Source organism: Eleutherodactylus coqui, chromosome 5 (genome assembly GCF_035609145.1).
Source record: "Eleutherodactylus coqui strain aEleCoq1 chromosome 5, aEleCoq1.hap1, whole genome shotgun sequence".
Taxonomy (NCBI): domain Eukaryota; kingdom Metazoa; phylum Chordata; class Amphibia; order Anura; family Eleutherodactylidae; genus Eleutherodactylus; species Eleutherodactylus coqui.
Window position 1 is genome coordinate 55,105,536 of NC_089841.1, and position 139,307 is coordinate 55,244,842.

Sequence of the window (139,307 nt, forward strand, 5' to 3'; positions counted from 1 at the left end):
TACCATCTGCTTTAGTGTGCGAGGTTGAGTGGTAAGTGTGTTTATCATCTGTCAGTTACCATTTTGTGTATTGGGTTTGTCTGTACTTGTCCTGGTCCGTGTACCACCTATTCTAGGAGAGCCAGGGCTAAGGTTCCAGCAGGTAGCCGCCTTTATCTAATCGAACGCTCCGCTTGTAGGTAGGGCCTAGTCATCTTCCCTGCAGCATAGGGTCAATTTCCCTATCCTGGGGTCCCTAACCCATGTCTTTGGGTCACATTTGTGTGGGCCTGTTGCTTAGTTGCCCACACGAATGTAACACTGGGTTTAGACTGCTGCTATGATGTCTCCATACACTGCACACATAGAGAAGAAAAGCTGTTGCTCCCCTATCTCTGAGCTGGTGGGTGTAGACTGCTACTATGTTGTTTCCATACCCTGCACACCTAGGGGAACAGGATCTCTTCTCTATCTCTGAGCTGGTGGGTGTAGACTGCTACTATGTTGTCTCCATACACTGCACACATAGGAGAGCAGGATCTCTTCTCTCTCTCTGAGCTGGCCTTCTGGTCACCAGCCGGGGTGTCAACCCAACACTTGCACCTGATTCCCCAGCATGCTGTAGGCACACAGTGACCGAGATGCATGGCAAACATTTATATGTATGGGGGAGCCAAGGTAAACAGCTGTCGGAAAAGTGATAGATCATCTGACAGTTGTTGAAAGTGTATGGCCACCATTACTATTCGACCAGAGAGTGTGCTAGTTACCTTGCAGTCCTATGCAAAACCACAGCTAAACAAATGATGTTTCTACCAAATAACAAACTCATCACTGTTCTAACTGAACTCTGTAATGCATGCAAAATACTGCAATTTAGTTCAACCAAAGGAATTACAGTTGGGTTTTACTTTATAAATGGTTTGCTCAGTGGTAGGGGGTTGAAAGGTAGCAGACACACTTTGGTGCACATGGTACAGTAGGTGCCGTACTATCAATTTGCATTGGGGCCCTGGAGAATGCCAAATTTCTGACCCTTGTATTATGTGTATAACAAAGGGCAGAAGTGATTCCCAGGATTTGTCTAGACTCCGCATTGCCATGTCAGCATCTTTTCTGATATGTATTCCAACATAAATCAGTCACTTGGGTATTATCAGCTATCAGGCTTGCAGCTACTGTGCACATTGTTAACCTTTTTAGCAGGGTAACATCACACTAAGATTCTTCCACAAAACACCATCAAAGTCAAAGGAGGCATGAATCGCTTTAACGGCCACCTGCTATGTGTTTATGGACTCCTTGGGTGCCATAAAAATGACTCTGAAATAGTAGCTGCAGTGATGCTGCCTCTATCTATCTATCTATCTATCTATCTATCTATCTATCTATCTATCTATCTATCTATCTATCTATCTATCTATCTATCTATCTATCTATCTATCTATCTATCTATCTATCTATCTTATCTATCTGCCCAGCCGATAAGTTCATGAAGGCGCCGGTAATATTTTACTGGCAATATAAATTGCTGGTAAAAAATAATGACGGTGCCATAGCTGGGTGGCAACCTTCCCAAACCTCCAGCAAAACTATTTTTCCTACTCACACAAGACTCTGTTTTTCCTTGGAAGCCACACGTTCTGTATAGAGCATAACCTGACTCCTCCCTAGTCTCCTGCGCTCAGTACAGTATGTTGGAGCACAGGAGACAGGGAGGTTGACTTGGGTTATGCTCTATACAGCGCATGTGGCGTCCAAGAACAGACACTGTCCTATGTGAGTAGGAAATATTGTTGTAGTGGTAGCTGGATTATCCGGAGTAGGGACTGTGGAGTACAGGGGACAATGTGGGCACTTAGTTCGGCCAAAGAAGTGGCACTGTTAAGAAGTAAGGATACTGAGTGGGGCCACAGAGGGGGGTGCAATTACTAATTGATGCCACAAAGGGGGAGTTATTACTAAGTGGAGTCACTAAAGGGGGCACTATTACTAAATAGGGCCACTAAAGGGATGCACTATTACCTACTGGAGCCACAGAGAGAAGTGCTAATAGTAGGTGGGGCCACAAAGGAGGCCATATTACTAAGTGAAGCCACAGAATGCGCTATTACTTAGTGGGGCCAGAGGGGGTGTACTATTCCTTTTCAAGGCCACAGAGGAGACAATTTTTGGGGACACTAGTAGTATGAGAGAACACTAAGAGGAGTTATAGGGATAGTAGAAGGATGGGGAGAGTCTACAGAGAGGAGTCATAACCTCTCCGCAGCTGCCAGGGCTCAGGCGCATCCCACTGGGTTTTCTCAACTGCACTGCTCTGAAGTGCTTTCAACAGGCAGGGATTTAAAATCCCTGCCTGTTGAAAGGGCTGCCTCTGATTGGCTGAGCACTGTGACCAATCAGAGGCAGCTCTCAGCTGTCATTCAATAGCTGAGGGCTGCCTCTGATTGGTCACAGTGCTCAGCCAATCAGAGGCAGCCCTTTCAGCAGGCGGGGATTTGAAATTCCTGCCTGCTGAAAGCACTTCAGAGCAGTGCAGGGAGAAGACCCGGCTGGATGCGCATGAGCACTGGCAACTGCGGAGAGGTGAGTATATATATATATTTTGTTTACACATTTTAGGGATGATTTTTCAGAGAAGAGCTTATATTTAAAGCCCTTCCCTGAAAATCACTGCAGGGATTTCCGGAAGCCCATTGCTTTCTACGGAGCTGGCCATAGTGCCGGCTTCATTGAATTCAATTCAATGGGATAGCACTGTGGTCCTCTGCCACAGCTCCACTTAAGCACACTGAGTAATCCCACACACAGAAGAAGAAAGTGAACCCTTGAATAAGCATTATGAAACATCCAGGTAGTCTTGAACAAACTTGAGATGGGCTGCAATGTTCTTTCTGGACAGTAGCAACTTCCTTTGTAGTGTACTACCATAAACATCATTCATGGTCGTGGTTTTTCTAGGAGTAGACACATGAACAGAACTTTATGCAGTCTATAGAGTCTTGTGTAAATCTTTGCTGTTATCCTTGTGTTCTGTCTTATCTGTTCACAATTGCCTGTTGTGCTCTAGGAGTGATCTTACCAGGATGCCTGCTTTTAGGCAGAGTAGAAAAGTCATGCATTTTCTCCATATGTAAATGTCTAACCATGGATTAATAAACACATAGATCCTTAGTAATGCTTATTTAGGTTTTTCCAGCTTCATGCATCTGTATAACGGATGTCTTCTGAAAGTTTTTTTGCATCAAAGTGTGGTTTACACTAACCAATCTTTCTTGAGAAAAACAGATTTGTCACTAACCAGATTTTTGGTGCCTTTATTTAATGTGCAAAGCACCTGCAAAACCTGAATTTCCAATTTTATCTCTGTAATTGAAGCACCTTCCCCATTAGCTCTTGGAAAAGTCACTAATAGTGATGAGTGAACTTTTGAAAAGATCATTTTGGCCAGTTCGCTGAATTTCAACAAGAAGTTTGGTTCGGCTTGAGTTAGTTCAAGCCAAACTGGAACTAAAACCAGTATATGGTACTCTCTGAGAGCCAAAAAAGTCATGTGTAAAACTTTTAGGTCCCCTCGGAATGTATATAAGCAATTTTTAGATGCTTTTAGGGCAAAGTTAATGTAGAAAATAAGAAGGAAGAACAAGGATAAAGAAGATTAACCCTTTGCAATCCAATTTTTGATTCAGGGGTTCCTAGGGGGCTTTTTTCTTTCTGCCATTATACAATGACGCCATCTGCTGGCTAGAGCCCGTACTGCAGTATGGGTCATGCTGGAGAGGCCCCCGACAACAGAGCAGCCAGTAATATACAGTAAAAATACCCTGCCGGACGTCTTCTGACATTGAAGCTGCACAGCCTTCAATCAGAATGTCTTCAGACGTCAGACAGTGGATTGGAAAGGGTTAAAAGGAAGAAAAAGAGCAAAAAGAGGAAAAAGAAAAAGGAAGAGGAAGAAGAAGGAAAAGCCAGGAAAAAGAAGTTAAAAGAAGGAGAAGGAAGAAGAATGAAAAGAGGGGAAAAGGAAGGAAAATTCTTCTTTTTCCTCCTTTTTCTTCTTTTTTTAGAATGCTTGGCCAAGATAAACGGCTTGAGGTTTGGACTCTTGCTGAACCGAACGTTTAGCAAAGTTTTACTTAAAGCAGTTTTGGTTCTCTCAATACTAGTCATTCACACAGAGGTTCACTTTTTCTCCTTGCACTGTGGATGTTACTCAATGTGCTCCACAAAAGCCATGAACAGTGTAACTGCCTGTGTGTTATGAGTTGCACTGTGTTTCCCTATAATTGTGACTTTCTCTAGATAGCAGTCAGACCACATTCTATAAGTAACCAATGCAGAAATCCACGTCATTGTAAAAGGGTTCACTTAGTTATTCTTACCACTGTATATATGTTTCTTCTATGACCAATCTATAAATACTGTATATAGCATAATCAACTCATAACTACAGTAAGATTACTATTACCAAAGGTTAATTAATCAGATGGCCCTAACGGAGCAGAACGGATTGTCATATCCTTGTACAATAAGTTCCAGGTGACAATAAGGTTTCTATGAATACGGCACTCCATGCAGCAAGTGACATTTTATTCCTTCAACAGTTCCCGGCTTCAAAGAATTAATGATCCCTTCCGCTATGACATTTTACATACACCAGATTTAAAGGCAGTCATGCAGCAGAATGAAAGGATTAAATGCCCGCTTTAATGAAGTTCATTATGAAGAGCCTGGCAGGGGTCAACATGCCAAGATCAGTAGCAAACACTTGAATCCTTAAGGGCTGAATTTTTGTACCTTACCTTCTAACTGAGAAGAGGTTGATGAAATCTTGTGATGCCCACTCGTACCTTTAATGTCTCCCCTTGATCTATTTTTATCTGTTTGCCAAGTAAATGTAACTGACACTAGTAGCATGCGCGCTCTCGGAGTGTAAGCTTACACACTGCACTTCATTTCAGCATTAGGAAAATTTCACTATGATAAGTAATAAATATCCTGGAGCTCGGCCAAAAATAGCGTAAATATTTCACGGCTGGGCACAAAGGGGGCATGGATTCACCCAATAACTTCATTGCGGCACATCGGAAGCAGATGTTTTATATGTGACATGACAGAAGAATCATTTGTGTTACAAGATTATATACGCTGAATGGCCACATCATGGCTGGGTTCACACAGGGCGGTTTTGCCGCGGTTTTTCCATTGCGGTCTTGCCGCAGAAGAACTGCTTCTGTGGCAAAACCGCTTCAAAGGTTAATTTTGGCTTGCGGAAAAATCCACAAGCGTTTTTTTCCGCAGCACTTTTTTACTTTTGCAGCGGATTTTGCTGCGTCCATAGAGGTCTATGGACAAAAAAGCGCTGCGGAAAAGACAGAAGAATGGACATGCTGCGGTTTGAAAAACCGCACCGCAGTTGCATTTCCGCACTGCGGCAGTGCGGAAAAAATCCGTCCTGTGAGAACAGCTTTTTGCCCAAACACATTTGCACTGCAAACGAGCGGTTTTGCTGTGAAGTGCGGATATGCAACAGCAAACCGCGGCAAAACCGCAGCAAATCCACCCTGTGTGAACCCAGCCTATTAGTGACCCCCATCTAGTAGCACGTTGAACCTCCTTTGGACTTCTGAAATGCAGCAGTTCATCATGGTGTAGATTCCACTAGGTGTTGGAGTCGTTCTGTAGAATATCGGCCCCTGCGGACAGGAAGCTTCTTGTGGTTGTTGCAAACTAGATGGAGGTGCTGACATATTCTGATCAGCTGACAGGAAGGGGTCATAGATTCATGCTGCATGTGCCAAATTCTGAATCTCCCATCAGCACGGTGCAACAGAAATCTGAATTCATCTGACCAGGTGATGTTTTTTCACTGCTCAGTGATACACATTTATCGTTTTTTTGCCCACTTTCTGTTGCCTTTAGACACAATGATGCTGGAACTGGTCACCTGCTATTATAGTTTATCTTTGATAAAGAACAAATAATTGTGCACTTGGACATGTTAGTTGGAGCACTAGTATTGTTTTCTGCTGTATTTTCGTTGACTATGCAGTGCCCGTTGGTCAGAACAATTCTTGACATCCTCCTCTTTCCCCTTTTGATGAAGAGTTATTTACATCCACAGGATCCCCTTTCATTTCCTTCTCATATACTCTCCATAATGTTGCACGAGAAAACCTCACATGGTTGGCAGTGACATCCTGGCCCCGGGTAGTTCAGTACTGATGACCAGGCTTCGTTGGAAGTCACTCTGATTGCAAAATTTTCCCTTCAAAAGGCCCATTTACATTGGACGAGTTTCGGTCAAACGATCCCCGACACTCGTCCCTGTATCCCCGCGCTCCCTTGCTCCTGCACGGGAGCTACCACAGCTGGCTCGCACACGGAGCGGCCAGCAGGGGAGCGGGGCAGTGCAGGAGATTTCTTTTCTCTCGCTCCCCCGCCCCTCTCCATTCACATAACACAGGTGCCGTTCGCTATTAAACGGCGGCTGTTTAAACTGAGCGATGATCTTCATCGCTCATCTTTTATGCAGCATAAACAATCAGCGATGACGATCATTGCTCATCGTGCAGTTTAAACAGCCGCCGTGCAGTAGTAAACAGCGGCTGTGTTATGTGAATGGAGAGGGGCGGGGGAGCGAGAGGAGAGAAATCTCCTGCACTCCCCCGACCCCCTCCTGGCCGCTCCGTGTGCGAGCTAGCTGTGGTAGCTCCCGTGCAGGAGTGTTTGCCCGACACTCCTCCAGTGTAAATGGGCCTTAATGTAGATTCACACTGAAATTGATTCACAGTCATGGCTCTAATTTCCATATAGGGAAGCTCCAATCGTGAAAGGGCCGGTGCCTCTAAAAAGTCGCTATTCTGTGTGGATGTGTTTATCTTTGGAGGACCTGGTATGATCCTGCATTAAACAAATAGTCCATAGACTCTATTTAGCACCACGTAATGCTTCATTTCTCCTGTGGCGGTGCTGCAATGACATTAAACACTTATTGATCGGTCCAACACAGATTACAGCTGATTGTTGAAGGTCCAAGTAGTTGGCCATCTTATGTTTAGTTTTCCTCTGGGGTCCTTTCCAACAAAAAAAGGCATTGGCCAAAGTGGACAATCTCTTTGTTTTTCCTACAATTAAATATATAATTTACTCATTGGTGTCTGCTGGTTTATTCCTGAATTTCTGTGATTTATTTACAGTCCTTTTCCACAACTTTGTTGAGGATAGGGGTGCTCAGTTGGCACCTGGACTTAGGTGCTCTAAACTGGTCTTGTTTTTGCTGCTCTAGATAACATGTAATGGAAGTGGAACCTGACGCAATGCGAATGGTTGAAGGTGGCCAGCAGCAACAGGAGAGTTACTTTAAACCCTTAGCGATGGGCTTATTTTGTCCCTTAAAGTCCAAGCGATTTTTATCATCACATTGCCCACAACTTATTGAGGGCTTGTTTTTTGTGGGACGATGTTACGTTCGTCCTGGACTGATAACAAAACCCTGAGATCACTTGGTACTGGAGCAGTCAGGACTGACCTGTTTGCTTGCTATACAGGTGGCTAGACGCAGGAGCAGACAGAAACAAGAGGCAGTGATCACTTTGAACCCCTCTGATAGAACCCACCTTGCAGCGGAGCAACCATCCCGAAAGAGATGACCCCACTACTTCCATGAGGACAGGTCCATGGTCAGAGAAGAACCAGAGTACAATAAACCAGGGGCAAACAGAGGCTGAAAATACAGGAGCCAGACAACAGACAGGAGCACTGAGCAAGCTTACTAGATAAGGAACACTGAAATATAACCAGCAACTCCCAAACAGGAAGAGCTGGAATCTTATGCCGGTTTCACAAATAGGGCAACAAAATTGCGCAATTTTCTCACGATGCAACAGTGCAACAAATCACATGTATGTGAAGCCAATGCTTTCTAATAGGTTCCTTCCATTAACAATGTTTTGTAGCCTGCAACATTGCGAGGAAAAGAAAAATTGCAGGTTGCAAAATATTACCATGACTTGCGATGCTTTGTAGCCCATGTTTCCCTATGGAGCCTTCCTTTCTGTTGCATCGCATCACACGAAAACGTGGCTTTCGTGCGGTGCAATGCAACGTTTACAGTAGGAAATCCTACTGTAAAAGCCCTAAAATAAGCCCTAGCTGTATAAAAAAAAAATACATCACCTAACAGCCGCTGTTCATTTAGCCGTGTCTTCCTTGCAGGTCCCCGGCATTTGCTTGTAGTTTTCTCTCAGTGCTTCCTGATCAGGGGCTCAAATTCCCCTCCACCAGGACGCGTTGGCTGGGATTGGTTCTCTAGCGCCACCGCTCAGCCAATCAGAGCCAGCACTCGATGAATCAATCACAGCCATTCAATGAATGGCTGTGAGTGGTTCATCAAAGCCAATGTAGAGATATCGTGTCGCCTAATATAGGGAAAGGGTGAAGCTGATTGGCTGACACAGCTGTCAATCACAAGCCACTACCTCAGCTAACAGCTGCAGGGCTAATTACCCTGAGCTAGTAAACACAGGAAATATTAACCCTACCTAGTCAGGATACAACCTACAGTAGCAAGGTGTGCTGGCAGTAATGTGACAGACAAGTTGTATTTTTTAATGGCGCCACTCTGGGGGTACAGCTAAAAAGTTGTTGTATAACTTTTATTAAGCATTTTGAGGGGGAGATAGAAAAACTCCCCAAAAATTCCACCATTGTTTTTGGGTTTTGTTTTTACAGAGTTCACTTTCAGTAAAAATAACATAATAAAGTTCTTATCTGGATCAGCACAATTACCGCGACACCAAGCTTATAGAGATTTTTTTCTTAATACTTTTGCACCATATGAAAAAACACATTTTCATAAAAGCAATTGACTCTGCATTGCCACACTCTAAGGGCTTATTTAGACGACCGTATATCGGTTCGGTTTTCACGCTGAGCCGATATACGGTGTCCTTGTCTGCAGGGGGTAGGATGGAAGAGCCAGGAGCAGGAACTGAGCTCCCGCCCCCTCTCCGCCCCTTGCCCATATTTGCAATAGGAGGGGGCGAGACAGGGGTGGAGCTGAGTCCAGGCACTTAGCTCGACCCTTGTCCCGCCCCTCCCATTGCAAAAAGTAGCGAGGGGCGGGGAAGGGGCGAGAGCTCAGTTCCTGCTCCTGGCTCTTCCATCCCCCCCCCCTGCAGACAAGGACACTGTATATCGGCTCAGCGTGAAAACCGAACCGATATACGGTCGTATAAATAAGCCCTAAGACCCATAGCATTTTATTTTTCCAGCACCAGAGCTCTGTCTTGTATTTTGCAGGAAGAGCTGCAGTTTTTACTGGTACCATTTTAAGGTACATGTGACTTTTGGATTGCTTCTTGTTACATTTTTTTACGAGGTGAACAAAAGAAAAAATAGAAACTCTGGCATTACTTTTTTAACATTATTTTTGCAGCACTCACCATGCGAAATAAATAACAAAATATTTTCATTGTCTGAGCCATTATAAAAACTGTAATATGTATTATGTGCTGCTTCTATAAAAAAAATATTGAATTTCATCCATTTAAAAGGGTCTTAATGCAGAAAAATGTGGATTTTTTTCTTTAATTATAACTTTATACCAATTTTTTAGTCCCTGAAGGGGACTTGAAGATGTAATCATTCGATCGCTAGGATAGTACACACTGCATTACTTATGTAGAGCGTATGGAGGCAGGATGAGCTATCTTGTTGACGTACACCTTCACATCCTCGCTGCAATTTGGCCACCAGTGAACTGAAACAGGAGGTCCAGGGTCTTTGTGATCTCAGTATGGTAAGCTAGTTTGGAGTCATGAATCTGTTTTAGGACGTCGAGTCGACCCACGGCTGGAACGTACAATCTGTTCATGTGCATCCCAAACCCCTTTTTGTAAGAAAGCTGTACTTCTTTGGAAAGTTGTTTGAGGAAGGGGTCCACTTTCATACCCCTCTTTAACCCTAGTTAGCAATTCCTTAGGATTAAGAATTCCCCCCACATTTTTGGGGCACCAGAATAGTACTGTCAATCTTAGCCTCCTCCTGTAATTCACCCAGAATCCTCGATAAGGCCTTACTATGATTCCTTCCTATGGTCTGTGAGAGCAGTCACTGGATGCTGAGCTCCCTCCAACAGATGTCCCAATTCAGAAAAGGCTACCTTGATAGCTCAAAGTCCTTTATTCCCAGGGGGCGTGGCCTAACCTGCGGAGTGGATGGTCGCACGGAACCAGGGCTCCTCAACCAGAAGGGAAATTTTACATCTTAAAGACCTTCCTGGCACCTCAAGATCTTCAGGGACCCGTGTGAACCACAGCTGCTCCCCCTGCACGCTGAGACAACCCTGAGCGTGACCCGACACCGATACAAACAGCGTCCGAGAAGCGGGTCTGTGCACCGGAAACAAGCTGCGGCCATCTTATGCACTGAAGGGCTGCGCGCTTTCTGAAAAAAGGAAGCGTCCAGCGGAGGCTGGTTGGGAACGGAGCGGGCGGCGGTTCCACTCTCCGAGGCGGGCAGAGGGGAAGGAGAGAGACGTGCGGCACTCACCGGAGCAGCAGGCTTTCGGCTCCACCGGAGCTATAGAAACAGACGTCAGGACGGGTGAGCGGGTCAGCAAAGGAGGGAGACAGTCTGGTGCGAGGTGGATAACGAGTGGAGCCAGCTCCGATGCACCCCCCACTAAAGGGAGAAGCTAAATCAGCTAAATCAGCATTTCAAGTGCCTTCTGCCTCCTCGCCATTTCCCCCCCCCCTCCCCAGCTCCCCCCCACCTTCTTCTCCCTCCTAGGCGGGAAGTTTCCAGCCCAACCTCACCACCACTCCACCCCCCCCTGGGGGAAGACAGAAGAATTACCTCCAAAGGGAGAACCTGTTAACCCCTGATTAGCCACTGCCTACACCTCCAAGTGGCCCAGAGGCTTATATATAAGAGCACGGCTCTAATTTTTGCAGATCCTGCGGCGCAGGTTCTAAACCACAACAATTTTTTAAACTATAGACTCTCATACTGAAAGTCAATTTTTTCAGGGGCGGAGCCTAGACGATGAGTGAGATGGCTGCCTGAGAGCCGCGCCCCTCAGACAGACGCCCACAGAACCTTACAACAACGGCAGAACAATAAGAAAATGGGAAAGACAGCAAAGGAAAAGAACACAGACCTGCAGAGCACCCCTCGGCCGGCCAAAACACAGGTGGATGTGCAACGTTTCTTCAAAGAACGGACTGCTCGTTCCCCGCGGCCTCCATCCAAGATGGTGCCGGCACGAGCGCTCGTCCCTGCACTCAACCAGGCGGAGGAAGAGGAACCCCCCTCAGAAGGAGAAGAGGGTGAGCCAGTATCAAGGGGATTCATGATAAACTTGATTTCTCAAGCCCTGCGCCCCATTAGCTCAGATTTGGCTGAAATAAAAGACGAGCTTAGACATCTGGGACACAGGGTGGAGGATTTAGAGTCATCCTCTGCCGCCATTGTATCTCATTCCCTGCAGTTAGAGCAAGCAGTTAAGGAGCAGCATCTTCACTTAACAGGGCGCTCCTGCTCCAAGAAGATCTCGAGAACAGGAATAGGCGCAACAACTTGCGCCTAAAGGGGATTCCAGAATCCTATGCTAACGAATGCCTACCGAAGATTGCCAAAGAACTTTTTGCTACCCTGCTGGGGGAAGAAAGAGCATCTAGCATCAGTATTGAGAGAATACATCGAGCTCTCAGACCCCCGTCTAGCTCTTCTGATTTCCCCAGAGATGTGGTCTGCAAGCTGCTTGCGTTCCCCGACACAGCTGCGGTGCTGAGAGCTGCCAGATTGGACGGTGAACTGAAATATACGGACTCTGTGGTTCGGATCTTTCAAGACCTAGCACCCTCCACCCTGGCTAAGCGACTGTGCTCTGCGTCCACTGCTGGAGGTCCTCAAATCCAGGGACTTGAGATATGCCTGGTTATTCCCCTTCGGCATCAGCATCCCTATACAAGGCAAGAAGTTCAATATTCGCACCCAGGAAGATATGCAAAAGTTGTGGGAGCTTCTAGATATTGAACCGATTGACCTCCCTAATTGGCAGTCGATCCCTGACCCGCTTCAATTCCAACTGCTTGGGGACCCTGGGGACTGGTTGTCAGCGGGTAGCTCAAAATCCCCTAAGGGGAAAAAGAAGAAGCCACGTCAGGATTCGTGAGTCCAGTAATTGCTGTTTTGCTGCACATCGCCCTATTGTTCGACAGAGTCGAACAGACCCTAGGAGCAGCCTTCATTCCACCCAGGCTGCTCGCCTACTGCAGGGGTTATGTTCCTCTGTTTGTCTCTTTGTTTATCTCCCTTTTTCCAGATTTTCCAGATTAACCGTTTAACTCCACAGCCCAGAGAGGTCCGAAGGCGCAGAACTGGTTTTCCCGTCTCCACAGGATACCCTGGAGGGATGGCGAGATTGCTCTCCCTACAAACCTCCGACACATTGTCTCGGAACTGGTGATTGTTACTTAACAAGTTATTGACCATTAATGTCCCTCCTTACTTTCGGCCCCCTCACACGTTTTACAATATATTTTGCTGTTGCATATTGCATATTACCTTTCACCTCGGGCGCTTAGCCCGCTAGTTCCCCTCTAAAGGGACTGGATGGGTGTCTGTACTGATCTGTCCAGGCAGTAAGCTTTGCTCTGATTTCCCGAAATAGTCTACGACTCCTCGGGCTTTCAGAAGACCGTCCTCGGTTATTTAGCTACAGATTTCATAGTTACAGATTTAAAAGTTATTCTCTTTAGTGGACAGAGACTCTCCTTTGTAGGGAATCTCTGCCCTTTCTTTTGAAAGCAAGACTTGTGTTTGCACTTCCCCACCCCCTTACCCTCCCCCTCTTCCCTAACTTTTCCACACCCTGTAATACTTACCCCTCACCGCTTAGGTGCTGTGATCTCACAAAGGAGATCCATAGCCGACGCTCCTATCCTCCAATCTTGTGCCATTCTGATTTAATTTGCATTTCTGTCTGTTCATTCCTTAGCTCAGGTACTCCCTCATGAGTGGTTTACGTCTCACGTCCTTTAACGTCAGGGGCCTCAACTCTCCGTCAAAAACGTCATGACCTTGAACTACTATTGAGAAGGTATGATACCAAAATTCTTTTTCTCCAAGAAACCCACTTCAAGGGAGGCAAATCCTTCTCCCTTCCGGGGAAGTATTTTCCCAGTGCCTTCCATAGCACTCACCCCTCGTCGGCCTCCAAGGGGGTCTCCATATTCTTACACAAAATGATCAATTTTGTGGAGGAGGCCCGGTTTGCGGACGAGGAGGGTAGAGTTCTCTTCCTGAGAGGTACACTAAATAACACCAAAATGACCCTAGCGAATATCTATGCTCCCAATTCGGAGCAAGTGCCCTGGCTGTTAAAACAGCTGGAAATCCTGAAACAATTTAGTGCAGGTCAGATTATTCTAGCAGGTGATTTTAATGTCACCTTCAGGGCGCCTACCCACTTGCGATTTTTTTTCCTTTGCGTTTTGCATTTTTTCTGAAGAGCAATTAGGATAGAATGTGTTCTTGTCCATTTGCGTTTTTTTTTTCGGTCCGTTGCAATTTTTAACATAGGAAAAATTATTTTTCTCTTAATGCACCCATGAATGTCAATGGAAATTAACGGAAAAGGCGCGAAAAAGCCGCAAAAAATGCGCCCAAAACGCTGCGTTTTTCTCGCACGAAAATCGCAAACGCCAGTGGGTAGGCGCCCTCAACCCCGCTTTAGATTCCTCTTCTGGCCGATCGCAGATCTCGCAGGGCAAACTGAGAAGACTGGGCAAACAGATTCAGGAGCTCGGCTTGGTGGACTCGTGGCGCTCTCTAAACCCCACCACGAAAGACTTCTCTTATCTCTCTTCGGTACACTCAACATACCAGAGGTTAGACTACATTTTGGTCTCCTCCGCCCTCCTCACGACGCTGATCAGTGCCGATATAGACACTATGACGATATCGGATCATGCCCCCGTGCATGTGATGATCCGTCCACCACAATTATGCGCTAGAGAGTGGAGATGGTCACTCAATACATCTCTTCTAGATCAGATAGAGGACAGAGAATACCTGACCAAACACCTAGAGGAGTACTTTCTCCTTAATTCTACAGAGGGGTCTAAGTCCCCGATAGTCTGGGAGGCCCATAAGGCCTATATGCGCGGCCTGCTGATTGACCTGGGTTCTCGGGTCAAGAAACGCACACAGAAGGCTATTGACGATAAGCTCTCACAAATTGCCAAGCTAGAGTTAACAGCGAAACTGTCGCAAACTAAACTAAACCTAGATAAATTGTCTGAGGTAAGAGCTGACCTGAAACTACTATTGAACTCTAAATTCAATAAAAATCAGCTATATTTCAGGCATAAGGTTTATGCCCAGGGCAACAAAGGCAGCAGACTTATGTCAGCACTAATTAAAAAAGCTCGCACAAGGAACCAGATCAGGGCCATTAAGTCCCCATCGGGAGTAACTATGACCGCCTCCAAAGATATAGCGGAAGAATTCCGAAAGTACTACTCGGACCTATATAATATAAAAAAAGAAGGTGACACTTCTCCCCCAGAGAGGCACGCAGACCTCATTGACGGATTTCTCCGGCGGATCAAAATGCCTAGAATTGATTCATTGGAGGCTTCCTCCCTAACTGGTCAGATAACACAAGCCGATGTGGAGGAACTGATAACATCCAGCCCTCCTAATAAAAGTCCCGGTCCTGACGGTTTTCCTCTTCACTATTATAAAATATTTCTCCCAGTGTTAAAACCCAGATTAACAACCCTGTATAATGACCTGATGGGAGGCGCATCCCTGCCGAGTCAAGCCCAGGAGGCACACATCTCCTTGATTCATAAAGATAACAAAAACCCGGAGCTTTGCGGAAACTTCCGCCCCATATCTTTGATTAATCTAGATATGAAATTGTGGGCTAAACTGTTAGCAAAAAGACTAGCCCCCTTTATACCCTCCCTGATAGAAGGAGAACAGGCGGGATTTGTCAAAGGAAGGGAGGGGAGAGCTAATTGTCTTAGACTTCTCCACGCGGCCAGATATGCTCAACACCACAATATCCCTCTTGCCCTAGTAGGTACGGATGCCGAAAAGGCTTTTGATAGGGTTGACTGGCTGTACATGGAGAGGGTGCTCCACCACTTTAACTTCCCCGAGCAGTTCATATGTGCAATTTTCTCGCTATATGCTTGCCCTCATGCAAGACTTAGAGTAAACGAGATTCTCTCCCCTCCCTTCCACATAAAAAACGGCACTCGGCAGGGGTGTCCCCTCTCCCCCTCCCTCTTTATTTTGTCACTGGAACCTCTACTTCTGAGGATAAGGCAGGACGCTGGGGTGAAAGGCCTCAATACCGGTGGCCAACAACTCTCAGCGGTGGCCTTCGCGGACGACGTGACATTCTTGGTTACCGACCCCCAGAAGAGTTTGCACAGACTCTTAGAGGAGTTTGGCGGATTATCAAACTTTAAAATTAATTTCGCAAAGTCGACAGCTCTGAATATCTCCATACCATCCAAGCAGTATGACCAGTTGAGAGCCAACTCGCCATGGGCTTGGTCATCCTCTTACCTAGAATATTTGGGTATCAGACTGACCAGAAAAGCCGAAGATTTATATAACGCGAACTTTGCCCCTCTTATCGACCGGGTCAAGCACCTTCTCAAAAATTATGACATCCCATTTGTGTCATGGTTTGGGAGAAAAAACATTATAAAAACCTATATTCTCCCCATTATTCTGTACAAGATTAGGATGCTCCCTATCGACCTCCCTACCAGCTTTTTTAAAGAGCTGCGTTCGTCCTTCTCGTGTTTTGTGTGGAGGCGGAGGAGACCAAGATTAGCGCACAGCCTGATGATCAGGAGGGGCAGGGAGGGGGGCATAGACCTCCCCAACCTATCCGACTATTATAGAGCTTCCCAGCTTCGATATTGGTGGGACCTGATGCAGATGGAGGGGGATAGGATACTCACAAAGTTGGTGGAGGGGTATAACAGAACTCCTCTGGCAGAGGACCTATGGTTCCCAGTCAGCTCGCGCTATCAGTCCAGGACCTACAACCCGCTTCTCAGAGGGCCTTGTGAGGTCTGGGACAAGCTCAGAGAGGAGCTGGCTCCATTTCCCTCACCCATACTTCCGCTGTCCTCCATCTCCAAAATTCTAAACCCCCATTTGAGTCAAGACATTGCCCCGGTGTGGGGGAAATTTAAGTCACTTCATATTGCAAAACTACAATCTCTTGCCCATCTGGACCCTATCAGCATTCTTCAAAAGCTGCAGCCGGAGCAGAACTTCTCCTTCTTAGAGGAAGCTCAGGTGACGGGCATATTTAGATCATATCTCAGCACATATAAATCCACTAGACCTTCTACACCCTTTGAAAGGGCCTGGTTAGATAACAAACCCTCATAGAGGAGAATTTCCTTTCTTCGTAAGAACTTTATCTCCCCAGATCAGCCCTATAAACCAGCCTTCCTCCCCTCGTGGGAGAGGGAGCTGGGGATTCACCTAAGTGCAGAAGAAACTAAATCAATCCTAAATACTTCATTCGGTCTGTCCCCTTGCGTCATGGCCCAAGAGGGACCCCTCAGTGGTTATATGACCACAAACTCTCCACCCAGAAAGCTTGCTGGAGATGTAAGAAAGATGAGGGGACATACCTTCACATCTGGGGGTCATGCCCGGTGCTGACCCCCAGATCTTTCATGTGCCGGCGCATGCGCAGACCGGAGCTGGTGCCCGGGTGAGTGCGAGCCCCGCACAAAAATAGGACATGCCGCGGTTTGTTTGCCGCGCGTGATTTCGCGCGGCCAAACCGCGGTCGTCTGCATAGGAGTGCGTATTGTAATGCACTCCTATGCAAACTTTCAGTGGTGGAAATCCCGCGGGAAATCCCACGGCGGGATTTCCGCCCGTGTGCAGGCGGCCTTAGTCCTGATATGGAGACCACATGAGCATTTCCACCCCACAAGAAATAAATTGATTGCTTTGCTCCTAGATACTGCTAAATCCCTAATTCCCCGTCTATGGCTACAAAACACTCCCCCTACGTTGAGTCAATGGAGAGATAGAGTTGACAATTTATACTCGTTGGAAGAATTACATAGCTGGTCCAACAATTCTTATGACAAGTTTATCGTAACATGGGCGCCATGGCGTGAGATACGGCCCCTGACGTTGTGGGACTAATGAGACTGATGTGATGAGGGTGCCCTTTCCCTCCCCCCCCCCCCTGTACTATGGGCCCACCACAGCATATCCATCTCCCTTCCCCCTGGGTCCCTACCCCACTCTTCCCCCCCCTTCCTACCTCCCCCTCCCCTCACAATCCACAGATGTTGATTTTGTGTTATATTACCATCTGTTGGGTACGAGAGTTAAACTGGAGGAGAAGAGTTTGTTATTTGATGCCCGACCTTATTATTAAACTCCTCTAGAAGGTTTACAAATATTGTGTCATAACGCCAACCGCAGAACGAATAGTTGAGTATGAAATTATTAACACTGGCATGTTTGTACCCTCCTTCCCTATGTATGCTTGATACATGTTGTATCTTTTGATATTTCTGTTTAATTGTCAAAACTTTAATAAAAAACTGATTTATAAAAAAAAAAAAGTCCTTTATTCCCAATGTAGTAGTTTCTTACTGCAGATGATAAGATATAGGATAAAAATACACATGGGTGCAACTGCATCTTATCTCCGACTCGTTGTGGCAAGATAGCCATAACTCACAGAAAAGGGAGCCAAAACTACACCCTCTGATAAATTGCAGGGCAGGTTTAATCACCATAGACCCAGGTAGTATGCAGAGAGCCAGATTGCAATATGAGCGAGCTAATGATAACCACATTGAAACCAGAGCTAACCGAACACATTGACATGGAAAGGTAGATGGATTCCCTCTGGTTTCTGGGCCTGTCACTCATGAGACTAGTGAATTGGAAATATACATTGAGCCAGATCATCATGAGACGATCTCCTCTCAGAAATTTCCAGTCATCCTAGGAATCCCTTGGTTGTCTACTCACTGCCTGGCCATTAACTGGGAATCAAGAACTATCACCTTCTTCTCAGAGCATTTTAAGGTGAATTGCCAATCCAAGCTTCCCACGTCCAGTCAAGGGCAAGACCCCAACAGTGCTCCCCTAGAAAACAAGAAGTTGCCACCACAATACCAGCTGTTTAATGATGCTTGCAGCAAAAAGAACACCGATCAATTGCCCCTCATCAGCCATATTATTGTCCTATTGAGCTGCTTCCTGGATCCTCTATTCCGTTTGGGCATATCCACAACCTTTCGGAACCAGAATTAAAAGCCCTTCGGGAAAATTTGGATGAGGATCTGAAGAAGGGCTTCATCCGGCCTTATTCTTCTCAGCGCGAGCACCCATATTGTGCTGCTGGGAACTGTTGTTCTATATGGGCAACTCAGAACACAGGAGCCAGACAACAGACAGGAGCACTGAGCAAGCTTACTAGATAAGGAACACTGAAATATAACCAGCAACTCCCAACCGGAAGGAGCTGGAATCTTAGGCCGGTTTCACAAAAGGGGAGACAAAATTGCGCAATTTCTCACGATGCAACAGTGCAACAAATCGCATGTATGTGCAGCCCATGCTTTCTAATGGGTTCCTTCACATTACCAATGTTTTGTAGACTGCGACATTGCAAGGAAAAAAAATTGCGTGTTGCTAAATATTACCCTGATTTACGATGTTTTGTAACCCATGTTTCCCTAAGGAGCCTTCCTGTCTGCTGCATTGCATGAAAACATGGATTTCGTGCGATGCGATACAACTTTTACAGTAGGAAATTCTACTGTAAAAGCCCTAAAATAAGCCATAGCTGTCTAAAAAAAATTAAAAATGCATCACCTAAAAAACGCTGTTCATTCCACCGTGTCTTCTCTGCAGGAAAAGTCAATAGAAGTGGCAGCATACACAGGAGTAAAATATAAAATTTAAAACCTCTATTTTTCCATAATCTTCTTAAAATGGTAGGTTACGTTTCGGCCCATAGTGAGCGTCTTTTTTGCAGGTCCCCGGCACTTGCTTGTAGTTTTCTCTTAGTGCTTCCTGGTCAGGGGTTCAAATTCCCCTCCTCTAGGAAGCACTGGCTGTGATTGGCTCTCGAGCGCCACCGCTCAGCCAATCAGAGCCAGCGCTTGATGAAACAATTACAGCCATTCAAGGAATGGCTGTGATTGGTTCATCACAGCCAATGTAGCAATATTGCGTGGCCCATATGAAGGAGGTGTAATATAGGGAAAGGGTAAGGCTGATTGGCTGACACAGCTGTCAATCACAAGCCACTACCTCAGCTAACAGCTGCAGGGCTAATTACCCTGAGCTAGTAAACACAGGAAATATTAACCCTACCTAGTCAGGATACAACCTACAGTAGCAAGGTGTGCTGGCAGTAATGTGACAGACAAGTTGTATTTTTTAATGGCGCCACTCTGGGGGTACAGCTAAAAAGTTGTTGTATAACTTTTATTAAGCATTTTGAGGGGGAGATAGAAAAACTCCCCCAAAATTCGACCATTATTTTTGGGGTTTTGTTTTTACAGAGTTCACTTTCAGTAAAAATAACATAATAAAGTTCTTATCTGGATCAGCACAATTAACGCGACACCAAGCTTATAGAGATTTTTTTCTTACTACTTTTGCACCATATAAAAACACATTTTCATAAAAACAACTGACTCTGCATTGCCGCATTCTAAGACCCATAGCATTTTATTTTTCCAGCACCAGAGCTCTGTCTTGTATTTTGCAGGAAGAGCTTCAGTTTTTATTGGTACCGTTTTAAGGTACATGTGACTTTTGGATTGCTTATTGTTAAATTTTTTACGAGGTGAACAAAAGAAAAAAAATAGAAACTCTGGCATTACTTTTTTAACATTATTTTTGCAGCACTCACCATGCGAAATAAATAACAAACTATTTTCATTGTCTGAGCCATTATGAAAGCTGTAATATGTATCTTGTGCTGCTTCTATTAAAAAAATTGAATTTTATCCATTTAAAAAGGGTCTTAATGCAGAAAAATGTGGATTTTTTTCTTTAATTATAACTTTATACTAATTTTTTAGTCCCTGAAGGGAACTTGAAGATGTAATCATTCGATCGCTAGGATAGTACACACTGCATTATTTATGTAGAGCATATGGAGGCAGGATGAGCTATCTTGTTGACGTACACCTTCACATCCTCGCTGCAATTTGCCCACCAGTGAACCAAAACAGGAGCTCCAGGGTCTTTGTGATCTCAGTATGGTCAGCAAGTTTGGAGTCATGAATCTGTTTTAGGACATCGAGTCAACCCACGACTGGAACGTACAATCTGTTCATGTGCATCCCAAACCCCTTTTTGTAAGAAAGCTGTACTTCTTTGGAAGGTTGCTTGAGGAAGGAGTCCACTTTCATACCCCTCTTTAACCCTAGTTAGCAATTCCTTAGGATTAAGAAGTCCCCCCAAATTTTTGGGGCGCCAGAATAGTACTGTCAATCTTAGCCTCCTCCTGTAATTCACCCAGAATCCTCGATAAGGCCTTACTATGATTCCTTCCTATGGTCTGTGAGAGCAGTCACTGGATGCTGAGCTCCCTCCAACAGATGTCCCAATTCAGAAAAGGCTACCTTGATAGCTCAAAGTTCTTTATTCCCAATGTAGTAGTTTCTTACTGCAGATGATAAGATATAGGATAAAAATACACATGGGTGCAACTGCATCTTATCTCCAACTCGTTGTGGCAAGATAGCCATAACTCACAGAAAAGGGAGCCAAAACTACACCCTCTGATAAATTGCAGGGCAGGTTCAATCACCATAGACCCAGGTAGTATGCAGAGAGCCAGATTGTAATATGGGCAAGCTAATGATAACCACATTGAAACCAGAGCTAACCGAACACATTGACATGGAAAGGTAGATGGATCCCCTCTGGTTTCTGGGCCTGTCACTCAAGAGACCAGTGAACTGGAAATATACATTGAGCCAGATCATCATGAGATGAGCTACTCTCAGAAATTTCCAGTCATCCTAGGAATTCCTTGGTTGTCTACTCACTACCTGGCCATCAACTGGGAATCAAGAACTATCACCTTCTTCTCAGAGCATTTTAAGGTGAATTGCCAATCCAAGCTTCCCACGTCCAGTCAAGGGCAAGACCCCAACAGTGCTCCCCTAGAAAACAAGAAGTTGCCACCACAATACCAGCTGTTTAATGATGTTTGCAGCAAAAAGAATGCCGATCAACTGCCCCTCATTAGCCATATGATTGTCCTATTGAGCTGCTTCCTGGATCCTCTATTCCGTTTGGGCATATCTACAACCTTTCGGAACCAGAATTAAAAGCCCTTCCGGAATATTTGGATGAAGATCTAAAGAAGGGCTTCATCCGGCCTTCTTCTTCCCAGTGGGAGCACCCATATTGTGCTGCTGAGAACTGTTATTATACATGGGCTTCCAGCAGTGCAACCCCATAGGTGGAGGTTGATTGAGTAACCTTACAGGAAACTCAAGAAAAATTAAAGGAAATACTGAAGGAGGCTCAAGCAAACTACAAACGAGCTGCAGATTGCCATCACAGGGCCTCTCCTGCCTTTCAGGTAGTGGACAAGGTCTGACTGTCTACCCAGAATCTGAAAAGCCATGTCCTTTCTTCCAAACTCAGACCAAAATATATGGAACCATTTAGAATTACGGCAAGGGTGGGCCAAGTAGTGTTCCATCTGGGACTGCCTAGCAATCTAAAAATCCATCCTATGTTTCATATATCTCTCCTGAAAGCATTTAAAGAAAACCCCTTTCTGGGAATGTCTCAATCACTGCCTTTACCAAGGAGAGGAGGAGTATGAGGTAGAGAGAATCCTGGACTCCAGAATACAGAGAGCCGGCTTACAGTACCTTGTACAGTGGACAGGGTATGGCCCAACTGAAAATTCAGAACTCACCGCAGATTTTCACCAAAGGCCAGGCTCGGGACATCTGAAGGCTGTCCTGGAAGGAAGAGGCTATTGAACCTATGACCTCCTGCACTCCGAGCAGCAGCCCCACCTATTGAGCTATTCAGTGTGCTGGATTGCTCCTCCTGATTTCTAGTCCTGTGTTCCTTGTCCATGTCTCCTGTTCGTGGTTCCGTGTTACCCTGTCTAGTCCACTCCGTCTTGTTCCTTCCCCAATTAGCCCTATATATAAACCTGGGGCTGTTCCCTCTTTACTTGCATGTTTATTGTGCCCTGTGTCTCTAACCAAGCTGTCCTACCTCATACCTGCTCCCCTACAACTGATCGTCCATCTTGTGTACCAGATGCCGGCTAGTCCTCTTGACTACGTTACTGCTTAAACCCTTTGTGCTAAACAGTCATCCCATGTACCAGACCCTAGCTGCCTCTTTGACCACGTTTCCCACCAGCAGCGGCTACAACAAGTGACTCCAGTCCTGCACTAGATCGTGATAGCAATGCCAGCACAGGCTGGAGAATGTTGTTGAAAATAATCTTGATCTCATTGTATATTCTATTACATTTTCAAACTGATTTTTGAATCAAGTTTCCACAATGAGAAAACACATTCTGGAGATCCATGTCTGAGAATGAGCCGAGCTGCTTCGCTTTCAAGTAACTTAACCTGTTTAAGGGTTTGAACCAATATTTAAAGTTCCTCTTTATCCACAAGATAGGAGATAACGTTATGATCAATGAGAGTGTAAAGGAGCACTGTTTATGTTTTAGTTAATGTATACTCTATCTTTTAATGATATTGTCACATTAGTCACATGCAGCAAAACATTTCTAACCAACAATGTATGCTTATGTAAAAACAAGTTCATCAGGCATAAAGCCCACCCTGCTTCATGTTACTATATAAGTTATGACATATGTAATAAAGGTAGGTTGCTTTGCACAAAGACCTGTCTGTGTCACTCTTTTCTCCCGGCCGGTCCTACAAGCTATTTCAATTTGGAACCCGACAGCATATGAAGGAAACCATTGAATTTCCCTAACACCTGCCCATATCATATTTTGTATCCAAGCTACAGGTGGCCCAACAGGGTACTAGAGCCCCCATGCCCACCCATATCACATCTTGTAACCATGCTAGAAGCGGTATAACAGGGTACTAGAGCCTCCCTTCGAGGGGTCAATTTTCCACCATAAATGATCCTTTTGCTTTGATATTGTAATCAATCAACATTACAATCACACAAGGAAAGTTTCATTCGATTCCAACGTCTTCCAGGTGCTTGATTTTTGAAAAGTTTGGCTCAGCTGATTCACTGAATTTCAGGAAAAAGCTTAGTTCGATTTGAATTAGTTCAAACCGAACCAGAACTTGACCAATAGCCCAAAAATAATGGTCCTGACCAAACAGTGATGGTTCTTCTGTGGCTGAGTGGTCAGCTCTGTTGCCTTTTTTTTATTCTTTATTTGTAAGTTTTCCATATAAAACTGCAATTCAACATTTACAGAGTACAAAAACAAAATATATGTGTACATACATCTTTAAAATTCCAAAATATCAGTCACAATATGGGACCAGGTAGGTCTTGACAATATGTACCTTAACTTTCAGCAAGGGTAAGGAAAGGGAACATAGAAAGTTGAGGGGGAGGGAAAAGCATTAAAACAAAGATGGACAAGACAAAAAAAGGGTGGGAGGAGGGAGAAGAACAAATACAGGTCCCTATATTCCGCAAGAGAAGGCATATAAGGCGTGGAAGTGAGTGAATTAATAACTGGTTGAAAACCCCTGTTGGAAAAGCTACCTAATGTTCTGTTCAGAAAGATTCTTATAATCATCAGAGTTTTGGAACTCCAGCCAATGATGCCACATTTTTGGCAAATTTTCCATGAGCGTCTTTGAGTGATGCTTTGAGCTCTTCCATCTCTCTGATCTCACATATAAGATGAAACCACAATGAAATGGAAGGCGGTAGTGTTTGTCTCCAAAGTTGTGGGACACAGGCCCGTGCTGCGTTTACCAGGTGTCTCACCACTGAGTGCCTGTAGGTATACTCTGGGATGTCACTGAGATGCAGGAGGAAGAATGAAGAATGAAGTCAGCTCTGTTGCCTTTTAGCGCTGGGTTACTAGGTTTAAATGTGTAAACATCTGTATGGGGTTTGTATGTTCTCCCTATCTTTCATAATAATCACCTTTATTTATACAGCATATTCATATTACACAGCATTTTACATCACTTGATATTTTTTGTCCCAACTGAGGCTTACAGTTTACCTATTAGTATGTTTTTGAGTGTGGGAGGAAACCCACACAAACACACAGAGAACATACAAACTCCATGTAGATGTTGTCTTTGGACAGATTTGAACCTAGGACCCCAGCAATGCAAGATAACAGTGCTAACCACTGAGCCACGATTCCTCCTCCTTGTCTTCCTCTGTCTACAGATCAGTGGGGGAAAGACTAGTATTAAAGCCCTTTTACATGGCACAATTATTGTGCAAACCACTCGTTAGATCAAGCAGTTTAATTGAATTGTTAGATGTAAACCAAACCTTTTTGTCCCATAGACCACTTGCTGATGTTTTTATTTTCCGTAGACCCCCTGCCTAATATTGATGGGGATACTAGGGAAGGGTTCACAATTATTGCTGGGGATACTGTGGGGTCACTATTATCCCCTTTCAATTTCAGAGAGGAGATGTCGTCCAGTAAGCATAACATTCTTTTTGTCTCCCTCAACGTACAGTATCTGAATGTGCCTGAAAAAAGGTCCCCCCTCTTTTGTCTCCTATGGCAGAAAAGGGCTCATGTTGCCTTTATACAAGAAACACCTTTCCCACAGGACTACATATCGAGGCTCGCAGATGCTTGTTTCTCTAATGGCTATCACAGTGCGTGCCCGAACTCCAAAACGAAAGGTTCCTTAATTCTGATCACCGGCTCAATCACTTGGGAACACCAAACAGACACAACAGGATGGTATTGTGAGATATCTGTTCATAAAGGGTAAGCTGGCCAACATGCTGGTCATGTTGGGTACCATATAACTGCCCAACTTCGGCGAGATTTCCTTCCTTGAGGGGGCTCTGGAGGACTTGGAGGAATTTAGAGAGGGTGCCCTAATACTGGGGCGAGACTGGAACATTCCCTTAGACCAAGTGGTAGTTTTATCTGGAGGGTCTGGCAGGCTTCCAGCATCCACATATCACAGATTCCGTAAAACACTACACAAGAACCAATTAGTTGATGTTTCGCAAATCTGGCATCCATCCAACAAGGACTACACATTTTTCTCTCCACCTCACAACAGATTACTTTATGCTACTACACTTAAACCTGCCCCTCTTTTCGGAAGCAACTATAGACAGCATCTAATTTGCAGATTATGTTCTTATCACCATGTCCCTAGACTTTCCCTCAATGTTGAATAGGTCTTGGCAATTGCGGTTTAATGAGTCCATCATCCAAAACCCCCTTCCAAAAACAGAAATTCAGAAAGCATTGGAAGACTACTTCAAAATCAATGCACTGCCTGACTCGAACCCATCATCGGTTTGATAAGCGCTTAAATGTGTCATAAGGGGTCATCTCATAAAGATAGGGTCGCACATTAAAAAAGAATGTAATGCGCACCTTAATAACCTTTTGGGATACATCAAGACACTAGAGACGACACACACAGATGGTGCAGTAGGGGTTGAACTAATGCAACTAAGAGGCCAGATTCACCTACATGTCCTATCACAGGCTAAAGCAGCACTTACAAAATGCAGGAGACACTATTTTGAATATGGCAATAAACCCGTCCGCACACTCACCAAAATACTAAGGAAAGAAAGAACAAATTCATACATCCCACGTATCTTCACCTCCCCAGGTCAGTTTCATCACCTACCACAGCAAATGTCAGAGGCATTTTGGGATTACTACTAATCCCTCTAAAATATGTCGTCCCCACTGTCAGAGGAGGAGGAGAGGGCATTGTGAAGAACCCTAATACAAACCTATCTGTGGGACTCAGGGTTGGTCCATCTTTCACAAGAGGTGGTCCAATCTATGGGCGGCGACTAACAGAATGGTATTTAACAAGGAGAAATGCAAAGTCCTACATCTGGGCAAGAAAAATAAAAAAAGCTCATACAGAATGGGAGGAATTGGGCTAAGCAGCACATGTGAAAAAGACTTGGGTATACTAATAAATCATAGACTGAACATGAGTTAACAATGTGATGCAGCAGCCAAAAAGGCAAACACAATTCTGGGATATATTAAGAGAAGCATAGAGTCTAGATCCATGATGGCGAACCTATGACACGCGTGTCAGCACTGACACGCGTAGCCATAGTCACTGACACGCGGCCGCTGTAGGCCGTTCATCCCGTTAGTGGTGAATGCCGGCAGGGGCCATGGCTCTTCTGCTGGTATTCACTAAGCAGTGCTACTAACAGTGCTGATCCCGGCGCCCACTGTGATGTCAGTGTGCAGCCGGGATCCTCCTACACCCTCTCCCGATGTCTCCTCCTACTTAGTTCCGCGAGAGCGTCCGGGGGAGGAGGCATCCAGCAGCACAGTGACGTCACAGTGTGTGCTGGAGATCATTGCTGCGAGCGGCGCGGAGGGCAGAGGGGGGGCAGAGGTGGACGGGGTAAGTATATGGTTCTCGGGGGTCACTGCTGGGGGCTGCTGTCAGGGTCACTGTCACTGCTGGGAACCGCTATGGGGGGCACTGTCACGGCTGGGGGCCACTGTGGGGGGCACTGTCACTGCTGGGGGCCGCTGTGGGGGGCACTGTCACTGCTGGGGGCTCATCATTACTGAGATAAGTGAGGGGGAGGCGAGGGCTATGGGTGTTTTGGGTTTATTACATACAGTTATATATTGCAATTATACATTTTTGTTATTTAAACTATAAATATCGCAAATTTTTTTTTTTTTCTCGAAGTGACACACCACCCAAGTTATGCTCGTTTTTTTGGTGAATTTTGACACACCGAGCTCAAAAGGTTGCCCATCACTGGTCTAGATGATGTGAGGTAATTATCCCCCTCTACTCTTCCTTAGTCAGACCTCATCTGAAATACCGTGTCCAGTTCTGGGCACACCACTTTAAAAAAGACCTAGACAAACTGGAGCAAGTTCAGAGAAGAGTTACCAAGATGGTGAGCGGTCTGCAAATCATGTCCTATGAGGAACGGTTAAAGCATCCAGGAATGTTTAGCTTGCAAAAAAGAAGGCTGAGAGGATACTTAATAGCTGTCTACAAATATCTGAAGGGCTGTCACAGCGCAGAGGGATCAGCCCTATTCTCATCTGCACAAGGAAAGACTAGAAGCAATGGGATGAAACTGAAAGGGAGGAGACACAGATTAGATATTAGAAGACACTTTCTGACAGTGAGGGTGATCAATGAGTGGAACAGGTTACCACTGGAAACTTTATAGGTAAATTAGCTCCCGCGGGTGTCTGTTTTGTCCATCCCCAGAGCCCAAGACGTTTTGTACGAACTCTACATAAACAATTTTATGAAATATCAAAGAGATAAGTAATTTCTATGTCTATAAGGCCTCATGTCCACTAGGAAATTCGGGCCCACGCAGATTCTTTATACAGAATCCTGCAGCGGGTTCCTCCTTTCTGCAGAAATGAGGCCTGAAAATATGGGGGTCCATATAGACCACTTTGGGAACCTCTGTTGTAAACACATACAGTGAAAGTGATAAATTGCTGATCGGATCCATCATGCAGACTCAAAAAATCATCATGCATCACTCAGTTTAAACAGGCCATCATTCATCTATGAAGACCTACCTGTTTACTGTGAATGAAGGCGGACGGGTGGAAGAGATCTCTGGCCACTCCGCCTCCATTCACTGAGCAATGATCACTCCTGTATGAAAGCACAGGAATGATCATCGCTGGGACAATTTTGGGCACTTTAGCACCAGACAATTGTCCCTGTAGAAGGACCTTTAGGCTTTATGGTCAGTGTGAAAAAAGCAAGATTTTAGGATTTTTTTAAATATATAGATTGTGACTGAAAATTTAAAAAAAAAAATCTTCAAAAATTCTTTAAAAATATTTAACACAGAAATGTGATTTATATAATAGGTCATTTTCTGATGACACCTTCCTTTTAAGATCTTGAATCCATTTTTAGATTGTGAATAAAGTCATACACTGTTTAGTCCAGGTCTGATTCTCCTCCAGATCTGTTCTTAGCTGAATGAAGGTCGATAGAAGAACAAACACAAAAGTCACATTGAATGCCATAGGGATTTCATATGAAATAAATAGTGAAGCTGGACATGGTACTCCGTCATGCAATCCAATATGATGCAGCTTCTAGCCAAGTAGAGGACTGCAAGGAACACAAGACTCTTAGAGGTGAAGAGTCATTGTGGAAATACACTTACCAGACAAGCTTGATCTTCAGCTATATCAACTACATAGAAAGTTAAATAAAACAGTAAATATATTGGGGTTTTCTGAAGAAAAATAAAGAATGATTGGGAACCATACAGGCGTTTTCAGGACTATAAAATATGTTATATGTTAAATATAAGCCCTACCCCGAAAATAAGCTGTAGCTGAAGAAAAAAAAGTATACTTCACCTCTACCGCACTGTCCGGGGCTGCAGCTCCCGGCACTGTTTCTCTTCTTCATCTACTGGCCAGGGATTGAAAAGTCCTTGCCTCCAGGAAGCGCTGGCTGTGATTGGCTGACACTTAGGCAATCATAGCCAGTGCTCTATGAATGGCTGTGATTGGCTCAATCACAGTCATTCATTGAGCACTGGCTGTGATTGGCCGACACAGCCAGCGCTTCCAGGAAGCGGGGAGTTTTCAATCCCCGGCCTGAGGATGAAGAAGAGAAACAGTGTCGGGACCCAGGGAGAAGCAGCGGCGGCAGCGGAGAGCAATTCTAGGGTGATGTATGTGTTTTTTTTATTTCTTCCTGTAGCTAGGGCTTAGATTTCACTTTGACAGTAGGATTTCCTACTGTCAAAGTTGCATTGCACCACACGAAAATCGCGTTTTTGTGCGATGCGATACAACAGAGAGGAAGGCTCCATAGGGAAACATGGCCTACAAAACCTCATGATTTGGGAGCAGATTGCCGGACCCGCAAGGTTTTTGTGTTGGGTTGTTGCATGCCACAAAACATTGCATGTGTGAAGGAGCCCATAGGAAAGCATGGGATTCACATACATGCGATTTGTAGCATTGCAGCAATGCTACAAAATCGCTCGACTTTGTCGCCCCTGTTTGAAGGAGGCCTAAAAGGCGAAGCATAAAATTGCTGCATTCAGGACTTGCTAAGGGACTTTCACATATTTTCTGTGTTATGTAAGACGTTCGCTCGGTTTCACTTTCACTACTCCATGACAATGTTAGCCTATAATTGTTGTTCCCCAGAAGATGGCGCAAGCGAGCTCTTACACTATGCATAAAGACGTACAAGCAGGAAGGAGAGACAAGGAAATACACCACCTGAGAAGTGCTCGCTGCAGAGTAAGGATGTCATCGGACTCTTCGCAACAGTTTTATTCCCTTAATATAAATTCTCTGCAGGAGTCCGTCCTTCAAAAAGTCTGCGAACTGCTGGACCAGACCAGCGACAGAGGATGGAGGAGGCTGGCCACCATCATCGCCAAGAACAGTCGCTTCAGACTAAGGTAAAGCCTTACAGATCCTTCCTGTTAGATGCAGGACTCTGATTCCTCAGTTGTAAAGTTAGAAACTAACTTATTCGTATTGTGCCAACTGGAACCAATGCAGATTCACCATACGGTGCCAATGTCGGACTGTTACACTAAAACTTAAACATCAGTAGAGTGAAAATGACACAAGTGAAAGGGAAACCGACTAACGGAGATCAGTTTTGTTCCTGGAAACATGTTATCGGTCACTAGATGTTGTTTGCACAGCAATGCAATTACTGGCCACTGTTACCAAGCCCTAAAAGTAGGGACTCTGATTGCCCAAGTTGGTTAGTTATCACGCTTGGACAACGATGGTCCGTAGCGGCGATCTACAATGACCACGACCGAGAGCATTGTTCTATTCAGTGCAGATGTTGGAGGAGGTACCGTTGCCTATCTGTTGCACCCATGAGCGCCGTGGACGACCAGGAGGCCAAGGGTCATTTCTAATTCTTATGGCTTGCTCAAGTGGGCAATGTTCACATGCATGCATTGTATGTGTTTGCAAATGATGGCACATTGACAGCACGCTGACTCATCACAGTCTATGGGGTTATGAAGAGATGCCGAGGTCCGTGCGAGAGAAAAAAAACAATTGCATCATGTATTCTGGTCTGATTTCTCAGACATCAGTCACCAAATTGAGTATATGGTGCACAAAAAAATGGAATGCACATGGATGACATCCGTGTGCTCTCGTTGTTCACTGATCTTTTCTAAGCAATGTTAAAAAAAAGTTGGGCCTTCTTCCTTGTTTTTTGCACGCAAGAAAGAAAAAAGATCACAAGGAGGTAAAAACTGGCCCCGCGCAACTTGGACGGACGTATACACAGATTAAGATTGTGACACGCTCATCTGAAAAAGGCCTTAACCCTTTCCAATCCACTGTCTGACGTCTAAAGACATTATGATTTAGGGCTGTACAGCTCCGATGTTGGAAGACGTGCATCCGGGTTCTCTTACTGTATATTGCCAGCCTCTCTGCTGTCAGAGCCTATCTAACATGTTACCTCATGCAGTACTGGCTTTAGCCAGCAGATAGCGCTGTTGTATAACAGCAGAAAAAGAGTAAGCCCCCTAGGAAAACCAGGATACAAATTGGATTGGAAAGGGTTAAAGGAATTTTTGGGGTTTTCTATTAATAAAACTTAATCATTGCATAAGGAAAAGTTCTGAAACTTTGTAATATACTTTGCTTTAAAATTTTCAAGATTAGCGCTTGCTATCAGTAAATAAGATAGGGTTTGCATTAAGAAGTTGAAAGTCCATCCTGCTCCCTGTTCTCAGTGGAGGTGTCCATGTAGTTAATCCATGTGCAGCCACCATGCTATTGAGAAGAGGGATTCAGACCCTTCATTTTTGGAACCAGTTGGTGCCCCAGTGGCTGGATGAAATAGTAATGTTGGATGGGCATATCTTAATGGCGATTCCATGGACAACCCTTTTAAAGGGGTATTTTGGCGATTCAAAGTGAAAGTTTTATGCTTCATGAGGCGATAACATGTCATTCTTCAATATAACGTTCTAACTTGTTTTACAAAGCTGCAGAGATATTACCTTACTTGCCGTCTTCAATCGCCTAGTTCTCCATTGGCATCCAGTGGTTACGTCCTGTTGGCTCCTCATTGCCTTTACATTCTGGAATGACAACACAATTTGTACAATTGTCAATGCCCGCCAGTAACTGGCAGTGGGGCATTGTGGGAGATGTAGTTTTTGCACTTCCCAGCGGCCACTTTAAAGAAAAATGTAAAAATGTAAAGGTGGCTGAACGCGGTGGCGGCGGCGTGGGTCGGCAAAAAAAGCTTCTGGAGGTCAGTTGAATGATTTAGATGGATGTTTAAAATAATAATGATAAAAAGTGGAAACATTAGGGAAATTTTGAAAACTTTGCCCAGTCGCCGGAATATCCCTCTAAATAGGGATTTACATTTTGCTGCTTTGTTGTATGAGGAGCAATACAGTAACAATACTGTACAATGCAGGCACAGATAACTGATGACAGGAGGAATGTTGTAAGGCTGCCAAATTTACTGACATTACGTATGTTGGCTCACCTGTAAGGAATCAAAATAGAGAGTTAGAGAGCTAGTGAAAACCTCCTTCATTTGGCAACAGTGCTGGTTTATCAGATATTCTGGATTATCAGACTATCAAAAAAGTATATAAAAGAATCCTCTGTTTCTGGTGAAATTGCAGATTTTAGATTTTTGGATTATTGGTGCCAGACTAAATACATTTTCCTGGGTAATAACCCCTGTGGTGGCTGGGATGTGGCAATATAGCTTGTCACCCGGCCTTTGCAGAGGGTAGAGGCATTGGTCTAGTGACTGGCACAGGGTGGAGGCATCGGTCTAGTGACTGGCACAGGGTGGAGGCATCGGTCTAGTTACTGGCACAGGGTGGAGGCATCAGTCTAGTGACTGGCACAAGGTGGAGACATTAGTGTAGGACAGAATGATGAGCCTGGCTGCTACACTCAGAATGGACTAGTAAGGGGGTAGTTTTTTGAGAGGCCAATTGATAGCATGTTACAGTAGACAAGACAAGAATTAAATGGGCAATAATAAGAAATTGCTACGTGAGGGTCAGTGCCACCCGCAGCACCGTTGGTACATACTGACATCATTTTTTGCCATAGGTATATGTTGGAGGGTGTACTGACATTTGGAGGCAAAAATATATATGTATCAGTGTAACACGGCTCTCTCCATTTAATGTAGTGTAAGAACTTCATCTATAGATTTAACGCCTCGAATATCCCTTCAGTAACCCGTGGCACTCCTTACATGGTGCGCATTGTAGAATCCCTTTTCACAGCACTGAGGCCACAAGAAAGATTTTTTAAACTATGGCCAGCTCTATAAATCAAAGTATTTTGCTGAATTGCAGCCCTTTGGTAAATCAGTGTAAGTATGAGCTTTTATGTACTGAGCACACACCACAAAATGAAGTGAAAAATATCACATTTCTAGAAGAGACAGACTGACCATGCTCCAAGGATAGGGGATAACCTGAAATTCCGGTACAACCTCTTTAAGTGCGCTCTTAGCATTCCAGGCTTAGGGATTAGTGTAACAAACAGCTAAGCCCTTATGTTATGCCAGACTAGACCCAATATTATATGCATTTTATATATATAGTGCAAATATCATCACCATTCATATTATTACCCTTCATACCAAGACCAAAATTGCCAATAATAATACTACATATGGTCCAATTGAAACCACCACCCCACGATCACATATTACCACCACATAGTGATGGAGTAATATCTCCATGCTGTTACTGAATAAAGACCACTAAAATGATCAACATTACCAATGATAATGTTTTATTAGTGCAAAATAATGCGGTTTTTTTTAGTGCCCCCTTTTATGCCTCCATCAATATGACCTAAACCTCAGTAAAGTGCTTGGATGACACAAATCATAACAGCTATGATCTGAAATCTAGCAGAAAAATGTTTCCAGAGGAGTGAAGGAGGGTGTTCAAACAACACAGAGGGTACAAAGTCCTTATTAAGACCTTATTGCTTCAGGGCATGCAGTTACATCCCGGGCATGCAGAATTTGTATGGAGGGAGATCGGGAGCCAATCCCACTCCGTACAATATGGGTGCCAGCTGTTTCTCGCAAGCTGACATCCGGCAGCAACAGCCTCCATCCGCACCCACTCTGATCACAGCTGTTAACCGTTTAAATTACCCATTCATATGCTGAGAGCGGCATTTAATTAATAAAATTAATAAAAAGTGCTAAAAAAGTCGGAAGTATTCGAAAATGGTGCTAAAAATAAAAAAGTTCTGGCTGAAAATAATTAATTTTTTTCCCAAATATATTTTATTTTTTAAAAGTAGTACAGCAAAAGAAAAAACAGAAACATTTGGTATCGTAGTAATCATACTGACCCACAGAATAAAGTTATCACGTCATTTTTGCTGCTGTGTCTAAACAAGACCCCTCCAATGATGGTGGAATTGCGTTTTTTTACATTTCTCTCCACTTAGAATTTTCTTACGTTTTTCAGTACATTATATGGTATATTATATAGTACCATCTAAAAATACAACTCGCCCCGCAATAAACAAGCCACAAACATCTACCTTGATGGATAAATAAAAGAGTTAGGAATTTTTGAAAACATGGAGGAAAAACCCAAAATGGAAAATAAAGGAGGGCCGTGTCCTTAAGGGGTTAAGCTGTATGGTTTTGGCATGAGACGTTGAGCGAGATGTAGAGGCGATCTTCAGCACTTCACACCCTTTAGGTCATGTAGAGCATTACAATGGGATTTTTTCTCTGTGAACTAATAATGGTAGAAATAATATCGCATTATGAATAGATCTTAGGTTAATCCTCGTGTTTAATGGAACCTTTTGTTAACTGTCTTTACCGAATGCAAATACGTAGGTGCTGTAGGATTGAATGACGCCCATCATCCTCCTCCTGTCCCTATTGTTCCTGCTAAACTAACCTCATGGTGTAGCTATGGTATCACTTTTAGCATTATTTGTATTATTTGAGGATTATAAACTGAATGTCCAGTTTATTAGCGCCCCCGATGGCGAGCATTCTGATGCAGATTTTGGTGTTGATCCACATCAAAATCCGCAGCCCAAAAGATGCTACATGTGAAAGCACCCTCAGTGTGGATTTCCTCATCCAGCTGGAGGACAAAGCTGATAAGATACTGAGAGCAAAGTCCCAGACCGTGCTAAGGCAAACAGGAAAACCACAGAGGAAGCGTGCGGACAGTTAAGCTTCAGTGGTGCCTCTTGTGAGCACTGCCTCCCATCATCACCCCCAGAATGCTGGACCGCGTTGGATCCAGGAAGGCACTTTGTTCACACATCCATTTAGGGATAGAGATTGTTTCCAAGGAAAACTGCACACACCTATCTTCTGTTACATATTCAGAACCTTCTGGAATCTGCCTAAACTCATACTAGAGTCTAAAGATACATAAAGTGAGTCAGGAAAGTCTTCAGACCCTTTCACTTTTTTATTTTTTTTATGTTGTGGCCTTGTGGAAATTTTAAAAAAATGTCACGTTTTCCCCCCATCATTCTGCACTCAATACCTCACAATCACAAAGTGACAACAGAATGTTAGAAATCGTAAATATTTTTAAAAAATGAAAACTAATATTTTGCATTGATAGTATTTACACCCTTTGGTATGACACTTGAAATTTAGCTCTGGGGGCCTCCTATTTCTCTTGATCCTCCTTGAGATGTTTCTCCACCTTGATCGAAGTCACCTGTGGCCAATTCAGCTGATTTGACATTATTTTAAAAGACACACCCATCTATATAAGGTCTCACAATGCATATCAGAGCCAAAACCAAGCCATGAAGAGGAAAGAACTGCCTGTAGAGCTCTGAAACAGGATTGTGTGGAGGCACAGATGTGGAGAAGCTGCAAAACATTGCTGCTGCAGTGAAAGTTCCCAAGAGCACAGTGGCCTCCAGAATTCTTACAGGGAAGACGTTTGGAACAACCAAGGCTTTTCCTAGAGCTGCCGCCCCACCAAACTAAGTAATTGGTGAAAAGGGCCTTGGTAAGAGAGGTGACCAAGAACCTAATGGTCACTCTGGCTGAGCTCCAGAGATCCTGTGTGCAGATGGGAGAAACTTCCTGGTCAACCATTACTGCAGCCTCCACCAATCTGGGCTTTATGGCAGAGCAGTCAGAAAGAAGCCTCTCCTAGGTAAAAGACACATGAAAGCCGTATAGAGTTTACCAAAAAGCACCTAAAGGACTCTCTGGTCTGATTATATGAAGATGGAACTTTTTGGCCTCAATTCTAAGCATTATGTCTGAAGGAAACCAGGCGCCACCCATCACCTACCCAATACCATCCCTAAAGTGAAGCCTGGTAGTGGCAGCATCATGCTGCAGCGACTGGGACAGGGAGACCTGTCAGGGCTGATGGAAAGCTGAATGGAGCAAAGATATTTTCTTATTATTGATAACCTGATGCAGAACACAAGGGGCCTCAGACTGGGCAGAAGGTTCACCTTCCAACAAAACAATGACCCTAAGCCCACAGCCAAGACAACCCAGGAGAAGCTGAGGGACAACTCTGAATTCCCTTGAGTGGCCTAGACAGAGCCCTGACGTGAACCCAATCGAACATCTCCGGAGAGACCTGAATATGGCTGTCCACAGACGGCCCCCATACAACCTGACAGAGCGTGAGAGGATCTGCAGAGAAAAATGGCAAAAAATCCCCAAATCCAGATGTGCGAACCTTGTGGCATCATACCCAAGAAGACTGGAGACTGGAATCGCTCAAAAAACTACAAAGATTTACTTTGTACTGAGTGCACAATGATGGGGGAAATGTGATTTTTTCATTTGCACAAGGCCACAACATAGCAAAATGTAAAAAAGTGAAAGGGTCTGAAGACATCCCGGAGCCTCGGTACATACTGGCAATAGAGGAGTCCTTTGGTGCAATCCAGGAACTACTGTGTTTCTGAGTGGACTTTAGACATCTAAGGGTGCGCACATAATATCTAGTGAACCTGTTCCTGGAAGATTGATCCATACTGTTATACTAGCTGTAGAAGATTGTTCACATGGTTTATAACTGCTTAAGTATAACTTGTTTTTATAACTGTCATTACAAAAGTATCAGTAAAACATTAATTTTCTCATTAACCCGTGTAAAGCCCTTCCATAAACGGCATTATATTCTGCACCTGTTACATTCCAACAAGGCCTGATCATCGGTGCTAGAGCAGCCAAGGCCAAAATCTCACTGCCAACTGATGAATAGGCGCTGAACCGTCAAGCAGATTGCAGCTGAATACAACGCTGGTGCTCTGACTAATGTAATTCATTAATAAGGACAGACAATAAGAGCAGACGACCAGTTCCAGCGCCATTGCTCTGAGCCTGGGTCAGTAGACCTGCAGTTGGACCAGGACACTCATCTGTATTATAGATGCATAAAGGCGTTTGAAACTGGCCTAAGAGAAAGGCAAAGCTACAGGGGGTGGACAAAAAATATGGAAACACTGTACGAAGTGCATTGGATTTTAATCATTAGCACTGAGCTTCCCTTTTAACCCCTGCTTGGCTGAGAGCTTTCCTGCCAAATTTGTGTTTACTTCACCTCTTGCCCTGCTCTGTGTGATTTTGGGAGCTAGCTGGTAACAGCAGCTGAGTGGCTCAAACCCCTGACCAATGGATCCTTGTTGCTCGGGCAGCATCTGTGTCATATTATCTCCACTTAAAATCGGTCTCTACATGTCTTATTGAAATATGATTTATAATCCCATGTAATTTAAGCCATGCGTTTCATAGGGTGTTTCCATATTTTTGTCCACCCCCTGAATTTACATATTATTTAGGAATTTTATAGCACTAATATTTGCTCCTCATTCTAGTAACAGAGAGAGGGGGCAGTACTACCTTTTCTTGCATGATTTCTAGGAAGAGATGGGAAGGCAGCATTTATCTACAGTATGCTTACATTACTTACAGGTAGAGGTAGTAATAAAAGACAGGAAGGATACAGCTGTGTGTCATTAGTTACATTGTGTTTGTCTATTATCACTTAGTTAGCAATCAGAACACACCAATGCAAAAATCTAGGGAATTCCAAAGGGTTCACTTACTTATTTTGCTATTGTATATGTCCCCATGTTATTTACAGATAATTGCAGTATCTACACAATGTTTAACTCAGGTTATCACATAGCAGCTTGTTGTAAGAGCTTATGTCAATACTGCTGCTCTGGGTCCTGTGCCAGGGAATATTATGAGTTAACCGTTGAGTTTATGACTTTATGATTGAGCGTAACCAATTACAGCAAAGGGAAGCCGTGAGCAAATAAATAATGTGCAGCGCAGTCATTGCTCGCAGTGTAATGGGTCACTCCAGACGTCATTCCCCTGCACTGAAAGAAATGTTGGCGTTAGACTGGACGTGGCGGGGCAACTTCTCTACCTTTTTGTCTACTTTAGTTTTTTATGCATGAGTGTCGGCTGTTTTGTGGCAGCCTGCATGGTCTGTCTCAGCTACATGCAATCTGTGCCTTCTCATACAGCACTGGCCACCAGCTTGTAGAGAGGGCAGCGGGTGGGTGTAAAATAAATAAATCTTGTTATTTGTATAGTGCCAACCACAGGCATAACTTAAAACTCCAATGCAAATATATAATTCATATATGGAGAAGCCCTATGGGCCCTGTGGGGTGATAGCTCGGTAGCGTGCGGGTTTCGCGAGATTCAGAGACGGAACACCAGCGGATGCAGTCCAAAGCAGGTGGACCTGCGTTTATTTTTATAACAGCAACATAAATGTCCAAGCTTAGCTTCGGGCAAACAAATAATAGTCCCAAATCCAGCTATCAGGCCGTCCCGGCCTGATCAGGTCGCACTTAGCAGGTGCAGCGCACAGCAGGGCTTCTATCTCCAGCCGGTCACACAGGCTGCCAGGGTCCAGCAGCCATCTTAGCCCCCTCTGTGTCCGTGCCCCTGCTATTTATGTGCACCCTTGATGTGGCTCAGCCTCAGCACCTGGGGTGATTGAGCTCGCGTATACCCTGGAGTGGAGGAGGTGGAATGAACAGCCCCACTACCAACCTGCCATCCATTCCAAAAAAAAAACAGGCCCAGATATTTTTAAAGAACAGATCTCCAGGAACTGCTTGCTGGAGATCACATTACGCTCCTGGTTTCTTATGCCTCCGAGAGCGGGACGTGACCTTCCTCCAGTCCCCTTATGCATAGTATCGGAACCTAGGGGCGACATAGCGACCGTCTACCACTACTTCCCTCAGTACCTCACAGCCCCCCAAGGCTCCTGGGCCTAGGTGCAACTGCATCCCCTATAGTTACACCCCTGGTGCCAACTAATTCCGCAGCGCTTTCAGGCAATTTATTGATTTCCCCACCAAGCTGGGTACCCATGTTAACGACCTCGGAAGGATGCAAGGCTGAGTCAACCTTGAGCCGGCTACCTGAACCAGGCGGGGATTGAACTCACAACCTTCAGGTCGTGGGCGAGAGCTTAGGACTGCATTTCTGCTGCCGTAACACTCTATGCCACACTGGGCTGGAGGAAATCACCCCTTAGGTCCATCTAGTCAAATGATGTTTATCCTCCATATGGTTTTGTCTCATCCCTTCTGATGTTTTGAAGTGTAGCTGGCAGCCAAACGGCCCCTCCACAACACAATCACTTACTTCTGCTACTGTATTTGTGTTATGAGCTCGGTTCTGAGGCTGTATTTATGTTATGAGCTTAGATCTGGTGGTGTATTTGTTATGACATTGGTTCCACTTCTCATTTGTGTTCTGAGCTTGGTTCTGGTGTAGTATTTTTGTTATGAGCTTGGTTCTGGTATTGCACCTATGTATGTGAGGTTGGTTCTATTGTTATATCTGTTATAAGGAGAAAGTGCACACAAATATAAGAATAAATGCACTTAGTATTGTGGGAGGTCTCTCTCCCAGAGACCTCCCAAAGGGCGCTTTTCAGTCAAAAGAGGAATCCGGTATTAGTGTATCTTGATGCCACCAGAAAACTAGGGGTTTTACAGGAGGAACGCCCCTGTCACACACCCAGTTCCTGATAGGGTCAAGAAGCAAAGGTCCTGTAATTGCCTAATTGGATCGGGAAGCGCCATACTCAGTGAGTGAGGAGTGCTGGGTGTGTGTAATGGGCCGCTCACCTGCTGCACTGTTACATCAGCTAAGCCGCTGTCCCCTGTCCTCCCAGGAGTCCTACTGCGTCAAGTGTCTGCTGCCTGGCGGCTGTGTCCGCTGCTGTATCCTGCGTTATGGCGACCGGGGTTCGGAAATGGATGGGGGAGGGAGCGCTTTCAGCACCACCACAGGCTAATCCAGTTCAGGGCGCTATGGGTTTCCTTATGGCTCAGCAGTGTGAGGCGTATCGTGCTGCATTGTTCTATTGTGCAGGCGGAGTGCATTTCAGCAGTGGCAATGCGTGACTCCTGCGGGGGCTCGGAAGTCATGGAGGTGCAGCCCTCTATGCTTTGCAGCGGAATAACTTGTTGTGGCCGGCCGCCGGTAAGGTCTATTGTCCTGCCCTAAATAGCAACATGCACCCTTCTTCAAGGCGGCCGACAGGAAACGGGGTTGCAACCCCTTTCAATCTTGACTCCACCAGGACTTCCTGGTGGCGTCAAGATACACTAATATCGAGGAATCCTTATCCAAAGGGTTCAGTTGAAAAATGTTTTAATACTCCAAAGGAGACACATAAAATATAGTTAGAAAGGACAAAAACCAAAAAGAGTGTAGTTTGCAACATGTTTTGGGGCGGCTCTGGGCCCCTTTGATGTTTGACAAAAGCCCAGTGTGGCACAGAGTGCTAAGGTATCAGAAATGCAGTCTTAAGCTCTTGCTCATGACCTGAAGGTTGCAAGTTCAAGGTAGCTGGCTCAAGGTTGACTCGGCCCTTTATCCTTTCTGAGGTTGGTAAAATGAGTACCCAGCTTGGGGTGGTGAGTAATAAATAAAAATTACCTGAAAGCGCTGTGGAATAAGTTGGTGCTGTACAAATCACAAGATTTATTTTATTCTTATACCTGTTTGCACTTTACCCTGTGAGCACCTGATCACTGTTTTAACTTTGTTATTTATTTACCATCTAGTATATTTTGATCTCTCTGTGCTCTCTGCCTTTAGGTGGATTTGGGTAATACCTGCCATTTTATTGGAATACCATCTCAAACCCTGAGGCTGACTTTTGCCTTAGTTCCTAACCCCATACGTTGTCAGTCCCCGAGTGTAAATTAGTATATGCTTCTATTACATGCACAATCAGAGCGCTGCCCCTGTTATAAGCTGGTGCTGTATTCATGTATTGAGTTTGGTTCTAGTCCTGTATTTATGTTATGAGCTTGGTTCTGGTATTGCATCCATTTACTGAGTTTGGTTCTGGTACTTTATTTGTGTATCCATCTTGGTTCTAGTGCTGTATTTATGTTGTGAGCTTGGTCCTACTATTGTATCTATGTTATGAACTTGGTTGTGGTACAGTGTTTACTCACTGAACTGTTCTGGTGTGGGTATGCTGCTATTTTGCTGCCAAGAAAGATACAGGCAGACTGCCTATAAATGTGATAGAGATAGAGATATGTATTTGTTTTTTTTTAATGGGGAAGCCAAAAAATTTCAACAGAGGGTGCCATCTAACCTAACGTCAGCACTGACAGCCTGTGCCTATAGCATCATAGGTAGACTAAGTACAGAATGCTATGGAGTGTGCTTTTATTTTACTGAGTGTATCATAGAAGAGCAACATGGATCCATTACTTTCCTGTTATTTTACTAGAGCACTCTTCCAGAATGTTCAATATTAGATGTATATGAGGGAATTGTTGGATAGACAGCCTATGCTATAATCGCTGCACCTTCTATTCACCTAAAGGGACCCTACATATTAATAGTTTATACAACAAACTGCTGACAGAATGTCGTGATAAAGATGTTACGTTTTCTCGATTTCCAGTCAATCATCCACAGCCAGTTTTCAGCAGCAGTTGCCTCTAGGCAGGGGTGTCCTGTCTATGAGGCCAGTTGAGCACTCTGCCTAAGGCGGTACCCCTTTCTAAATACAAGGGGCAACAATTTATAGCCGCTGCCTGCATTTAGGCCCATATTAGTAATGCTCCTGACTGGAACGTCTCTGGCTGAATTTAAAGTTACTTGTATCCTGTCTTTAAGATGCAGATATAATTAATATTGGCAGCACTGCTCCACTGAATGGCACCTTCTATGTGACACTGGTGGCGTAATGATGTCATCACTTTGCCTGCGTCGTTCTGCTGGAAATCAGCTCAGAGGTGGATGGAGGGTTGTATGGGAATGTGGGGGAAGTAAGTTTATTATTTTATTATGAGGACAACATGGCTATTACTTCAGGGAAAGAATATGGCTGTTACTAACTGGGGTAATATGGCTATTACTAAAGCCGGGCAATATGGCTATTACTGAAGGGGACAATATGGCCACTACTAATGGGGACAATAAGGCTATTACTAAAGGGGGATAATACAACTATTACTACAGGAGCATTATGGCTTTTACTTCAGGGGGGCAATATGGCTATTACTAACGGGGCAATATGGCTATTACCACAGGGGACAATATAGTTATTACTGCAGGGCACCATTTGGCTATTACTACAAGTGGACTATCTAGCTATTACTACAGTGGACAGTATGGGTATTTCTAAAGGCGGGCAATCTGGCTATTAATAATGAAGACAATATGGCTATTACTACAGAGGAGGAGATGATGGCTATTACTCCAGAGGACAATATGGTTATATATTTCTACATGGGACATTATGGCTATTTATTACTACAGTGCACTAATATGACTATTTATTATTATAGGAGGACAGTATACCTGCTTATTTACTACAGGGGAACAGTTTGGCTATTTATTTACTGCAGGGGAAAATTATAGCTCCTTATTTACTACAAGGGGGTATTTGTTACTGCAGGGGGACAGTATGGCTATTTGTTTACTACAGAGGGAAATTTACTATAGGGGAACAGAATGGCTCCTTATTTACTACAGTGGAACAGCGCCGATCATTGTTCATTATAGGGGCACAGTGTGGCTTGTCATTTATTACATAGGGGGCGCTGTGATGTGCACTATTAGGGCGCCCACCCACTGGCGTTTGCGATTTTCGTGCGTGAAAAACGCAGCGTTTTCGGCGCGTTTTGCCGCGTTTCCGTGCGTTTTTTTGCGGCGTTTTCGCGGCTTTTTCGAGCCTTTTCCATTAATTTCCATTGACATTCATGGGTGCATTAGGAGAAAAATAAGGACACATATGCAACTGACAGTTCCTATGTTAAAAATCGCAACGCACCGCAAAAAAAAACGCCAGTGGACAGGAGCACATTCAATACTAATTGCTCTTGAGAAAAAACGCAAAACGCAAAGAAAAAAAAATCGCCAGTGTGTGGGCGCCCTTATGCAGTATTTAGGGGAAACCATGTGTAGCACTATTAATGTTATCTTAATATAGGGATTACGGATATGAAAAAGCAAAGAGCCAAAGACATCTGTGTGGCAACCTCTGAAGAAACAAGTTGTGTCCAAGAGAAGCTGTCATGCCGGTCTGGATGGAGAAGAACACAACAATGCTAATTAGAAATGACGTCATGTGTGAGTCACAATCTCATTGTTTATTCTGGCTTCCTCTGGTCAGTCAGGTAGTCACTGTATGGTCTTTAGAGTGATGATGGATAGTAACATTCTAGTTTGTGAACTGACAACTCCTGTCATACAAATTGTACTAGGAAGCACAAACTTAAATAGCAGGGGCTGACTTGACTATACAGTTTATCCCGTTACTGATATTGGTTCTGGCGGTGTCCTTATGTAGTGAGCTTGGTTGTGGTGCTGTATTTATGTACTGAGCTTGGTTCTGGTGCTGTACTTATGATATTGGTTTTGGTGCTGTATTTATATAATGAACTGTTCTAGAATAAATTATTACTATAATATATTTGAAGCATTGTAATTGATTTATTGGACTATTAGTTTAGACATAATTTTCTGCGGAGTGCTACATTCTGAGCATTTCACGCACATAATTTAATAACCCAGGTAGGGAACGTGTTAAAAATTTGTCACCCTTAAAGCACTGATAATCCTGATAATTCTGACATACATTATACTTTTTTTTTTTATCGCCAGTGAAATAATGATTTTTATTTTTATTGGGGGGTGGGGTGGGGGTGCAGATCCTTGCATACAAATTTATACAGCTATTATAGTATCAAGATCAAGGGAAGCTTTACAAATCCGTACATGTTAAACGCCGCCGATTAGTGTTTGTGATTAGACTGATTTTTTTCTGATAACAGAGAATTACACTGCTAATGGGTACGGACTGTAAAGATACATATCGACAGCCATCCTAACAACTATTGTTCTCACAGAGGAGCGATAATTGTGCAGAGAATGGAGACGGAGCGGACTGAAGATCGCTTCCACCCGCCTCCATTCTCTGCAAACAGGCAGTCTTTCATAGATGAATGACTGCCTGTTTACACCGGCCGATAGTTACCAATCTACTCCAACAAGTCAGCAATGTCTCACTGAGTGTCCTGTCGGTGGCTGCATGTACACGGGACGACGATTGCCCAATTTAGCTGTTTACAGCGATTATTTGGATGCTATTTGCCCGTGTAAAGGTACCTTAATAACATTCTTGCCTTTTTATTGTGTCTATGGTCAATGGCAGCCAACGGGTTTCATCCCAGGTGGATAACAGAAAAGAATAAGGAATGGATCACGTAAAGTCAACAGGTTATGATTTTGTGTCCAGGACATTTTTTTGCTAGAAATGCCCTTGCTGACAGTAATAATGTACAATTACAAGTGGCGTATGACAAAAACAGAGGAAGGAAGTGACCTGTTCTGCACCTACAGTGAGGAAGCTCTCGGCATGATATTTATAGTCGGAGCCGAAGTACCTTGTGTAGAAGCTCTGAAGAGTCATTTCACTTTCAGCAACATTTCCCAATTTACATTTTTATAGAAAGTTGTGTAACTTCAAAAACACTTTGCTTTCCTCTTACTTTACACATTTGCACTTTGCTACTTTGTGTTTCTCCATTCATGCTGCACAACAGCAGCTTTCAAAAATTGTGAAGCAGACAGCAGTTCAGCCCCGCTAGCCTCACCTAAGCTGACAGCTTTGTGGAAGACTATATACATAGGATGTTATGCGAACATGTTTAGCATGTGCAGCAGGAAAGGTCCCAGTGCGAACGTCAAGTATAGCCATAGAGCCTTATTCATTCGAAGGAAGCCAAAAGAGTCCCCTTCCTGGAAGGTCTGGATGACCCTAAGTCATATAAGGTGACTATCCACTGTTTCTGTAATGAAATATACAATGAATTCCAAATTCTGTAGTCTTCAGAGTAGAAGGTAAAAGGTCCTTCTGTTCTTTATTGGCCAGTTCACTGTTTATCTGCTAAAACATACAGGGGGTGGGCAAAAATAGGGAAACACCATACGGAATGCATGGGATTTTAACCATTAGCATTGAGCTGCCTTTTTGACCCCTGCTTGGCTGAGAGCTCTTCTGCCAAATTTACTTCACCTCTTGCCCTGCTCTGGGTGGTTTTGGGAGACAGTTGGTAACAGCAACTGACTGGCTCAAACCCCCCCACCAATGGATGATCGGGTCAATATTCGCTTCTGCCTGGCAGTATCTGTACCTCAACTTAAGTTAGATGGGAATATTAATTATATTTCAATAAGACATGTTGAGACCAATTTTAAGGCATGCATTTTGTATGGTGTTTCCATATTTTTGTCCACCCCCTGTATATTTAAACACTTGCTCTTCCTTGTTGGTTTATACCTGATGTAACAAAATGTAACAAAACCAGCTGGACGTAAGCAGCAGAATTGGACGTCACCTTTAGTAGTCTCCTTTCCTGGGTATTAATGGTGTCTCCCAGTACTCAGATACCTCCAGAACTTACTGTAGGGCCGAATTACACTGAAATGTCAAAATTCATGGGATAGTAGTATGTAAATTGAGTATGAAGTGTCGTTGGCTCAGGGAATGGCTTGGAATTGCCCACACCTGTATAAGTTGTGAGATGTTATCTTGTGAGGTTGAACACCAGTCAGCAGGCTCATGGCAAGGCAAAGTGAATTATTGGAGTTGGAACAAGACATGATAGTGGGGGCCAGACGGATGGGGCATTGCACTTCCAAAGTTGTGTGAATATTTAACGTTCTAGAAGGCATTACCACCCACAGTGGACATCACAGTGGCCGCCCACAGATATTTAATGGTGGTTCGCGATCTGTGTGTCTGACTAAAATTGTTTGTGCAAACAGATAAGTGAGTCTGGCAGAAATCACAACCACATTCAGTGCAGGAGGACCCACATGCATATCGTGCAGGTCAGGGCTGTGTTTTTTCACTTCCATGGAATATGAGAGCAGAAGACCCACCAGAGTGCCTTTGTTAACACCACAACACCGGACACAGAGCCTCACCTGGGCTCATGAGGTTGCTAACTGGGCACTAGAGGACTGGCAACATGCGGCGTGGTCCGATGAGTTATGTTGCCAATTGTTTTAGACTGATAGTAATGTTTCTGTGTGGTGCAGACCCCACAAAGCCGTGGACCTCAGTTGTCGACAGTTCACTGAGCAGGCTAGTGGTGGTTTCATATTGGTGTGGGGTGCGTTCTTATGACATGGGTTGGGTCCGTCGGTTCAACTAAACATGTCGTTGACTGGTGCATGCTACATTTCACTGCTTGGTGACTATTTGCAGCCTGACATATGCACCCCCACCACAATGATGTGATATCCCAGCAGGATAATTCATTGTGCCATCAAGCCCAAGGTGTCCAGAATTGGTTCCGAATAGCATATTGAAAAGTTCCTATGAATGGTATAGCTGTATGCTTGCTCAACATAAGCCCAACCAAGCATTTATGGGATGTGGTACAGAGATCTATTTGTACCTGAGATTCTGCAACTATGTACCATGGAGCTATGGATGACTATCCAGGTGTCATAGTTCAAAATCCCTCCAGATGTCTTCCTTCCACTTGCGGAATCAATTCCACATTGCTGCACTTCACTTACATGATATTAGTTCCTGTTCTATGACTTTTGGTGTGTCAGTGTATGTAACAATGGGATAGCTGAATGGGCAATAATATGGAGCATGTATATTAAGTAACGAACCTGCAAGAACAGGAACACACCGATAGATGACAGGAACAGAATTATGATGGTAATCAGATCATCATGATAGTAGTAATCACATCACAAAGTTCCAGGTAAAGTAGGTGGGAAGATGGGGATTGTTATACTTTGCAATAAACATGTGAGGTTGACAAAAAAGGTAAAAACCTTCCCTAAATATAAAACATACTTATATTGTGGGTATGAGGAATCAACAATCTTACAAGTAGAGTCTGCTCCCTGCATAAAAGAGAGCTATGGAATCCACATTCCACAGTTTGGTGTTTCTGTATTGCACCAGAAAGGGATCATCCCTTTAGCTGCTATAATTAATTCCACTAATCTTTGTAGTGTTGACCTTAACATCAGACACCACTGTCCCTGAGTATCCCTAAGAATATCCCCAGTGGAAACTCAAAAAACTGACCCTGACAAGCAATGAGATGGTACTAAGACCCAGAGACATGAATACAAAACTGAGCAGAGCTGAAGTAAGACGCAAGACAAAGACAAATACAAACAGGTAAAAAGCAATGACAAGCTACAAGGCTAAGAAGCAGGGGCAGAACTAGGAATATCTAAAGGAAGAAACAAAGCTAGAGAAGAAAAACGATACTAGAACCAACAAGGAATACTGGATTAAAACGTACATAGCTTACACCATAGCCAGTAATGCACAGCAGAAGCCAGGAATAGTTAAAGAAAAGATAGCCAATCAAGAAATTCTCTACAAACAAGTATAATCTGTAGCAGTGTGGGCAGTTGACCCATTCCAATAGATCAGCTGTGGGACAGTTACATCACAACTGCCCCAAAATCAAACTAGAAAACAGGAGAAAACAAAAAAGCAGGTGACGATTTAGCGCCACAATGCGTAGCAATCAGTAAAGGGTTTAACTTCATCACTCTGGTCAATGCATCTATATCTCTCACACCAGAGACTGCCCTGAGAATTTCACCCTATTACCCAGAGTTGAGGGAGTCTGTTTACTTCCACTGGTGGTGATGACCATTCTAGTGGCTTCCAGGAGGTGGAATGTAAGAGAAAATTTATAAGTGGATTGGACCAAACATGAAAATAATGGTGGTCTCCAGGGAATCAGCGATATGAGTACTCGTCACTTCATGTATAATTTTAAACACCACAGACTAAAAGTTATGAAGGGTAAGACAGCTCAACCATATTGAAGGCAATTCAGGTCTGTAGCTCAGGCCTTAAAGGGGTATTTGGGGAATTTTCTATTGTTATAGACATAACACTCATTGTAAAAGTCTTACAAGTCTATAATATACTCTCTCTTGGCCATATTAACCACATTTATGTTGAGAAAAATAACAAGGAGGAAGATGCAATGAACATCTCCGTGCAAACTGCAGAATTTGTGGTCTAGAAGTATCAAATAACTGATCCAACTTCTCTTTTGTTAAAATAGACTGACTCACTGTGCAGGGCTACAAATGGCACCTGTCATTAATTGTCATAAAATATATAAACTGTTAAACAGACACCTTCATGAGCATACCCATAGGGAGTCTAGAGCAAATAGTTGTACCCTGGCCTCTAAACCTGAGGAGACCCAAAGACCCCTCTACCAAATATGACACCAGTATTTTAAATGGCACATGGTGGGTGAAAGCCTATTACAGATTTTACATGGGGGTCTTGGAGCTTTAAGTTGCATATTGGGTCATCACTCTGCCCCTAAAGTGCGGTTTCATAGGTCATCTGCTAAATTCTCAATTTGAAGGCCATTTCCATCTACAATCCATCCTAAATAATTGTATCCATTCTACAAAGTTATGGGAAATTTTGAACAGAAAATGTAGCTAGTTATAAAAGGCCACACCCATGACATATACATATGAGCAAACTCAGCATACTATATTTTTTTTACTTAAAGATGCAATTTTTCGAAAGAGAAAATCTTGCTAAAAAGTGTGTGCATCTTTTAGTCCAGTGTCAGGAGGGTTTGGTAGTGCCAGACCCCCCCTGATCACTTCCATAATTATCAGTTATAGTGCTTTTGTACTGCAACTGATCATTAGGACCACCAGGAAGTACTCACTCCTCCCTATGCAGCTCCAGTCCAGCCACTGCTGTGGAGGGAGGAGTCAGAGGCTCTGACCTTTGAGTTGCTCATATGTATTTGACTTGGGTATTTTTATATACCATGTCCTGATTTATGTTTCACTGAATTAATAAAATACTTGATTATATACTGTAGGCTTTTATGTGTGTCCTGTTTGTAGGTATGTAGTATCTTGTTTTATATGAATATGGTTTATGGTATTGTGGAGAGCTCTAGATAGCTTATAGGTTTTATAGTTATAAAAGGTTTCATCCCTTAGGCCAGCTTCACACAAATGTATTTCTGCACAGAAAATAGAACGCATTGATGCCAGTGGGTTCATTCACATTTCCGTGAGTGGGTAACAAATCTGATAGGTGATTGGAGTGCAATGATGGGAGTAATTTTAAGCGGTCACTGCTAACAGCAGCCATAAGCTGTCATTAGGTCGAAAGGGCCTGAGGGGAACCTGTATGTCTAGCAACTTACTGCAGTTACAATGTATCTAGCAGTAACTATAGAATTATGGACAATATCTCAAGATGGTCCCAAGTAAAGCAATTTTTCACAGTCTGAAAATTTAGATCATTAAGTATTTTTTTTATCATGGATGAGTCTCCTTCAGAAGGTTAAGATTTTTTTAATCCTTCTTTCCTCTAAGGGCGCATTCAGACGACCGTATATCGGCTGGGTTTTCACGCCCAGCTGATATACGTCGTCCCTCTCTGCAGGGAGAGGAAGCTGGAAGAGCCGGGAGCAGTGCACTGAGCTCCCGCCTCCTCCCCACCCCCTCTACGCCCCTCGCCACTATTTGCAATGGGAGGGTGGAACGGGGCGGAGCTACGTCCGGGAACTTAGCTCCACCCCGCCCCGCCCCTTCTATTGCAAATAGTGGTGAGGGGTGGAGAGGGGGTGGAGAGGAGGCGGGAGCTCAGTGCAATGCTCCCGGCTCTTACAGCTTCCTCCCCCTGCAGAGAGGGACAATGTATATCGGTTGGGCATGAAAACCCAGCAGATATACGATCGTCTGAATGCACCCTCACTCATATGGGAAAACATAGAGAGCAGGTAACACTGTCTCTGGCACCAGCTGCCTTTAAAGGATGTGTCTACTATGCCTGAAAAACCTTTTTATTGCTTTAACACATCTAAAATAAATTTAAAAACGCAAACAACTTTGAAAAGGGTGTGGTTTACCAATTTCTTGCTATTTTGTGTCTACAGGTAAAATGCAATGCTATGGGTCTCTATGGTTACAGACTACAAACAAACCTTGTGTAGTCTGATTCTGCAGTCACACTCTCTTCTGTCCCTCTTCCAAAACACACACTTCTTGCATTGAAAAGAATTAGGGGACAAATGGAAGAAAATCTGACTGAGGGATCCAAATTCACAGTTTGTTTGTAGTCTGGTACCAAGCAAAAAAGTTAATTGCAAATAGCCTTTAAAGTTGGCGCTCCACATAAAGAAAGATCTAGACCTTTTTAGGTGTTGTTTAATGGTTTTGGTTGATATTCTGGAATTCTAGGGAAAATGTTTGCCCCAATTGGTCTTTGAAGGGCAGAGACTTTCAGATGTGAAACCAGCAACATGTGGCTTCACATGGGACAACTATTGTATGAATATTTTCTTGAACAATGACTATTTGTGTGCTTTTACACAATTATTGTTCACTTGTTCAATTTTGTGATGCCTGAACAAAGTGTTGGGAGCATTTACACGGGCTGAAATATTGTTTGTCGACGAGTTAGAGGGTGTGAGGTTCTTTGCCGGGAGTGTATTTTAAATTCTGCCCCCTCCCCAATGCATGCTCATTGGTTGCTGAGACTATTAAATGTACATAATTACGTGTTAGCAGTCTTTGAGTGAATACTCCCTGCTGCGAGAGGCTGCGACACTGAATGCTCCAATGAAGGGCAAACCAGAAAGAGACCAAAACATCAAGTGAATCTTCCAAGACCAAAACCAGCCATAGACTGTGGCAGTAGGCGTTCTTCCGAAGCCTACAGGGACTGCTCAGTGGAGGATCACTTGCACATGTACCAATGAACATTAACTGAGAGAGCTAAATGTTAAAAAAAAGGAGGAGCCTATCAACGTTCATTGGAGAGTGCACACCAATCAAGTGCAAACTTGTGTGCAAAGTTTTGGTTAGTCATTGAAAAACAACGATTACCTGTTTACACCACCTGCTAATTAATCAACCAACTAGTAAACAAATTCTCGCTCATCACCCAGTTGGTGGCCATGTTTACACAGAACAGTTGCTTACATTGACTCCATCGAGGGACTATTCAGACGACAGATGTCCTGTGTACAGCCTCAGGCTTTGATATCTTAATGCTGGCCCATGTCTCCATGCGAAACAAGGGTCCCGAAGAGTCATTCATACATTCTTGGACCTTTTAGAAAATGAATGTAGAGATCTGAAGGAGGAGAGATGATAGAGGTAAAAAGAGCCAGCAGATGTCTATGCAAAGACTCCTACTAATTTTAGTCAGGCCACCTTAAATAATATTTGGGGATTGTGTAAGAACATTAGAGATCCCAACCAAAACTGAGGAGCAGGATTTCCCCTAAACATGAATCATGGATATAAAAAGCCCCTTTAAGCAGATTTGCATTTGTTCAAAAGTTAAAACCTGATAAGTGGTGATTCAGATGCTACACCGATGCTTCAAAAATAAGGAAGTGGACCGTGGATGAGTAGTTTCCAGTGAAAGTTCAAAAATAAAAGCTTTTTATTTTGATAGAATTTGTCACTTCTATTGTTTTTCATATGTTTAATCCATGTCAGTAATTGCAACAAAGAAACAGCTAAAAACTATCAGCTTGGAAGGTAATTGGCAGCTGAAGTACAATGTAAAATGGTGAACTTAGACTGGCATGCTATTTTTTGCTATTTTTTTGAGTCACACTCACAAAAAGCATACATTTTTAATCGTGAGCTTTTCTCTACTCTGCCCTTTTTGTTTTTTTCTATGCGGACCCCATAATAACCGTGTTAAAAATGGATCGCATTCACATAAATGTTATTGGCATGACCTGATTGTGATGCATTTTTTTTTATGCACCCATAGAAAATAATGGGCCGTTGTTAAAAAAATGCATGTTGGCAAACACAATATTGCGCTTGACCATGTGAAAGTAGACTATAGATGTATTCCCACTGTCGATTGTGACTGCAATCCATAAAAAAGGCCTTATTTTTCATTCAAATATACATAAGGGCTTTTACAGAGGAGTGTAGATGTATATATGTTCGTGAGAGAGTTACATTATTGCACTTTGAAGGGAGCGCTATCACATGCTTTCATGCATGTATCCGCACATTCTACAGTAGTTTTCTATGCTGCTAGGCCCATTTTCATTGGCATGGGATACAGCTGTGCCATGATTGCACCGACCACCTGGTTAGTTTCTGGCATTATCGATTAACCCTTTGCAATCCAATTTTGGATTCAGAGTTTCCTAGGGGGCTTCCTCTTTCTGCCATTATACAGTGGAGCCATCTGCTGGCTAGAGCGAGTACTGCTGTATGAGACATGCTGGAGAGGCCCCCGACAACAGAGTGGCCACTTATATACAGTAAGAATGCCCTGCCGGACGTCTTCTGACATCGGAGCTGTACAGGCCTCAATCAGAATGTCCTCAGACGTCAGACAGTGGATTGGAAAGGGTTAATACTGCGAAATGCTCACAAAAATAGAGCATGTTGCGTATATTTCCACGGACAAGAAAACATAGCACAAAAACGCTGAATGTGCGGGAACTCATTGAAATCAATGGCTTTTACTCTCTGCAGTTTGCGCAAGCGATTTTGTGCCCCCGTCTGCAGGAGCCCTAAATGTACCACCTCTTCACTTCTTAGTTGTCTGGCTCTCCTCATTTTCCTTATGGTTACAAGTGTACAAGTTGGATCATATTTGTATCATGTGAGTGCAATCGATATTTTTACTTTTACTCACCTACTGACTTGAATGGCAATTTTCATCCAAAAACATCACGCAAAAATAAGACCTGTTTTTTTTTTTTAAATTGGACTGTCCATCCGATTAAAAAATGCCCATTTCCGTTTCCCCATTGATTTGTTTTTCTCAGTCTGAAATTTTCATGCAAAAATCACCTGTGTGAATACGTCCTTGGGGCCATTTTAGGGCCCCCCAACCCCTCGCTTCTATTTGCTTTCTTGAATGAGCCACTTGTCTCTAGCAGAAATCATTGACTGGTTCTAAAGAGTGCCCTTCATACAGTACAAGTCTATTCCTGTGTTTCCAGGGAAGTGAAGAGCTCATCAAAGTGCTAGAAGCCTAAAAGTGCTACAATATAAAGACGTGATCACCTAATATTAGAAGTGCTGAATTCATTACATACTTCATCTCCCCAGTTCCTTGGAACTTCATCAGTGTTCCTTGAAGGTGATGGAGCCAGAAGGAAGCCCTGCCCGCAGTCTGCTGAGATTGATGGGCGATCAAGGATGTACGACCAAGGAGCTGGCGGATTTATTACAAAACATTGGTCAGTCGAATGCTATCCAGATCCTGAGTCCTCCGGGTGAGTGGCTGCAAAGTTATAATTTATGGGGTTTTATTGTCCATGTGGTTCATCTACTAATATAAGAATTCATTATGTTAAACAGCAGGAGTCATAAAGGGTGTTAGAAATAGTGTAGCTATAGAGGTGCAGAGAGTGGAATCATGTAGAGTAGTCTTCTGCTGGACCTTTTATTACACTATTATTTAGTCAAAGCATAAGGCCTCGGTCACACGTGCGTTTTTTCGCGCGATTTGTGCATGCGATCCGCGTATATATAGACCCAATGCTTCGCAAAGGGAGCGGTCACATGTCCGCTTTTTATGCGGATGTGCGATAAATTATAGGACACAACGATTCGCAGAACGCGCCTATCTGCGTTCTGCGCATCGTTGTGTTCTATATATGCGCTCAATGGGGCCGGCGGCAGCAGCGCCGACCCCATTGAGAACATATACTAAAGATCGTTCTCCTCTGCCACAGCTGTGGCACAGCTGTTGCCGAGGAGAACGATGTTCTCCAATTGAATTCAATGGAGCCGGCAATACAGCCGGCTCCATTGAAAGCAATGGGCTGCCAGCAAGCGCTTGATGAATTTTCAGGGAAGGGCTTAAAATATAAGCCCTTCCCTGAAAAACCATCCTGAAAATGTGTAAAAATAAAAAAAAAAAGTATACTCACCTTTTTCCTGCAACTGGAGTTCAGCCGCGGCCGGCCGGCAGTTCTCCTGAACTGCTCTGTGTAGTATTCAGCAGGCAGGGATTTAAAATCCCCGCCTGCTGAATGGACTGCCTCTGATTGGTCACAGCCCTCACCAAACAGAGGCAGCTCTCACTCACCCATTCATGTATTCATGAATGGGTGAGTGAGTGCTGCCTCTGATCAGCTGAGCGCAGGGACCAATTAGAGGCAGCTCTCAGCTATTGAATGACAGCTGAGAGCTGCAGGAAAAAGGTGAGTATACTTTTTTTTTTTTTTTTTCACACATTTTCAGGATGCTTTTCAGGGAAGGGCTTATATTTTTAAGCCCTTCGCGAAAATTCATCCAGCGCTCACTGGCAGCCCATTGCTTTCAATGGAGCCGGCTGTATTGCCAGTTCCATTGAATTCAATGGGCGAACATCGTTCTCCTCTGCCACAGCTGTGGCACAGCTGTGGCAGAGGATAGTGGGCAGCGCTGGGCCGTTTCACTGAAAACGCTGCTAGGTGCTGATTTTTCAGCGAATCGTCGGCCCCGGTCACGCGATTTGAGGATGCGCATCCGTTATGCGATGCGCAAATCGCATGAAAAAACGCCCTGTGACCGAGGCCTAAATGGTCACTAACTTTTCAAACAACTTGTACTTATGTGAAACTCAATGTGGTAACTAGCAAAAGTGCAAATCACTTTATTTACCTAAAATCATGTTTTTGCACTGAAAAATGCCTCTAAAGTAACGGTGACTAGAGTCTCCCTTTTTTCTAATATGCTGTCCACTGCCTGTTGTACAGTGAAGTCTGTCTCTATCAACAGAGTTTACTAGATGGAACACAGGAAGTGGAGCAGGGAAATGACTCATGTTGTCCATTGTAGGGGAGGTGGGAGGAGGAGAGAAGCAGAGGCTCATACAGGTGTGCTGTTAGAGCTAATAGTGAGGGATTTTCTGTAATGCATTCACATCAGCACTGCTCAGTACTTTTCTAGTGTTTGCCCTGATGATGCTATTCCTTTGTGTGTTACAGACAGTTAGTGAGCAGAATATGATTTTCTCTCCATTTGCACAGAGTATAGAAGACATTATAGCAGTATCCATCAGCTCAGAAATAGAGACAAAATCCTGCTCTCCTATGTGTGCAGTGTATGGAAACATCACATCAGTATTCTATGCCCACCAAATCAGAACTAGAGAAGATTTTTCTGTCCTATGTGTGCAGTGTATGCAGCTAGTCTACACCCAGCAGCACAGAGAGATATGAGAGCAAGACCCCTTCTTCTGGATGTGTATGGAGAAATTGTATCAGTAGTCTACACCCACCAACTCAGAGATACTCGTAGAGAAGAGATCCTGATCTCTTATGTCTGCAGTGTATGAAAACATCATGGTAGCTAGTTTTACACCAACAAGCTCAGAGAGAACTGAGAATTGGAGATGCAGCCTGCAAAGGGGATACTAGTGATAAATTCAGGATACAAGTCATATAATGGTCAGATACAGTGTTATTCCTCATGTTCACATATGGCAGCTTAATCTGAAAAGGCTCCTGAAAAGTCAGGTACACTTTAAGCCCACTCTAGTGGATCAGTCCAACCCTACAAATAGATCCTTGTATGAAGGCATTGAATACAGAGGCATGTGACAACACTGACAATTCAGTGGGTAGTACAGTTACATTTTCTGCTCAGCCTCCTTGCACCATCACCATTATATTCCTTATGAAGACACTTCAAAAGAATAAAAACTATTTAGTGAAACTCTGAGTTGATGAAGAGGAGCTCCATCTTTAATAAAATGTAAAAAGATAATAAAAGAGCCTATCCCTCTCTTTCAATGGAGGACCATTCAATACATAGACAGCCCATTGACTTAAATAAAAAGAGTGCAATGCTTCATTTTCCCTGTGGGGGCACTGCAGGGTAATTGAACACTTGCAGTCATGTTTCCCACAGATTACAGCCGAAAGCCAGATTCCTCGGCAGAGGGATAACTTTTGTTTAACTTATCATCTAGGAATCCTATTAAGAAAAAGAGAATGTAAAAAGCAAACAACCCCTTTAAGGTGTGTGGGGGTGGGGGTGGGGGGGTTCTCTCTGTAAATATCCCAAAAAGTTCTAGATAATTGAATGTATGATTGATTGATATAGACTTGAAGGATGCTCCAAATTTTGGACTGTCTTAAAGCCCTTGACACTGCCCAATTATCAGGCATGAGCCTTTGCTAGAATGTTCTTTCACCCATGTTAAAGGGACAACTATCAGCTGGTGAGCAAGAGTAAGTAGCTTGTCAATAAGCATAAAAATACTCATTGCTCGGCTGTACGTTACTCTGTGTGAATGGGAAGAGGTCCAGCCAGCTCTGTGGGGATAATTAATGATCATTCGTCCCAATACCAGTGACTCTCTGCCCGTCTACCTCATGCATATAAATCAGGGCTCAGTGCATTGGCCCATGTAAAAGAACCCTTAGGGCCCACCCATACTGTCATATGGTCTACTTCAAAAACAAATGAAAACATGGTGCTTCATGGACTGCGTTTAGCCAAGCAAACATTACCGTCATTTTTGGTGTAGCCTACTACGCTTTTCTGTACATCAAGAAAACGGATAAAAATTATATACTTTTTTGCCTTGTAGTCAATGGGAAACTTATGGAAACGTATAGATTTGTGTTTGCACACGTTTCACGCATGTGTTTTTCTGAACTCTCAGCACACGGCATGTCACAAAAGACCCAGAATTCTGAGTGTAGCCCAAGAATGGTGTTTTCTTCCCACCATGAAAGTTGAATCGAGTTAAATATAGTGCCAAAGAACATAAAAGTATAGCCGGCAATCAATGTACAATGCAGCAGACAAGCTGGGTTATATAATAGGCATAAATTCACACACACAAAAAACTATATATATTGTGGCAAGATGGGGTCACTCGCCTGCGGATCGCTGACCTCTCATACATGAAAATGGCGCACCACACGTGTAGAAATGCTCCAGAGACGTGGGTTCGCTTTAGTTCTGGCTCCTGCCAGCCTTTATTTCACAGTAAACAGCATACAAACACAGTCCATGTGTAATCCTGGGTTCACCACCCACTGGGTCACCGTCACTACCCCGCCCGGCGTGTCTAGAGGGCGTCTTCCTCTGTCAGACGTGTGACTGACCCAGAACTGGACTGCACGGATCAGGCCCCCAGTTCCTGACGCGGCATCTCCACCGCTTCCACTGGACCTTTCAGCCCTTCCAGCTCACCTGAGCTGTAACTTCCCCTTAATTTTTGACAGGAACTGGCTTTTATGCAACCCATTCTGTGTACTGCACTATATATATATATATATATATATATATATATATATATATATATATATATATATATATATAAAATATCTGTAATGTAAAAAACTTTTAATTTATGAGTTGGGTTTCAGAATCTGGTTTCCATATCCAGATGTGTCATAGTGAGGTCACACTACCTCGTGTTTGTCACTGTTGCCTGTATGTGAGTAATACACCACCCCGGGGGAACAGATTTCCTGTGTGAAACACTACAAAACATGTACTTAAAGGAAATCTCTGCTCTCTATGGGGGGTAAATGGGAACTGATCTTTCCCATAGTGTTTGTGTGTTTTCTAACTTCACATTGTAAAGGCTTTGCAATCCCTGTTAAAGTATGGCTTCTATGTATGTAATAGGGCGAAGGGAGCTTACCTCCATGGGCGCTCTGATAGCGACGTGGTCTATCATACCATCATGTACCATCCACAAGTTTCCTCAAACTGGCGTATTGCTGAATATTGCTGCGAATTTCGAAGTTTTGTAGCCCACGTTTCCTTATGCGTTTTCATGCGGTGCAACACAACTCTTACAGGAATAAGTCCTACTGTAAAAGCCCAAAAATAAGGCCTATAAACATTAAAAATAAATAACAGGCGCTGTCAGCTCCACCATGCGTCTCCTTGGCAGCTTCTGGCACTTGTTTGAAGTCTTCAGTCAGCGCTTCCTGGTCTGGGGATTCAAAATCCCCACCTCCAGGAACTACTGGCTCTGATTGGTTCATGAGAGCCGGGGCTCAGCCAATTAAAACAGCGCTTGATGAACCAATCACAGTCATCGCATTTAATGGCTGTGATTGGTTCATTGAGCCCTGCAGTCATTGGCTGAGCCAAAGCGCTCGAGAACCAATCAGATACAGCACATCCTGGAGGTGGGGTTTTGGAAACCCCAGACCACAACGCACTAACTGAAGACTTCAAACAAGTGCGGGAGCTGCAGAGAAGTGCTGGACAGCGCCTCTTAGGTGATGTATTGTGTTTTGGGTTTTTTTCAGATAGCTAGGGCTTATTTTTTTTGGGGGGGGGGGCTTATATTTCAAGTCCCCCCACCCCCTCCGAAAATCCCATCAAAAGAATCCGTCTTTGTAGCGACACAAAATCGTGATATCGCCGTGAGAAAATGCAGCGATCTCGCACAGAACATAGATGCAAAATCGCTGTGATTTCCTCACGGCAATATTGCTGTCGCCTGACTGAAAGACAGCAGCGCCATCACAAACCATCCACTTGTAGCCATGCATGGCTGTTATCTTTGTGGCACATTTTTCCCACATTTGGATCAGTTGTACACTGTAATTTAAGAGTTAAATTACACCCAGAGTCTTAATGAGTTGAACAATGGCTACTAGATACAACGAACCATAAAGTACAGGTATACTTAAAATAAAGGATTTAGTAACCCCTTCACAACCGCCATAAGTGTGAATATAATATATATATATATATATATTGTGAGGGATTAGCGTTTAGGATTGGTAGCAACCTGGGCAGAAGCAGTCAGAGACAGTGACACTTGCGGTAAAGTCTTTAGTCCAGGCGTTGCCTGGGTTTATTTCCAAGCAAACAAAGCAAAATACAGGCCTTAACGTCAGGCAAACATAAAGTAAATCCTACTCGTCCGAGAACTTACTAAACATGTAGCGTCCCTGTCTACACACTGGTAACAAAATGGCTCCTGCACACAGCCAGCCAGGACTCTCAGACCTGCAGAGGTCTCAGCTCTCTCTCTAGGCCCTGTAGGCCCAGGCTTTATAAGGCCTGGTACCAGCCCCACCTGGTACGTGGGAGTGACCATCCCACCCTTCGCTTTAGTCACTCCAGGAAAAGCCGGCCCGGATTATGTGGCTTGGAGCTACCTACTCACTACAACGTGTCAGTAACTTAATGTTACTGACACCATACTGCCGGCTTCCTCCACCGAGCCCAGGCTGCTCGGTGGCACGTATCTGGCCAAGTGCTCCCCAAAGCCGCATGGGAGAGCATCCTAGGTGAAATGTAACGGCCCTCCAGCACTTTGCCGGTCACTGTCTCACATACCCTCCCCCTCTGTTCGAGCCTGTGGGGTCGGACACCTTTAGCCGCCATACAATGCGTCCTTGACAAGGCATCGGCATTGTCCTGTAGCTTTCCCGCCCTATGTTTTATGACACCAGTACGCCCTGGTATATCGGAGAACACATCTGAATTACGTCGTATACATTCCCTAGACTCTTGCTGTCGGGATTTGGACAGGGACCCTGATACACGCACCTCTGGGACCTCACCATGGGGGGTGCTCACTGCAGTCAGGGCTTCTCTGTCCTTTCATGGCTTAATTAGGTTTACATGGTACAACTGTTCTGGTTTCCGCCTACCTGGCTGGTATACCTTACAATTTACCTCTCGACTTTCTCAATTATTTCATAGGGCCCTTGCCATTTTGCTAGGAATTTACTTTCTAGGGTGGGCACCAACACTAGTACCCGATCCCCAGGGTTGAAGGTTCTCACCTTGGCGGACCTGTTATATACCCGACTTTGGGCTTCTTGAGCCTGCTGTAAGTGTTCTCTAACAATGGGCATGACCGCCGCAATTCGATCTTGCATGAGGGAGATGTGTTCAATAACACTCCTGTAGGGGGTGGACTCGTGCTCCCAGGTCTCCTTAGCTACATCAAGGAGCCCTCGGGGATGTCTACCATAAACTAATTCAAAGGGAGAGAACCCAGTGGAGGATTGTGGGACTTCACGGATTGAGAACATTAAATATGGCAGCAGACAGTCCCAGTCCTTCCCATCCTTATTGACTACCTTTTTGAGCATGCTTTTTAGGGTCTTATTAAATCTCTCAACCAGACCATCCATCTGTGGGTGGTACACAGAGGTCCGTAAGTGCTTAATATTCAGCAGCTTACACAATTCCTTCATGACCTTTGACATAAAGGGGGTTCCTTGGTCCGTCAGGATCTCTTTTGGTATGCCCGTGCGGGAGAACATGTGAAGTAGTTCCTTTGCAATACCCTTGGATGACGTATTGCGTAAAGGAATGGCTTCGGGGTAACGGGTGGCGTAGTCTACAACCACCAATATATGTTGGTAACCCCGGGCAGACTTTACCAGGGGCCCAACTAGGTCCACAGCGATCCGCTCGAACGGCACCTCTATGATGGGCAAGGGCACTAAGGGGTTCCGGTAATGGGGCATAGGAGCTGTTATTTGACACTCCGGGCACGACTCACAGTAACGTTTTACATCACCATGTACCCCAGGCCAGAAAAAACGCTGAAGGATGCGTTCCTTAGTCTTTTCGCTCCCGAGATGACCTCCCAGCACATGCTTGTGCGCCAGGTCTAAGACCATCCTACGATAGGACTGAGGTACCACCAGCTGTTCCACAACCTCCCCACGGACCTTGTCAACCTGATACAATAATTCTTGGTTGACTGCAAGGTGTGGAAACACAGTATCAGCCCCTGGAAATTGAGGCTCCCCATTTATCACTTTAACATTTTCCCTGGCTTTTACTAAGGTGGGGTCTCGGAGCTGCTCAGTTCCGAAATTGGCACGTGAGACCTCTAAGTCAGGCATAGCAACTACTTCATCCTGTACCTCCGTCTCACCCGCCAATACTGTTAAGAGAAAGTTATCCCCATTCTCTTGGGTCACCCCTACGGCTGGAACCGTACCCTCAGGGTCAAACGGTTCGGGACACACATCATACACATTTGCATCATCATGAACCTTATTTGCAGACGACCCTCGGTGTCGCCACAAGTCCCAAAATAGGGGAAAGTCTCTCCCGAGGATCACGGTGTGCATTAAGGATTTTACGACGCCCACCTCATGGGTGGCAAGTCCACACGGAGTGTCAAGTCGTACAAGGGCAATAGGATACTCCTTGGTGTCCCCATGCACACAAACAACCCCCATGCGACGGCTGGTGAAAGTTGTGGGATCGACCAGGCTGGAGTGCACCAGCGTAACCAAGCTCCCTGAGTCCAGTAGAGCTGTCACCGCAAAGTCATTCACCTTTAGGTGACATAAGGGTCGATCAGTCTCTGACGCAGTCTCTGCAGAACACACTGGCCATGCGAACATCGACCTCCGCCGGGCAGAGTCACAGTCCATGGGATCCATGGTAAGTGGACAGTTGGCGGCAATATGCCCGAGCTCATGACAGCGCCAACATCGTATGGAGGCCCGGTCTCCTTGGGGTTCTACCCGGGACCCGAATGTCCATTTGGGGCTCCTCTGCCCCAAACGATCCCCCTCTGAGCCGCCTCCCTTTGGGACACTTTTGACACCCCCTACATACGGAACAGTCTTACCAGGTGCTCCGGCCGACTTGCTGTTCCCGGGGTTTGAACGCCGAGGAGGCACGGCTTGCAGTAAGTCCTCCGTGGCTTTATACCTCTCGACGAGGCTCATGAGTTGGTCCACGTCCTGGGGACCCCATTGTCCCACCCAGCGCTGGATTGCGGGGGGCAACGAGCGGATGAACTTATCCAGAACCACTTTCTGTACGATCTCTGCCGGGGATGACTCCTTCGGCTGCAGCCACTTTCTCACCAGGTGGAACAGGTCGTACATCTGGGAGTGAGCTGGTAGGTCGTCCGTGAAAGTCCAGGCGTGTACTCATCGGGCCCGCACATGGGTGTCCACGCCCAAGCGTGCCAGGATCTCACCTTTGAGCTTAATATAGTCCTTGGTATCCTGCTCACCGAGGTCAAAATAGGCCTTTTGGGGTTCCCCCATCAGGAAAGGCGCTACTACCTCAGCCCACTGAGGCGCCGGTAACTTCTCCCTCTCGGCCACTCTCTCAAAGACCGCGAGATAGGCCTCGATGTCATCGGTGGGTGTCATCTTTTGTAAGGCCGCCTGTACCGCGGTACGGGTAGTGGGAAGCGAACCAGACGTCCTCTGCACACTTTGCGCCACCGCCAGGATTTGCTCTTGCAGCTGCTGGTTAGCTCGTTGTTGCTCCTGTGAGGCTAAACGCTTGGCTTCCACCAGGAGAGCATTAGTTTCGGCCTGAGCTCTCATGGCCTCCTCATGGACCTTTTGCTGGGCCGCCGTCATTTGTTGCTGCTGAGCAAACGTTTGTTGTTGCTGCATGTTCATTTGTTGCTGCTGAGCCAACGTTTGTTGTTGCTGCATGTTCATTTGTACCAGCTGCTTTATCAGTTCTTCCATCTTGGCAGTGTCTGGTTGCTGTGCCGTTGCAGCTTTCACCCCGGACATGGGGGGTTACAGCACTCTCCAGTCAATCTCTCTTGGGCGGTTGCCCTTAGCAACGGTTCTCCAGCTGCTGCAGCAAAATGTCCATTAATTGGTGTATGTCTCTTTAAGACCGCTGCCCGCATCCAAACACCATATGTGAGGGATTAGCGTTTAGGATCAGTAGCAACCTGGGCAGAAGCAGTCAGAGACAGTGACACTTGCGGTAAAGTCTTTAGTCCAGGCGTTGCCTGGGTTTATTTCCAAGCAAACAAAGCAAAATACAGGCCTTAACGTCAGGCAAACATAAAGTAAATCCTACTCGTCCGAGCACTTACTAAACATGTAGCGTCCCTGTCTACACACTGGTAACAAAATGGCTCCTGCACACAGCCAGCCGGGACTCTCAGACCTGCAGAGGTCTCAGCTCTCTCTCTAGGCCCTGTAGGCCCAGGCTTCATAAGGCCTGGTACCAGCCCCACCTGGTACGTGGGAGTGACCATCCCACCCTTCGCTTTAGTCACTCCAGGAAAAGCCGGCCCGGATTATGTGGCTTGGAGCCACCTACTCACTACAACGTGTCAGTAACTTAATGTTACTGACACCATACTGCCGGCTTCCTCCACCGAGCCCAGGCTGCTCGGTGGCACGTATCTGGCCAAGTGCTCCCCAAAGCCGCATGGGAGAGCATCCTAGGTGAAATGTAACGGCCCTCCAGCACTTTGCCGGTCACTGTCTCACAATATATATACATATACATACACACACACACACAGGTGTCTGCTGTTCCTTCAGCTTTTGCCATGATCAGACTAGTTCAGCATCTAAGCAGCTAACCGAAAGGGGGCTCCTCCGACTCCCCATTGGCCCACCTGCCACGTGACCATGAGATGCTGATGGGTTAGCATGGCAGCCCGGAGCCTAGTGAGGGCTCCCAGGGCGGTCATGCATGCAAATTCTGTATCATGGCCCCCCACTTACTGTAGCATGTGTCATTTATAATTCTGGTGGCACTTGGGGACCTTTAGGTTATTAGACACTCAATATAAAGCAATTTCCTAGTTGGTGGCTATGATTAAGATATGTAAGATGTTATTACAGCCTATGTGCCTGCTGCAACAGAATAGAGACTTCTGCCAATAGAGATTCTATCTTCGAAAACTAATTTATCCAAAATCTTGTGAGCTGACAGCGAAGCCGAGTAACAAATCTTTATTATTTCCTCTTTTTAGGGGTGAAAGTTGTCGTCCATCCAGAGTCAATGGCTGTCCGGTCTGGACGAATGGTCAAGCTGTGCTGTGTAGCCGCCGAACATCCTGTTGTCAACTACCAGTGGTTCAAAATGGATAAGGAGGTGGATTGCTTTCTTCTCTACCTGTAATATATAGGGTGGAGTCAAAAAGCCGGATCCAGCGCTATATGTCAATACTATAGTGAAATAGCGTACTTGAATGGGAAGGCATAGATGCACTACATGATGGTATGGTGCATGGGTCCCTGGGGGCCTTGGAACATAGATTTTAATTTTGTGTTGTGCCCCCTGTAAGAGAGAGAGAGAGTAAAACCCAATTGCAACATTGAAGAGTAGCATGTGAGAAGTAGAAATCCACTTACTGCGTGTCTCTAAGGCCAGGGTCACCAGATTTTGCCTGCAGTGGATTCTGGCTGTGAGCCCAGCCAGCGACCCTGCATACTATATTTTCCTGTGTTGTGCATGACCGTGGCAGCTCAATGGAGGCCATCTGCAGCAAAATAGACCTTGCTGCGATTTTTCCTCCACTTGCAGAATACGAAATTCGTATCCACGAGTGTGAGCGAAAAAGCAAAGGTACATGCTTTTCAATGCCTGTGGTTTGCCGTGGTTCCTCCACGTGGATGCTGATTGCGGATTTTGCTATTTGAATCCACCCGTGTGAGCACAGCCTAAATCTCGCAGGATTGCTGCTATGACTGAAGTAAGGAAAGCGTACTGGAAGTGGCTGCCTTCTGCTACAATAGGGGCCATGGTCTCCATTGAGGGTCCCTGGAATGAACACATGTCCGAAGAGAAGATGGCACCAAATTCCAACCTACACATTCACGTTGAAATTTGCATTGTCTTCTGATTGGGTCGTGAACTTAGTAGTAATTTGCAAGTAATCCACTAGTAATTACATCTTCCCTGAATCGGCACTTCGCCATTCACTAACACAGTCCTGCAATGATGGCATCAGCCCTGGACTGCACTGTCGAATGGATCGTAGCCATCATGTAGCGCCTCCATGCCTTCCTATCCAAGTACACTATTGTTATAGTGGAGACCGGCTTTTTGACTACACCAGTACTTCCCAACTCCAGTCCTTAGGGACCCCAACAGGTCATGTTTTCAGGATATCTTATGGTAAGAACACATGTGGCAATGTCTGAGGCACCGACAATAATTACATCACCTGTGCAATACTGAGGAAATCCTGAAAACATGACCTGTTGGCGGTCCCTGAGGACTGGAGTTGGGGAACAATGGACTACACTCTTTATATGTAACAAATACAGATGTTGCTGAGAGTTTTGGTGCCAGTCTACAAGCTAGTCCTTTGCTTCCAGTCTTGTGAAATTCCACTTTATTAAGTTTGGTGCTGGAAGCAAGTGCACAATTAAAGGATTTTCCATCATATAAAAAAAAGTGCCACAGGGGTAGGAAATGGTGCAAAAAAAACAAAACCAAAAAGCCATTACTTGCCCTCTCACCTTGCCTGCAGCCCAGCGCCGGTGACCCTTTCCTCTCTGCTCCGAGCCCCGCTGATGCAGAAAGCTATGACATCATGTTCATCTCTCACATAACTCTGATGCCAGTGCCGGTTTCAGCGGTCACATGTGGTTCACAGTAGTCACATGCACACATGACCACTAAAGCCCATGAAAGGCTGCCGATGTATATGACCCCAAACCAATGGAACTAAGCAATGACTGGATCGCTTTTACCCTTTAACGTTCCATGACGTATAGCTATATCATGGAGGTTCAGGATTTCAATGGAGAGGGATCGGGGGGACGATCCTGCTACATACAATGTGGGTGCCGGCTATTTCTTAAAGTCCCACCCTCAACAGCTGCAATCAGTGGGATTGCTGATTGCAGCTGTTAACCCTTTAAATGCCTCGGTCAATTCTGACAGCAACATTTTAATGGCAGTGTGCCATGGCAGCCGGGGGCCTTCTGAAAGCCCTGAGAGCTGCCATTGCAGACTGCTCATCAAGCCATGCCTGTGGCATAGCTTGATGAATTGCCTGCTAGATAACAGTATAATGCAATACTATGGTATTACATCATACTGCCGGAGCAATCAAACTATTGCAGGTTCTTGTTCCCTATGAGAACTAAAAAAAATGTAAAAATCAGTTTTAACAAGTTTTGTTAATTATTTAAAAAAAGAAAAGGTAATAAAAGTTTTTTTTTTTAAAAACTGCCTCCTCTCCGCCCCTCTGCACTATTTGCAATGGGAAGAGGCGGAATGGGGGTGGGGCTAAGTTCCAGGAATTAGCTCCGCCCCCGTCCCGCTTCTCCTCATTGAAAATAGTGCAGGGGGGTGAAGAGGAGGTAGAGAGGGGGTGGGAGCTCAGAGCACTGCTCCCGTCTCTTCCAGCCTCCTCCCCCTGCAGAGAGAGACGCCGTATATCGGCTGGGCATGAAAACCCAGCCAATATACGGTCGTCTGAATGCACCCTAACGATGGTGGAATTACCTTTTTTTGCCATTTCACTTCACTAAGGAATTTTTAAAAAGTTTTTAGAATATTAAAGAGTACCATTAAAAGATACAACTTGTCCTGCCAAAAACAAGCCCATGTTGATGGATAAACAAAAGTGTTATGGTTTTTTTAAAGGTGGGGAGGAAAAAACGAAAATGAAAGAAAAAAAGGGCCACATCCTTAAGGGGTTAAGGGATGTCAGGTTTTATTTGTGGTTTGTTACCATGGAGTCATATGAATTCATACGTGCAAGAAAATAGGTGGAAATAGTCTTTAAATAATACAAAACCAGTTGCAGCCAGCAGAGGGAGCTTTTTATGTAGTTTAATGCATGAACTGCATACACTAAGCTCCCCCTAGTTGTATCTGCAGACGGCCTGAATTTTCTTATTCAACTATGTCTGTACAAGAGAAGCCAATCAAAATGAGGTTTAGGGTTGGACTTTCTATGTTCCAGCCGCATCACCATAAATACACACAACATTCGCCGCTACTAATGTATAAGGACAGTGCGTGATGACTGATTGTTTTACTTTATACCCTCTACACAGGTCCCATATGGTAATTCATCGGAGCTGACATTTAACCCCGTGGATGTGGATGATGCCGGCTTCTACATCTGCCGAGTCAATGACTCTCACACATTTGATTACAGTAATTGGGCCCAGCTGGAAGTTATTGAAAGCAATTTGGCATGTCATGGTAAGCTATACAAGGTGTCTGCAGGGGGAGAAGGATGCACTAAGTAGGGGGGTGATGGTCTCTGTTCCAGTGGGCCTCATCACTTCTCAAGCAGTTGTAGATAAGTATGAAATGTAGTGCAACCATACCATGAAGGCCATGACACGGAAGCCGGTCCAGCTCATGTGACTGCGGCATCAGTGCATGCCCCATGTCATAGGTGCCATTGTGATAACATTAATCTGCCTATGCTGGGGTAGAGAGTGCTGGGAGGTGATTTCCCCAGCAGGTCAATCAACCAGTATTGTTGCATATAAATTCTGGCCCCTCCTCTCAGAGGGTGGCGGTTATTCCTCTGCATGCTGATGTTCTTATCTGGTCCACATTCTCCATGATGCCTATACTGTTTACTGGATGCTATACATCTGCTACCTAATGCTGCTGTGTTTATTGTAATAAACATGTGTCACTAGTCACACCCTTAGATGTTATTAATAGTTTCTTACTCCAAGTTTTATTGCTATTTGGCATTTGTCTCAGGCATAATATGTTGGGGTCTTTTTCTTCCTCTTGGCTGCTTTATGTAGTTTCCTTTATTTTCTCTCCATGTTTGCAGAATGGGCGGGCCTTTTCTGTGCTGTTTACTCTCAGCCAATCAGGTGTAGCTCCTCCCTCCCTCACACGCACAGAATGAGAATCTGCAGCTGCATACCGCTCAGTCTCCTCCTACGTTTATTTACCATATTGCTGCAGACTGTTTTTACATAGACACTATAAACTACCCAGAGTGAATTCACTACAGATCTGCTTGGCTTCATCCCTTCTATATGATGATAATTTTCATGGAACTTGAGAAATAGAAATGCTACTTACTTGAAGGTCAATGCAAATGTTTATATAGCTGATCGGATAAACTGTGCCAAAATATAAACTTGATCTGTCATGTGTATTTTAAAATCTGTACCAAACGATTAGGGAGTCAGAATTTTTTGGTACTATAAAGTCAAATTTCTAATTTGCCACACTACTGAAATTTCTGTATTATAATGCCTGAAATCTTCATATTCTCCCAACATTCTGAATCTAAATGTGTGAAATATTGTACTTCAATTTAGTTCTAGAGGACATAGTAGTGGCATTTGTGCCTCGTACTGCTCCCTATGTACAAGAATATAACTGCTATAATACTGCTCCCTATATACAAGAATATAACTACTATAATACTGCCCCCTATGTACAAGAATATAACTACTATAATACTGTATCCTATGTACAAGAATATAACTACTATAATACTGCCCATATGTACAAGAATATAACTACTATAATACTGCCCCTATGTACAAGAATATAACTACTATAATACTGCTCCTATGTACAAGAAAATAATTACTATAATACTGCTCCGTGTACAAGAATACAACTACTATAATACTGCCCTCTATGTACAAGAATATAACTACTATAATACTGCTTCTATGTACAAGAATATAACTACTATAATACTGCTCCCTATATACAAGAATATAACTACTATAATACTGCCCCTATGTACAAGAATATAACTACTATAATACTGCCCCTATGTACAAGAATATAACTACTATAATACTGCCCCCTGTGTACAAGAATATAACTACTATAATACTGCCCCCTGTGTACAAGGATATAAATAGTATAATACTGTCTCCTATGTACAAGAATATAAATACTATAATACTGCCCCCTATGTACAAGAATATAACTACTATAATACTGCCCCTATGTACAAGAATATAACTACTATAATACTGCCCCTATGTACAAGAATATAACTACTATAATACTGCCCCCTGTGTACAAGAATATAACTACTATAATACTGCCCCCTGTGTACAAGGATATAAATAGTATAATACTGTCTCCTATGTACAAGAATATAAATACTATAATACTGCCCCCTATGTACAAGAATATAACTACTATAATACTGCCCCTATGTACAAGAATATAACTACTATAATACTGCCCTCTATGTACAAGAATACAACTACTATAATACTGTGCCTATGTACAAGAATATAACTACTATAATACTGCCCCCTATGTACAAGAATATAACTACTATAATACTGCCCCTATGTACAAGAATATAACTACTATAATACTGCCCCCTATGTACAAAAATACAACTACTATAATACTGCCCCTTATGTACAAGAATATAACTACTATAACACTGCCCCCATGTACAAGAATATAACTACTATAATACTGCCCCCTATGTACAAGAATATAACTACAATAATACTGCCTCCTATGTACAAGAATATAACTACTATAATACTGCCACCTATGTACAAGAATATAACTACTATAATACTGCCCCCTATGTTCAAGAATATAACTACTATAATACTGCCCTCTATGTACAAGAATATAACTACTATAACACTGCCCCCTACGTACAAGAATATAACTGCTATAATACTGCTCCCTATGTACAAGAATATAACTACTATAATACTGCCCCCTACGTACAAGAATATAACTGCTATATTACTGCCCCCTATGTACAAGAATATAACTACTATAATACTGCTTCCGATGTACAAGAATATAACTACTATAATACTGCCTCCTATGTACAAGAATATAACTACTATAACAGTGCTCATATGTACAAGAATACAGCTACTATAATACTGCTCCATATGTACAAGAATATAACTACTATAATACTGCCCCCTATGTACAAGAATATAACTACTATAATACTGCCCCCTATGTACAAGAATATAACTACTATAATACTGCCCCCTATGTACAAGAATATAACTACTATAATACTGCCCCCTTTGTACAAGAATATAACTACTATAATATTGCCCCCTACGTACAAGAATATAACTACTATAATACTGCCCCCTATGTACAAGAATATAACTACAATAATACTGCCCCCTATGTACAAGAATATAACTACAATAATACTGCCCCCTACGTACAAGAATATACCTACTATAAGGCCTTATGCCCATGGACGTGACGGGCTCCGCCAGCGGAATACCGCAGCGGAGTCCGTCACGGCGCCCCCCCAAAGACCCCATACTCACCTCCGGATCCACCGCGCGATGTCCCGCATGACGCTCTGGGGCAGCGTCATATGAAGCGGCCAGCGGTGGGCGCGGCGTGTATTCACGCTATACTTCCGCTGTGCTACAGCGGAAGTATAGCGTGACGGGTGGCTTGCATTGACTACAATGGAAGCCGTCCGTGCATATACGCGCAGCAAATAGGACATGCTGCGGATAATTTCACGCTGCGGAATTCCGCAGCATGTACATTGAGCTATTAGCTCAATAGAACCTAATAGCTGTGGTGAAATGCGGCGGAAAATCGACCGTGTGCATTTGACTTAATACTGCCTCCTATTACAAGATAAGTACTATAATACAAGAATATAACTACTATAAGAGTGTCTGATCAAAACTGTATGTCAGTCACAGACTGTGCACATGTAATACATACAGTCGTCCCGCATGGTAATTCTCCAGCTGACATACTATATGTATTGCTCTTTGTGGCCTGTATAGACAGGAGAAGGCATGCAGCATTGACAGTGTAATTCCAGCTGTGCAGATATGAGCCTGGACATGAGTAGAATGCCGGGTAAACAGAAGACTATGAAGGTGTCAGGTATCCATCTGAGTGGAATGACAACTTTTTCCTTCTGTCTTAGGAATCTCGATGTTACCAGATAACAGACTTCAGATATTTACCCAGCCTCAGGCCCAAACACTCGAGGCGGGAGCCAAGCTAGCACTGGAATGTGGAGCCATAGGAAAACCGTTGCCGTGTTATCAGTGGTACAAGAATGGTGTGGCATTGGTGGATGCGACAAATAGAATGTATACGGTACATGTGCTTATTATGCTATATACCTCATACAGTATATGAAAGATATGACCCTAAGGCCATCATCAGATCATGCACAGAGGTCTTCACCTTGTTTACGACCCCATGGTTCCTGCCTGGCCAGAATCCAACTAAATCTCACGGTCAATTTAGCCTGAGGCAACCTCTTGCGATACAAATCTTTTGCACATGCCTGAAATAAATGACAGCCATTGCTGGATTTGGAGTGTTTCTTTACATTCATATGGTTGTCTCATAATGATAAGGATTCTCATGGGGCTGGGGGAGGCCTCTACTTTCGATCCTCTCTGTGAGGCAGAATGGAGAACTACAAACAAACAGTAGCTCTCTCTGTGGCAAGTTATCCATATACTGCAATCATTTGAATGGCTGCATGTAATACCCCATTTGCCCTGTAGTGGCCACTATAGCTAATAGCAACACTTGATTTTGTTTGGATCACTGGTGATCAGCTGATCGCCATAGTGGCTGTAATAGAAAAATAGGTTTTCTTTGTGAGAAAACTCCCTTAAATTGAAACTCTTCTAAATTAATTGCATAATATAATTAGTAGTAGACAAATTTACAGAGTATATGTTGGTCTCTCTCATGTATCCTTCTCTATTCTGCTGGGTGTCTTAGCAACCAATTGTATTCTTTTATCTGGGGGTTGTTCCACAAAATTAAGTTATTCCTTATCCACAGGTTAGAGGATAACTAGCTGATCGCTGAGAGTCCAACCACTAGGACCCCCATCAATCCCAAAAAAGGGGATCCAGAGCATCCTGCAAGGAATGAAACAGCGATCACACATGTGCACCAAAATAAGACCTACCCCTATAATAAGCCCTATCCTTATTTTAGGAGGGGGTTAAAATATAAGTCCCCCCCCCCCAAAAAAAAGCCCAAACTACACTACATGAAAAAAAAGCAATACTCACGTAGCAGGTGCCGTTCAGGTCCCTCTCACTGGTCTCCGGTGCTGCGGCAGTCTTTTGTGTAGTCCTCAGCGCTGAGAGAGCATTCTCTCCCTGGAGTTAAATACCCAATCATTCAATGAATGACTGTGATTGGTTCATCGAGCGCCGGCTCTGATTGGCTGAGGCGGTGTTCCTGAACCAATCACAGCAATCTCTTGCTGGAGGAGGAGTATTCAAGCCCCGTTACCAGGAAGAGAATGCTCTCTCAGCACTGAGGACTACACGGAAGACTGCCGCAGTGCCGGAGACCAGCGAGAGGAACCCAAACAGCGCCTGCTAGGTAAGTATTAAGACACTCCCCAAATATAAGACACTGAGCCTCTTTTGGGGCAAAAATTAATATAAGATAGTGTCTTATCTTCGGGGAAACAGGGTATTATATAAATCCCACTTTTGTGTTTAAATATATTATTTAAGAATTTTTGGTTATTTCACTTTTTCAGTCACAATCTTTTTTTTAAAAAATCCTAAAATTCTGCATTTTTTACAATGACCACAAAGCCAAATACTAATCTGTCACTTTCTGTTCTGTAGAGAAAACTTTGTAGCAGTCAACGCACTAACATCACAGGCAGGATTGAGAGGTAACACCTACAGTATAAGTAGGTAACACAGGATCCACTGTTCACAATAGATATAAGCTGTGACTATATACCCCCCCTCCCGACACAACGACCTCTGCAGGTCACAGAGCATGTCTAGAACAATCCCCCATACAAGTCAATGGTCCCCCTCCTGACCATTGTGTGAATAGCCCATGAAGCTGCTGTAAAGAATATGTTTAAAAGCTGTTAGATGTAGCTCAGGAAAAATGGCCGCCCCCATAGTCATGAATGGACAACAGAATAAAGCATTCTACAATTAGAAAATAAAAACATGATTATTAAAATGGAAAATGTTTCCCTATCCGGTTTTAATTAATACAAAAGCTTTTGGTGATCTATCCCTTTAAGTTCTGACTGTATAAAACAGACTACCTGTTCATGGGTCTTGTCACTACAACCAACGGACCGAGATCATGCCATGTAAAACATAACCTAACCTCTGCCGTACTTAACCGTTAACACAAAATACTAAGACATAAGATATTCCCCAGGTTTCCTCCACCTGATGTGAGGATGGAGTAGTGTGACTCATCACTCCATAGAACATCCTTCCATTGCTTAACTGTCCAATGACAACATGCCTTGCTCCACTGTAGACAGGCTGATGCATCTCAGGCAGAATCGGCAGATACTTGCAGGATGAATGGAGGGAATACTAGCAGAAGTGGATCAGACATTAATAGAAAGTATGCCATGGAGAGTATCCAATGTCACTAGGGCCAAAGAAGGATCCACAAAGTACAGTGCACCCCATTCTCTCATAAACAACTCCACTATTGTCCACAGGCCATGTCTGGTATTGCAGCTCAGCCCCAATGTTTTGAAAAAAAAAATGCCACTCTTGTATTTGGGCTGTGAGTGGTATTGCACCTCAACTGTAGTCAAGTGAATAGGGCAGTGCTGCTATACTTGATACGCTCTATGGACAGGAGTGGCACTGTTTCTGGAAGAATGACATTTTCTATTTTCATACAGCCACATATAATAGCCCTGTCTCTTTAAAATCCACTTTCAGGACTTAAAAAAAAAAGTGTGATTATTTTTAAATTACAATGAAAGATTATATTTGGTCATTTGGTCTGAAGTTCTCTATTTCTTTGGATTCAGTTTTTTCCACTAACCACATCCTTAAAACCAGAACCCTGCACAAGTTTGTGTCTTATTCATGTCAATCATGTGATGTCTGAGCGGGAATTCATTTCTAAACCTAAATCCAGTGATTTGCTTCATACCTAGGTTTCCAGCATTTCGGCAGAAGATCAAGGCGTTTACTACTGCCGAGTGTCTAACGGAAATGAGAATGAGGACAGTAAGAAGGTGGAAATCGGTATTGGTAAGTCTTCAAGGATGTGTATCGACTGAACCTGAGTCTTAAAGGGGTTTTCCCACTTCTAGCTCTTTTTCTACAGGAAACACACAGCTCCTTACATTGCACAGTGGCTCAGGTTGGTACTGCAGGCTGAGTCTCATTCACTTTAATACGACTCAGCCTGCAGTACCAACCAGGGCCACTGTGCAATGTACGGAGCTGTCTGCTTCCTGCAGCAAAGCAGTAAGAAGTGGGACAACCAATTTATACAACAGCGCTATCTGCTGGCTAAAGCCAGTATTGCATGAAGTGACACATTGAACAGGCTCTGACAGCAGAGAGGCTGGCAATATACAGTAAGAGAACCCCGACGGATGTCTTCCAACATTGGAGCTGTACATCCTTAAATTATAATGTCTTCAGAGGTCAGACAGTGGATTGGAAAGGGTTAAACCACACTAACACCCCATGAACACGCGGCAGCATCTTCACAGCCTTCCACATCTTGCAGCATTTGGTCCAGGTCAATAATAATACCCCTGTCAGAAGGCTTGTGAACTACCCAACATGTTGTATGGTGTGTATACCATTTTTATTGAGGTAGGGCCCCGCTTACGATCCAAACCAACAGTAGTCCATAGTCCATACATGTCATCACTGCCACAGCCTCTTTCTTACAGCTTGTCACATTCAACCCCTGGTCATCAGGGCCCTTTTAAGTCCATAAACTTTACCCACAGTCATCAGGGCCTTGTAGTTCTTCACCCCTGGTCATCAGTGCCTTAGGGATGCACATAACAATGTACATGGGTGCGGTGCACTGTTCACCCCTTTTATATAGAGTTTACTTAAACCAACATATGAAATGCTGGTCTAAGTAAATATGCTCTACTGAGTTTACCCTGTTCTAGGCTGAGGAATCTATTTACAGACTGTATAAAAGAACCTTTACTTACGAAAGCATCAGAAGATAGATAGGTTTTCACCCTCCATTCACAACCACTGACAGGAAGCAGAAATCTTGGAAGTAGTAAGGAACTGAAATAGAAAGTATATTAGAAAGTCACAGAACTTCTCATTATAGAATCATAAACAAAGTCAGAAACCTTTTTTAAGTGCTTCGATTGCCATAGGGAGGAGGGGAATTAAAATGCAATGCTTTGAAGCAGAGACAGCCTAAATGCTTCCTTGGGTGTTAGTCCACTCTCCATGCCCTATGAACAGAGCTGTAACTACATTACAGTCGCACCCGGGCCCTGGTATGAGGAGATTAGTAATGTAAATAACATGTGATGAGTAGAGGGCCATGTTTCAGATTTGCAATGGATCTCAGAAGCTTCAAGTTATGCATCTGCCTCTACATGTCTGCAATAATAGTCAGTGCCAGGCATTATTATACTCCACATCACATCACACATGGATGACTACAGTTGGCACATATTATAAAGGTTTCCCGTTTTCTCTAAGTAAAGCTATCAGATCACTGTGTAAATGAAAAGTTCTACAACTTTGTAATTTAATACTTTATGTTCCAAAACCACACTGTTTCCAAGATATGTGTTTGCTGTCAGTGAATGAGGACACTTGCTTATATTCAGAAGCAGTAACATAACTAGTCTTACTCTCAGCTATACAATTGTATCCAGTCTAGACAATGCTCTGTGAGCTAAACAGCCTTTAGACTTAGAGCTTTAGCACAGTATTGGCACGTGAAAAAAAAAAAATCGCAGCTATACTGCACTGAAAATCACATGAACGGGCAATTTTCACACGCAGAAGACCCGAGTTTCATGCTCGTGAAAATCGCCCATTCACTGGTATAGCGTGTTGCGTTAAAAAAGGAGTAGAGAGAGATGAAGCCCCGCAGGGCTTCGGGATTTCCCCATAGTGCGGAAAGAGAGTGGGGCTATGGGGGATTAACCCATAGCCCCGCTCTCTCCCTGCTCTGGGTTAATCCCCCATAGACCCGCTCTCTCTCTTCCTGCTATGGGGAAATCTCCCATAGCCTCTCTCTCTCTCTCGCCCTCTCTATGCTCTGGGTTAATCCCCAAAGCCCCGCTCTCTCTCTCTTATTGCTATGGGGAAATCTCCCATAGCCCCGCTCTTTCTCTCCCTGCTATATCCCCATAGTGCAGAGAGAGAGGGGGTGAGGCTACAGGGGATTCCCGTGGGATATTCTCATAGCGCAGAGGGAGGGGATGGGGCTGGAGAGAGAGGGTGGGGCTAGAGGTCTCCTCCCTGGGATTTCTCCATTGCAAGTTGAGACGGGTGGGGCTGGAGGGCAGATCCCTCTAGCTCCACCGCCTGCCTTCAGGGAAACCCTTTAACCCATCCCCCGCTCTCTCCCCGCTATGGGGAAATCCCTTGGGGAACCCTATACTGGGGAGAGAGGTGGAGGATGTCCCCTGCTGTACCCCCTGCTGCGGAATTGTGCAGCAGTGGGGCTAGAGAATTCTAAAACTTGGTGCCCAGAAGCACATTTTAAATGTCCTGCTGTAAACCCCTGTTAGTGCCCGCGGGGATTAAGGGAAACTCGAGAGAGATGAACAGAACCCTCACGGCTTCCACTCATCTCCGAGGGGAATAACAGGAGTTTACAGCAGGACATTCTGGGTTTAGTGCTGCTGTTTAGAATTCTCTTGGTCAGCAGAAGACTTGTAATCTTTTCACACGTCGGATGCAGCTAAACTCCTGCTCCCTTAGGAGTCTATGGAAACTACTACGCATCACGCACCAAAGATAGGTCAGATCCTATCTTTTTTGCAGCACGGACCTTAGATGCCAGCTTTGTAGCCACACCTGTCCTATGTTTGGAAGGTGCAATTTTTTGCACGTCTAAAATTCCTTCATGTGAAAGCTTCTATAGGAAACCATTGGTTCTATTAGAAGCAATTTTTTCACGTGCCTATTATGTGCGAAAACCACGTTCCTGTGAACGAGGCCTTATACATTGTACATAGCTAGTCCTCCGCTCAGCTGAGAAGTGGATAGAATTATATACAGTCTAGACAATGCTCTGTGAGCTAAATAGCCTCTAGACTGTTACATTGTACATAGCTAGTCTTGCTTTCAGTTGAGAAGTGGATACAATTGTATGCAATCTAAACAATGCTCTGGGAGCTAAACAGCCTGTAGTCCTTACTTATATATTGTAACAAACTAGCAGAGAGATTAGTGCAGCTGGTGATGTGTATAGCTCACAGAGTATTGTCTAGACTGGATAAAATGATCTCCCCTTCTGAGAGAAGAACTAGCTATGTAAGCAAGGGTGTTCTTATTCAATGACAGCAAACACATATCTTGCAAATAGTGAAAAGAGGAAACTAAGTATACGAGAATGTTGTAGAACTTCTGATTTCTACAGAGATTGTTTAATAAAAAACCAAAATAGATGAACATTAAATACTGTTTTTCTTTTAAAATACAAGGAAGTGCGAAGCTTTGGACAAATGTCGCAATGGAATGTACAGAAGGTAGGGGACGCATGTTGGATTTCTGCATGTTTTGGCTTGAGGTCACAGTGATACTGCATGAAAAATACAAATGATACAAAATGTCATCTAATGAGATGGTGATGGTCTGTCACTGCTGCTCTGTCGTAACCCTGCATGGCGATAACCCTGCATTTGCTTTTCAGCTTTGCCCCATCATAATGTGCAAGGGCTGGCTGCTTTAACCCCTTCAACACTGCATTTCAAAAGGCATACCCTTTTTATTTTCTGATTGACATAGCCATATGAGGGCTTGTTGTTTGCAGGACGAGATTTAGTTTTCACTGGTACCATTTTGGGGTCAATATGTCTTATTGATTAACTTTTATTCCTTCTGTTAGGAAGAGTTAAACAAGTAGCATTCCTGGTATTATGTTTTGTATGTAGTAATAGATATATAAACTTTAGGCCTCATGCCCATGGCCATGACAGACAGCGGAATATCGCAGCGGAGTCCGGCACGGCGCCCCCAAAACCCCCATACTCACCACTCGGGATCCGCTGTACATGTCCCGCCTGGGGGGCCGGCGCGCATTTGCAGTAAAGTGCATGACGCGTTGGCAGTGCGGGAGGACGCGGATGGTGGTGGGCAGGGACGCGTATTCACGCGATACTTCCGCTGTGCTACAGCGGAAATATAGTGTGACGGCCAGCTTCCATTGACTACAATGGAAGCCGGACGCGCGTATTCCCGTGGCAAATAGAGCATGCTGCGAAATTCCGTGGAATTCCGCAGCATGAACATTGAGCTATTAGGTTCGATAGAACCTAATAGCTGCGGCATAACACCGCGAATTTCCGCCGCGTAAAACACGGCAGAAATCCGGCCGTGGGCATTAGCTCTTAGAGATTATTTTATTGGATATGTCTTAAAGTTTATGGACACCTTTTCAGGAACATATTTGTATTTTGGGCTCACAACAATCATTTTTGCAATAAGGGTTTGATTTAAAATTTTGCATAGTTTGTCTTATGCAGCTTCTACATATCATTGTATACAAGTCTCACTAGGAGAACCAATTATTCATTAATTTCCTCTTGCTCTCTCCTCTCCTGTACCATTTTATCAGCTAATGTATGACCTCAACAGAGTTTATGAATCCTCATTGACAGATCTCCTAGTGAAACCTAGACTGCAGTGTCTACATACAGTGATATGTAGAAGCTGCAGAAGACAAATAGAACCTTCAATTAAACACTATTGTAAAAATGACTCTCAGACCAAAATATATGCATTTGAGTGAAAACAAAATGCCCCTCAAAAGGTGTCCATAGCCTTTAACTGCATGGCAGACTAGGGCGTCCTCTGTCTATACACAGTAGATTCCATGGTTAATATTGACAAGCAACTAAAGAGTTAAACCCTGGGGTTCAGAGCTATTTCTTATAGCGTCCATTGCTGTGGGGTGGCAGCTTTCAATTACAATCACTTCTCCTGCAGGTGATCATGTGAGCACAATCCTTGTGCCACGTGATCACAGCACTGCAAATCTGCTGGGAGCTAAAGACTAGTTTCCAGCACTGTAAACCAATGGATGACACTGGGGGGCTTAGAGCTGTATTTGGAAGCCTGAACTCAAAAGCTGCTCGAAAACTGCAAACTGGGAGTAATTTTGGGGTTCGCAGATGGTGCATCTCTGACAACAGGTGTCAGATTAAGGGTGCATTGAGACGACCATATATCGGCTCGGTTTTCACGCCCAGCCGATATACGGCATCTCTCTCTGCAGGGGGAGGAGGCTGGAAGAGCCGGGAGCAGTGCTCTGAACTCCCGCCCCCTCTCTGCCTCCTCTCCACCCCCCCTGCACTATTTGCAATGAGAGGAGGCGGAACAGGAGCGAGGCTAAGTTCTGTGGAATTAGCTCCGCCCCTGTCCCGCCTCTCCTCATTGAAAATAGTGCAGGGGGGTGAAGAGGGGGCAGGAGCTCAGAGCACTGCTCCCGACTCATCCAGCTTCCTCCCCCTGCAGAGAGAGACGACGTATATTGGCTGGGCGTGAAAACCCAGCCGATATACGGTCGTGTGAATGCACCCTTAGCGGTATATATTGGATTTTGTTAAAAAGCCATTGTGTACATAGAAGTGAGGGAGCCAGGGGCACGCCTACCATGAGGCAGGTTGAGCTGCTTGCCTTTGGCGGCAGCCCACCCAATGTTCCCAACCTCAATTTTTCTTTTTCCTAGACAACTTATCCAAGAATCCTGAACAGCCAACATTTTTTACGGACACATTGGAAAACGATAATGATTATAAAGATTATAGGCGATAATAGATGAAATACTGATATGATCTCATTAGCAGCATGCACTGTGAGCTGTAAAATGGTGATAGTTGGTCATAATAACCTGCTCAAGTACCACCTGACTCAAGACAATCATGGATGCATCCACTTTTTTTTTTCACGAACACTGAAAAAAAAATCATAGTTTTATGGACTGTCCATGAATTTCTAGACAGTTGGCAACCCTGAGCCCGCCTTGCCTTAAGGGGGTGGCACGGCCGCAAGGAGCTCCATTTGTCAGCAGCTGCAACTTTATGCTGTTGTCTTAAAAATACCTCCTTGGCTCTTCCGTAAAAACTTCGCCCCGCTCCCTCCTAGTGGTCTTCTTCAGCTTAGTGCACTGCTCCCGCCTCCTCCAACCTCCTCCCCCTGCAGAGAAGGACGCCGTATATCCGCTGGCGTGAATACCCGACCGATATACGGTCGTCTGAATAAGCCCTCATAAACATGTACATGAGTATTTGCTGTATATATTAAAACTCCATAGCCTATATTGGTGCATATTACACGTGTAATATGCACCAAAACAGGACGTGCTGCGTTTTTTTAACGTGGATAACACCTGCGTGAAAATAGCGCAGGTATGAGTGTCTCTATAGAAATCAACGGGTTTTTAACACCATATATTACACGCTTGAAAAATGGCAGCAGCTTTCAATAATGGCGGGTATAAGTCCCGCCTAGCAGTGCTGTTTTTGGAATTTGACTAGACACTCTGAGGGGACGAATAACGAGGTCTGAACAGACCCTCATACACACATTAGAGTATGGCCTTAGATATCTAGTACAAGTGTCTAAAGATACTTCATAGAAGTATATTGGGTTAGTGGAGCTCCTACAGTGAGAAGGAAACTGAATGAATGGCTAGTCACTAGAGATGAGCGAGCGTACTCGGAAAAGCACTACTCGCTCGAGTAATTTGCTTTATCCGAGTATCGCTGTGCTCGTCCCTGAAGATTCGGGTGCCGCTGCGGCTGACAGGTGAGTCGCAGCGGGGAGCAGGGGAGAGCGGGCAGGAGAGAGGGAGAGAAAGATCATACCTCCGTTCCTCCCCGCTCTCCCCTGCAGCTCCCCGCTCCGTGCCGGCACCCGAATCTTCAGACCCGAGCACAGCGATACTCGGATAAAGCAAATTACTCGAGCGAGTAGTGCTTTTCCGAGTACGCTCGCTCATCTCTACTAGTCACACAAGTGCACCAGCGCTCCATTCACTTTCAATGGGACTTCAGAGGTACCTGAGCGATAGCCACTTGGGTATTTCTGTCAGCCCAACTGAAATAAATGGAGCGCTGCCCGTTCGTATGACCAGCGCTCCATTCAGAGTGACATCACTGCGGGGAGAGAAGAGACCCCACAGTGACATGACAGTGGGACATTTGGGTCCTGTTTCCAAGATCGGCAGAGGTCTCAGCGATGAGATCTTCACCAATCAGCAAGTAATCCCCTATCCTGTGGATAAGGGATAACTTGAAATGATGGTACAACCCCTTCAAGACATTTCCCAACCCCTTGTTCTATAGCAATTCAGTTCCTCTGGAGAAAAGACATCTGCACTGGTTCCAGCCACCCAGGAGAAAAGGGTTGGGACCAAACGTCACTGGGCCCCCACTCTCCAAGGGCCCATAACAGCTGCACGGCTTGCCTATATAGTGTCCTTATCAAGAGAGCTAGAATAGTACATGCTTGCACACTTACGCACAACCAAAGATGCATAAACATAGAAGCATAAGGCCTTTTTACATGGCCAAGAACATTCACCCGATCATCCTGCTATATAAAAGTGCAGAGGACCCAATAATTCTGTGGCAAGAGCCACTTTATATTTATATGTAACATACAAGGAGCCCAACACCTTAGGCCGCCTGCACACGAGCGTTCCAGATTCCGCTAGCGGATTTTCACGCGCGTATGGTACCTAAATGTGCTTGCGGATAGGTGGGGATGCGTGAAAAATCACGCGCGGATATACGCGGATGTGTTGCGGAGAAAAACCAGCAGACACCCCTTATTGTAAACCCAAGCCCTAGAGAACTGCCCATTCCTTGGAAAACAGCTTAAAAACCAACACCCAGACTCCGTTTTGTCCCTCTTGCTTGTGTGAGCACCGTTAAATTATTCTGGCAACATGCTTTCACCCAGTGAGCAGATGTCTTTGTGGGCATGGTTGATCCATGTAACTTTTTTCAGGCGCTTCTCCAGCGTGACTTTATTTCAGTCACTGCAAAAAAATTCACAAGAGGAAGGCCGCCTGCACACGGGCGGAAATCCCGCGGCGGTATTTCCCGCGGTATTTCCGCCGCTGAAAGTCTGCATAGGAGTGCATTACAATACGCACTCCTATGCAGACGGCGGCGGTTTGGCCGCGCGAAATGTCGTGCGGCAAACAAACCGCGGCATGTCCTATTTTTGTGCGGGGCTCGCACTCACCCGGCCGCCGGCTACAGTCTGCGCATGCGCCGGCTGCGCGGCAGCCGGCACATGAAAGAGCCGGGGCCGCCAGGCGCGGGTGAGTACGCGCTCGTCACTGCAGGCTCTCGGGTCAGGTCCCGCGGCGAGAATTCTCGCCGCCGGATCCGACCCGCTCGTCTGCAGGCGGCCGAATTCATTACTACAGATTTTGCATTCTTAGATCCTGCATTGGCAAGAAATACTACTTATCTCCCTCTACAAATTTGCCTGTGAAGCTCTGTGCTGTGTGTTGGGACGTCTCCTACCATGCCTACTTCCTGTAGTCATAGCAACCAGTGACTCCATCCGCAGCTGCACTGCGGATGTACTGCGTGAAAAAACGCACCCATTCACTTGTATTGGAGGCTTCACGCGCATGATCCGACCCAAATTAGAACAGGTCGCAGATTTTTTCACACGCGTGAAAAAACGCGATACAAATCCGTCCGTCTGGGGACAACTGCGGATCCTCATAGGAGTATATTGGCTGCGGTCTGGGGCAGATAATGTGCCTAAAATAACGCGCTGGAAATTCCGTTCGTGTGCAGGCACCCTTAATCGTTACACCTCCTAGGAGTGGCCAGCCCTCACCTGCTGTCCAGCTTCCCAGACTAATTAGGCCGTATTATGCTCACTGTCAGCCATGCACTTCCTCCCTACCCCAGACACCAAACCTTTCGTGGCCTCCTCAACAGTCATAGCTCTGCCATCTTTACCTTCTGCTACATAAAAAAAAATAAATCTTGTTATTTGTATAGCGCCAACCTATTCTTCAGTGCTTTCAAGTAACTTGATTATTATCCCCAGCAAGCTGGGTACTCATTTTACCAACCTCAGAAGGATGGAAGACCTTGAGCTGGCGACCTGCACCATACAGGGATTGAACTTGCAACCTTCAGGTCGTAGACGAGAGCTTAGGACTGCATTTCTGCTGCCACATGACACAACATCCCTTTTTCTTCTCCTTTTACACATAGGGTCATAAATTCCAGGACTTTGGGGTTAGGGGAATCCAGGATGCACAGCCCCATTTAGCTTCCCCTTTCCCCCAGCCTGGTCACTCCATTTCCCCATGTGCTTGCAAGTGCCCACCTTATGGCTCCTTGTCCCTATTATGCCTGTTCTCGACGCTCGTAAAAAGACTCTGTCACCATCTTTTTGCACCCCTCTCCGAGGGCGGCGGAAGATACTGACAGTCTGATTGCAGTGCAGGGATATGTCTGCTATCACCGTGACGTTTTGCCTGTCACATTGATTACAGTGATAAGTCTGCAGTGTGTATCTGTGCAGTACGGTAGTTTGGGAGAAACTTACATACTTCCTATCAGTGGCAGCACATGCATAGAGGACTACTAGAAGTAGTCCTGGATATTCATGAGCTGCAGGCTGGCTACACCCTCCCCACCCTCCAGCCAATGATTGACTGCTGTCTGCCTATTACTGTGCATAGAAAGAGCTGCAAATCATTGGCTGGAGGGCAGGATGGGTGTGGCTAGACCTCAGCTCATTAATATAAAGGACTACTTCTGTGTCTGGCTGCTACTAATAAAATATATGTATCTCCCAAACTACTGCACAGATACACACAGCAGACTTATCACTGTAATCAGTGTGACAGGCAAATCGTTATGGTGCTCTGCAAAAACATAGTGACCGGACAAAAGAAAGTGGATAAAGACGTTATGTTCCTGTTTAAGCCCTATATGCTATTACTTCAGTTTGCATGATTTGCATATATGGTAATTACAATCCTGGAGGGTACAACAAGGCATTTCCTGTCTGACCATGTTTCTGATTTAATCTCTGCTTTCTCTCTGAAGTCGTCTGGGGTTTTGTTGTATGGTGACATTTATTTTGTGTAACAAGTAAACATACTCAAGCCTTGACATATTGGAAATTGAATCTTGCTAATCAGGCCAGAAATACAGATTCTCAAAACACATCTATGGCAACAGCGCCACCCTCAGACCCAAAGTGGAACAAAGTGCACGTCCCCCTAAAATAAAATAAAAATTTCACGGATAAAGGTAGGAGCCTTGAATGAAAAAATGTGCCGACTTAGGGTGTGTGCATGTGGACGATTAAAAAGTTGCGCTATAGATTCTTAGGCGTAACTCGCATTGTTCAGCGCATGAACCTCCTGTATACATGATGTCTAATGTACGGAATACCGCACATTGACATGTGATATTCTTGTCCAAAAATCGGACAAGAATAGGACATGCTGCAATGGTTTTTTTTTTTTGACTCGGACTATCCGTCCAAGAAAAAAAAAAACCCGCTTGCATACGCCAATTCAGATGAATGGGTGCGATTTCCGTCCGAGTTTTGGACTGATATTTTGGCCCAAAAATTGGAAGGAAAAAAATGCTGTCTGCATGTACCCTCAAACAAATTTGTCATCTCGCCCCTTAGAAAGCTGGGTGACAAGCCCACAAACTCTGCAAGCAGCTGCATTGGCTTACCCATTGGCTTGCTGCCCCATTTTAATAGAGCTGATGGACATAGCGAAATATAAGCACTTGGCTGTCTCCAACAGTCCCAATGAAGACGCAGCGGGTGCTGTGAGCCCACAGCGAGAGGAGGGCATGGGACTTGCATGCTTGGGATAGGTGGCAGGAGACCCCCACCAATCAAACTGTTATCATCTACTCTGTGAATAGGTGATAAAAGTCAATTTTGGTACAACCCCAATAAAGGTACATATAATATATTAGGTAACTGCAGATATTTTGTTTATTTTGCATTGAACATGAAGTATGTCTTTTCTTCCACGTCCAGAGCTGTATTTGAAATGCTGCTAGTGGCGTTTGTACTTGATTTCTATCTCATCACCATAGAAAATGTATCTGATCACTCAAGGCCGGCTTCAGATTGACTTGGGCTCTTGCACAAAAAAGTCACGGTGGCCCATCTAGGTCATTTTTAGGCCCTGCTGTGCCACCTTAGCCATATATAGTTCCTGCTATGCCCCCTTATTCATATATAGGTCCCACATTCCCTTCTAAGTCATTTATAGGCCCCACTGTGTCACCTGAATAAACACAATTTTGAACAGGAACACCCCCTTTTGGGTCAAAATTGCACAAACTCTACCACCCTGACTTCCAGTCCAAAAGCAAAAAAAGTCCAAAAGCCTTGAAAATAGGAACTTTTGAAAAACTAAAGCAACAATATAAATATAAAAGTTAATCAAACTCATTATCCTGCTTTTTATACTATTACTCTGGTATTTGGGCTTTTTATAACATTACCCTTTTCACTTTGTTTTAGATGAATTGAGTGATATCATTGTCAATGGTAAGTAGCAGTTTGTGCTCTTGTGGTAATAAAGGGAATGGTTCATGGATTTGATTTTATGTGAGCGATTATCGTTCAGATTCCTGCGATCCTGTGAAAATATGAACAGTCATCTTTTTGTATATAAGGGCCCTTGCTCTCCTCTCCCCATTGAGAACACATGCATGCTCGGCTGAAGCGGTCATGCATTTATATGGGGGAATTGGAAAGAATAGTTTATGGATGAACACTGTATCCTACCTAACTATGGGCAGCAGGAAATAGCGAAAGAGTCACTAATTACACTATACTATGCTTTATTACAAAGTTAGGTAAGGATGACCTGAGGGGAGCTACCCAGTGGAAACTTTCCCCCAGCCTAGCACTCTTTAAACCTCACTACATCGCTTCAAAGTAAAATATACCAAAACATAGTCTACCAATATTTTATTCTGCTCTTGGATAGAGTAGGCTAAACCTACAGATTCCTAATAACCCTCTCACCCTCTAATGATAATGAGATGACTCTGTTGACCCGAACCAGGTCTACACAGTAAAGGAGCAGATGTAAGAGAGCATGTAATGGAATTCTTATCCATAGGAGCTTTTTGTAGATGAAAGACAAGTCATTACATGCTCTTACATGCACAATACACTCCCCACAAGCCTCACAATTTGTGTGCGGAGCAGAACTTTTGCACACCTCTGTATTTTATTTGACATCTGTCTATATATCTCTCCCTTCCTCTCTCTCTCTCTCTCTCTCTCTCTCTCATCTAATATGATAACAATGTAGTAACTTATTTCTTTTGTTGCAGTAACTATTGATGAGCCTCTCTTTGGTGAGTAAGAAAAGTAGTTTGCACACCCATTGTATGTATATATATATATATATATATATATATATATATATATATATATACGGTATATATGTTGTATGTTGTACTGTCTCTAGTACATGCTCAACAGTTAGCTAAAATCTATTGTACTATTGCAGTCAAACCGGGAAATAGTGATTAGACAAGTCTAGTCAGATGCCATTGGCGGGACCTAATAACAGCTGGTAGTGTGCATGTGGCCTATGCGGTGACTCACATATTATGAGGCATTGTGTACATTGTTCTGTGACAGACTGCGACACGTCTGATGAGCATGCTAATTGTATTATTAATAAAGCTGAAGAGATTCTTTGTGCTAATGCATAATTGTTTAAGTCCATACAAGACGTCTACACACCCCTGTTAACAGGCCACGGTTTTGTCATGTTGAAAAATCCGACAAAGATGAATCATTTCCAATTTCTTCCAACTTTTTTTGTGACCCGTTATCTGCACAATTCCATTAAAAAACAAGCTGAAATCTTTTAGGGTGGAAACATTTTGCGGGGATGCGGTTGTGTTTAATTAGCCAATCACATTTAACCTCATGATAAGTAGTAGTCAGCACTCCGCTGCCATTATTTTTGTGAGAGTGGGGTTACAGGGCTATATCATACTTTGCAAAATGTGGATCCAACTTGCTGTACATGTTCGTCCCATGCCAATCTCCCAGCAGTTCTCACTAAACTTCATTGTGGGACACATTTGCATAAGGCTCACCCCTCTGATGCCTTATTGCAGGACAAAAAATAAAATATGGCCCAGTTGGAAGGCATGCTACTGTATATCGCTGCTACTACTATCATAGAAATTGTGTAATACACTATCCTATCAAAGTATTTGGTCCCCCCTATCAGTAGTATGAATTGTATCTTATTAGCATGTCACATGTCCTAAATCATGATACGTGAGATGCAGACCCCTGGTGGTGTCAGCCATGGTTTGTGATGGGAACAGCACCCTACTGGATATACGGGTTATACCGCTGCACACAAGCCGTCCATCAGGAAGCGCAATGCATCGGCCTGTCTACAGCGGTGCAAGGAGGGTCGTCGTTGGACAGTTGAATAATGGAAGAATGTTTTATGGAATGACGAATCGCTCTACTCCATCTCAACATCTCATGGACGTACCTGGGTGTGGAGGAGGCCTGGGGAACACCTTTTGTCTGAGTGTGTTGTGTATCTCGAGCAAGGTATCAAATTTGTCACCAAGAAAATGTGTACAGTAGGCAACATGATGGCTCCTAGCACTGGCGTAACTATAGAGGGTGCAGGGGATGCGGTTGCACTGGGGCCCAGGAGCCTTAGGGGGGCCATAAGGCCTCTCTTCTCCATATAGGGAGCCCAGTATAAAGCTTTATAGTTGGGGGCCCTGTTACAGGTTTTGCATTGGGGTCCAGAAGCTTCAAGTTACGACTCTGCGTTAAAGGGTTAAGAGAAGTTGGGGGGCCCCAAGATAAACTTTTGCACCCAGGCCCATGAGCCCTTAGCTTCGCCCTTGGCTCCTAGCTTAGTTTATACAACAATAGTACTATTACATCTCAAAATTAGCTCATGACTCAAGACTGCTTCAGACGTGCCCTATCAAGATGTGGTTTGTGCTCTTCATTACAACAAACCAAAACATGTTCTTCCTCTACAACATCACAGACTTTTTGTATTAATTGCCTCATAAATGGTAACACCACTTGTGTCATTTACGTATGTTACTGAATGTACTCTCTTGTGAGCAGTACGTCGGATGTAAATCAGATGCATTAAAACTCTGTATTGCTCGGCATACATCTGGCTCTAATCCCTCCTCAGGTATATTCAGAAGTTCCCTGTCTGCAGCATCCAGACCTTTCTTTGGAAATCCACCAAGAGGATATATCTGTTGTGGCGCTTCGGGTATCTGTTCCTTTCTAGCAATCTGGTTCAGGTCTTGTATTTGTTTCCAGCTCTGGTAAAAGTGGGTATTGGTGAGACTTGCTTGGTTTCAACTGCGGGTAATTTGGGAAGACTTTTTAACCTGGTCTTGCGCTTTGCTCATTGCTGTTTATTCAGTCTCCCTCTGACTGTGGTGGAAGTTTGGTGCTGGTTCTCCTGTTTTCCTGATTTTTCACAAAGTGAAGTACTGAGGTTATTATTGTTGTCTTGTTCTCTGTGGTTTTCTCCTCTCCCACGTAGGGTCTGCTAGTGGCCTAGGTACGTGGCCAGGTTCGCCCTTGTTAGGGCGGGTTATCTGTGTATAGGCAGGTCCCTTTCCTGGGTAAAGGGTTTATAGGGACAGGGTTTCTCTGGTGTCTGTTTTCTTCATTGTTTCCCAGTTTTGTGTGCCGTTGTGGTCTGTTTGTTTACAGCCCGTGAGTCTTTCATTTTCTTAGATCCAGCATGTCCTGAGTGGACGTGACAATATCCTCATTTAAAGTCACTGGCATTAAAAGGGTGTTCCGCCCAGCAGGAGGTGGAGATTGGTTTCAAAAATTTGTATTGTTTTTGATGTGTTTCATTTCCTCATTAGTTATTCATTAGTAGCAGTGGTCGTGCTTTTGTTATGTCATATCCTGTTATCTTTATATTACTTGCTTCTTGTACAGGCTATATGCTATGATTAAGGGTGGTTTCCCACGAGAGATAAAATTGTGCGATGCGAGAGTAAATAAAAAAAGCAGATGTTACAGAACATGAATTTGGACCCACTGTGCCAACCAATCGGTTTGGTTTTGGGCTACTCCCAGTGTGGTTGACAGCTGACCCCTGGAGGTCAGAGATACCGGTACAAGGCACTGCAAAACTGGCTAACCTATGAGCAATAACATATGGGAAATCTTGCCCTTTGCTAGTAAGGAAGGTGGGGTACCCCTGAATATAAGTAGGGTAGGCGTCCTAACAAGGATGGCCCCACGGTCTTCCTCTCGGGCCTGACTATCCCTTACGGGACACAGGAGAAAAGTACAGGACACAGGTCAGGGCTATACACCCAATGGAACTGGGTATGGTACAAAGACAGTATCTGGCAGCAGACAAACGTATAAAGATAAGATTATGGACAGGAGATCTATGCTGGGTGACTGAGGCAGGATCACACCAGGATAACATCCGCAGTCAGGGAGCAGCTAACACACAGGATACAGGTCAGACAGAAAAGTCAGAGATAGGAAGGCAATGCTGGAAAACAAAGCCAAACACCAAAACAGGGAAAATGCAAGGGAAGCATATACAGATAAATATAGGAACAAACAGACAGAAGTCAGAGATAGGTGACCTAAGAATGCTGGGTGTCTGGAACAAACAGATAACAATACTTAGGCAAAGAGGAAGTGCATCAGCCCAGCTTAAATAGGAGAGTAATGCCTACTAACCCTGCAGCTGGGCTGAGAGCAAGGGAACTGGTTAACTTCTTCAGTGTTGGTAGAAAATAGAAACATAGAGTCCATAAATACAGGAGGAGTAGAGCGATGCCCGCATCCACCTGGGACCACAAGAGGGTAGCAGACAACAGATAGCCGATCTTCCAGCAGATTTATGAAACCAGTGATTTTCAATGGTTTCCTTCGCATTACAAATGTTTTCACTGATGCGATATTGTGAGATCAAAAAATCGCGGTATGCTCTATCTTTGGGCTCCTGCATACTTGCGTTTTTCTTGTGCGTTTTTTTCCACGCGATTGTCAATGGGACTTTCTAATGTTAAAAACGCATCACACAAAAATTGCAAAGCACCAACTTGAGATGCGCTTTTTTACATTAGAAAGGCCCATTGACAATAGCATGAAAAAAAGGCTGCCGCACAAATTTCCCAGGAACTGATGAAGTTATAAAATGGTTAATATTATTTTTGGTATTCTGACTTTGTTGAAGTTTTACAATGATTATTATTGCCAACTTTACAAATAATTTAGTAGTATTGTGATAGTTTAAGATTGGTTGCAGCACATGTGATATTACACTACATATATGTTTCTTGAAGCATGTCTAATGTTGCACCGTATACATGCCGCGTGTGATTTTAAAGAGGCTTTGCTAATTCTAGAAAAATATGGGAGAAAGCCTTAATTTGCTGTCTTTAACCATTTCGTGCCCTTTCCTTAATTTTTTTTAGGACTTGAAAAACTCCCTTAAAGGGAACCTGTTACCTCAGAACAGCATCATAAACTAAGTAATGGTGCTGTTAGGGAAAGTGACGGGGAGCCGGGAGATGTATTTTTTTTTACTCATCACCTCCCTGATTCCTGAATCATCTCTTGGTGACGTTCGCACAAGGCACAAAAATCTGATTCTTTTCAGAGTGCCATGCATGTGCTCTCCCATGGACTTGTTTAGGAGAGCGGGCACACAGGACTCTGAAAAGAGTTGGATTTTCATGCCATGGGCGGATTTCACCAGGGAACAACATGGGAACGGGAGAGCAGGGCGAGAAAAAAAAATACATTGTCTAACTCCCGTCACCTACCTTAACGAACCATAAGTTAGTTTATCTTGCTGTTCGGAGGCGACAGGTTCCCTTCTAGCACAGTGCACCATCATATCATCAGTCAACGGCCTCAGGTGATCTGCGGTGACGGCTGATACAGCCTGTGCAACCCACACCTAACACCAGCAATAGTTCAGAATCATATACCGCATGTATGATATTGCACTGTACTATTGACTACAGACAGGACATGTAATACTGTACAGTACTACGGATTATGTGTACCATGTATTGCAGTGTACCAGCGACATGGATGATTGTACCAATGTGATTGTGTCTTTTTCCAGCTACGGACAAAGTTGCACTACTGATCGGGAACATGTCGTACAAGAACCATTCGCAGCTCAAAGCACCAATGGTCGACGTATACGAACTTACAAACCTGCTGCGACAGCTCGACTTCAAGGTGGTATCACTGCTTGACCTTACCGAGGTGGAAATGAAGAACGCAGTGCATGAATTCTTGCTATTACTGGACAAAGGCGTGTATGGTAAGAAGCGTTAGATGTCAGATGGTTAAAGGAGATTTTCGCTGCCGCTTCAATGATTACATCCTAGCAAGATGAGAACTGGATAATCCCTTTAACACCCCAATATTCACATTAAAGTAAGAAAAACCCTCCCAAAAATGTCGCTTTTTTAAAATCCTAGATTCTAAATGTATGTCTCATATTATGTTACCTTTATTCCACAGGTCAACACGATTCAGAAAACAAATTTATATACTTTTGTATGTTTTACTACTTTTGCACAATAAAATCACTTGTTTTTACCAGTAGACTTGTGTGTCACCACAGTGCAGGATTAGAGCAGTTTTATTTTTCCGTCAGCAGAGCGCTATGAGGGCTTGTTTTTTCAGGAAGACTTGTAGTTTTTATTCATAGCAGTTTGAGTTTATATGACTTTTTGAATCCTTTTTATTTCTGTTTTGGGGAAGCAAGATGAACTAAAAATGGCTATTTTGGTATTTTCTCTTTTTAGTTTTTTTCTCTTTTAACAGAATTTACAATGTAAGATAAATAATGTAATCTTTTATAGTAGAGAATGCTATGGATGTGGTTATACTAATTGTGTGTAGTTTATTTTGGTCTTGTGTAATTGTATAGTAATTGTATAGTAAGGGCTGCTTCACATAAGCATATTTGTGCAGCATTTTGCGCATGCAAAAGTACGCAGTGAATAGAACCCACTGAATGGGCGGGCGCAAATGCTCAGTGGATACTCAGGAAACCTGACTATTTACACATGAGCCTGTTTGCGGTTTTTTGCATGCGCAAGTACGCACTGTATTCGCGCACATAAAAACATGCTGGAGCAGCCGAAGAACGCGAGCTTAAGCGATTTTTTTGGTCACCCAAATACACAGCATATTTGCATTCCTAAAATGCGCTTATGCCAGTGTGAACAAGCCCTAATAGTGACCCCCATAGTGGCTGCGGTAGAAAGTAACCCCCATTAATAAAACAGTGTCCCCTATAGTGGCCCCTGTATTAACAGTGACCCCTATAGTGACCCCAGTAGTAAAAGTGTCCCATATATTGGCCTCAGTAGTAATGGCGACCCCCAGAGTGGCCTCAGTAATAACCGTAACCTCCATAGTGGTTCCAGTAATACAGTGACCCCCTTAGTGGCTACAGTGCTAATTGTGACCCCCATAGTAGTCCCAGGCATGCTGCCCAGCCAGAGACCAGTAGCAACATCCTTATTGGCCTCTCGTAGGGCCGCATCTCTACACTCACCCCACCTGCAGCTCCGACCTGGCGGCTGCAGCAGCTGCTGAGTCTGTGACCGCTGACCTCTCGGCAGGGGCATGCAGCAGTGGTCAGGAGAAGTCAGTGGTCACATACTCTGCACTGCGCCGCCAGGCCGGAGATGCAGGTGAGGTGAGTAGAATTCCTTTAAAGGGGTTATCCAGGCAGCACCTGCCTGGATACACCAGGGTTGGGGTTGCACTTGTATTGCAGGCTGGGGTCCCATTGATTTCAATGAGAGCTGCACTTGCAATTATGAGCGCCGGCCACTATACAGGGGTCGGAGCAGCGCTTCTGCTCAAACCCTGGCGTATCAAGACGCTGCCTGGATAACCCCTTTAACCCCTTCCACTCCATGACGTATAGGTACGTCATGGAGCGGCGGGGTATGCATGAAGAGAGGTCGCGGGCGTCAGCTGTTTATTACAGCTGACACCCACGGGCAATAGTCGCTATCAGCCGTTCGGCCGATCGCGGCTATTAACCATTTAAATGCAGTTGTCAATTCTGACAGCGGCATTTAAATTCCCCAAACGATGTTCGGGGGCCCCGCACGGTCCCCCCGCGGTGAGAACGGGGGAGCCGTGCAGGTGTCATGGCAGCCTGGGGGCCTTCTGAAAGGCCCCAGGGCTGCCTTACAAGACTGCCTATCAAGCCATCTCCGTGGGGTGGCTTGATAGACTGCCTGTTAAATGGCAGTAAAATTTAACTGCCTGTTAAATTGCCCCCGCTCCATTCACCCCAATGGCTGAGTGCTTGAACTCGGCTATCTCTGGGAGTTCCATTAAACTAGGCTGCAATCTCAGGATCATTGGGGGTCCCAGCAGTCGGAAACCCACCACTCAGCACGTTATTCCACATCCAATAGATAGGAGATAACTTGCTGCGATGTGTATTTCACTTTTTGAGGAGTCTATGACTTGGGAAAAGCAAATTCGTGCTACGCCCTTCACCACTTTATCTCAAATGAACACACAACTCACTGATGTCGTGGAAAGGACACAACTAACATATTGATTAACAGTAGTCTGGTTACAGCAGCACACTCTATAGATCACATGCAGTGATTAATATTGCTCGCCCCGTAGTGGACTAGATCCAAATCCACGAATAGCATATATAGAAATCAGACCTCAGGACAGCAAGGTTTCACTGGTGCAAATATTTAAAACATCCCAAGGGATGTATATTTATTCCTCACGATTGGATAATACAGCGACGCTTCGACTGTTAGCTGCAGTCTTTGTCAAGCTTGTTCCCTGGGGGTAGAGCGCTGTAACTTTCTGGCACTTCATACACCACAATCTCCTTCCATGGGCCTGATTCTGGCGCACGACCAATCTTTCCCTTCACTCCGCTCCCCTATCTCGCTTGGTAGAGCCTAATGCAGCCAAAGTGGCTGGGCGACTCTTTCAGTAGTAAGAGAGGAGCAGGGCACCCCTCTCCCCTCTTACACTCATACAGCATCACCTAAATTGTCCCAATGACAGACTTGTATATCTATCTTTCCACAGGCATCAATGCAAGATTTGTTCAGGCCCACACCCACCTTGAACTACTTATAATAATATTTATTGATATAGCGCCAACATATTCCGCAGCACTTACAATACAGGGGAAATAAAACAAGGCAACGGTTACATGTAGTAATCAATTGGTGGAAACAGTAGGGGTGCGGGTCCTGCTCCAACGAGCTTACATACTACAGATAATGGGGTGATACAGAAGGTAAAGGGGCTGGAGATGTGCACTGTATGGCGAGGTGGAGAGTGAGGGATGCTATACACACAGACAAAGGTTTGGCTGTATATTGGCGGAATCAGGATGACTGCAGGTGCCGGTTGATTACGGCTAGCAGGGATTGCAGTCTGTGGGACAGGGAGCATGTTATCAGGCAGAGTACCAAAAGGTTTGGTTGAGGGGATATGGTATGCCTCCCTGAAGTGGTGCGTTTTTAGAGCACACCTGAAGTTTAGTGTGTCAGTGATTGCCCGGATATTTTTTGGTAGCGCGTTCCAGAGGACAGGTGCTGCTCTTGAGAAGTCTTGGAGGCAGGAATGAGAGGTACGAATTAAAGGGGCACTCAGTCTGATTTCATTAGTAGAGCGGAGGGCCCGGGCTGGCTGGTGGATTGAGATGAGGGAAGCAATGTAGGGCAGAGCGGTGCTGTGGAGCGCTTTGTGAATGAGGGTAGTGAGTTTAAATTGTATTCTGTATTTGAGGGGCAGCCAGTGCAGTGACCGGCACAGGGCAGAGGCGTCCGAGTAGCGGTTAGACAGGAAGATGAGCCTGGCTGCCGCATTCAGGATGGATTGGAGGGGGTAGAGTCTGGCGCTGGGGAGGCCGATCAGCAACGAGTTGCAATAATTGAGCCGAGAGTGGATGAGGGCAACAATAAGCGTTTTTAACGTGTCTACAGTGAGAAAAGAGCGTATTCTAGCGATGTTCTTGAGGTGCAGCTGACATATTCAGGCAAGAGCTTGGATGTGGGGCGTGAAGGAGAGATCGGAGTCGAATATGACCCCAAGGCAGCGGGCATGCTGTCTGGGAGTTATGGTGGTGCCACACACTGAGATGAAGATGTCAGGATGAGGTCGGTTAGTAGAGAGCGGAAACACCAGTAGGTCAGTTTTTGAGAGGTTCAGTTTTAGGTAGAGAGAGGACATAGTGTTAGAGACAGCAGAAAGACAGTCGGTGGCGTTCTGGAGGAATATTGCTGTGATGTCCCGGGAGGAAGTGTATAGCTGGGTATCATCAGCATAGAGATGGTACTGGAAACCAAATCTCCTGATGGTCTGTCCAATGGGGGCTGTGGAGAAGAAGAGGGGGGCAAGTACCGAGCCCTGGGGGAAAAGGTGCAGAGATGTCACAGGAAGAGGTGTATAACTGGGTGTCGTCAGTGATGGTTTGTCCAACAGGGGCTGTGTAGATGGAGAAAAGGAGGGTGGCTAAGGACTGAGCCCTGAGGGACCCTGACAGCAAGGGGAAGAGAAGGGGAGGTAGAGCCAGCAAAGCAGACACTGAAGGAGCAGTTAGATACGTAGGAGGAGAACCAGGAGAGGGCAGTGTCCTTTAGTCCAATGGAGTGAAGCATAGTGAGGAGAAGTTTGTGGTCAACAGTGTTGAATACTGCAGAGAGGTCAAGGAGGATCAGTAGGGAGTAGTCGCCCCTCGATTTGGCAGTCAGGAGGTCTTTTGACACTTTAGTCAGGGCAGTTTCTGTCGAGTGTAGGGGGCGGAAGCTGGACTGTAGAGGATCAAGAGCTTTCTGAGAGATAGCTTATAAGGCGAGAGTAAACCAGGCGTTCTAGTAGTTTGAAGATGAAGGGGAGGTTTGAGATGGGTCGATAGTTGGCAGCATCGGTCGAGTCAAGAGTCGGTTTCTTTAGCAGCAGGGAAATTATAGCGTGTTTAAATGAGGAGGGGAAAATGCCAGAGGTCAGAGTAAGATTGAATATAGTGGTGAGGTGGGAGGTGACCACCGGGGAGAGGGAACGCAGGAGGTGTGAAGGAAGAGGGTTGCTAGCGCAGGTGGTGGGGCGAGTGGAGGAGAGCAGTCTGGAGACTTCTTCCTCTGTCGTTGGACTAAGTACAGAGAGTGAACAGGAGTTAGATGCAATACTGATGAGATTGGTTCGGGGCTAGTCTGGGATTGGGAGGTTATTTCCTGCCGGATGTCATCAATTTTCTTTTTGAAGTACGCCGGCAGCTCTTCAGCACTGAGATCTGTCACAGGGGGCTGCAGTTTTGGGATGAGAAGGCAGTGAAAAGTGTCAGAGTCTTTTAGGGTTGTGGGATAGTGAGGAGACGAGAGAGGTGAAGTAGATTTGTTTGGCGTGGTGGGGGGTGAGGTTGTATGTTCTGAGCACGAATCTAAAGTAGAGAAAGTCTGCAGGCTTTTGAGATGTTCTCCACAGCTGTTCAGCACACTTATCTTGAGCCTTTGAGACCCCTCAGGCACCAGATAGGACTGCTATCTCTGCACCCCTCTATCTGTATACTTTCCCCCTGTATGGCTATGTGTACAGCACATTATGTACAGTACTATGCACTGCAGTAATTGTGGCCTGTCGTGTTCTCTGTGCCTCTCATATCCACCCAAACTTCCTGTGGTTTTGCTTTGCAAAATACTGTAGACTGATAATATTCCGCTTCCCTCTTTGCTGGGTTGTACAAAGATCATTCTGTTCTCGCCTTTTCTTTTATGTATTGATTCTTGTATTATATTTGCACTCTATAACCCGCTGACGCTCCATGGGAGTTATATTCACGAGGTATGCAAATTATCTCACTCCCTCATACTGCAAAAATATACAAAAACTCGTGGGAAGTCAAGAACAATACTGATGTAATATGAATGGGAACGCAGTCATTAGGACATGATTCACTTTTTAGGAGATAGATAACCAGTTCTTTGTCATATGCAAATCCTGCTCGTTTCATAGAAACCTTCAATTGAATTGCTCATTATACTGACGGCAAAAGGGCTGTCTCCCCATTTACAAAAACCCTATTTAAGGAAAGTTAATGTAGGGACTAGAGATGAGCGAGCATACTCGCTAAGGACAATTACTCGATCGAGCATTGCCCTTAGCGAGTACCTGCCCGCTCGGAAGAAAAGATTCGGCTGCCGGCAGCGGGCGAGGAGCGGGGAGGAGAGCGGGGAGGAACGGAGGGGAGATCTCTCCCTCCCTCACTCCCCCCCCCCCCCCCCTGCTTCCCCCTGCTCACTGCCGCAACTCACCTCTCACCCATGCCGGCACCGGCAGCTGAACCTTTTCTTCCGAGTGGGCAGGTACTCGCTAAGGACAATGTTCGATCGAGCAGTTGTCCTTAGCGAGTATGCTCGCTCATCTCTAGTAGGGACCCTTCTCTTAGTCAGAGTGGTGAGCAACTGCAAAGAGCATCTCTTGCCAAGGAGGACCCAGGCTAACTGTGCATTAAATAGACAATCCATTGATCTCAATGTGCACTGTGTAATTGGGAATCACAGAAATATTGCACTGTGTAATGCCTCATTTCTTCTGTGGTAGTGCTGTAGGAAAGCTGATTATTTGCATTATAGCTGATCACTAGGAGTTGCAGTAGTAGAATACCCTGTACAAACCATCTGCAAAGTGCACAACACTTTTAAAAGGGTTTTCCAGACAAACACTTTTGATGACCTAGCCTCAGAGTCCACCACTTGGGAGCCTGACCGATCAATTGTTTGGCACTCGCTGTCACTAGCAAAATACACAGGATACGGAGCGGAAGGTATTGCTTCAAGCCTTGGGTAGTGGCTGGTCCTGGATTTTAATGGGGGCTGCACCTGTAATTACCAGCACTGGCCACTACAAAGCAATTGCTCTATACCATGTGTACTTTGCCAGTGACAGTGAGCGCTGGAATAACTGATCCACCAGGATTCCAAGCAGCAGACCCCCGCCCATCAACTATTGATGACCTATCCTGAGGAGCTTCCTCTCCTTCCATGCTACTTGTCTGCTTTGGCCCCTAAGTCATCAGGGCCCTTTGGTGTGCTCAGTTTCAACCCTCTCATCATCAGGGTTGCTTTGGTGTCCTCATCCTGCACTGCTCATGTTGCTCTCATTATACAGTGGCCACCACTAAGTCACTGGCTCGCTACTGTGTATCTGCTGCGCTCACTCATCTGTGTGTTACTAGACACTTTTTTTTCCATGTTACTATATTACTATTCCATACTATATTACTGTTATTACTACACACTGCTACTCAGTCTCTATTAGCAGTGTCACACAGTCTGCAAGCCCTCACATGCTGGTGTGCCCTGTTTCCTCTTGTGATATAGTTGAAATCGCTTGTATGGCTAAGATGGCCACCATAAGATTACCCGGGGCGTAGCTTAGTCTACATTTACAGACCCTGTACCAAGTCAGTCCTACTGAGTTCCAAGACCTTTCTGCAGATGGGCCAAAGGCCTTTTTCACTCCATAGCCACAAAATTACAGCAAATAATCACGTGACCTCTGTCTCTGAAGGTCCTTGAATATATAAAAGTCTACTCATGTATAGTTAGGCACATCAAAAGGGGTTTGACCTTGTACATTCCCCCTTACACTTGCTCAAACCCAAATGACAACAGGACAATAACCGGCACCCTCTGAGAGGAGGGACGGAAATATATATGCTCAGACCCACGGTGATTGGCTCGCTGGGCAAATCCTTCCCACAGCCAGCAAAATCAACCAGCACCAGCAGAGCTGCGCTCCTGTCAGTGCATAGAAGGATTTAAACTGTACCTCTTATTGCTGTGGAGGGGTTCTTTAAGCAGAACGAATTTCCCCTTTAAATAAGTCCGCCTCCTCCCACATGTATTCCACGCTCATCCATTATTTCAGCGTCTTTAGTTCTTTCTTGAAATTTCAGTTTCCTGTTTTTGCAATAATTGTATTTTTCTTTTATCTGCTGATCAGTGTAGATAGCAGGAAGCACATGACTAAGTGGGTCTTACTTTTCACTTTGATGTCTGTGATGGTATGCAGAAAGTTCAGTTTCAGATCTAATTATCATCAATGTTTTTTTCTGTATTTCTCAGTAATCAGCTGAAAAAATGTGAAATTGGTATAAAAATTGCTACAATGTATCAACTCTGGGTTATGTTCACATTAGAGATGAGCGAACGTACTCGGTAAGGGCGATTTCGCAATCGAGCACCGCGATTTTCGAGTACTTCACTACTCGGGTGAAAAGTACTCGGGTGCGCTGTGGGGCGGGGGGTTGCAGAGGGGAGTGGGGGGTAGCAGCGGGGAACAGGGGGGAGCCCTCTCTCTCTCCCTCTCCCCCCCACTCCCCGCTGCACCCCCCGCTCACCCACAGCGCACCCGAGTAGTGAAGTACTCGAAAACCGCGGTGCTCGATTGCGAAATCGCCCTTACCGAGTACGTTCGCTCATCTCTAGTTCACATGTCTGAGTTCTCATGTGGATTTTAGCATATATCCCGTGCCCAAATTTGAATGAAATCCATCTCTAATACAATATCCTGCCTAAAGTAATTGGACCCCTGAGCAAGAATCAAAAGTAGTATCTATTTCCATATGGTAATACTTAGTGGGGCTCCTTTGGCCGTAATCAGGGGCGTAACTAAAGGCTCAGGGGCCCTGATGCAAAACGTGAGCTGGGCCCCCCCTGTATCTGTTTCTGTACCCGTACCCATATCTAAACCATGCTGCACAGAGACATAACTTGAAGCTTCTGGGCCCCAATGCAAAACCTGTAACAGGGCCCCCAACTATAATGCTTTATTCATAGTACTGGGCTCCCTATATGGAGAAGAGAGGCCTTATGGGCCCCCTAAGGCTCCTGGGCCCGGGTGCAACCGCATCCCCTGCACCCTCTATAGTTACGCCCCTGGCCGTAATGACATCGCATACTCTCCGTGGCATACTTTCTACTAACGTCTGTCCCAACTTTTATGAGATGTGTTACTGCCATCAATTTCTAAATTGGTTAATTTTTTATAATGAAGCCTTCTGATATGTGTTCCATGTTCCAATGTGAATAACATATGGTTAGATGAGAATTCCAAATTTTTGAATTCTTTTTTCTTTTTCTTTACATTTTACATGGCGTTCCAACTTTTTTGGAATTGGGGTTGTATACTTACACAAGACAAATTCAAAATGTACAATAAAAAGTGACATTTTTGGGAGGGTTTTTCCAATTTCATGTTAGCCCACTCTCACACATGAACGTGGCAAAGCGTCGCAATTTCAAACACGGTGCTTTGCTGCAATCTTACTTTCACTTTTGGATGCAGATCCCTGCAGTCGAAAGCGTGTTTTAGTGCACCCCATTGCGTGATGAGGTGCGCTAAACGGACAAATATAGAGCAGACAGCGCCCGAAAATCACGGCGCTGGAAAGCACCGTCCAGTGCCGCGATCGAACGCATGTCTGCAAGGCCGCATTGATTTCAATGGGAGCGTTATACCACGATTAAGGCGGCATTCAAAGCGCCATGTTAATCGCTGTAAAAAGCGCCCGTGTGAGAGAGGCCTTAGGGGGTTATGAGGCTTGTGCCTCTTATGACATTTGTCGCAGGTAGATGGGTGCAGTGCTTACTTAGACTGGCATTTCATGCGATAGTCTATAGAAATCTATCCCATTGTTCCTTATGGACAAGATCTGGATGTGGAAGAGAGTTTTTGAGTATGTCTGCAATTCCCCCTTAAGGCCTAAAATACCACCGTATTTAAAGGGGTTCTCCAGGACTTTGGTAGATAAATGGCGCTGATTGGGAGGGTCCCTGAAGTCAAGCTCACACTGATCAAACCTTAATGGACCATACTAAGGCTTTACCTTCAATGTTTAAGTCCTGGAGCCCATTAATGGGTGAAGGTCAGTGACTGAATGTAAAAGCTGTAGTTGACTGATCATTCCGTCTCCTTCTATCATTCTGTACATAGAAATACGATGGACAGTGCTAGTGAGATGTGATATGTGATTTTTTGCTCACAGGATTGCTGTACTATGCTGGTCACGGTTATGAAAACTTTGGAAACAGCTTTATGGTTCCTATCGACGCACCAAAACCTTATGGATCTTCAAACTGCCTGTGTGTCCAAAGTGTCCTGAAACTGATGCAGGAGAAGGAAACCGGACTCAATGTGTTTCTACTGGACATGTGCCGCAAAAGGTGAGAGAATGTTTTACCTATTGTATCCGTCATCCCGAAGAGTAACCCTCTGTGTGCAGCCAAATTTCCACCGATGACTAAGATTGCGACCAGGCATGGCCGAAATGGTCTTTAAAAAGATTGTCTGTTTTGGATAATGTGCTAGGAGCCAGCGATCATCTGAAATCTGTGGAGAAACTTAGCAGTAAGTGTTCAGTTTTCCTGCAGCGCCTCCACAGGAGCATTGTAGCATTACACAGCTGCAACGTAAAGCAATGGATGTCCATGTGATGCATCAGTGTAGCAAGTCTTCAAGAGGGAGAGACACTCTTGCTAGACATTTGCTACTTTGACTAATTGAGGAGAGGATGAAATGCGGCCCTTATAGGGGTTTTCTAAGCCAGATAAGTGTTCATATGGTTCATGTGGAATGTAACTTTTTTTCTCATAATATCCCTTGTTACAGGAATCAGTATGACGATACGATCTTAATTCCAGAAAACCTGAAGGTGACAGCAAATATTGTCTTTGGATACGCCACGTAAGTTCTGCCTTGTCCTGAATGTCACATTCTATGAGTGTTTGAATATATTCCAGTTTTGTTGCTCTGTCCCTTGTTTGCATTTTGCATAGGGAAAACCAGAATGGGCTCCCACTAAGATCTCTGCCAAAGTGAATTTCCAATAGGCTTTGTGTGCCGTTACTTAAAGGGGTTGTCCCGAGGCAGCAAGTGGGTCTATACACTTCTGCATGGCCATAATAATGCACTTTGTAATGTACATTGTGCATTAATTATGAGCCATACAGAAGTTATAAAAAGTTTTATACTTACCTGCTCCGTTGCTGGCGTCCTCGTCTCCATGGTGCCGACTAATTTTCGCCCTCCGATGGCCAAATTAGCCGCGCTTGCGCAGTCCGGGTCTTCTTCTTTTCTGAATGGGGCTCCGTGTAGCTCCGTGTAGCTCCGCCCCATCACGTGCCGATTCCAGCCAATCAGGAGGCTGGAATCGGCAATGGACCGCACAGAAGCCCTGCGGTCCATGAAGACAGAGGATCCCGGCGGCCATCTTCAGCAGGTGAGTATGAAGACGCCGGACCGCCGGGATTCAGGTAAGCGCTGTGCGGGTGGTTTTTTTAACCCCTGCATCGGGGTTGTCTCGCGCCGAACGGGGGGGGGGGGTTTAAAAAAAAAAAAAACCCGTTTCGGCGCGGGACAACCCCTTTAACTCTCTCAAGACCAGAGATTTTTAGTTTTTTGTTTATTTTATTTTAGTTTTTTTCTTTATTTTATTTTTGTTGTGCTCTTTCCTTCCAAAAAAGCCATAACTTATAAAATCTTTCCATCAACATGACGATACGAGGGCTTGCTTTTTAAGGGACAAGTAGCATTTTTAATGGTACCATTTAATGTACGATATGATATACAGAAACATTATTAAGTGAGGTGAAATGAAAAAAAAAAAGCAACTGTATAAAAAAATTGAGGGGGGGGGCATTAGCTTTTAGAGCATTCAAAGTGAAGTAACAGTGACATGTGCACTTTATTCTGTGGGTTAGTGCCATTAGGCTGGATTCAGACGAACGTATATCGGCTCGGTTTTCATGCCCAGCCGATATACGTTGTCTCTCTCTGCAGGGGAGGGGGGAGGATGGAAGAGTCGGGAGCAGTGCTCTGAGCTCCCGCCCCCTCTCTGCCTCCTTTCCGCCCCTCTGCACTATTTGCAATGGGGAGAGGCGGGACAGGGGCGGGGGCTAATTCACGGAACTTAGCCCGCCCCGTCCCGCCTCCTTTCATTGCAAATAGTGCAGAGGGGCGGAGAGGAGGCAGAGAGGGGGTGGGAGCTCAGTTCCTGCTCCTGGGCTCTTCCATCCTTCCCGCCCTGCAGATAAGGACACCGTATATTGGCTCGGCCTGAAAACCGAGCCGATATACAGTCATCTGAATCCACTCTTATAGTGATTCCAAATTGATATAGTTTTTTAATGCTGTACAAATAAAAAGTAAAGAGCCTTTTCTTCCACAGTATTCTGAGACCCAGATTTTTTTGGGGGTTGTGTTTTGTGTGGGGCGAGCTGTAGTTATTATTAGTGCCATTGTGGGGTACATCTTTTTGATCACTTTTTATTCAATGTTTTGGGAAGCCAGGATAACCAAAAAAGCCTGCAATTCTAGCTTTCTGTACGCTTTGTTTTACATTGCTCACGTGTGAGATTGGTGACAACAAATATGTTTTTTCCAGTGCTTCGAAAAAATCTGAGAAAGGTTTTAACTATAATAAATTTTTTTAAAAATGTTAAAAATATTTAAACCTTTAGCTAATTTTTTTTAATCCCCATAGAGACTTGAACTTGTGATCACTTGATCTGTTGTACTATATTCTGTAATAATTCAGTATTGCAGTATATAGTGATTTTTAAGGTCACTCAATAAGCTCTGCCACAGGCAGAACTTAATAAGCATTTAAGCATGGCAGTCCTGGCAACCTTAACTAGGCTCCAGACTGCCCTGCTAACCCGTCAGCACCCCATGATTGCATCATGGGAGGGGACAGTGGGGCGCTGCATGGAGCCCCCAGCTGACTACTTGTACAAGCAATGAGCTTTGCCTCTGGCATCTAAATATTTAATGGCCACGATTGGAACTAGTCCACTTGTGGCTGCTGACTGTGGTTTCAGCTGTCAGAAACAGGTGATAATCACTGGGTGGGGACTCAGCTCCCAAGCCCACTCCATATATCCTACACTACTGCATGACATATATTTACGCACTGCAGTCGGGAAGGGGTTAAGACGTTACTGGGCAAAGCACTTGTGAAATCTGCACTTCTAACCTCATCCCGTTGATTGAAACACTTTTTTCCAATCAGATTTTGAAGAAGTCATTAACACAAAGGTTCACTTACTTTTTTCCTGCACGTCTCAACTCAACAGCTGTCTGAGTGTTATTACTTACGTTTTTGTTTTCTATCATTGTTTTCAATTGTAAAAATGGAAAAAATTGTATCACGTTAGCATGAAACTCGCAATTACATACTAGTACAATGCTATTTTTTATTTTTGGTCAGGAAATAATGGGCAATGCTTAAACAATAATCACCCCAAAACAGGACATCGCAATTGGGATGAAAATCGCCTGTGTGAATAGACCCTTACTTAGATAACAATAAGTAAGTAATTGATTAGAGAAGTCTAAAGACTGGGCAGACTATGCAGCTGCTATGGGGCCCTTGGAGAGAGAAGGTGCAGCTCTAGATGGCCCTATCTCCTTAGCTACTAGGTGGTGAGATCCAGTTCAAGATGACCCTCCCTAGAGGAACTGCATTATTAGCAGACTACCGGTTGGGTAGTTGACCTAGTGCTCATGAAAAGAGTTGGGAGGAGATGCAGCACCTCAGAGGGATACCCCGGACACCTGACATACGTAGGAAGTTGGGAGGGTTAAGTGATGGCTTGTTAAAACGGCACTTAGCAGGCTCCTTTCCCAGAGGGATGGAACGCAGCCAAGGCCAGAGTATATCTGCAGGTCACCAAAGACACCCCTAGGGAATACCAATAAACAGGATGATGGAGGTAGTAGTTGTCACGGGTGACGCCACCATTCTTACACACCGATATGACAGTCTTGTAGTACTTCGGGTCCCCAGGAACGGTTAGGGCCCAGTATAAACTTTACTTGAATAAACTTGTAGATAACAATTTTTCAGGGCAAATTAGGTACAGTCTTCACAGTGCAGGCAAGAAAAGAGATCAGAGGTCAGTGAGGAAACACAGGATGAAACTGGTCCTACAGTCTACGTTATCTGTCAGGTACCACTCCTGGACGGGGAACACTCCGGAGGAGGAATGGGGTAGGGTCACTCCACAGACACTCTGGCAGTAACTATTGACTTTTAGGAATTGCACCCCGCATTGGAGGTGTGTGGGTGTCACTTAGTAGCGTATTTCTACGTGATGATCCTGGACATGGACGGCCGCGTAGGAAAACGTGAAGACTTAAATTAGTACCTCTGCACTAGCCTCTCGTACAGAATTACTTACGAACTTATGCTTCGGACTCACTCCACTCACATTCAGATTTTAACGGCTACGGGATATCTCTCCTTCTCCTCCATATTCACCACAAGGAAGCTGAAGGTGCTTCCATGTGGCTCTGTGTTTGGTGGCACTCAAGTAGCAGACAAGATGGAAGACATTCTCCCGTTCTCAAACACTCCTATTTATACCTTCATTCATATCACATGACATGACAGACTGATACATTTACATACAGGCCATGATTTTATTAGAGTTAACCTCTCAAGCGCCGCAGCTGTGCAACACACACACTGGATATGACAGGACAAGCTTTGCACGGTGCAGCTACATAGGACAAAACATGTATGACATTTATGGAGGGGACCAGGACGATGTACTGGGACACTACAGAGAGACCTGACACCATAACTGGGTGGGGAAGGGGTGGCATTCATTTTAATCTTTGCTATGGGGCTTCTCTCTTCTATGAGAACCACTTAACACAGTTGATGTGCTTGTATCACTGACTTGGACACAGAATATTCTGCTTTTTGGGTAGCTTATATTTGGAGACCCCACACAATCCCACAGTGCCTATATATCCAAAGATATCTGGTACAGAGCAATCAGCGTCTTCTTAATTGGCCACTTGGGAGCTACTTAGTATAAGTTGGTGATACGGTCTGGTGGGCATGGACATGGATAATGAATCTACGTTTAGGTAATGAGGCTTTTATTTGACACCTCATACAGTACTGGCAAAATTAATAGCATAAGTGCATTTTTGCAATAAGTTTTTAAAATTTAGTCAGAAGTGAATTATAAAAAAAGGAACAGTTTAATTAGCAAAATCTTGTATACAAACAACCTCAAACTGCATATTTTAACCCCTTAGCACCGCAGGACTATATATACAGTGTATATATATATATATATATATATATATAATATATATATATATATATATATATATATATATAATATATATATATATATAATCATAGGTGTGCGGGGTTAATAAGACGCAGGCTCAACACTGTGTCCACTCCATAGATGGCCGATGTTGGCCTCAACAGCCACGATTAGGGTTCATCTCACTTACGGCTATTAACCCTTTAAATGCCGCCTGTCAATTCTGAATGTATGATTTAAATAGCTCAATTGGCTATCAGAGGTCCCCATCAGCCCACCTGCGATGAGTTCATGGGGTGCTGTTTTGAGGTCACCTCTTATCCAACAGAAAATTTAATACAAAACAATCAAAAAGCTGTATGTACTCCAAACGGTACCAATAAAAACAGCAGGTCATCCTGCCACAAGTTATCCCTTATACGACCCCAGCAACAGAAGAATACAAAAGTTATTTGAGCAAGAAATGATTGCAGAAAATATATACATAATTTTTAAAACATTTTATTCTTTGAAAATAGTACAGCAAAAAGAATTAATTACCGTATATACTCGAGTATAAGCCTAGTTTTTCAGCACATTTTTTTATGCTGAAAAAGCCCCCCTTGGCTTATACTCGAATGAGGTAAAAAAAAAACGACAACAAAAAACCCGCAATACTCACCTCCCAGCCTGTTTGTGTTCTCGGTGCGATGGTCTCCCCGGCGGTGCGGCAAGCTGCTTGAGAATTCTCCCCACTGTCATCTCCATGCTCTGCTTTGAATTCCCCTGCCGTCCGCGCTGTGTAAGTAAGCGCTGTGATTGGATCGAGTGCCAGCCAATAACAGCCGGCGCTTGATCATTCATAGCCATTCAGTGGATGACATCACTGAATGACTGTGATTGGTTTATCGAGCGCAGGCTGTGATTGACTGGCGCTCAATCCAATCACAGCGCTTACTTACACAGTGCTGACAGCGGGGGAATTCAAAGCCGAGCAGGGAGAATTACGGAGGGGAGAAGTCTCAAGCAGCTTGCCGCACCGCCGGGGAGACCATTGCGCCGGGGACACCGACCATGGCTGAGAGGTGAGTATTGCATTTTTTCTTTACCTAGTATATACTCGAGTATAGCTAGGCTTATACTCGAGTCAATAAGTTTTACCAGTTTTTTGTGGTAAAACTTATTGACTCAGCTTATACTCAGGTCGGCTAATACTCGAGTATATATGGTAATTTGATATTGCCATAATTATACTGACCCACAGAATAACGTTATCATGTCATTATTGCTGGACTGTGTATATGATAACATAAAAGATCCTCCCCACAAGGCAGAATTGTGTTTTTCTGCCATTTCACTTCACTTGGAAGTTTTTAAACATTTTCCAGTACATTATATGGTACATTAAATAATACCATTGAAAAATACAACTTATACCGCAAAAATCTACATCAATGGGAAAAAAGAAAAAAAAATTTTTTATTTTTTTTTAAATGGAGAGAAGAAACCAAAAATGGGAAGGAAAAATGGTGCTTAAAGGAAGTCTGTCACCTAAATTTTTAACTACCAGCTGAATATACTCTGAATTATGCCCCCATATGAGGAATCCATAGTTACTTGTATCTGCTTGCAATGTGTCCTCACAATCAACATATCGATTATCTTTTAACCCTTACCAATCCACTGTCTGACGTCTTAAGCATTATGATTTAAGGCTGTACAGCTCCGATGTTGGAAGACGTCCGTCGGGGTTCTCTTACTATATATTGCCAGCCTCTCTGCTGTCGGTGCCTATCCAACGTGTCACCTCATGCAGTACTGGCTTTAGCCCCCTAGGAAAACCGGGATACAAATTGGATTGGAAAGGGTTAATACTTTGTTTGCCCCCTTTGGCTTTTAATAGCGCTTTCACCCTATCTGGCATTCTTTTAAAAAGGATTTTATATCCGCGCCTTCTATTTCGGGATTGTTGAACGAGCTTCTCAAATACTATAACTTTGCTGGTTGCAGGCCGTTCTGCATTAATCTTGTTTTTAAGGCTGCACCAAATGTCCTCCATTGGGTTCATGTCCAGCTATTGTCCGCCATGGAAGGACCTGGAGTCAGGATTCATTAGACATATTCATCACACTTTTTGCCATATGGCAAGGAGCTCCATCCACTGAGCTGATCACTCTAACTAGGCGATTCTCAATTATAATACAGGAACTGATCCATCATTCCTCTTACTACAACCTGGATCCTTTACTGCGATGACACCCCCAACCATTAGTTTGTCCAAATGTTGAACTTTTTGCACAATGCAGTCCTCTTCTCCTGGCTTCCGCTTTACATATAAGCAACGATCCTTGATCCTTGACTCATCACGACTTTCATTTCTGAAACTGCTCTAGTAAAATGAAAGCTGCGCTGTGATTGGTCGCTGAGGGCATCAAAGACAGTTTTTCTTTTAGACAATTTTAATAAATGAAACTTACTGTATTGCAATACCAGATCTTAGATCCTATTAATTTGGCCAGTAATGTATATGTTTACTTTTTTCCAGATGTCAGGGGGCCGAGGCGTTCGAAATTCAACATTCAGATCTAGCAAATGGCATTTTTATGAAATTTCTCAAGAAACGCTTATTAGAAAATATGAAGATCACCGTTCTGCTGGACCAGGTTGGAGAAGGTGAGAACATATTTTATGCTAAACTTGATCACCTGATCGCTTTATCCGATCCTCACCATGACAGAGCCACAGCGCTGGTTATGTGTGCAGGAAGCTATAATATGGTCCCATTCAATGCTTATTCCAATTATCTGAGGACATCAATTATATTTTCAGATATGGGACGTTGTCTGCTCACCAAAGGGATGCAAGCACTAGAAATCCGCAGCAGTCTGTCCGCCAGGAGGGCACTGACTGACCCCATACAGCGCAAAGCATGTTCTCCAGAGTCCTTGGCAAGAAACCTGCAGTGGGCCAAGGCAAATGGTGAGATCTACGAAACATATCAATGCATCCAACTGTAAGAAACTAGAAAACTGTAAGAAAACTCCCTGGGAATATTCTGGGGTTCTCCCAAAATAGGGGACATCTCCTGGACTCCCAGCAGAGAAAACAAACTGCCTGCAAAGGCTACTGGCAGCTGTTGCTTTGGAAAACAAGGGGGTGACCCAATTCTAGCGATTGATGACCTGTCCTGAAGCAGGGGTCTGCAACACAGGACACCAAGCAATCAGGTCTTCCCCCAGGCCGGTGTCTTAGTGTATGAAGATTTTTGCTGCCAGAAGCAGACAGCTCTGTACCTTGTTTAGTGTCCAGATTCAGTACTACAGGCTGAGTCCCATTGATGTGAATGGGACTCAGCCTGTGATATCAACCCAAGCCAATGTACATAAGTGCCTGCATCTGAAAGCAATGCAGCTGTGTACATCAGATCATTAATCTTAAATGTGGGAAAACCTTTTAAACTCTCATTTATTGCAGCTGCCATAAAGCAAACACACCCTGTTGCCATATATGACTTTTCGATATGGGTTGAACCCTCACTTAAAACAACCCAAACTACAGTAAACCTATGCTATGGAATAAATGTACAAAGCACTTTGTTTTTGGTGTCAAAGTGTCCACAACTTTATTTGACTCACAGGATTAAAACAATCCAGGAGTCAGCTGAAGTGCTCGGCCATTGGGATTGTTGAATATTGTGAAATCCCCGACTATCTGACATTGAGCACCTGATCAGAGAGCAATAAAGGGATGGCAAACTCTGGCTTACTGTTCTAGCAGAGCCAGTACACTTCAGGGGCACCAATGACCCTACTGAAGAACTTCCCACCTGTGCTTGACCACCGTTCCTGCCCTGGATGAGGTGACTATTACCAAATCCATCAGTCTGACTTCCTTCGAAGCTTAGCCTGTTCACCACCATGAGGTTTAGATATCTTCTATTAGTTAAGATTAGTCAGCAACTTCCACCGGACTCCTCAACCGCCGCAAAAGAGGCAATTTGACGCCTTAAATGGACTGGTATTCTGGTAAGAGGAAGAGAAGGATATGACAAGTTACAACTATTCCCAACTCCTAGACTCTTCACAGTAAGACTCTGGATACACATATACAGGACACCTTCATCTTAAAGCAGAACCACCCTTGGTTAGATCTGTGCAACTATGCATGTAAAAACTCCAGGAGTTATAGGTCCCACCCTACCAATGACATAGTATCCCCCTCTATGGCAATGGTCTGTTATGATGTGGCAGAGGGGTGTCATAAGTCACTATATTATAGCTAGTATCAGTAGTTTTATACATGGGGAATGTGGATCGACCTTCATTCTCTTAGAAGTACATTCTTGAAACATATTGTAACATCTATTAGAAACAATATTAATCTTCATGATGCGCTTCCACCTGCAGAACTACCGAACAGCATGTGCATTGAATTTGACTGTGGTGTAAAAATCAAGTTGGGGTTTGCTGCAGAATTCTCCAACGTCATGATCATCTACTCCCAAATTATAAGCAAACCTGAGGACATCATTCACTGTACGGCCAATGTCACCGACTTTCCATTAGTGAGTATCTCTATGGCCACGGTCTTCATGTTCCCTCTTTATCTCAAATGTGATGTCTACGATAACACGGTGCAACCTACTTTGTGATCAAGCGTTACTGTAAATTAGACGCATTCCTTTTTTAAGATTTTAGTATTTTTCTTTTTACTTTACAAAGGATTTATACATTGACCCTAAAGAAACCAATAAAGACACTCCAGAAGAAACAGGAAGCTTCTTGGTATCTAAAGACCTTCCAAAGCATTGTTTATATACCCGCCTAAGTTCTCTACAAAAACTAAAGGTACGTATGCAAATTATATTATGATCCTATGCAAAATGCAAGCTCTGAGCAGATCCTATAAACCGGGCAAATAGAACCAAGAAAAAGGAAAGGGTTGTGAAGACCTTAAAGGGGTGTTCTGGAGAAGGCCTATGTCATGACCCATGAGTTGAATGTCTCCAGCAGACTGCAGGAGCTTAATTATAAGATCCTGACCCGATGGTATAGGACCCCGGTGGGATTAGCCAGAATATACCCCCAGTATCCGGATCTTTGCTGGAGGTGTCTTAGCGAACAAGGGACCTTTGTCCACCTATGGTGGTCTTGCACACTAATTCAACCATTTTCGCGGGTGGTGGAAACTCTGTATACAGCTGTTTTGTAAAGGATCGCTTAACCTTACCCGTGAAGTGGCACTTTTGTCCATGATCCCAGAGTCAGTGTCGCGAGCGAAGGGTTCCTTGCTGCGCTTTTTCTTACTGGCTGTAAGGCAGATCATTACTAGAAGATGGAAATCTGTAGCTCTCCCATCGTGATTGATGTGGCTGGAAGCCATGGATAATCTAAAACAAATGGAGGAACTTTGTGCCAAAGATGAGATGAGACATTCTAAATTTTATAACACTTGGGCGGTGTGGCTACAGTTTCGGGCCTCGCCTGTGCTGGACGCATGGTTGTGTGGTGGCTCTGCCGCTCTTTAAAAGTTCTCAAAACACCCTCTAATGTAGACGACGAGTCCTAACATACTGATGAGTCTACCTATGGGTGTTCTTAGACTGGACAGACCTCTTTTCTCCTTTCTTCCTTCGTCTTTTCTTGTTTTCTACTTTCCTATTTCTCCTCCCTCCTAATTCTCCAACCCCCATAATGTTTTCCTCCTTTTTCTTTGGAATTAGCATGTAGAAGGGATTGTGGTTAGGTTTTGACTACTGCATCACTACTCCTGCAACGATATTTTATTGTATTGTCCAATACAGCTAATAAAATATTTTTGAACCATAAAGGGGTGTTCTACTTTTGGCAATCCCTATTTGTGTATAGTTCTAACATGAGACTTCTGTTCATACAATCTGCACATGTATGGTTATGTTCAACCTACCTTTATTTTACCAAATTCCATTTTTTTTAAATATAAAGATGGTGTTCTAGTAATGTGCACTATTTATATTGGCCTTCTCCACTACACAGACCACAAAGTCAACACTGTGTGGTTTAGAAACACACATTTCTATATACCATATTAGTAAAATTGGAATTCATATAGTGGGGGTCCAGTGCCAGGATCCTCATCTCTTGGCCTGAGTGGTGTGCCATCGTAAAAGACCATCTCTCTCCCTCTCTGGAGAATCCATTCTGTCCTGAATTACACAGATAACACACTGACATGAATGAGCACTGTGCAATGCTTCATTTCCCCTGTGGGGGCACTGCAGGGAAATTGAACACTTATTGCTAGGTTTCCCCACAAGTTGCAGCTAATCACTGGGGGTCCCAGCATGGGAATACTTTGTAATCAGCTTATCATCATGCTCTGTTCTGTTTGTCACGGCAGGGATTACTTCTGCTCCAGCATGAAGGGAGTGCTGGTCAAGCATGAGCAGTCAGCGATCCATTAATTTTAGTGGAGCTGTTGGAAATACCCAATGGGGTGCTACTCAGGTATCTCCGCAGTCTCATTGAAAGTAAATGTAGCACTTCATTCAGTCTCTTTCTCACTGCAGGAGTGCAGTTAACTCGCAGTGAGGAGGACAGGAGACACAAAACCCTTGCTCTTGAGATGAATGGGGATCTCAGTGGTGAGACCCCCACCAATCAGCAAGTCATCCCCTATGCTGGTATGGAAAATATCCATGCCCCCTCGTAGACTAAGAGAACACCATCTCACCCTTTCCTTAGACCTGAGCAAAGGGAACTGGAATAAGCCACAAATAATGGGCCAGTAGTCCAAATTGTTATACTTTATTTGATATGCAACTTTTTATGTTTTCTTTTCACTTTTAGGAAAACTTGACCTTTACGGTATGCCTGAGCTACATGTATAAAAGCTTTGGAGAAATGGTGGACGAAAGACAGAAAATCGACGTGGGAAAGCCTCTGGTTGCAAAATTAAACATTCATTCTGAACTCCGAAGTCCCTGCACACAGCCTAGTACTATACCTCACAGTCCCTGCACACGGCCCAGTCATATACCTCTTAGCCCCTCCGCACAGCCCGCTCATATACTTCACAGTCCTTGCCACAGTCCAGAGACTGCCGCAGCCTCATCACCAGTTCCAGGACCTTCTTATCTTTTAACAAGTCCTCAATACCCAAAGTCACCGCTTCATGTCTACCAACAAAACTTAAGGAGTAGTATGCATCCAGACAGCTGGCAAGAATACTATTCAGGATATCCTCCTAGTGGTGGAAGGAGGTACTTCTCAGAATGCAGATCGCCATACAGCAATGTCACGACGGCGAGGCAGAGCAACGTACCGGAGGAGAGCACAGAGGACACGTTTGACTTGGGTTATTAGTATTAAAAATGACGGGTTTATAAAATAACAGATTTTTGTATGTAAGTTATTTTCACTTTGTTGATAAAGTATTGTTCTTACCAGTATTCAGAATTTTAGCTCTTTTATCACCGGGTCAAGTTGCATATTTGAAGGGCTATATGTTATGTAGCTTTGCAACCATTTTTCATTTCTTCAATGTATCTAAAATAAAAAGTGGAGCTATTTTGTAAATCGTCTTGATTAGAAATATTCACCCTTTTAGGTATGCAGCTGCCATGCAGACTAATGTTTTTCCATGGCAACAGACTACAAGTAAATGCTGCATGGTTTAATCCTGCAGTCATGTTTTACTTCTTTCCATTTGGCCCCTCCTCTGGAGGTCAGATAAAAGAGTTGTGTATAGATCTGCATATCAGCTGTAAACACAAAACGGTAGAATATTTTCAACCTCTCTGTGAGACACATACAACTATTTAGGTCCTAACTCCACATACCCCATGCAGTTTGGAGATACATAGCCATCCATAGCACATGATTTGTATGGGGCGGGCTCAGGAGCTGAACCCGCTCCATATATGGCATGTATCAGCTGCCCCCCTTCCCTGCAACAGTTACGATCAGAGTTATCGCTGATCACCGTTGTTAACCCTTTAAATGCTGCTATCAGTTCTAACACAGCATTTAAATGCCTCAATTAGGATTTGAATGTCCTGAATACCCCCTCCCCTTCGAGTAAGATCATGGAGTTGCCATCTGGGTATTATCGTAGTCTTTCTTACTTCTGAAGGTCCCCAAGGCTACCATGATTGTTCATCTATTAAAAATGTGCCTGTTAGAATACAGAGTAATGTAATAGTATAGTATTGCATAATACTGTATAAGCGATCAAACAATCTCAAGTTCAAGTTCCCAGCGGTGACTAATAACAAAAAAAATTTAAAATAAAGTTTTTTTTTAGCTTTTATAAAAACTATTTAAAGTTTTAAAAAAACCTTTCCACACTCATCGCTTCTTAAAAATTAAATAAAATATATAAAGATTGGTATTAGAGATGAGCGAGCATTGCCCTTAGCGAGTACCTGCCGGCTTGAGAGAAAAGGTTCGCGTGCCGGCGCGGGGAAGAGGTGAGCAGTCAGCAGGGGGGAGCAGGGGGGGAAGGAGGGAGAGAGAGATCTCCCCTCCGTTCCTTCCCACTCTTCCCCGCAGCTCCCTGCCCGCCGCGGGCAGCCGAACCTTTTCTCTCGAGCCGGCAGGTACTCGCTAAGGGCAATGCTCGCTCATCTCTAATTGGTATTGCTACATCAGTAAAGGTCTAGTTAATTAAAATATCACAATATTAGTCCTGCTTGGCTAATGGCAGAATTACGACTTTTTTTTTTGCTCACTCTGTCTGTAAGAAAAAAATTGAATAAAAAGCTATGAAAAAATTCTATGTTCCCCAAAATGGTACCAAGACAAACTACAGGTTGCCCTGCTAAAAAAGCAAGCCCTCAAAACAGCCCTATTTATGGAAAAATAAAAAAGTTATGGAGGTCAAAAGATGGTGACAGAAAGCAATTTTTTTTTAAGTATTACTATATACAGAATATATATATACATTTGGTATCACTGTAGTCTTAATGACCCACAGGATAAAGACGTGTCCTTTTTACTGCACCATGAACACAGCAATCCCACCCGACCCCCCCCCCCCCCCCCCCATCAACACACACACACACCCTTAGGGCTCATGTCCACGGGGAAAATATGATTTAGGATCCGCAGCGGATTACCTGCACGCGGATCCGCACCCCATAGGGATGCATTGACCACCCGCGGGTAGATAAATACCCGCGGATGGTCAATAAAAGGGATTTTAAAAAAATGGAGCATAAAAAAATCTGGACCATGCTCCATTTTCGTGCGGGTCTCCCGCGGGGACGGCTCCCGCGGGCTTCTATTGAAGCCTATGGAAGCCGTCCGGATCCGCGGGAGACCTAAAATAGGAATTTAAAGCATTTACTCACCCGCAGCGGGCCGGGAAGCTCTTCTCTTCCTCACGGCCGCATCTCCCTTGCTTCGGCTCGGCGGATGTGCCAGGCGCATGCGCGCGGCACGTCGACGACGTGCCGGCGACGTGCCGCCGGCGTCAGGAATTCATCCGCCGGCCGAAAAAGAAGATCCGGCCGTGAGGAAGAGCAGAGCTTCGCCACCCGCTACGGATAGGTAAATTCTTATTTATTTGTATTTTCAGCGCTCATGTCCGCGGGGCAGGAGGGACCCGCTGCAGATTCTACATGTAGAATCCGTAGCGGGCCCGATTTTCCCCGTGGACATGAGGCCTAAGGCTGGATTCACATGGTCGTATGCATTTTCCCGTTCGCCTGCCAGCGATATAAAAACGCATGAACATGAACAGTTTGTGTGCCCATTCAGATGACCCGAGCCCAATGCATATACATCGAGCCCGGAATGCCATTGTGCGAGGAGAGACATTTTAGCTCTGCTAAACTGTTCTTCTCCTTTCCTCCCCCTCGCCGGGTCTCTGCAAGGGTAGGAGACGGGACGGGGCAGGAGCTAGTGTGCTAAGCTCCTGTCCCCTCTCCGCCCGTCCCATTGCAAACAGCCGGCAAGGGGCGGAGAGGAGCATGGAAGAGGGTGGGAGTTTAGCAGTCACGCTGCCAAACTCCCTCCCACCTCAATCTATGCAGCTGGCGGCAGCGTAAAGGCACCCGGCCAAAGTGCACTATCTTGGCCGCCTGGGGGCTTTTATGTGGCAGAAATACGCCCATTCGCATGGTAAACCAATGCATCACAGGGGCAACGTATATTGGCCATGTGTGAAAACCTCACTGATATACACCCAGCCAATTAATACCGTTAATCATGAAAGGATTAATCAAGACTGTTTGCAAAGTATCTACAATTTTTTTTATTTTCGAAGCACTACAAAAACTGGATCCATAAATCCACGGCTGCCTTGTCATGGTCAGGCTATATATCTCACTTGTGTTTGGGGATAGCTATACACATGCATCACATCATGCAGGGATGGGCATCATGTAGAAGGAATTGCATTAGCTTTAACTAAGGGGGAAAGGAACTCAGTGCTATACTTAAAGGGGTTGTCCCGCGAAACAAAGTTGGGGTATACACTTCTGTATGGCCATATTAATGCACTTTGTAATGTACATTGTGCATCAATTATGAGCCATACAGAAGTTATTCACTTACCTGTTCCGTTGCTAGCGTCCTCGTCTCCATGGTGCCGTCTAATTTTCAGCGTCTAATCGCCCGATTAGACGCGCTTGCGCAGTCCGGTCTTCTTCCTTTCTGAATGGGGCCGCTTGTGCCGGAGAGCGGCTCCTCGTAGCTCCGCCCCGTCACGTGTGCCGATTCCAGCCAATCAGGAGGCTGGAATCGGCAATGGACCGCACGGTGCACCGCATGGTGCACCATGGGTGAAGATCCCGGCGGCCATCTTACTTAGGTAAGTAAGAAGTCGCCGGAGCGCGGGGATTCGGGTAAGTACCGGACCGTTTGTTTTTTTAACTCCTGCATCGGGTTTGTCTCGCGCCGAACGGGGGGGCTATTGAAAAAAAAACAAACCCGTTTCGGTTTTTACTAGCTTGTAAGACTCAATAGTAGGATGCAATATGCAAGCAGCAGGCCACTAAAGGTGCATTTACACACACAGATGATTGCTCCGAATTCATCAGTTTTGAGCGATCATTTTACATAGGTACTAATGGGCTAAATCAGCCCTTTTGTACCTTATTACCGGTACATTTATTTAGAGAACAGCGGGTGGTCTGTTCTCTAAATACATTGCTATTGTTCTCCAGCAGGACAGCCGCTGTTAACAGCTGTTAAAGAACCTTATAAGCGCTGTCCGCAGAGAACACAGCATGTGGTCTGTCTTATCTTATTGTCCTGAGGGACGAGGATTTCTTGCTTACCTGAAGTTAGCGATGGACGAAAAGTGCACAGTAAGTTCATGATGGGCACACATTTACACACAAGATGGCTTTTGAGAGAATTTTGAGCAATCATTATTGTGTGTAAAAGGGCCTTAAGACAAAAGAAGTAATTCATGACATGTTATGTATTCTTTGTTAAAAAATATTGGAAGTTGCACCTCCTGTCAATCTAGTTCCCAATTCCCCTTTAGTGCACAAAGTTATTTGCAGACAATATACTACTCCCAAATCTTATTTTTGTGGGAGGTGATAAATGATTACTATTATTTGGTGCTTATGATCATACTGGGACTTCCTGCTATGATAGAGGCAGAGAGAGCTGCTTCATTAGGAGTCTGGAGAGAGAGGGAGCTACTTCAGATTTAATTCTAAACAATCCTAGTAAATCCTGATGATGATATATACATGGAAATGCACAAGGGACATAAATACAAGGAAGAGTATATTTTACAGTAAATAGAAGAGAATATATGCAACCCTCTGGCCCTGGGACTGAAGTGGAGGAGTAATATTTCCTGGATTTGTTGTCCTTATCTGTGCTTTCAAGATGGCCAATTAATTTTTTTAGACTACTCGTTGCACACTGAGCACTAGTGGTGCATCGGCAGTCTAAGACACTAAACACTGCTCTGATTGGCCAGCGCTGCTAATGTGAACAAAGTGAAGTGCTTGAGACTACCAATGTGCACCAGGTAGTGGAAGGAGCAGAGCCGCCATCTTGGAATATGGGAATTGGCAGGTCAGAGGAACAAATTGGACAAAGGAAGTGTGCCAGGTAATATTTCTCTCCTGGTCCCAGGACAAAATTCCAGAGGGTCATTATAGAGAGGATAATACATATTTGTATATTTGTCTGCATATTGTTGTACTCATCCAGCACCATGTACAATATACAAATACTGCAATAGACAAAAGCAAATGTTATACAACCAAATCTCCATCATTTTCAAATGATGGCTACAAATACTCAGTAAACTTCTAGCAGGTTGTCCTTAGTCACAGGGTTGTAACTATATGAGTGCAGAAGGTGCAATCACATCGGGTCCTGGAGCCATAGAGGGCCAATAAGCAGTACAATGACTGTAGCATTAGAGTTGGGGGCCCTGGTACGAATGTTGCACTAGGGCCCAACAGCTTCCAGTAATTAATTCATAGTAATTATATTTTTATAATTTTTTAGATAAATTTGCAACTTTATATTATAAATTGTGACAAAATTGGCATTTGTGATGTACAATACAGCTTTTTTACGTTCACCACTGGTAGGTCTTATAGCTTTTATAGAAAATTGCATCACAATTCTACATGTAAAAACTGGGAAAACTACTAAGCAAATTGCTCAGCTGTTTCCCCCCTTCCCTCTCCCTCCACGTCACTCTTCAAGGGGTGGGGGCAGAGCTAGCGTGCGAAGCTCACACACCCTCACCGCCCCTTGTCGCAGCAAGCAATGGAAGGGGGCGGCCTGGGATGGAGCTAAGCTCTGCCCCGGTCCCACCTCCTCCCATTGCAAACAGCCAGAGAGGTGAAAAGTGGAGGAGGGATGGGGGGGGGGGGGAGTTTAGCAGTCACACTGCTAAACTCCCTCCGACCTTCCTTCTCTAGCAGCTGTCATAGGCTCCCATAGGAGTCTATGCAGCCGCCACCGGCGTAAAAGTGCCCGGCCGAAATACACTATTTTGGCCGGTCGGGCGCTTTTACGCCCCAGAAATACCCCCATGTGCACTGATGCATTGTGAACCAATGCATCAGAGGGGCTGCGTATATCGTCCGGGCGTGAAAACCTGGCCGATATACACCCGTGTGAATCCAGCCTTACACTGAGGACAGGCTATCAGTGTAAAAATTCTGCAAAACCCCTTTAGGACACGGCCTATTTTAGCCCAAAGGATGCAGTGATGTTTGGGGGGGGGGATTTTCATCTCTACTCTTAAAACATTTTTATTTTCCCCCTCGACTTGGCCGTATTAGAAAACTTTTATTGATTTTTCTTTGAGGGCAGGGAGAAACAACATTCATCCAGCATAAATGACATGGTACATTTTCTCTGCCGGTCAGTACGTTTACGACAATACCAAACTAATCCCCCCCCCCCCCCCCCCACACACACACACACACTTTTGCACAATTAAAACCCTTTTTGGGGAATTTTTTTTCTAACATTGTTGTATTCAAAGTCTCTTAACTTTTTAATTTTTCCATGGATGGAGCTCTATGGGGACTTGTTTCTTGTGTGACGAGCTGTAGTTTTATATGGTACAATTTTAGGGTACATACAGCTATTTAAATACTTTTAATTGTGTTTTTTGGGAGGCAAAATTAACAAAACATTATGGTTTTTTTTTTTATAGTTTTTGCCATGCAGGTTGAATAATATGTTCAATTGATGTTACAGGTCATTATGGATACAATGATACCAAACATGTAGGTTTAAAAAAAAATTATAAATATATACAAACAGGAATGTGTGCAAAAAAGGTTTTTTTTTACACTATTTTTATTTTCCTTTTTTTAAGGTCCCTGTAGGGGACTTGAACCATAAAATCTCGTACCCGGAAGTAGTTTCAGTTTCATTTTCCACCGGCAACTATTGAGCTGATGTGGCACACATGACGTGGAGGTCATGTGGGCTGCTTACACCCGGCTATCCACCTTAGGAACATCATTACATACATGTAAGTCCCTATATAAGGATTGCTAAGATAAGGCATCACAGTACTTCTGTGGCATATTCACTCTGCACCCCTAATGGGGTATATGGCAATAAATTTTCAAAAGCAGAAAACTCACTAAAAAGTATCTGCCAAGTCCTCATATTAGCATGGGTGACTGTGTAGCTGTGCAGCCATGGCCCAATTGACTCTATTGTAGCTTTACTTTTGTTCATACTAACCCATTTACCCAATATGGGCTGTCCCTAAATTCGCCACCTACTGTCAATCAATTCTGACATATCTCAATGATAATGAGTAGTAGAGACCGCCCACTTGACAAATTCACAGTGCAGGAAGTCAACTCTAAGAAGAACCAGTATGGGGGAATGGGGATGAGTATAAACAAAACAGTTGGATTCAGTGTATTTTTCTATGCAGCCTACCCCAATGACATGAAGAGATGGCAGGTGCTCTTTATATATGCCTTGATGGTAGCATGGTTACATTGAGTATTCTCATCTTCCTTGGTGCTCTGATCATGACTGAAGTTGAAGTTGTGCAACGGTTACTGATGGCAATGGAAATTAATGCTGTGATATGTCAGTATTTATGTCCTTTCTTTGTTCACCTACTACTGAGATGCTAATACGTAAATGGAAACAAATTAGCAGGAAGAAAATTTACATATGCTTACCTTAAAACAATACTATAAGGCCAGGAGAATACCAAGAGGGTTGAGACCGCATACTCAACCCACACTTATGGCCAACAATACTCAATTCTGTAAGAAATTTGAGACCATAGTTAATAAATTTTCTTTCGATGTAATTTTATTAAACATTGAATATTTACAACAAAAATTGAAATCTTGCCAGGAACAAATCCTAATTACGGAGCAAGAGGTTCTGCGGAAGATTCCATAATCTGAATGGGATCACCAGCGGAGTAAATTTGATATGACTTTAAAGAAGTACAAGGAAGATCTAGAAGATACCAAAAGGACCAAGTGGTTTAACGTTCTGCAAGACTATGAGAATGGGACAGTCTTTAACTGGCAACAACAGAGAGGTTCAATAAGACAAGGACAAGGTCTGGGTCTAAATAGGGGAAGATCTAGAGCAAGACGGCATAAACAACATATGAGGGCCAACCGTTCTTTGGATGGATCCTATTCCACCAATGATTCCCTCCGAGGTGCTGCTGCTTCTAACCCTTCTTTTTTAGGTCGAGGAGCAGCAGTAAAAAGGAAGAAAAGGGAAGGCACAGACACTGCCAACGGAGAGGATGGAGGATGGGGAGACAGCTGCACAGCCAATTAGGAACAGAGGGCGGCAACCCCCCTCAAACACTCCGTTTCTTGACTCCACCACAACTTCAGGTGGTGTCAAGATACACTAATACTGTTCACTTGTACTTTATTGCAACTAACAAGTAAGTGTGGCATCTAGCACCATCGTTGATGGCTACAGCTGTATGATGTGACTTTCCCTTTTGTCACACTCTAATAGAAGTGAACGGATATGTCTTGATCTCACAGTGAAATTCTGCCACAAAACGCAATGCATTCCTATGGACATAATGACAACCCTATAAAATCAGACTGTGCTTTTCATATTCCTCGTGTTTTCTATAGGCAGCCAGCCCTGATAGTTTAGTGAACCTCTACCTTGCTGGCTGCCTATAGCCACCTCTAGGGGGAGCCCTATGCAGACAGATTTAATACAGCTTCTATTAACCACTGCTATTTAATTACTTTATGTGCAGTAAGCACCTGAGTACTGACTCCCCTCCAATTATATTGAAAAGTTTTGGAACTCAGAACAGAGGGGCCTGGTGTTTCCCCCTTCACCCCTCTTTCATGACCCTTGGACATATCCCTCTAAATTGCTAATTATGCTAATTCTCTGGAGGGAAGTGTACTGTAGAGGTCCTCACCAAACATTAGCAAAAGAGAGTTGACTAGCAGGACTGGCCCCTCTTTCTCCAATGGCCCCATAGAAGCTGCTTGGTCTGCCTCTATGGTATATATGCTCCTGGCACAAGTGTTAGGCTTCACAGAAGAAAATTAGTGAATGTGATATCTCAATTGTACAATGGCAAATGAATAAATCATTCTGCAACACAAACTACGTATTGCTCATAGGACTGCATGCGTTTTGTGGTTACAGTTAAAGTGGTATTCAGGGCTTTAAGTATTGATGACTTATTCTCAGGAGGAGTCATCACTAGTTCATTGGCAGGGATCTGCCGCTTGGGACTGATTCTCCGACCGGCTGTCAGTGCAGCAGGGCCGGAAGTCGTCATAGTGGTCAGGGCCGAAAATGTAATATAGGCTTTGCTCCGACTGTAATCAATAGGAGCGATGCCTCCTGTTACACCTCTGGCTCCTCATTGAAGTCAGAGGCCGAAGTGTAAAATTAGGCATTGCTACCTTTGATTTCAATGAGGCCTTCTTTACACTTCCAGCCTTCACCACCGATGTCCAGCCTCATTGCACTGACAGTGGGCAGGAGGATCAGCAGCTCAGCAGAGATCCTGAACAGCAGATCCCCGTCAAATTATTGATGACCTATCCTGAGGATAAGGTATCAAAAGCAAAAGACCAGAATACCCCTTTAATAAAAATATGAAGGTAGAATTACTAAAATTTTGACTTTTTCTAATTTTATTAAATGAAGCTATGCAACTTTCTAACTACTCTGTGGATTTTACTTCCCCATTTTCAAGATCTCTGCATGTTGTCAATGAATAGAAATAATTGCACTTGAGAATAGAAACAACTGGGCTTATGGACCTACTCACAGCTTATGTTTTCTTTATCATGTGTCCATTCTGTTCTTTCCTGATAAATTGCTACAATGTGTCAGTGCAGGTACCAGTCTAACGTTAGATATGTGACATTTTTCTTTGGTACCCACCGCCCAGCATCAGAAAAGACTACACATACTGTACTAATAAGTAGTCAACTGAATTCTGCCTGTACAGAAAGCAGCAAGACAGCAGCATACCCACAGCAGAATAGATCAGCGAATAAATACTGTACCAAAACCAAGTTCATAACATATATACAGCCCCCGAACCAAGCTTAAAGTATAAATACAGGCCTAGAATCATTCTCATAAGATAAACACAGACCAGAACCAAGTTTGGTACATAAATACAGCACCACAAACAAGCTCAATATGTAGATAAAGTAACAGAACCAAACTCATACATACAGGGGCGTAACTAAAGGCTCAGGGGACAGGTGCAAAGATTTAGCTGCGTCCAAAAGTCGGGCAACTATACAGAAAGCAGACGGACCCACTTATAGTCAATGGAGGATGTCCAGTGCTGTTCAGTTCCGTCCAGAGTCTAAGCCGTTCAGCCACGGGGTTTCCCCTATCATGCTCCCCGAGTCATACACATGAGCGATTTGTGAGCGGTGCAATGCGGGAAGCAAATTTTGGCATGTCCTATCTTTGGGTGTGCACTTCGCATCACCCATTGCTTTCAATGGGGCCAGTGGCAGTATAGCACCACATGCAGGGTACACATGGTGCGAGGTCTCCCCATTGAAAGCAATAGGAGAAACTCCACGATCCTTTGCCTCAGCTGACAGCCGCGGCAGAGGATCGCTACTTCCCCAAAGTAATGCAAGGTGGTTTTTATATAAAAATGCCTTGCATCTGCAGGTAATTCACATTGGCGAATGTGATATCGGGCTGTGATTCGTGGCCCAAAATCGCGCGCCCGTGTGAAGTTAGCGTTATACCACCATGGTCCATATCAGTGTATGTACACCCATATCAGTGGATGCACACCCTCCTGTATATAGTGATATGGAGCATGCTGGTATAACCTGGGTATCTCCTATATATAATTATATATGTACAGGTGGTATAAGTTATACCAGCTATACATATTTTTTGGTATAGCTGCGCTCTCAGACACTGTCATTGCACTGCTGTTCGGCCCAATCACACGGCCGGCAGTGCACTGACAGACTGCAGTTGTGACCAATCGATTACAATAAACGGACATTACCGAACATTCCCGGTTTTGTTCAGAAAGTTTCCCTGTGAGTGGACTACTTTATTTCATCGTCAAGTTTCACTGCAGAGGACGGAACGGTGGCGTCATGTGTGGCAAATGGACTTAAGGTAACCCCTGGTTACTTCTCCTGTGATCTTCCCCAGCAGTAATGTGGTCGGATCCTGAGCTGCCACCAGGGGGGGAGATAGTAGAGCCTCGTGACAAGGTCTTACTCTACCCTGCTCTCCTCGGTTGTGGGCCCTCTCCTTGGATGCTGCATATTATACCAATATAAATTACAGCTCATCACGTAAAAAACAAGCCCTCACAGAGCTCCGTCCATGGAAAGATAAAAAAAGTTACATGCAGCGATGCAAAAAATTTTTTTTTTTTAATTACAGGGCATCCCTACAAAATTGGGGTTGTGGTTAGTGAGCATGGCTATGCGTTCAGGACGTTTTCACACGGCCAAGAAAATCGTGTGTAACTTATGCGTTGTGAGATGCATACATCTCGCACGAATATGAACCCCATTCTTTTGAATGAGGTCATACACGTGAGTGATTTTTTTTCCCCCATATCGCGGTGCAGGAAAAAAATCGTGGAATGTCCTATCTTTGGGCGTTCCCTCGGAATGCTTTGTGTCGCATCGCCCATTGTTTTGAATGGGGCCGGTACAGCATCACATGGCATGTGAGGTGCACGCGAGAGCGATGCAAGGTTTACCCATTTAAAACAACTCTGCAATCTCTTTAGCCGCAGCGGAGGATCGCTATTTCCCTGAAGTGATGCGAGGCGGTTTCAGCACAAAAACACATCTACGGGGACGTTGCATTTTGGCGAGCGTGGTATCAGGCTGAGTTTGATGGCCTGATATCGCACTTGTCTGTGTGAAATTAGCCTTAGCTTATCAATATCTATGATTTTACCTCCGTTATTCCAGCTGCCCCTACATTAATAGCGCCCCCCCCAATACGCCCAGAAGTAACAGCACCTCCTCTGAGTGTCCACAGTAGTAATAATGCCCCCCTTTTACGCTCTCATCAGGAATAATGCCTCCCCTTATTGCCCAATCATTAAAATGCTCTGTCATATTGTTTCTGTCATTAAATATGCTCCCTTTGTTGCCCCATTATTAAAAATGCTGACCCTTGTTGTCCACATCAGCAATAATGTTTCCCCTTGTTGCCCCCACCAGTAATAATGATCGGCCTTGTTGCCCTTGTCAATTTTAAAGCTGCCCCTTGTAATCCTCCATCAGTAAAAACATCCCCCCTTGTTGCTCACATCAGCAATAATGATCCCCCTTGTTGACCCCCCAGTAATAATGCTGCCCCTTGTAGCTCTCCATCAGTAGTAACTGGAAGTCAGACAGGACTGGACGAGGAAAAAAGCGAAGGAAGTAAGTATACTGTTTTTTTTTAACTTTTCATCCTCACCAGTCCACCTCGTAAATTGGAGATTTAAAGGGGTTTTCAGGGAGAATACTACTGCTGACCTCTCCTCATGATAGGCCATCAATAGTTGATCGGCTGGGGTCCATTATTGAAATCAACGCGAGCTGTGCCTGCAGTTACAAGCACCGGCCACTAGACAGAGGTCCGCTGCTTCAGCTCTGGCCTCTGTATGTGCGGTGCTGACAGCATGTGCCTGCTCAGCTGATCGTTTGGGGGCCCGAGCGATGGACCCCAGTGGTGCTGCACCACCCCAGTTTGGTATCACTGCATTATATGCACCAAATATGGTACCAATAAAAGCCACAGCACACCACACAAAAAACAAGCCCTCTTATGGCCATGTCGATGGAAAAATAAGAAAGTTATGGCTTTTGAAAAATGGAGATAAAAATTCTCAAACAATCATTGTATCCTTATGGCCAAAATAGGCTGCACCACTAATGGATTAAAAAGGTATTGTGGGATTAGTTAATCCATACTATATAATTTACTGTTGCTGAAGAATATGGCTGAAGCAGTGTGGACGTGTGTGTGTGTGCGGGAGGCGGTGCATATAAGGGAGGAGGTGCAGTGTGTGCGGGAGGGGGTGCATATAAGGGAGGAGGTGCAGTGTGTGCGGGAGGGTGTGCATATAAGGGGGGAGGTGCAGTGTGTGTGGGAGGGGGTGCATATAAGGGAGGAGGTGCAGTGTGTGCGGGAGGCGGTGCATATAAGGGAGGAGGTGCAGTGTGTGCGGGAGGGTGTGCATATAAGGGGGGAGGTGCAGTGTGTGCGGGAGGGGGTGCATATAAGGGAGGAGGTGCAGTGTGTGTGGGAGGGGGTGCATATAAGGCAGGAGGTGCAGTGTGTGCGGGAGGCGGTGCATATAAGGCAGGAGGTGCAGTGTGTGCGGGAGGCGGTGCATATAAGGGAGGAGGTGCAGTGTGTGCGGGAGGCGGTGCATATAAGGGAGGAGGTGCAGTGTGTGCGGGAGGGCCTGCATATAAGGGAGGAGGTGCAGTGTGGAAGGGAGGGGGTGCATATAAGGCAGGAGGTGCAGTGTGTGCGGGAGGCGCGCATATAAGGGAGGAGGTGCAGTGTGTGCGGGAGGCGCTGCATATAAGGGAGGAGGTGCAGTGTGTGCGAGAGGCGCTGCATATAAGGGAGGAGGTGCAGTGTGTGCGGGAGGAGGTGCATATAAGGGAGGAGGTGCAGTGTGTGCGGGAGGGGGTGCATATAAGGGAGGAGGTGCAGTGTGTGTGGGAGGGGGTGCATATAGGGCAGGAGGTGCAGTGTGTGCGGGAGGCGGTGCATATAAGGGAGGAGGTGCAGTGTGTGCGGGAGGGTGTGCATATAAGGGGAGAGGTGCAGTGTGTGCGGGAGGGGGTGCATATAAGGGAGGAGGTGCAGTGTGTGTGGGAGGGGGTGCATATAAGGCAGGAGGTGCAGTGTGTGCGGATGGGGGTTCATATAAGGGAAGAGGTGCAGTGTGTGCGGGAGGCGGTGCATATAAGGGAGGAGGTGCAGTGTGTTCGGGAGGGCCTGCATATAAGGGAGGAGGTGCAGTGTGGAAGGGAGGGGGTGCATATAAGGCAGGAGGTGCAGTGTGTGCGGGAGGCGGTGCATATAAGGGAGGAGGTGCAGTGTGTGCGGGAGGGGGTGCATATAAGGGAGGACGTGCAGTGTGGAAGGGAGGGGGTGCATATAAGGCAGGAGGTGCACTGTGTGCGGGAGGGGGTGCATATGAGGGAGGAGGGGGAGTGTGGAAGTGAGGGGTGCATATAAAGGATGAGGTGCAGTGTGGAAGGGAGGGGTGCATATAAGGGAGGAGTTGCAGTGTGTGCGGGAGGGGGTGCATATAACGGAGGAGGTGCACTGTGTGCAGGAGGGGGTGCATATAAGGGAGGAGGTGCAGTGTGGAAGGGAGGGGGTGCATATAAGGGAGGAGGTGCAGAGTGTGCAAGAGGGGGTGCATATAAGGGAGGAGGTGCAGTGTGTGTGAGAGGGGGTGAATTTAAGGGAGGAGATGCAGTGTGTGCGGGAGGGGGTGCATATAAGGGAGGAGGTGCAGTGTGGAAGGGAGGGGGTACATATGAGGCAGGAGCTGCACTGTGTGCAGGAGGGGGTGCATATAAGGGAGGAGGTGGAGTGTGGAAGTGAGGGGTGCATATAAGGGAGGAGGTGCAGTGTGGAAGGGAGGGGTGCATATAAGGCAGGAGGTGCACTGTGTGCGGGAGGGGGTGCATATAAGGCAGGAGGTGCAGTGTGGAAGGGAGGGGGTGCATATAAGGGAGGAGGTGCAATATGGAAGGAAGGGGTGCATATAAGGGAGGAGGTGCAGTGTGTGCGAGAGGGGGTGCATATAAGGGAGGAGGTGCAGTGTGGAAGGGAGGGGGTGCATATAAGGCATGAGGTGCAGTGTGGAAGGGAGGGGTGCATATAAGGGAGGAGTTGCAGTGTGTGCGGGAGGGGGTGCATATAACGGAGGAGGTGCACTGTGTGCAGGAGGGGGTGCATATAAGGGAGGAGGTGCAGTGTGGAAGGGAGGGGGTGCATATAAGGCAGGAGGTGCACTGTGTGTGGGAGGGGGTGCATATAAGGGAGGAGGTGCAGTGTGGAAGGGAGGGGGTGCATATAAGGGAGGAGGTGCAGTATGGAAGGAAGGGGTGCATATAAGGGAGGAGGTGCAGTGTGTGCGAGAGGGGGTGCATATAAGGGAGGAGGTGCAGTGTGGAAGGGAGGGGGTGCATATAAGGGAGGAGGTGCAGTGTGGAGGGGAGGGGGTGCATTTAAGGGGGAAGTGCAGTGTGGAAGGGAGGGGGTGCATTTAAGGGGGAGGTGCAGTGTGGAGGGGAGGGGGTGCATATAAGGGGATGACTCCTCCCCTTTGGATATACATACTTGGTTGCTACCTGCAATAACCAGGAGTAGTGTTGCACAGTCTGTGCCTGGCTGTAGCTGGGTGTAAAGAATGGGCTTTCTCAGGGACACCACAGACATAGTTTACACAGCACTGACACGCTTTGCAGGTTTTTGGTGTATCGCCCTAACAAGCTTTCAGTTATTATTCTCATCATTCTTAGAAAATGTCATTTCTACAAATAAGTACTTACAGGAACCTGGTGGTAGTCATTTACCGTAACTAGAAGCACTGGTTGTACGGCACTGATTGCTTATGACTAGCCTAGATTCACGTCAACCTGCAGGTGGTCAGACAGGAAGGTAAACTATGGGTCATACACTGAGTCACTGAGTGATTAATGCAAAGTCCTAGCCGTATGAAGCCATTAAAGGGCTTCTCTATATGTTGTCACTACGTATCCTAATTTAAGGGGTATTCCGGGCACAGAATAGCATTTTAATATCTAATGTATATCATCACAATGAGTCATTCTGTAATATGTTCCCTGTACATGGTCTAGATACTTTCTAAATTTTCTATCTGTCATGTGACCCTCCGCCTGAAAAATATCTCCACTTCCTCTGACATCTTGTGTGCATTTGCTACTTTCTCCCCTGTCCATAGCCTCCAACTTCCTGTGAGCAGTGCATGATGGGAGGACAGGGGTGGAAGGGTACTGGTGCATTATGTCTCCACCAGTAGAATCGGTGGAGACAAACTGCAAGCCCACAACTTTGCATTGGCTGGCCCATAGCCCCGATGCTGCACTCACTCAGCTCCTGGCCGGACTGACATGTCAGCTTCCAGCTCCGGTCTCCCCATTGCTCTCTGGCTGAACTGACATGTCGCTCCCATCCAACGCTGGCACTGGCGCCGCCGCGCCCGGCAACACCAACCACACTCTCAGCGTCCATGTCCCCACGCCGACACAGCAGCCCCGCTGTTACTGTCATCGCTGGGGTCCAGCATCACAGGTAGCTAGTGGAGGCCATCCGTGAGAGAGCTGCCCCCTGGGTGAGGGACAGTTTATCACACGCCATGGGATGCAGCAGAGTCGGACTTAGTGTACAGTACTTTGAAGCAAGGTGGAGGGCTACCCGGAGACTAAGCTCCAAGCAAACATCATCTATCAGTCCTCACCAGAGCCAGCCACCACACCGCGAAAGACGGGGTGCTGATGGGGGCATTACGTGGGTGTTCCCTCTCACTCTGGCCGGCCAACCCATATCTCCACTCCTAGTTCCGGTGGAGACATAATGCAGCGCTAGCACCATTGAAAGCCATGGATAGCATCGCGGACCTCTGCCACAGCTGTGACAGCTGTGTCAAGGGAGCGCGATGTACTGCTTGTTTTCAATGGGGCTAGAGCTGCTGGAGCCGGCCCAATTGAAAACAATGAGCAATAGCGTTGCTTTTTCTTAGCGCTGCGAGTCTGCAGTGAAGGCATCACAAATGAGAATGAAACCATTGCAAATCATTGGTTTCATTTTCATGCGTTTTCACTCACTCTTGTAATGCAAAATAGCCTATCGCCAGTGTGAAGCCGGCCTAATTGCCAGTAAAAAGTAAATGTTAGGTGTGAACATCTGCAGCCAGGCAGCAACCCCGCACCATCCAGTATGTCACTCACTCTGTCTGGCTTCAGTCCAGCCGCAGCTGTTGTAATCAGATGCTGTGACCCCTGACCTCTCTTCCCCGGCATCCACGCCCTGTGCGCAGCGCAGACGCCAGGAGGAGAAGTCAGGGGCAACAGCCTCTGATTACAACAGCCGCGGCTGGACAGAAGCCAGGCAAAGTGAGTGACATACTGGATGGTGCGGGGTTGCTGCCTGGCTGCAGGTTCAGGTTGGATAGGGCACAAGGAGTGGGCCCTATTACTATTAGGGGCCACAACTGGGTGCACTATTACTACTTGGGCCAGATCTGGGAGCACTATTACTATTGTGGGCACTGTTTCTATTGCGGACACTTCTAGGGGCACTATCACTACTGGGGGCACTGTTACTTTTGAGGCAACTTCTGCAGGCACTGTTACTATTGGGAACATTAATGCTATTGGGGTCACTGTTACTATTGGGGGCACTACTACACAGGAGACATTACTGGGGGAGCTATTACTATTGGGGACACTACTAGGGGCACTATTACTACTGGGGGCACTGTTACTTTTGAGGCGACTTCTGCAGGCACTGTTACTATTGGGAACATTAATGCAGGCACTATTACTATTGGAGTCACTACTGGCGCCAGCAGATTTTATTCTTTCAATTGCATTCAAATTGAAGAGGAAAAATCTGCTGCAGATCTGTAAGCAATGGGAAGAAACTGAAAGGGATGAGACACAGATTAAATATTAGAAAAACCTTTCTGACTGTGAGGGTGATCAATGAGTTGAACAGGTTACCACGGGAGGTGGTGAGTTCTCCTTCAATGGAAGTGTTCAAACACAAGCTGGACAGACATCTTCCTGGGGTGATTTAGTGATTCTGCATTGGGCAGGGGGTTGGACCCAATGACCCTGGAGGTCCCTTCCAACTCTACCATTCTATGATTCTAGTTCTCACTGGCATTTCCCTTTAATACCAGCCATAGTGCTGCTGCTTGTCAGACAGAACACGCCGCACCGATGAATGATAATATGCAGCCAGAACAGCCAGAATTACTAGCAATTTCATGTTTTGCAGAACACCCCGGTCCCTGGCAGGGCAGGCAGTGAAGTATTTCATTATAGAAAGAGATGTTCCAACCTTAGTTATACCGTTTCTTAGACTTAAAGGGGTTGTCTCGAGGAAGCAGTGAATTTTGTTTTTGCCCAGTCCCCCTAATTAAGCATACATGACTAAGCCCCCCTGTAAATGACTTTTCTAGCTGGTTTGTACTTACCGTTCCAGCGTTTCAGCAACTTATAAAAGTTTCCCCAAGATGGCCGCCAGCTCTTTTCCCGTCGCTTGCTGCAGCCCGACGTGCGCGCTCCCGAGACGCTACCAGCTGTGTCTCCATGGCAACCAGACGCCCCGCAGCCGCCGACCAGTCACTCACTGCCAGGCAGCAGGTAACCGGCGCTAGCCCCCGGCTCCCCAGCGCTACGCTCCCGGCTCCCCAGCGCTACGCTCCCGGCTCCCCAGCGCTACGCTCCCGGCTCCCCAGCGCTACGCTCCCGGCTCCCCAGCGCTAGACCCTGACAACAGACGAAGGCCCCGGAGCCCAGCGCTAGGTTCCGGAGCCCAGGTGAAGGCCCCGGAGCCCAGCGCTAGGTTCCGGAGCCCAGGTGAAGGCCCCGGAGCCCAGCGCTAGGTTCCGGGGCCCAGGTGAAGGCCCCGGAGCCCAGCGCTAGGTTCCGGGGCCTTCACCTGTTAGAGAAGATCACCCCCCGACCCATCACTTACCTGGGCGGCTTCTCGGGGCTGCTGGGCTGGGCTGGGCTTCTCCGCTGGGCAGCTCCAGTTTCTGCACCTTCCTCTAACAGAGGATGGTACAGAATGGCCACTCCAGCGCGCTCCCGAGCAGTGACAGCTCGTCTGCGCATGCGCAGAAGAGCTGTAGCGGGGAGTACACTGAAGCGGCTCGTGCTGAAAGGAGAAGACCGGACTGCGCAAGCGCGTCTAAAAAAGCAAGCTGCCAGCGAATTAAGACGGAACCATGGAGACGAGGACGCTAGCAACGGAGCAGGTAAGTGGAATAACTTCTGTATGGCTCATATTTAATGCACGATGTATATTACAAAGTGCATTAATATGGCCATACGGAAGTGTATAACCGCACTTGGTTTCGCGAGACAACCCCTTTAACGTAGCAGATTCGCTTTCAGAAATTTGCATATCACAGTCAGAAATTGGGCAATTACCACATGCCATCATATAGTCGAAGTCAATATCTCGTCAGTGTGCCTAGAGTACCTTTTATGTATTCTACACTGAAATAATGATGTGAGACCTCTGGCCTAGAGGAAAGGGCTTTCTAATAAAGAGCGTTGATATTGTAGATACAGATGTAGCAGAGCTGAACTTATTGTATGCAGTGTGTCTGGAAAATCTTCACACCCTTTCACTTTTTTCCATTTTGTTATGTCATGGTCTTGTGCAAATTTTTAAAAAAAATCTATTTTCCTCCCATTCTGCACTCAGTATCCCATAATGATGAAGTAACACAGAATGTTAGACGTCTTTGCACATATTTTAAAAATGAAAAAGTTATCTTTTCATTGACATAGGTTTTCCCACCCTTTGGTATAACACTTGAAATCTATCTCTGGGGGCCTCGCATTTGTCTTGGTCTTGTTTCTACACCTTGATTGGAGTCACCTGTGATCAATACAGTTTTTGGTCATAATTCTAAAACACCCCCCCCCCCCCCCCCCCCCGTCTATATAAGACATCACAGCTCACAATGCATATCAGAGCCAAAACCAAGCCATGAGGAGGAAAGAACTTCCTGTAGAGTTCGGAGACAGGATTGTGTGGAGGAACAGATCTAGAGAAGGCTACAAAACATTTCTGCTGCAGTGAAAGTTCCTAAGAGTGCAGAATTCTTCTTAGAGCTGACTGACCCAGCAAACACATTAATCGGAGGAGAAGGGCCTTGGTAAGAGAGGTGAGCAAGAACCCAATGGTCATTCTGGCTGAGCTCCAAAGATTTTGGGCTTTATGGCAGAATGACTATACAGAAGCCTCTCCTCAGTAATAGACACATGGAAGTCGCTTGGAGTTTGGTAAAAAGCCCCTAAAGGACTCTCAGGCCTCATGTCCACGGGGAAAATAAGATCCGCTGCAGATTCTCCATGTAGAATCTGCAGCGGGTCCCTCCTGCCCCGCGGACATGAGCGCTGAAAATAAGAATTTAAAAGCATTTACCTATCCGGCGCGGGCGGGGAAGGTCAGCTGTTCCTCACGGCCGGATCTTCATTTTCGGCCAGCGGATGAATTCGTCACGCCGGCGGCACGTCGCCGGTACGTCGTCGACGTGCCGCGCGCATGCGCCGGGCACATCCGCCGAGCCGAAGCAAGAAAGATGCTCCATTTTTTTTTAAATGCCTTTTATTGACCATCCGCGGGTATTTATCTACCCGCGGGTGGTCAATGCATCCCTATGGGATGCGGATCCGCATGCGGGAGATCCGCTGTGGATCTTAAATCATATTTTGCCCGTGGACATGAGCCCTCAGACTGTGAGAAACAAGATTCTCTGGTCTGATGAAACCAAGATAGACCTTTTTGGTCTCAAGTCTAAGTGTTATGTCTAGAGGAAACTGGGCGCCGCTTATCACCTGCCCAACACCATCCCTACAGTGAAGCATAGTGGCGGCATCATACTGTGGGGTGTTTTTCAGCGGTTGGGATGGTTAGACCGGTCAGGGTTGATGGAAAGCTGAATGGAGCAATGTATAGAGATATTCTTTACAATAATCCAGAGCACAAGGGGCCTCAGACTGGGCAGAAGGTTCACCTTCCAACATGACAATGACCTTAACCACACAGCCAAGACAACACAGGAGAGGCTTAGGGACAACTCTGTGAACGTCCTTGAGTGGCTCAGCCACAGCCCTGACTTGAATACAATCGAACATCTCTGGAGAGACCTGAATATGGCTGTCCACAGACGGCCCGCATCCAACCTGACCGAGCTCAAGAGGATCTGCAGAGAAGAATGGCAGCAAATTCTCAAATCCAGTTGTGCAAACCTTGTGGCATCATTCCCAAGAAGACTGGAGGCTGGATTCGCTGCCAAAGGGGCTACAACTAAGTACTGAGTCCAGGGTGTGAAGACTTATGTCAGTGCAAAATGGTAGTTTTTTAATTTTTCTAAAATTTGCAAAGATTTCTAACATTCTGCTTTCACTTTGTCATTATGGCGTATTCAGTGCAGAATGATGGGGAAAACTCTTTTTTTAATTTGCACAAGGCCACAACATAACAAAATGTAAAAAAAAGTGATCGGGTCTGAAGACTTCCCAGACCCTCTATTATGTCAGCTATGCACATTACATGATTGCTGGCAGATCATACAGTATATTCCCATCTATAAAGGGTATGACTGCCTGTTCATCATTGTCTCCTATCGGGGGACGTTCAGGTTGGACTTCTCTTGTCCTATACTATGTATGGGTCTCCAGGAAATCAGCAGCATCAACACTCCTGGTGTAACATATCACTTCCGCGGTGATAGGGGATGGGTCACATTGGGTCAGTGATGTGTGAAAACAGTCTGACAGATGCTTCCCTCCGCCTAGTGAAATACTATGCATGCACAGCTGGGAATACTGAACCACAGCTGCTGATGCAATGACAGATTGGATGATAACCATCTGCACTGAGTGATATGAGCAGAGAAGTAACTGTGGGGGTCGCAGTCCCACCAAGGACCTGCTGACTGCAGGAGCCAAAGTCCTCATTCCACAAAAGACAGCAGTACCATGAAGGGCAAGTGGTGGTGGTGGAGGGAGGGGGGCTGTTGTAGACTTTGCAATGAGGTCCTATAGGTTTCAAGTTATACGTGTGTACATGAGATAGTTGTCAAAGGGAAGGTACATATGTAGCCAAGTTTAACTTGACTATTAACTAGGGATGAGCGAGTATACTCGCTAAGGCACTACTCGCTCGAGTAATGTGCCTTAGCCGAGTATCTCCCTGCTCGCCCCTAAAGATTCGGGGGCCGCCGCAGCTGACAGGTGAGTTGCGGCGGGGAGCGGGGAGAGCGGGCGGGAGAGAGGGAGAGAGAGATCTCCCCTCCGTTCCTCCCTGCTCTCCCCCGCAGCTCCCCGCCCCGCGGCGGCACCCGAATCTTTCGGGACGAGTGGGGAGATACTCGGCTAAAGCACATTACTTGAGCGAGTAGTGCCTTAGCGAGTATACTCGCTCATCCCTATTATTAACGTGTTAAAATAACTTTTTGTGACAGATTTTTCACCCCAGAAGTAGTACAGGGTGGGCCAGATATAAGTAGCCCGCCTCTGATCCTGGCGAAGTCGTGCAGCCCTTATTTCACGTCAGGAAGGTGGTGTTTTACCTGCAACAGCGAATACTTATTGTGGAAGGCTGTGTACGAAGCAGAACAATTAAGGGAACGCAAGAGGCCTTCACTGACAAGCACCTTGGTACAAAACTGCTAAACGTTGTATTCAGAACCTGATTCAGAAATGGCGCCAAACCGGGTCTGTCGCAAATATGAAGAAACTGAGACCTCCATCCGTGACATTCAGCAGCAGATTGCAAATAGCCCTCGAAAATCAACCCAGAGACTCACAGTCCAAGCCAGTTGGTGTATCACGAACGGCGTGACAACGAGCGCTGAAATCTCTGAACCTGAAACCCTACAGAATAATGTGCAGGAACTGAAAGAGTGCGACAGAGCTAAACACGTAAATTACTGGACGTGGCTGCTGACTATCATTACTAGAGGACTTTTGGACCCGTTGCTGTACTTTATGACGGATGAAGTGTGGTTTTATTTATCAGGTCACGTGAATTCACAGAATACGAGGAACTGGTCTACGAAACTCCCCACCTGACTCATAAAACACCACTGCATGAACAGAAAATTGGAGTTTGGAGCGCCATGTCAGGAAAACAAATAGTGGGCCCAATTCTCTTCAGATCAATTGTGAATACTACACTTTATCTGGACATGTTTAAGTAGTTTTCATGACCAACTAACACCAGAAGACAGAATGTACAGCTTTTTCCAACAAGATGTGACAACGTGCCGCACCTCCTGCGACTCACTGCATGGGTTCATGAACTGTTTACGGAAGAACAACCTGTAAGCAAGGCATTATGGCCACTACATTCCCCGGACTTGTCTACGTGAGATTTTTATCCATGGGTAAACTTAAAGCAGAAAGCGTACGCCAATAATTCACATACACTGGATGAACTCAAGAAAAACATCATGAACAGCAGCATCACCGTTGAAGAGCTGTAGGCAGTATCAGCCAACGTGTCAACTCATGTCCACAGAGACTACTTCTAACGTCGGTTGTAACGTTGGTAAATCACTAAAGCTTTGGAAAGAACAATCCACTGCTCATTCCTCCTACCACATTATTGTCAGAAACCAGCTACTTTTCCATGGCCCACCCTGTAGTATTGTGGCATCTGACATAAACGTATGAGGGTGACCATAGCGTGGTAACACAGGTGATGTCAGGGACATGATCATCAAGTAGAGTTAAGGTCAGGACAGGCAAAGTTCTTGCGCATGGCCAATTTTAGATAATGTGTTTCTGGGCAAATGAAAAGTGGGGACCAAATCACACGTATCTGCTAGGGAGGAAAGGAAAGTGTTGTAGGGGCTATATACTGACGACCTGATCCTATTTCTGCAAAACCCTGAGCAATCCTTTCCACAAGCTTTAAAGCATATAACCTCATTTTCCAAATTCTCTGGCCTATATATTAATTGGCAGAAATTCGCTATTCTATTTACAGCTTAGAATCCAATTATTAACCCTTCTATCTCTGACTGTGGCCGGCCAGTAGTGTCTATGGCCTGCCAGTAAAAGTCCCAATGCAATTTTTCCGCTCCATGAACTCCCTTCTGACTACATTCATATGGGGCACGTCCCATTCTAAATTAAAAATTACCACACGGCAAAGCCCCGCGAATCAGGCTGGAATGGCATTGTCAGATTTTCACTTATATTACTTGGCAGGCCAATTGCGGAACCTGCGACCATGGTTCCTACAGCAGGAGCTCCTGTTTGCAGAACACTATTTAGCAGAGATGGTGGCGGGAAAGGATCTTTTCAGCTATTTAGAACGCCCAGAATACACCAAGTCCTCCAATATATTACCCATACACAAATTAGTCTTATCTATATGGCAAACTGCAAAAAATATTCAAGACTTTAGAGATACTATGGCAGATCTCCCCCTATGGAATTGTCCCACCCTACCCTCATTACAATACCAGATCGTCAAGATTGGGTCTCATTCGGCTGAATTGGGGGACGTATATGACAACAATGTAATTATTACATTCACCCAGTTGTGTGAAAAACTGCAGGTACCTTGACTTCCATGGTTTCGATACTTCCAGCTACGACATGCTCCAAATAACCAGTTTTCTTCAGTTACAATCCAAATATCAAAATACCCTATAATAAGTATACTCAGGTCCCAAGGGCCGAAAGGCCTAATATCAGCGATCTATACTCATCTACTCTTAGCTAAAATCAGCTATGACCCTCTGTCTAGCCAGGATAAATGGAAGTCTTGTATGCCTTTCCCCACCGAAGCAGTACAATTTAAGAACCTGAGTCTGTTACAACCCGTCATAACGTATAATTATACTGTTCATACAGCAAAGAAGAACATTGGAGTCAGTTGTACGTGGAACCCAAGTTAGAAGACATGATATCAGAAGGAAATATGAAGAGCAAAAATAAGTGGGATTCCCCAGTAATAGATAAGGTGATGATTAACGATACAGTCAGTTCTGTAACCTTCCAGGGTATTGGAGGAGTTCAGTGGGGTCTATCAGATACATAAAACTGCCTGTACATAACATAATACAGTAACAAAATAAGGACAAAGGAAAGTCCCACATAGGTGGTGAACCTATGGCACGCGTGCCAGAGGTGGCACGCAGAGCCCTCTCTGCTGGCACATGCGCCGGCAGCTCCTCACCACAGTAGTGAGTACTGGCCGGGGTGCTGCAGCTCCCCAGCTGGTAATCACTCAGCGGCGCTGATCCCAGGTACACACTGTGACATCAGTGTACACTCGGAATCCTGCTCCCCTGACCTCTCCTTCTTGGTTCCGTGAGAGTAGAGCGGAGGAGGCGTCTGGATGCATACACTGACGTTCGCAACAGCGCGGAGGAGCGGCGTTTCGACGAGGAGGAGGGGGTAAGTATATGGGCCTCAAGGGGGGCACTATTACAACTGGGGCTCATATAGGGGATACTATTAGTAATAGTGTTCCCTATATCAACCCCAGTAGTAATAGCATTACCACTGGGGCCGCTGAAGAGGTCACTATTACTACTGGGGCTACTGTGGAGGTCACTATTACTACTGCAGCCACTGTGGGTGTCTCTATTACTACTGGGGCTGCTGTGAGGGTCACTATTACTGCTTGGGCCACTGTGGGGGGTCACTATTACTACTGGGGTTACTGTGGGGGTCACTATTAGTACTGGGGCCACTGTAGGGGTCACTATTACTGCTGGGGCCACTGTGGGGGTTACTATTACTACTGGGACCACTGTGGGGCTCACTATTACTACTGCGGCCACTATAGGGGTCACTATTACTACTGGGGCCACTGTGGGGGTCACTATTACTACTGGGGCCACTGTGGGGGTCACTATTACTACACTGGGGCTACTCTGAGGGTCACTATTACTACTGGGGCTGCTGTGAGGGTCCCCATTACTGCTGGGGCCGCTGTGGGGGTCACTATTACTACTGGGACCATTGTGGGGGTCAGTATTACTACTGGGGCCGCTGTGGGGGTCAATATTACTGCTGAGGCTACTGTGGGGTCACTATTACTGCTGAGATCGCTGTGGGGCTCAATATTACTACTCGGGCTACTGTGGGGGTCACTAAAACTACTGGGGCAACTGTGGAAGTCACTATTACTACTAAGGGGGTCAGTATTACTGCTGAGGCCTCTGTAGGGGTCACTACTACTACTGCAGCCACTTTGGGGGACCCTATTACTACTGAAGCCACTGGGGGGTCACTATTACTGCTTAGGCCACTGTGGGGTCACTATTAATACTGGGGTATGTTTACACATAGCGGAAATGTTGCAGAATGTCCTCAGCGGAAATTTCCATGGCAAATTCCGCAGCATTTCTGCATCCAAAAAGCAGTCAAAATCTGCACCCTGTCTATTTTGAAACAGCCTTGTCCCTTTTATAACGACGGAGGTAAAATCATATGTCGTGATAAGCCACACCGTCTGTCGTGTTGGCACTTTGCAATAAATTATTGGGTTGTGGGTTGCAATTTGGGCACTCCGTCTCTAAAAGGTTCGCCATCACTGCTCTAGACAGTCTTTAAAGAGGTCATCCCCTACCAAAAGGTTAGGGAATCACTGCTGAGACCCCACTGCTGATCACTGCTGAGACTCCAACCAATCCGAAGAATGAGGGCCCCATGTTCCCTTCTCTCTGTGACCGCGGGGTCACTTAACTCCCCCCCAGTGACATCAGAATAAATGAAGCGAGCATGTGTGGCCGCCGCTCCACTCATTAAAGTAGATCTGATGAAAATACCCAAGCACTTGCTTTTTACGGTATCCTATTGAAAGTGAATGGAGCAGCAAGGCGCTTCTGCAACCAGCGCTCCATTCAATCACCTTACTGCGCGGGTCCAGTAAGTCTGCAGTGAGGAAGACGGTGGACATGGGACCCCTGTCCTCGGGATCTGTGGTGAGACCACTACCAATAAGCAAGTTATTCCTTATCCTGTGGATAGAGGATAACTTGTGATTCTGATACAA

The 139,307-nt window shown here is 45.0% G+C and overlaps 1 protein-coding gene across 2 annotated transcripts; it reads left to right on the forward strand.

Moving 5' to 3' along the window:
* The first annotated feature begins 29,466 nt into the window (after positions 1-29,466).
* On the forward strand, positions 29,467-112,999 carry MALT1 (MALT1 paracaspase). Of its 2 annotated transcripts, XM_066602545.1 has the most exons (17): positions 29,467-29,658; positions 52,878-53,044; positions 63,475-63,596; positions 66,521-66,671; positions 70,372-70,547; positions 73,369-73,465; positions 76,870-76,914; positions 84,935-84,961; positions 85,759-85,782; positions 90,564-90,767; positions 100,509-100,686; positions 101,132-101,206; positions 108,116-108,243; positions 108,400-108,549; positions 109,977-110,134; positions 110,292-110,417; positions 112,398-112,999. In XM_066602545.1, the coding sequence occupies exons 1-17, from the start codon at positions 29,501-29,503 to the stop codon at positions 112,911-112,913; spliced, it is 2,502 nt and encodes an 833-aa protein (XP_066458642.1). In that variant the 5' UTR covers positions 29,467-29,500; the 3' UTR covers positions 112,914-112,999. The 2 variants fall into 2 exon arrangements, with proteins under 2 accessions (XP_066458642.1, XP_066458643.1); XM_066602546.1 differs by lacking the exon at positions 76,870-76,914.
* Positions 113,000-139,307: the final 26,308 nt, after the last annotated feature.

Coding starts and splice junctions, on each gene's coding strand:
- MALT1 (XM_066602545.1), top strand. CDS start 29,501: ATGTCATCGGACTCTTCGCAACAGTTTTATTCCCTTAATATAAATTCT. Junction 66,672..70,371: donor AAGCAATTTGGCATGTCATG/GTAAGCTATACA, acceptor CTTCTGTCTTAG/GAATCTCGATGTTACCAGAT. Junction 84,962..85,758: donor GAGTGATATCATTGTCAATG/GTAAGTAGCAGT, acceptor CTTTTGTTGCAG/TAACTATTGATGAGCCTCTC.